Genomic DNA, 144179 nt, shown 5'->3' with positions numbered 1-144179 from the left:
ATGTACAACATAAATGTCCAGGCTCATTGTTGGCCGGATGGTTTTCAAAATAGCCATACAGTGTTTTTCTGAAGCACATCTTTTGACCATTTTTGATGATCTCTCTAACAGTTTTGTCAATAACATGTGTGTACTTAGTAGAGTGATATAAAACTGCATGTGCCGGAGATCCATTTCGACCCGCCCTGCCAATCTGCTGAACGATTGCCTCTGCATCCTCTGGTGCTCCATACATTATAACATGAGAAATATCAGGGAAGTTGAGGCCCATTCCAAGCGCCGAGGTAGCTACAACCACACGGCAGTTCCCATTCCCATTGAGAGAGGACACCACTCTGGCTTTGTTCTTATCCAGTGTTCTGCTGTGGTACATCCCAATCAGTAGCTTCTCATGTGTCTGTTCCCCATTAACCCACGCTCTTTCCCCAAGCCGAGCTTTAATGTAGCCAAACACCCTTCCTACTACCTTTAGTGCACGGCAGTAAATGAGGACAGGAGACATTGATTGGCCTTTGTTTAAAACCTCCTGCACCACCCAATCAAAACATTTAAAGTTGCTTGCTGGAACTTCTCTCAGTCCAAGTCTTATGTTGTGTCGATTTGGACTGACAGTCACTTGAGTTGCTCTCTCCATGTTCAGTATTCTCATGACACGGTCCTGGGACTCAAGATCACTGTTGCTGTTAAAGCCAGGACAGGGGTACCTGAGAAACACAACAAATTACAACAGGTGTCACCAGACATAAAACTAACAACATTGGATTGAATGCAGCACACAATAGATATTCTGATTATGAATATTTATTTTAATTTGTAAAATATGTCAGGACAAATATACTATGTAATAATTAATTACTGTATTGCCTTGTTCAGTCACTGTTGAGATAAAGGCTGTAACTGACTGTGATCATTGGTGCCTAAAGACACTCTTGTTTGTCTCTTAAACAGGGAAATAATAATTTGTTTTGTGCTGAGCATTGGGCATTTGGGAAGAATAAGCACAGATGTTTCAGCTTACTTACATAATGATCTGGCATGGTATAGTCATCTGGCAATTACATACTAATAACATGAACTGGACCAGAACAATTATGAATTATTTTAATTTTTACTTCTGAGCATGTCATAATGAAATTTACAATTACATATTGCTTGACATATTAGAATATTCTAGTTCTATAAATTATATTTCATGATTTGTTTACTCACCTCTCTTTGTCAGGGATCTGAGTTCTCCAAGCCTTCCAAAACTTTCTCTAAAAGCTGGCTGGCCATTGGACCCCTCTCCCCTAGGACATTAAAAACATGACATGTTTTGATGAGAGAAAAATAGCCATATTGTTATTACAGCAGCTCTATTACTATTCAGGTCTCACTGCCCACATAAAAACATTAACTTCTATCCGTTTTACATTTATCCCTGATAACTGTATACAAAGGAATACGTTTGTTTGTTGAAAAGATCAATCACACATTTACAGTTTTTCCACCTAAGTTAGTTGTGGGGAACTTTTTTTTTAATATACGTCTATATATACCGGGGATAATGTCCGTCTCTACGTCTAATTATGCAACAATTATAATCATACTGTGGTGCTTAATCTATTCTAAACAGGTAGGCTACATTACATTATTACCAGTAAGACTCCCTAATCGGGAGATAAGCGACCGTTGGTCGCTTACCCTGGCAACACGGGGATCTCCATATCTCCATATATGGGCATAAAAGGGATTTGGTTCCCAAATCCCTTTTATTACAGACATTACAGTGATGTCAGTGGCTGGTTCTACAGAGGGGATCTCCATTTATGGGCATAAAAGGGAATGTATGTATGATGATGTCAGATATCATAGACGTCATAGGACTTTCACATAACGAATAACTGAGTAAGCATGTAAACCCGTAAAATCTATATTTGGGCATGGCTGATTTATGACCTCATCATGATGACACGAGCAAACACAGCTGAATTGTATAAATGATCAGTGCAGAAACCAACAGAAGTATTTGACCAAGACTCTTCGATTTAAACATCAACAAAGGTGTGACGTTTGTTGATGGTCACAAAGGTGTGACGGACGGACGGACGGACGGACGGACGGACGGTGGAGGTTTTCATAGTAAACTGCTCCCTGACGGTCGCAATTATTTCACTACGAACCATTTATATGCAGAATGGACTTCATCCACAACGATGCCAAAGAGTCGTCTCCTGTAGACTTCTGAGTTGAGCATCTGCCTCCACTTATCGTTTAGTAGCCATGCTTCAGGGCTCCCAAAAACGAGAGAACACCGACCGTTCACAATATCATCCTCCCTGCTGACTCCAAGCTGCAGTGCTGTAATTCCAAGCTTGGCTGCTTCTTTCCTTTGGTCCTCCATAAGTGCAACGAGGGGAGATACGACCATAACAATAGCACCGTCGCGACCCATTTCCTGTAGAACCAGCGGGGCTAACTGATAAATAAAACTTTTCCCGAACCCAGTTGGGAGAACACCCAACACATCGCCACCTCCAATAAAAGCTTTCAACGTAGAATACTGCTCTGCTTTTAGTGACGTTATTCCTGTTACCATTTTAGTTTTTAAAATAGCTTTTTCGATCGCAACATCAATGTTGTTATCCGTGGCCGCCATGTTTCACTCTGCTCAGCTGCTTACTAGCGGCGCATTGGTATGACGACACACTCAGCACGCTGGTGTGTTTGACAGACATCACCAAAGACCAATCGGAAGCCACGGATGTGTGGATCCCGGTTCTATGTCCCACCCCCCCTTGGAGATAGGCTCCTTTCCAGACTGTGATGCGTAGAGACAATACAAAATGTGGAACGGAGCAAACAGGCTGGATTCCAGGCTATTGTAGATCTGCTATTTTCAAACATTTTGTACTTTTACTTTTGGTACTTCAAGTACATTTTGATGCCAATACTTTGATACTTTTACTCAAGTACATGTTGAATTCTGGACTTTTACTTGTAACGGAGTATTTCTAGATTGCTGTATTGATACTTCTACTTAAGTATAAAATGTGAGTACTTTTTACAACACTGCCTTGGGTTGAATAGACTTTTAGACTGTTTTTGACTTTGACCTGAATTACTTAGCTTTATTGTTTAAAGGAGTAGTTCACCCCCAAAATGACTTTTTTTCTATTGATTAGTCATGCCATGGAGACTTGAGTTCAATAATTCTTTTTTGTATTTGTCGCATTCCTAAGACAAAAAATTGATTATAGTACGTTTATCCCCATTGATTCCGGATGGGGACCCGAATGGGACCCCATCCGGAGCCAATGCGGGTACATTTATTGAAAGCAAATTGTTTTAGGAATGCGACAAAAAACTAAACATATTATTGAACTCAAGTCTCCATGGCCTGAGTAGAAAAAAAGTATTTTTGGGTCTGAACTACTCTAATTCCTCATTTGATTATCTACTTCATTCGTATTACGGAGCGGAGCGGAGCTACTGCTTGTCCTCCTTTTTCTAAATAAATGTGCCAGTGTGGCTACACCGTTCAATTGTTTCAGAGTGTTGGTTTGGTCTCAGCCCCCACAATATATATTAAGTACATTACATGGAACTTGTTTTGTTTCTAAACATGACTGTCATGTATGTGCATCAGCCAATGGTTAGTGCCTATGCTGAATGAAAGAATACGATCACATAAAAATGTCAAATACTCAGGTTACATTTACTCAGATTACTTTTAGTAGCCTCCAAAATATGGAAAATCGATAAAATACTGTGGCAATGGCTATTGAATCATTGTTTAATCAAAGGCACTCAGCCTACATGGAACCTTTTTCTTTAACAAACATGACAGACACCAAATGTGTGGCTGTCTAGCGGTTAGAGCATATGCCTTTTATGCAGAAGGTTGGTGGATCAAATCCCGCCTGGTGTTGATATAAGCATAAAACAATTACATTTGTTAGACTTGTACAGTTTGGGTCCTTATGGAGCCTTTCCAAAAATGCCCCTCCTTGATGCATATTTTTATATCCGCCATTACTAAAGGTATTTTGCATCATAACTCCTGAACCAAGCATTATAATACAAACTATGTGATGTCTACACCTACTGTATGTTGTGATGCCCAAGGATTACAATGATATCATGTACCAGCTCAGTGGCCTAGTGGTTTGAGTGTCTGCCCTGAGACTGGGAGATCGGGGTTCAAACCCCGGTCGGATTGTACCAAAGACTCTAAAAAATGGGACCCAGTGCCTCCCTGCTTGGCACTCAGCATCAAGGGTTGGATTGGGGGTAAGTCCCTGCGACATGCTAGCGTCATGTCAAGGGGGTGTACTTGTACATCAAGCTGCCTCACGCTACAGAATGAGCCTCATGGCTCTGCCAAGTCATATGGGCCTCATGGCTCGGCAAGGCTTACTATGTACAGCACCATAAACTGTTCAGGTGAATAGTATCACAGTATTTTATGTCTGTTATAGGCCTACAGTATTTTGCATACATGTTGTGTAGAGGCCAATTTGTGCTTTTACCTATAACCACGATTAGTGTAAAACTTTGTATGCACACTTCCCAGAGGCCAAGGAAAAACCTGTGCCCTGCATTTTTCACATCTGCCATTTATAGCGCCACCAGAAGGCAGACTTACAGTATGTAAAACACATTCTTCGATATTCCTCCTTCAGATTTCTTTTCGAAAATCACATAAATCAGTACACAGTATCTCTACAGTGATGTAATCATGATGGATTTGTCCGATATCATATTCTATCTAATTGGCTAACATTGAATTCCAAGGTTTGTAGGATTGCTCCTTTTTGAACAAAATGTCTCAAACGCAGCCTGCTATTTGTGTGAGATTTTGCACACACATTCCCACTAGGCCAAGGAACAGATGCCACCCTTCTCACATTGGCCTGTTATAGCACCACCAGCGGGTCAACTTTTGCAAAACTCATTTTTGAAACAAAATGCCTCAAATCCCGCATGCAGCGTCCGATTGCCGCGAAAGGCCCAAGAACACGTTTGGCCTATTATAGAGTCACCACTAGGCCAAAAAAAAACAAACAAACAAACACCTGACCTGACGGAGACCTGCTCGGAAGAACACTGCTACTAGTTTTTCTTTGATTTCTTCTTTGCTTTCCCTTGATGCTTTTTTGCTTTCCTGCTTTTTCTGCCTTGGCCACTTTATCGCTGCTTGCAGCTATATTTGTTATTATTACTGTTATTATTATTATTATTTATTTTTTCTGAAAAGTAACAGTTTTGGACATCAAGGTTTAAACCTTTTTATCTGAAAACTGTTGTAACCTTTAAAGGAGTAGTTCACCCCCAAATCTACCAACAATATATGTCTTTTCTATTGATAACTCACGCCATGGAGACTTCAGTTCAATACTATGTTTTGTATTCGTCACATTCCTAAGACAATAATTTGATTATAGTAAATTTACCCAATTGATTGGGTCTCTGTACGGAATCAATGGGGGTAAATAAAACAAATATATGTATATTGAAGTCTCCATAGGGTGATTAATCAATAGAAATGAATTAATGTTGTGCATTCAGACCTGATCCACCCCAGGAATCATCACCAGGGATTTCCACCTTCCCATGTGGACCTGCTCTATGCCTCCACACGGCCCTGTGTAGAAAACATTCTCTGCAAAACGCTGTTAAAAGCCTGTGTCCCCCTCTTCTCATCACAGAGCAGTATATCTATAAGCTATGTGACTCTGCCATTGTCCAAGTTTCAAAATCTTCAACTCTTTAACATGCACAATTGCTAATTAAACATTCATTTCATATAAATGTGTGAACTATTTCAAGAGCAGGGGAGGGGAGAGGAACCGAGGCAGTAGACAAATTGTCTACTGCCTCGGTTCCTCTCCCGCCCATATGCGCCCATATTATGGTCGCATTCTCGAATATAATTAATCGGTATAGTCGGTGGGATTGTGGGGTGAAATAGCAACATACTTGCATATTTAATTGATGTGTTTGCACTTTGTCACACATGCAACAAGGAACTGCATTAAGCCACGTCTGTCCACGGGTCATCAATCCACTGGACCACTGCGTAATAAAGCCCTCTCCAGCTCTCCTTGTCCTCCTGTTAAATTCTTCAACCCACAGGGAACGGGACCTCCTGGTACCACTACCACCAGTCTGTCTCTCCTGGTACCACCACTCTGTCTCTCTCTCATCAGAACCAGACCTCCTGGTACCACCAGTCTGTCTCTCCTGGTACCACCAGTCTGTCTCTCCTGGTACCACCAGTCTGTCTGTCTCTCTCCAGGGTTGTCAACACTCCTGAATTTCGCAATTTTTTATTATTTATTTGAAATGTTCTAAATTCTGTGTAGTTTAAGATTACTTCAGTATTTACTTGAGTAAACACATAGTTTGTCTATTTCTATTGGATATTAGATATCCTAAATGTTATATAGACATAATAACATATGTGACTAGGTCTGGTACTTTGTTCCTTATGTCTGCATTGGTCATTTTTCTTTTTTGTACAGATTATCCAAGTACAGAATCTAAGCTTTCATATGATTTATCATTTGTTGAAATTGGAGCATATTTGAAGAAGTTATGGACATTTTAAACTTGTTGCACCATAAAACCCAAAGTGCTTAAAAAGCCATTTGAATGCAAGGAACATTTTGACACCTCTAGGTAGCCAGAAGTGGGTGTGACAATGGGAGGGACAATAGGTACTTACCTACACCCCTAAATCACTCCCCCAAGTCAAACCACACCCACAGTGGTATAGCTGTCAACTTCAAATTTACTTTTATTCCACTACAATTATTTAAAACTACTATTTAGTAGTAGACCTGTGGTAATATATTGTGCTATAGTGCTTGCAGCCATGTCAGAAATAGTGGCCAGTTGTATTTTCTACCTCCTCCCCTCCTTATATGCTCATCCTGTCATTTTCTTCTTTTTGTAGTTTTTATTTTTCACTAAAATAGTGTATTACAAAAGAAAAAGTTTTTACAGTGTAAAAAAAAGTCTATTACAAAAGAAAGTGTTTACAGTGTACTCTTTAACGTCGGCTACGAAGCATGCGGAGCATCTGCTGTACACAGCTAAAGCAGACAGCTAAAGCAGAAGCACTGTCTTCTACAGTTTGGATCAATGGATTTACATGTTTTCTTTCTTAGGAGCATTAGCAACACAGAGCACATTTGCAGCCCGTTTTGTAGTAAGAACGTGGGAAGCGGCGGGCGGGCTTGCAAAACACACTTTTTAGGGAACTCTAGCTCGGACACAGAACGGAGAAACTTGTCCGTTCATGGGCTGCAGTGAGCTTGAGTAACAACTGAACTATAAAGCTGATGCCTCATTATCAAAACTAGCGCAAATGTAACGCTCTCTGTGTTAACGGCGACTGCTTCTCATAATAAACAGCCAGCGCTAGCGCGAAGCTAACGCTATAGCGTATCTCGCAGCTCGGACACTCGTTTGTAGTAAAACATAAAGCCCCGCCGTTCTCGAACGCTTCTTGCCTTTTGTGAACATTATATCCAAAAAGTAAAGGTCCTATGCCGGTCTCTCATCTGTTTACTTCATAAGCGTGGAAGAAAATCGAAGCAGCTTGTTGAAATAAAGTTTATATCGCTCATTTTGTCAGCCGGTCCTTTGTTTTTAGACACGCTACCTCCCCTTGGTCACGTGGTATAGACACAACGAATAATAGAGGGGAAAATAATGCACCAGCTGACAAAATAAGCGATATAAACTCTTTATTTCAACACGCTGATTGGATTTTCTTCCACGCTTGAAAAGTAAACAGTTGAGAGAAGTGTATAGGACCTTTACTTTTTGGACAGAATGTTCACAAAAGGTAAGAAGCGTTCGTGAGCGGCGGGGCTTTATTTTTTACCACAGACGAGAGGCTGAGATGTGAGATACGCTGTATAGCGTTAGCTTCCCACTAGCGCCGGCTGTTCCATTACGAGAAGCCATCATCGCCGCGTCTTTCTTTGTGTGCCCGAGAGCGTCTCAGAGAAAAAAAAAATCCTTCCAGAATACTGTCTTCTGCAAACCAATAACATTAGCGAGATGAAGTTAGTCACTGAGAGTGTTTACACACTACAACCAGATGCACCATGCTGTATGGGGCGGTGCTCAGAGCGTGAACAATCTTATTTTCGCATTGTCTGACTTTTAAAAACGGCGACATATGGGCCTTTCCACCAGCACCAGTCACATATCATAACATGTGTTTAATATGTTTTCAGATATTGGGACCAGAACACTTCAAGAAAAGAGAGTGCAACACCTTTATAGAAGATTCTTCCAGGTAAACAAACATTATTGATAAACATTAAACTTTATATAACATTATTCCAGGTAAACACAAACAACTTTATTTATAAACAACCCCTTAAACACATTGAGTGCTAAATTTAGCCTAAGACGTCTACAGGAGTCTTAAAAGGTAAGCTGGGAAGGCTGCCAACTCACCTGAAAGACAGGTGGAGACGTCTTATCTGGTTACCATGGTTACCAGGTAAGCAGAACCTACTGTAGCGGCTGGTGAACAAAAACACTACATATCCCATCATGCAACGCGGCCGCCTGCATCACTCAGCCTCCGTTTTCCATTGACTCCTATTCTAAGTTGAAACATAAAAACGGCTTTATCTACAAATGAGGTACAAATAACGCCGAGGAGGCCGCGATCCCCTCGTTTTCACGGCGACACTAAGCCGTGATGGTCGGTCACCCACGTGGCGCCCGGTGCTCTTTATAATACAGGCCAGTCAGTGGTGGCACTCCCTTTCCTAACCACTAGATGGGGCTGGCATCCATAAACCCCAGCATCCATATTGTGGGGGAAACCTTCACAAAAATAGCAGATGTACAAGCTCGCATTGTGTTGCATTCCAACACATTGTGAGCTTGTAGATCTGCTATTTTCAGCAAATAGCCTATATTTTTGCAAAACAGACAAGTCACTAGTATAGAGCCCTGAGGGACTCTATAAAGCACTCTTCCCCAAACAGTGGGTTTTGTGGGACCCCCAGGTTCCCCTGGAGGACCCCTGGGGGTCCCCAGACTCCACCTTGAGAAGCAGTGTTGTATTGTCTTGTCCTGTTGTGTCATCAGGGATGGGCGGTGTCAGTGTGGACGTCCCAGAGACGAACATCCAGCAGACATCAAGACAGCTGAGGACACTGAGTGGACCACTGAGCTGCACTCCTCTGAACGGCCCACTGATGCTTATGGAGACTTGGAGTTTGAGGGAGAGGAATACTCCAGTCCTGTAAATGTGTGACTGACAATGTGATCAATGTTCTCTGTGCTTCATGATTCTCTGTCTTCCATCATCTGTTTAACATGATTCAGTCTAGAGGAGGCTGTTATTGCTTTAACCCATTCAGACAGACTACGCTCTTACACCCTTCAATCTGGGAAAGCATCTGTGTCGTTGAGTTTGTATCAGGGCCCCCAACATATATTTGGCCATGGACCCCCATTTCAAAATGATTTGTAAAAAGAAAAAAAGAAAAAAGAAAAGAAAAATAAAGAAGATAGATCTGCTATTTTCAAAGATCTAAATGGGTTGGGTTAGGGCCCCTGAGGATGCACACACGCGCAGTCGCGCACGTGTACACACACACACACACACACACACACACACACACACACACACACACACACACACACACACACACACACACACACACACACACACACACACACACACACACATATATATGAAAGAGTATTTAGGTTGATCTTCTGATTTGTCTCTTTGATCACCTATAGTACCTGCGTCTGTCATCAGACACTGAACCCTACGCTGTCTACGACCTGATGACTAGGAGGATTAGAGATGATGATGGGTGGGAGATGAACCGACCCTCCTTGGTGGTGTCTGTGGTGGGAGGAGAAGGAAGGTCAGAGGTCAAACCCTGGGTCCAGGAGGTCATCAGAGAGGGACTGGCCAAAGCCCTGAATAACACAGGTGTGTGTGTGTGTGTGTGTGTGTGTGTGTGTGTGTGTGTGTGTGTGTGTGTGTGTGTGTGTGTGTGTGCATGTGCGTGTGTGTCAGGGTTTCCGCCTGGTAATTTTCGGGCCGGCCACCATGGCCGACAGGTTTATATTTTACCGGCCAAAGAATATGTTTATCGGCCATAATAATATTATAATTAAAATGTGTGTTTGCAGATAGACAAACACATACAGTAGTACATAGAACACATAGCATTGATAGAATGTGCAATGTGTTGTGCACCAACTGATAATTACACCTTGTTACGTTAGAGCTGGGATTCTTTCCACTCTAAAGGTGGCCCTACACTAGCCGATAATCGGGCTATTTAATTACCCTCCCGACAATCGGGCTGCCTCCAACTGAAACCGACTGAAACGGGCCCGACAATCGGGCATGAATGTCATCTAGCGTGAGGTCTCACAGATCCACTCGGAGCCCAGCCGAGTGGCTCGGAGGACGATCGGGGCCAGCCCGACTCTTTTCAAACATGGTTGATATTTTCCTGGATCAGTACTGGTCTGGAAGACTGGAAGAGCAGCAGGGGACTGAGAGAAAATAGGTACAGCAGCCGCTGATAGACGCAAGTCTCTGAGCATACGTATGACTGAGTGACAGATCCATCTCTTTTTTTTCTCTCCACCTCTCCCTCTGCCTCTCACACACACACACACACACACACACACACACACACACACACACACACACACACACACACACACACACACACACACACACACACACGCGCCCGCACACAGACACACTTTTCATAGCGTCCGTCCGTCCATCAGGTTGTATCATGAATGATTGGGATTTAAATTAAAACTCAACGGCAGCGCATATCAAACAAACAGAAGAAAGACTGCGACCAGCACACATCCCTTGCAAGTAGGTGGGACGTTCGCGAACGAATCGAGTATTTTGAACGGCTCTTTGAAATGAACGATGGGATCCGGTTCACAGTAGGGAGCCGTTCCTTTCTAATGAACAGTGGTGAGAAAATAGCCTACTGCAATCAATGTGGAAATACTCTGCCACAAGTAGAGGTTTTTGGAATGTTAATATACTTGAGTAAAAGTACAAACGTATTGGTATCATTCAACATTTAATTAAAGTAGCCTACAGAGTACCAATAGTAGAAAGTAGGCAGAATGTCCTGTTTCACAGATTTTCCAATGAATAAAATGTAGAAAAATCTTTTGAAAATAGCCAAGCTCACAATGCAACGCATTGTGAGCTTGTAGATCGGCAATTTTCAAATGGCAGGTATGTAGGCCTACCTATATATGGCAGAAATAAATGTATATAGGGTTGAAGTTATTTGTAATTATAATCAAAATCTACAAAGTAACTAATGAGCCAGTCTTTTGAACGGCTCTTTGAAAGGAACGGATCCCAGAGATCCGGCTCACTTCAAAGAACCATAAATCCCATCTGTACTTGCGAGTCAAAGAAGTACACGCCCATCCTGATCTACAAGCCTACAACGTGGCACGGGACAGACACAGTTTGGTCTTGGAGATCTTGTTCTGGGTGCGCTACACAGTCATACGACTAATCAAAATCAGGCACCATGAGAAGGACGGAGCAGCACTTTAGCGCAGGAGAGGGGATGTCAGAGTTGGATGTACATGAAACGTGTCAAAGTGAAGTGAACTCATATTATCGTCAAAATAGGACACAACTTCCATATTGAAGCTTTTTTTTTTCCTGTTGCGTGAGGCGGTGTTGTGTGTTGAGTCAGTGGATAACGTAATGTGTTTGTATGTGCGTGTGCGTGCGTGTTGCAAAGCACAACTCTCAGAACAGCCCCCGTGGCATCTTGTATTCATTATATTATTTATTATTGCTGTGTTCGAGCCCGACTCAATCGGGATAGAATCCTGTTGCGTGCGGAGCGCCCGACTGTTCAAAACGGCTAGTCTGAGCCCGTTTAGATTATCTGGTAAAATAATCTGAAAAAATTATCCTGTAGTGTTTAATTCTACCCGATTCAGTCGGGCCCGATTATCTTGTAGTGTATTGCCAGCTTTAGATGCAATCTGTTCTTAATTTTATAGTTAACTTAATATCTAGTCATGCAGAGGTCTCACTTGCCAAAAATAACTGAATAGGTTAAAGTGGGTACGAGTGAACTGTCGCACAATAGCCTAGACAAATTCATATAGGCTATGTTTTTTACAAATCATTCAACCTTAGTATGCAAACCTACAAACTTTGTTTTTATAATGTTTTGTCATGATGGGGCAAGGATGGTTGACTTGCCTGCAATCAACGTACCACCAACTTTTACCACTTCCATTGCTGTGACAGACAGCCTAGTATAATATTCACACGACCCATGTGTTCGAGTCCCTGTTTTATTATGGTCAACTGGGACTGGGTCCAGCTTTGTTCAGAACCCCGGTTCTGTTTATCATAACAACATAACAGTAATAACACCAACCAAAGTCCGAGCGAACCCAAAACCCCGTACCGTACGCAGCGCTGAGGAGCAGCAGCAGTGTGAGTGACAAGCTTGGTTTGCGCTTCACCGTATCACCGCATGGCGCTGTTGTTGCATGTCGAGAATAGCAGACATCAACAACGTTGCATGTTGTGACGTTGTGAGCTTGTAGCGCAGATATTTCAACACGCTACACCACCGTAAGACGGAATGGCTGATGCAGCAGGCAGCAGCAGTGGGGAGACACACTTTATGTGCAGTCCCCCAGCAGCAAGCCGTTGGGGAATTAAACCAGTGACATTAAAAGTTAGATCATGATAAAAAATGTAAATGGTAGGTTCTAATGGATGTTTATCCACCTGTTTCCGTGAGAATTTACTGTTAATCTAGTGGAATTTCTGAAAAATGTGATTGTTAGAGGCATTTTGGGGTACAAGTTGGGAACCAGTTTATTTTACACAATTCAAGGGTGCTGAATCTGAAAAAAGTGGTTACCAAGCCAAATTTTGAGTTTTTGACCTTCTAATTTGCATAACTAAATAGCTGCAGAATTGTCAATTTTAAACTATTTCTTCAAGGGATATTTCACTTTCAAAAAACCTTTAGTAATTTTATCGTCTAATCAAGCTTTTGGGAACACCCAGGACAGTTTTTGAGTTGTTTGATTCAGTTTAGATTTAGATATTTGATATTCATTTTATCAGACACGCCCCCTTCCTATACAAACCCATTGTAACTTCAAACTCCATTTTAACCATGATAGATTTAATGAGAACACCTGTTCTTTTTTCTGGTGACTCCTGATATGCTCCTAATACGTGAGCAGGTTATGTTTTGTCAATAACATTTTTAATTTATCTTTAATAAGATAAGATATTTTATTTCTTTCATTTTCCCAAATAATTATAGAAAATAAACTAAAAAGGTTATCGAACGAACACTGCCTGTTCGTGTATTAGAAGGGCATCAGGAGTCACCAGAAAAAAGAATGGGTGTTTTCATTGAATCTATCATGGTTAAAATGTTTTATTTTTTATTTAAAAGGGATATTTCACTTAAATACAAAAAGATTTTAACCATGATAGATTCAATGAAAACACCCATCCTTTTTTTTCTGGTGACTCCTGACGCCCTCTTAATACACGGCAACAGGCAGTGTTTTTTCGATAACTTTTTTAGTTATTTGGGAAAATGAAAAATAAATAAATGCAAAAAAGAAATGATTAAAAAGAAATGAAAGGAGTTATCGAAAGAACACGACCTGCTCACGTATTAGGAGGGCGTCAGGAGTCACCCGAAAAAAGGACCGGTGTTTTCATTAAATCTATCATGGTTAAAATGGAGTTTGAAGTTACAATGGGTTTGTATAGGAAGGGGGCGTGTCTGATAAAATGAATATCAAATATCTAAATATAAACTGAATCAACCAACTCAAAAACTGTCCTGGGTGTTCGCAAAACCCAGATTATATGATAAAATGATGAAAAGTTTTTTGAAAGAGAAATATTGCTTGAATAAATAGTTCAAAATGTACACCAAAGGTAGCCACTTTGTTATGCAAATTAGAAGGTCAAAAACTCAAAATTTTGATTGGTAACCAGGTTTTTTAGATTCTGCACCCCTGAATTATGTAACATGGCCTGGTTCCCCACTTTTACCCCCAAATGCCTCTAACCTGCTTATAGAAGGCCTTTTTTTCAGAATTTCCGCCTGACTATGTAGCATTATTTGCGGGACACTTCCGGTTAACAGCAGACATACAAGCTCACATCGCGTAGCAGATGCAACCGTTGTGAGCTTGTAGATCACACTCGGCTGCGGCACCGGAAGCTGCCTGCACATTCTGCGCAATGCATGATGGGATGTTGGAAAGTTGTGGATACAAATAATATTATTAAAGCAGTAGTTCACCCCCAAAATGACCTTTTTTCCACGGAGACTTCAGTTCAATAATAACCAAAACCAATAATTTGATTATAATGAATGTACCCCCATTGATTCCGGATGGGGACCCAAACGCATTTGGGTCCCCATCCGGAATCAATGCGGGTAATTTACTATAATATTTATTTTAGCTTATAAATATGACAAATACAAAAAGAATAATATTATTGAACTCAAGTCTCCATGGCTTGAGTAATCAATAGAAAAAAAGGCATTTTGGGGGTGAACTACTCCTTTAATAAGCTTGAATGATGAAATAGCCTAACAGCATTTTCCCAACAGGCCACAGTGGCCGGCGGTCTTTATATTTAACGTCCAATTAAACATTTTAACGGAAACTCTGGTGTGTGTGTGTGTGCGTGTGCGTGCGCGTGTATGCGTGCTAGGGTGGTCACCAGCAGGACCTCAGAAAGGAGGACACTTTTCCGGGCGCGCTGTATGGGACCCCCAAAATGATATGTAGGCCTAGAAAACAGAGGGTAAGGAGTGCATCTGTTTGGCTGTAGAGTAAAAATCTCCCACACAAGGTGCTCTTTGGTAGCCAGGTGACAAAATTGATGCAAAAAAGTTAGACCAAGGCACTCTTGAGGGACAGTTAAAAAGCCTTTATTTTAGGGCTAATGCATAGCAAGAAATATAAAAAAGCACCTACGCGTTGCGGCACAATGCCTTCTTCAGGGTGACTAAGCAAAACAGTTGAACAAACATGGCTTTTATAGGAAACAGGATATGACATCACAAGATCATACAGGTTGACTGGGAGGCTAAAACCATGCCAGGGCAAAGTGTAGCCTTATACAATATGAAAACCTACCCAAAACCACTTTAAAACACCAAAAAAGAAACAAGAAAAACAAAAAGAAAGAATCAGTTTACAAAGACTGAAAATCCCTTAACAGACCAAACAATTATAAAAAAGGTGAATAATCTATTTCCTCATTGAGTCCTGGAAACTCCATAGCTTTAAGTTAAAAAATCCAAAAGGTTTCCCTTTGTAAGAGGTGTTTTAGTCTATCCCCACCCCTCCGGGGATTGGGGACCACCTCAATAGCCATCACCTTAAGGGCATTAGGGCTGACATGACCTGCCTGTCTGTAATGTTTTGCCATAGGGTACTTCTCATTCCCCGTCCTGATAGCATAGACATGTTCAGAAACCCTGTCCCTCAGTCTTCGTTTGGTTCGACCTACATAAAAACATCCACATTCACATTCCAACCTGTATACCACATAAGTTGTGTTACAATTGACAAACGTATTAATATAATACGTGCCTGGCCCATGAGTGTCCTTAAACATGTTGGATTTCACAATATAATGACAATAATTACAGTTGCCACATTTGTGATTGCCTTTTGGTTTTGAGAGCCAACTCTGCTTGGTTGAGGGGACCAGGTCACTGCGAACTAGTTTGTCTTTTAAGGTTGGTGCTTGTCTGTAAGAAAAAGAAGGAAGCTCGGTGAACACATTACATAGAGTAGAATCACTTTGAATGATGCTCCAATTACGAGTTATAATATTCTTAATACGGGCTGCTTCTTGGCTGTATTGAGTGACAAAGTAAATTTGTTCAGGTTTTTTAGGCATGCGAGATTGTTTTAACAAATTTACTCTCTCCAGTGATTTAGCTTTGGTGAGAGACTGATTCAGCACATTTGGGTTATAACCCCGCTGTCTGAATCTTGCCTGCATCTCTCCAGCCTTCTCTTCAAAATCTTCATCTCTGTTGCAAATACGACGCAGCCTTTGGAATTGACCAAAAGGAATGTTTTTAATGAGCCCAGGGGGGTGAAAACTATCAGCTCTGAGTATTGAGTTGCGATCTGTTACTTTTCTAAAAATAGAGGTGTGGAGTGAGCCACTTTCAGTTTTGGAAATTTTTAAATCCAAAAAGTTAAAGTTGTACTATGTAACTTTTTTTATAAAACAAATCTTAAAATTCTCCTAACTATTAAATCACAAAAGTTTTAGAAGATCCGCGCCGTGAATTTCAGCCTGTAAAGCCTTCTCTGTATGTAAACTGAGATCCTTGCCGTGGACCGGATCTCGCGCCAAAATTGCGTCATCACACTACCGGCCAATCACAGCGAGGGTTATACAACTGCCGGCCAATCACAGCGCATCTTGAAGTGGGGTCGCTATGGCAGCCATATTTGTTGTCGCCCGTTTGTACCATCCCTTCTCTAGGTAATTTCGCCTACCAGGCAGGGTGAAGGAGTCCGTATCTCTGGAATTACTGAACGCACAGGAACAAGGGACCCCTTAAAAGATAGATCTCAGCGAGGTGGAGGCAGACGCGGGGGTCTGAAGGTACGAAAAACGTCCGAAAGACGCGGACGCGACCGCGGTTTGCTATAGGGCTAATGACCACTAGTTGGGCATCTTACACAGTATGGCTTTAATTTCTGATTTACTGAATTCAATGCTCAATCTGAGATTCTCATATTCATGGAATCTTAACAAATCATCTTCAGACCCCAAATAAAGCAACAAAATGTCATCAATATATCTCCCATACCATTTGATTTTCTCATAGAAAGGATTGGCTGGACAGAGTATGAACTTTTCTTCCCACAATCCGAGATAGAGATTGGCATAGTTTGGTGCAAAACAAGCTCCAATGGCGGTGCCTTTTTGTTGGCGGTAGATTTTGTCCTGAAACAGGAAAACATTGTTGTTTAATGTCCACTCTGTCAGTTGCACCAAAAAGTCAGTAGGGGGCATGACATCTTCTGGTCTAGACTGAAGGTAGTGCTTCAAAGCCTCTAAGCCTTCCTGATGTACAATATTGGTGTAAAGTGATTCCATTCCACATCCATAGTGACCAAATAACATGAGGCAACATCTGTCAGTTCAGATATGTAGGCCTGTTTAGTCACAGACCCCGTCTCAAAATATTCTGTGCCAGCCTGGGACTCAAATATTATTCCAGATTATTACACTATTTTTAAAGAAACTAGATCAAACTCATAGCTTATAGATAAGCTATTTTCAAATATAGTGTAAAATAGTTTTCTAAAGTGGTTTAAACTAAGACTGGGTACCCCTTTATTTATGCACCCAAAGACCCTTCATCAATTATTGTATTTTATGATAGGCCTACACTATTATATTTTTTGCAATTATTCTTGAGTTAAATTGTCCCAATTGAAATCTAATCCATGTGACTGGCATAGAAGAAATAAAAAAACGCATAGAGAGGGGAAGAGAAGGGGAGACTTATGGGTACTGCAGCTCAGCTGTGGGGAATGGGGATCTGACGGGGAAAGAACACGAAAGGAAAACCTGCAGCACATTCAGTCATTGTTGCCCTCCATACGAGGCGCGGTTGCCGTCGGGGCTGCCGGTGAGACACAAACACACTCGCTCAGTGAGTAAACGCTGCGCGGTATTTCACAAAGATGAACACAATCCATCTCTCACCGCCCGCGTACGCATGCAAAACGAGCACGCTCGCGGGGGATTTCACAGGACCGTGCCCGCTCTCTTCGCCGCCCCAAAACTTCGCTGTGAGGCCGAAAAAGCCGCCTGCCTCTCATTGAAAATAAATTGCTAGAAGGCGGTGACCACGCCTCTTCTGGAGGGTACCATTGCTTGTCAGTCAAAGCATGACGTTGCTTTCTACCTTTCCTTTGATCGTTGCTGACATCATCCATGTCCGTTACACACAGTGCAGTGCATGATACTCATTAATTCTGCTCTTCTTTATTAACTCATTTATCTTTCTCCGTTGTTGGATAAATTAAGTTTTGTTTCGGCGTCTTTGGTCAAATCTGCTGCAGTTCATTTGCGTTAAAAATACTTGCCGTCGGTTTCATCCCAACAGGCGTGGGAGGAGCGACTCTAGCATTCAGTGTAACAGTTTGAAGGGAGCTAAACGAAATGCACGCACGTCGCACACGACAAGCGATGGTGCGGTGTCGCACTGTGAGCTTGTATATCTGCTATTTTTCTATACCAATGACATTTGCAGAGATATGTAAATGTAACCAATAACACATGCACTGCAGCCTAATCACTCTGAAAGCCGGACAATCAGGTGTCTGGCCAGAGGCTGTGTGACCTAACCCTTACTTCTGACACTCATCAACAAGTGATAATTCTCTGTATCAATATCAATGTATTTCAAAGCAACGCTGCTCTTTAATGCGGGGAAAGGATCCCCTAAATCCTGAATTAATTAATGGGTTTCGTGACTTCTCTTAAAGGCAATGGCATCTGGCTCTGTGATTGGTTTGATCATTGTAACCAGGGCCCTGTGTACAAGGATTCACTCACATGTTGTGCTTTAACTGTTGAAAAATAGCTGAAGCTTGTAGATCATCTATTTTTTTTTAATCGTGAACATTTTTACACGTTTTTTTTTCTTCTTTTTTTTAACCTATGTTTCTATGTCAGTGGTGCTCAGATTTTTTCATGTGAAGGACCCCCACAATTATATGTATTTGACCACAGACCCCCATCTCAAAATATTTAGTTCCAGGGACCCCCACAGAAGCAACATTTGAATTACAAATTACAAATACATATTAGGTGAGTCAATCTAAGAGAAAATATGGCCTAACCCCCAAAAAATGATACAAAAGGTTTTTCAATGGATTCTGGTAGCATTGGGCATACTAAATAACATAGTAAAAATCTACTAAAATCTACCTCCCAGAAAGCTGCCATTTTCAAGATGGTGTCCCAGATGGTTGCGGGGAGCTTAAAATGATTATATCTCGAATGGAATTTTTTTTCAAATGCTTTTTCAACTGATTCTGGTACCTCTGGACATGCTTAAGAACATACTAAAGATTTAGGAAAATACACCTTCCAGCAAGGCTTCATTTTCAAGATGGCGCATCCATGATGGCCGCTGGTAGCTTGTAATGCTTATAACCTGGGATTTATATGTAAAGAATCATAAAAGCCTTTCTGAAAGGAATATTTTCCATGTCCAGAGGTACCAGAATCAGTTGACAAAATATTAGCAAAATCTTTTCCATTTGAGATATAGCCATTTTAAGCTCCCCGCAGTCATCTCGGACGCCATCTTGAAAATGGCGGCTTTTGGGGAGGTAGATTTTGGTAGATTTTGAGTATGTTATTTATCACACCCCACCCAATACTACCAGAATCCATTGAAAAACCTTTTGTATCAATTTTTGGGGGGTTAAACCTTATATTGACTCACCTATATATTCAAATATTTGCACACATTTTCATGACTTTCATGACTCAAAAATAGCAGATCTACAGGCTCACAGCACGGCACTTTGTGCCGTGCTGTGAGCTTATATATCTGCTATTTTTCTATAGCTAAAGTATTAAATAATTAAGGCCCCTCCACCATGGGCCCTGGTAACTCAGTCCCCCCCCCCCTTGTGACGCCCCTGGTTTTAACACCCAAACCTTACCTATGCATAATGTAACGGTAGAGCAGGTGTTTTTAGGGATTCATCAGATCCCCAAAATATAAACTTCTACTTCCTAAATACTTAACCCCAACATCTAGGAAATAGCCAAAATAGACCCCCATAAGTCTTACCTTTGATAAGGGTTAGCAGCGTATCACTTCCAGTAAATGCAGTGGATATTCTACATCATGTTTTATCTTTTAGCTATAGTGGTGGATTGAATCTATAAAAGTCTTTATTCTCATTAGGGTTGTACTGTTTCCATTTTTTCTAAACCCCGGTTTAGGCCCCCCAAAAGACCCCGGTACACAGTTTTACACGGTTTTGCTTTAACTGGTCTGAGGACAGCTGTTAAATTAATCCAACCTGAGACTGCTATTACAGTCTTTCACCAACAGATGGCTCCCTTCTTTGCCCAATTCACACTATTACAGATGAGTGCAAATCATCCATTTAATTATTCTTTAATGCAGAGTTGCTGACACATTAAAACAGCCAGACAACATTTTGACAAAATTACCATTTAGACTGGCTGCTAGCTATTGCTAAAGGGGAAATTAAAGCAGTTTCCTTTCAGTGTGTTTAAAGAAAGAAGTGACCACGACCAGATCATTATAGGGAGAAACAAACTGCACTTTATTTTAACAGACACTGCTCAGGAGTCAGTGCTCATGCCTTGGCCAAGTTGGCCTATGACAGAAAATTGTAAACAAATATTTATATTTTGTCACATAAGGGTATGGTAGGCATGTTTTCCATTCTCCAATAAAATAACACAAAAAAAAGCTTCTTTAACAATCATTGTAAACCGTTTCTCTGTAAAATCTGACTGAAAACTGTTAATAAAGAATTTAATAAAACAAAAATAAAACAAATTCACATATTTTTCTGAAGGTGCCTAACAAAGGCAGCTTCAAGTTTAGTGCAAACTTACATCTTTGTAAACATTGCTGCTGCTAGGCTCAGTAGGCTGTTGCCTATTATTTTCAAGTTATGTCCAACAGGCTTTAAGTTTATATAACAATAACAAGGTGACTTCAGTACAAGTAAAATAATAAAACATAAATTAAACAAAATAAAATGCCATCATGGCAAGTATCAGTGCAAGTAGCTGCAGCAGCACACTCATAAAACATAAATTAAACTAAATAAAATGGCATTATGGCAAGTCTGTGCCCTTTCTAATTAAATAAACGTTGTGGGTCGCTATTCTTTAGCCATTATTTGACTAGGTATGTGCCTTAAGTCTGCATTGGTCATTTTTCTTTTTTGTACATATTATCCAAGTACAGAATCTAAGCTTTCATATGATGTATCATTTGTTGAAATTGGAGCAATGAAGAAGTTATGGACATATGAAACTTGTTGCACCATAAAAACCAAAGTGCTTAAAAAGCCATTTGAATACAAGAAACATTTTCACACCACTAGCTAGCCAGAAGTGGGTGTGACAATGGGAGGGACAATAGGTACTTATCTACACCCCTAAATCACTCCCCCCAAGTCAAACCATCACCACAATTTTATAGCTGTCAAGTTCAAATGTTTACTTTTATTCCACTGCAATTAATTAAAACTACTAGTTATTTAGTAGATTTAGATTATTATTGCAAAACATATACATTACCCACTTAGCAGATCTACAATGCAGCTACTCGTAAGGGTCCATTTGGTTCCTATCATTTAGATGGCAAACATCATGTGTTGGTTCGAGTTCAGCAGCCATGAAGAGCAGACACATTTTTCTCCGCTCCGCACCGCTCCACTTCGCGTCGTCTACACGGTCGGTAACAAAGGATAGGATATTTCTTTCTGGTGTTACTTACGTGGATCACGGATTCGTGCCAAAGTTCATCATGGAACCGCAACGCACATACTATGGACACAGAGATGTATGTGGGTGATCGACAGGAGTCACACATCGACTTCTATCTGCATGATGGCTTAGAGCATAAACATCTCGTCTTCGGAAATGCAACAGTCCAGGGCCTGATCTCTACAAGAAACAAACCCCCGAAATGCAGTGGAAACAGGCGGTCTTTGTTTTTTTTTTTTTCTGCTTCTGTCGGGAGACATTGAATCCCACCCTAGCCCGGTCCTGACGAAGCAAGCAACTGCTCGCCTTGCGCCAGAACGGGAGTTGTTTTCCCAGTCCGTAATCAGTGACGACCCCCCCCCCCCCCCCCCCCACACGGACGCCGCCGCGGACCTACGGATCTACGAGGGACTCCTCGACTCACGGGCCACCCGCGAAAACTTGGCAGTCGCACCCGCAGCCGAGTCTCTGGACACCGTCATCACCACGGTAACAGCTCGACGCAAGGACAACTATGTCGCCGTCGCCGAGCCCGAGACACTGGACCCCGGCCGCGACACCCCTGATTCACGACCCCCCGGAGAACACTAGGTGGACCCACCCGCGGCCGAGCCTGTGCACCCCGACGGCAACATCACCGCGGGAACAGGTCGGGGCGAGGACAACAACATCAACACGACACCGGCCCCAAACGGATCCCCGGAGATTAACATCGTCCCAGATGCCGCCCCGCTGGCGCCCCCACCCAGCAGGGATTGTAATCAGTCGTGGCTAGCGGCATACCTTGGCTTCGAAACAACCTGCGCCGCCACCTCGACCCCCCGGGCAGACGAGAAATCATGGATTGCTTTTTGCTTGGGTCTTCAGACAACAAAGGAACTTGACCTCCCTCAGATATTGACGAACCAGCTAAACTCAGAGACAAAAAATACGATGAAAAACGAAAGTGCTGCAAAAAGCTCAGGAAAAAATTCAACCCTGACCTCAAAATCCACATCAAGCATCTTACTGCTCAGTGCAAGAGACCTAGAAACCAGACAACCGCCCTAGTTAGATCCGCCAAAAAAAACTACATCAACGACAAAATCGACGAATACAAAAACAAACCACGAGACCTATGGAAGTTGCTTAACAAACAATTAGGCTTAAAACCTAAAACCATATGCCACAACATAAACATCAAAACGGACGCCGCTCTCATTTCTGACAAATGTGAAGTGGCTACCCACCTTAAAGGGGTGGTGACATCCAAAAATAAATTTTGAGTTTTTTATGCTTTTTTTAATGTTCCCTGGCCTCAATTACACCAAAAAAAACACAACTTTTGACATGCAGTGGTTTTCCTGCTATCTGTGTGTTTGTGCCGGTTTCTGCATAATGAGTCTCAAACGCGCAGTTCATTGGATACTGGACTCATACGTCGTCAGTCCTCCTCTAGTCTCTCCCAGTCTCCCTGTCTGTATTTCTCCCATAGAGTTATTTCTCCACAGCCCAAGTTTTGAGGAAGTGACCTCTTACATTATATCGTCCTTTAATTGTAAATATGGGCATATAAAATACATTTATCCATTCAAATATCTTATTTACATCAATATCCTTCATATCAAGTAGTCTGTTTATGCTTTAGTGAAATAATTAAAATCGCTATGTATTTGCGCACAGCGGAACCTCTCTCCTTCTTACCGACACTCTGTGTCGGCTGTGTCCGACTAACAGTGCACTGCTCCCCGGGGTAGAGCTAAGTGGAAACCTCCCTCCTTTTACCGACACTCTGTCGTTGCTGTGACAGTGCACAGCGCACCCACACACACACACACACACACACAGACAGACAGACAGTAATGCGAGCAGACAGTAAAACGCTATAACACAAGCAATAGGTGTTTCTCTAAACTGAGGCATTTAGCCAAAATATGTTGCTATAACTACAAAGGACCATGACGTTTTTCTGCATTGCGGAGCGGAGCTGAACGTTACCGCGGCGCCGACGGTCTAAATTGAACTCCGCGAAGGTACATAGTAACCGCAGGGCTCCGGTAATGTATCGTTCCCGGGGTAAGAAAAAACACCCGCGCCTCGGCTCGTAATGACACAATTCCCCGCTGATCATGCAGACGCGTATGCCTCAGGCCAGGGCTTAGCTCAGCCTCTTTAGCTGCCATGGTTGTGTGTGTGTCTGTGTCACAGCCACTGTCTTGTGCGAAAGCAACAAAAAATGCGAACACGCATCTCTGTGTGTTGGAGCCGGGGCGGCCGCAGATCTGTATGTGCGTGCGCGTGCGTGTGTGCGTGCGTGTGTGTGTGTGGCCACTTTGGGTACCATAGTTTGAGAATCGCTGTCCTATAAGGGCTGAAGTGATTGATTTGTATTAATAATCAAAATCTACAAAGTTACTAGTAACTAAAGCCTCCAAATGATTGTAGTGGAGAGATAAAGTGCATTTGCCTCTGAGATGTAGTGGAGTAGAAGTATAAGAATTGAAAATTGGAAAGGGTTAGGGTTAGGGTTAGGGCTAATACTCAAAATTGTACTCAAGTACATGTACTTACTGCACTATAGGCCTACTAATATTTATTTTGTTAGAATGAGTGGGAGAGAGAGGCTCCCCTGGTGGTGAGTTTAGAGTATTTCAGGTGACAGACCGTTTTTCATGACACCTAAACAGAGAGAGACACCATGGCTCCATGGAGTGGATTTTCAAGTTTAAACATTTTAAAACATGTTTTTAGGACCAGGGCAAAGACTTTTATGATTGGTAAAAACAGAATGTCATTTAACCTTTAACAAAACCTTTACCACCACAGCCCGTTCACTGGTCGAAAGACTGGTCGCCCAATCTGGGCAGTATGGTGTAAAATTTGTTAACTTTTTATACAAAAAACTGGGCATCAGAAAAGACAGTTTTAAACTTGCCACAGTGACAACTGATGAAGTGTTTAAAAAAATTAGCACCCTACCCCAACACAAGGCCACTGGCCTTGATAAAATTCCAGCTAGATTTCTCAGAGATTCAGCCGCCACCGTTGCTCCAATCATTACCCACATAATTAACCTTTCCATCGAACAGGGTCATGTCCCCCAGGAATTCAAACTAGCAAAAGTAACCCCCCTGCATAAAAAAGGTAGCAAACTAGACCCTGGAAACTACCACCCCGTTTCCATTCTTAGCTCCATATCCAAAGTCATGGAGAAAATAGTCTACGAACAGATTGCAAGATATCTGGATGAGAATAATCTGATTTACGAGTTCCAATCTGGATTCAGAAAATCTCATTCCACTGACACATGCATTCTCTATTTGACTGACCAAATCAAACGCGAAGCGGATGACGGCAAATATAGCGGCATGGTCATGATGGACCTCCAGAAGGCATTTGACACCGTAAATCATTCTATTCTGATTGAGAAACTAAAAGCCACCGGTCTTGACAGCGCAGCAGTGAGTTGGATGTAATCTTACCTGGTGGGGAGGGAACAGGTGGTGGAGATTAACGGTACCCTGTCCCCCCCCTTCCAGTAAGCTGAGGTGTTCCTCAAGGTAGCATACTGGGACCTCTGTTGTTCCTAATATACGTGAACGACATGGCATCTGCTTGTGACTGCAACCTGTTCCTGTTCGCGGATGACTCGGCTCTCCTAGTCTCGGGCAAGGACCACTTGCAGGTTGAAAAGACACTTAACTCTGAACTAAGTAAGATCTGCACATGGCTTAACGACAACAAATTATCAATTCACCTGGGAAAAACTGAGTCCATCCTCTTTGGATCAAATCATAACCTCAAAAAAGTCGATAACTTCACAATCAAAGTGGGTGACAAGGTCATAACACGTAAAAACTAAATCTCTTACTTAGGATGTATCCTTGAAGCTAATCTTTCCAGCGAAAAAATGACTTCTAAAGTAATAAATAAAATCAACCAACGAACTTGTTTCCTACAGAGGATCGCCCCAATGGTCAATTTCAACACACTGAAGACCATAGCTGGTACAATAATCCAGCCCCTCTTTGACTACGGAGTTCACGTATGGTATTGTGACGCCCCAAAAGCCCTGAAAATTAAACTCCAAACAGCCCAAAATAAACTAATTAGGGTCCTGCTTAACCTTCCCTATCAGACTCACCTCACCGCTACTCACCAGTTAAGAGTGGGGTGGCTCAGAGTAGATGACAGAGTACAGCAACTTGCAATGGGCCTGGTGTACAAGATACACTACACCACTATGATACCCAAGTATCTGTCAAAATACTTTATAAACATTAAGGATGTCCATAATTACAATACCAGAGGCAGCACCACAGATCACTTTCAACCCAGATCAAAACCAACAAAGGGTCAAACTCTTTTTTCTGATATACCACCAAAATGTGGAAAGCCTTACCGAAGGCCATAAAGGAGTGTGGATCACTAGCATCCTTTAAAATTGCCAGGGGCGTAACTACCGCTGACGCAGCCGACGCATGCGCAATAGGGCCCGTGACGTCCAGGGGCACACGCAGGTGGAGGAGAAAAAATAAATAATCTAATAATAACAATGTATACAGACGGAGCCGCTTCTGTCCTGATCTGCTGCTTCTATTTCCTGTAGTAGGCTGCTACCATTTCAAAATAAAACATGTGTTGAATGATCACATTACAAATATCCAATACAATGACTCTTGTTTTGAAATGTCCACTGGTATGACAGGAAGCTATGACAGGGCCCCTTACTGCTGCTGACGGAACACAGGCTGAAGAGACGTTCTGAACTTCTTCTGAGTAAAAACAACACTCTCGGGCATTATGGAATATAAAGTTTCAACACACGACTTTGGGGCAACAGTTAATATTTGCCATGCTCTCTAAAACCAAGACAATGTGGAATATGGAACAAAACGTGCCCAACTGGTCTTGTTGTTGTCATCCTCCTTACTTTAGCAGGTGAGTTAAGTCATTAATATAAATAATGCTGGTTTGCAGTGATGCATCACTGTCAATTAAACTGTGTGCTGTCATTAATGTAGGCCTAGTTGTCTTAATGGATGATATTTATAATGCTGTTTTGGAAAAACGGCGTGGTGATGTTTGTAGTGTGAAGACTAATGTCAGAGTTGTTGTGTTGGAGTGCCATAGGGAAGAGTTCATTCGCACCAGAGAGAGATGGAGACAGTGAGACACTACTTGGTTGGGCTACATATTGTCATGAATTAGATGGCGAGTGTGTAGATGTCTTCTGTTGGAGCCTGGTGTCCCGCATTTGCGCTGTCTGCATTTGCGCTGTAGAAAAAAGGTTGTTGTTGTTGTTGTTGAGGGGCACTTGGTGAAAATCTCGCATCGGGGCACACCGGGGGCTAGTTTCGCCACTGAAAATTGCCCTGAAAAACCACTTACAGGCAGCAGTCGTTCGCAACTGGTAAAAAAAACTAACCTAGCCCAGCCCTACCCTCCCCTGCCCCTTCTTTGTATATACTTACTGTTTGTTTAGACTTACTGTTTTCTATTTTTTTCTTTTTCTTTTTTTCGTTCTCTCATTTTATTTTATTTACATATCTACTGCATAGTACTGTGTTCTATTCGTCTGTCATTCAATGTTATATGAGATACTTAAATGGTTTCCTAGTCTTTTCATGGATCTCCTTTTAGTAGACCTTGTACCAGTGAACTGTACCGTCATGAAACTGTACCTTTTCCTATGCAAACTTCTAATAAAGTCTTCAATCAATTCAATCAATCAAAGGTCTACTTGTAATCTTAATGTCAAGGACCCCCAAATGGACACATTAGCCCGTGGACCCCCACTTGAAAAGATACGCCAGGGACCCCAATTATAATTTCCAAGGCTCTATCATTGATTCTCAACCATTTACATTTCAAGGACCCCCAGTTTGTCATGCATCAGGCTCTGCAGTGTATACGGAACCAAATGGACCCATTCCATTTGTACCCATACCCATAAGGGTCCATTTGGTTCTGGGGACCCCTAGAACTCCCTCAAGCACTTAGAGAACCAGTGCTCTAAGCTAATGTGTAGTCCCAGTTTTGCAATAAAAAACGCCCACTATCACTGTCACAGTGAATCTACTCAAGATTTTTGGCCAAAAACACTAGCATGTCCACTTTTTCTGGTTTAAGGAGACTTCGTGTGGGGCAAACTACATTACCAGCCGTGATGAAGACGCGCTCAGAAGCCGTACTGGTGGCACAAACACACAGGTATTTCTTTCCACCAGACAAGGGGATCTTCATTCCCATCACGGGCTAATGTGTCCATTTGGGGGTCCTTGACATTAAGATTCCTCTCGAGACGCGTCGCTCCTCGAGGGCAGATGTGTCCAGGGTAGCTCTTGCAGTTTTTTTCCTTCTTTTTCTCTTTTTTCTTCCCTTTATGTGTTTCTTTCCTTCTGTGTGACCCTTCTTCACACGGGCCAGACCTGGCATTTGTCTGGGTGGTCTTTGTTTGTATTTCCGTTTGAGTGTTTACGTGTTTTTATCTGTGTTTTTATTTTTTTCATTGTTCTGACCGGCTGGTCAGCGACCGTGAACAATGGACCTCTAGGCCCAGCCTGTTTAGCGCGCGGTGTACCCGAACGGTGCCGTGTTTTTTATCCTTGAAGTAGTGAGTCGGGCCGTACACGCCTCTCGGTGCCGTGAATCGACCGGTGTGGGTCGTTGGATTCGATCCGTGACGGCCGGTTGGGCTGGAACAGCCCGGGAGTCAAGGACACGATCACCGCTGGCCTGGGACTACTTTTACGCGCGGACTTGCGGATGTAGCCGTGTGTTTTTTTCTTTTTAAAGACGTGGGACTGGACTGTTACAAGGTACACGGTGCACGCTTTCGGTTCACGGAGTGAACCATGGACATGAACATTATCGTGGGAGACAAGGAACCGCGGAGAGAGGCGATGTGGACGGATAGGACCGACGTGACGCACGGGGCGCAGACGGCGCATGGATACGGAAAACAACAACCGGCGCACGGAGACGCTCGCTTACAGTACAGTCGGGAGAAACTACTCTCACTCAAGGATCAATACTCTTTACCCAGTAAAGACATTATTCCTTACCTGAGGACTGGAGGTAGGAGGAAGAGTAGTGAAGGAAGGAGGAAGAGCAGTGGAATTCACAAAAGGGAAAAGCGAGCCCTGTGGAGAATCAAAAACCCCTCTAACTCCCTGATAAATAAGAAATACAAATAAAAGAAAGATAGAACTTTCACTAAAAATAGAAAAGAACATGGAATCCGGAGGTAATGAGGTAGTCGTTCCTTGCAGCTTTATTCAGAGAAGCATCAAAAACAAAGTCCAGGATAGCATAAAATCAAGTAAAGAGTCACAGGATCCCGAGAGAGTCCTCCGGCACTGGCATCACCTCACGGCTGCCAGGCCAATACTGAGTCCCTCATGTCAATATACAGTACCTTTAAATACAGTCTCAATACACAAAGTCATGGCCTACAGACAGACAGCTGGTTCAAACAGGAGGTAAGACTTGATCAAAGGACACAGTGATACAGTAAATATAGCATTGATCAGGCAGGGAACAAATAGATCAAGAGAGGTTTACATATAGGTGTGACATCCTCAGACCAGTCACAGCAGATTGCAGAGTGACAGATGGTCTGGAGGAGACATCATTTTAGTTTTTAAGTTCACCTTGATATTAAACAAACTATTACATGTTTAAACAAAGATATCCTATTTATCAATCCCTCATCTTTTAAATATGTCATAGTTTGTTATTTAACTTGCATGCATAATCAGTCGTACATAAACCGAGGTGTGCCATATTTCATTGGGAGCGGAGTAATCTGAGTTCTGGAAAAGTTCGGTGGTAGTGGAGCACGTCGGCTCTTTGTGGATATAGGTTTAACTTTTATAGCTATCCATTTGAGCATAATGTCTTTAGAAATGTCAATTTGCTTGCTAGAGCCACCAACAACCTCGCAGGATATCCCCACACTGTCGGCAGTGGTTGTGAGTGGAGTGGTGATAGCGATGGTGTTCGTTTCTGGAACCGATTTAGCAAAGTCCTCGCTCTTTTTTGGCTCGGTCACGGTCACTGCTATCTCCGCCTCCGTGGAACGTACCATAGTCGCGTTCACGGAGTCCTCCTCAGCGTGCGCGTTCTCAACGCTGACGATGACAGCATCTTCCACCGCTGTGATTGCGTCCATGATGACAGCCTCTCTGTCGGTGGATGCGTTCTCCTCGGCGGGACGTGGAACCGCTGGGGCAGGATCTCGTGGTAGCGTTGAAACACAGCTGATCACAGCTATCTCTGGTGATTGACGGGGAAGGCGCCCTCGACGTCGGTGACGGAAAGTCAGTTTTCATTGAAGTTTGGGGCAGGCGTGCACAGTGTGCGTTGTCGCACCACAATAGAAACATAGTCTGTGTTCTCGGCGGCGCCGACGCTCCTCGGTGGGCAAGCGGCGGCCCATGTCATTCTTGGAAGCATTATGCTGGGCTTCCGTCTTCGTAGCCCGGTTCTTTGAAAAGGCCGGCAAGTCACAATCAGTGACAACAGGGCGAGTTGTCCGTCCTGTTAAACGGCCTCTCAAAATGTTGTGAGAAGCGGTTGGCTCAGGCTTATCCAGTTCTTGTCGTAACTGGAAAATTTCTGCTTCAAGTAAAGCGATCCTTTGAAGCAGGGCTTGATTCTTCCCGGTTAAAATAACAGGAGTCATCCTGGCAGTTATTGGCCAAAACTATAACTGAAAAAACAACTAACACTACATCACCTCAAATGTCCATTCTCCTTTTCTCAGCTCTGGTTCGTTTGAAACGTCAATTGGCAAGCGTACTCTGACAGCTTAATCCAATATATTGTTTTCCGGCTCGAAGGACCATTGATAAATAAGAAATACAAATAAAAGAAAGATAGAACTTTCACTAAAAATAGAAAAGAACATGGAATCCGGAGGTAATGAGGTAGTCATTCCTTGCAGCTTTATTCAGAGAAGCATCAAAAACAAAGTCCAGGATAGCATAAAATCAAGTAAAGAGTCACAGGATCCCGAGAGAGTCCTCCGGCACTGGCATCACCTCACGGCTGCCAGGCCAATACTGAGTCCCTCATGTCAATATACAGTACCTTTAAATACAGTCTCAATACACAAAGTCATGGCCTACAGACAGACAGCTGGTTCAAACAGGAGGTAAGACTTGATCAAAGGACACAGTGATACAGTAAATATAGCATTGATCAGGCAGGGAACAAATAGATCAAGAGAGGTTTACATATAGGTGTGACATCCTCAGGCCAGTCACAGCAGATTGCAGAGTGACAGATGGTCTGGAGGAGACATCATTTTAGTTTTTAAGTTCACCTTGATATTAAACAAACTATTACATGTTTAAACAAAGATATCCTATTTATCACTCCCCTTCCCCCCCTCCCCTCCCCTCCCTCCCTCTTCTACACAGCACTGTCTCCCTTCTGTTGTCTTGGGGAATGTTAGGTCAGTCCAAGATAATGATAAAGCGGACAAACTGGTAACTCTCATGTTATCTCAGAGTGAATACAAAAATGCCAACATTATCTGTCTTACAGAATCATGGCTGAACAGTTCATGTCCAGATAATTCAGTCTCTGTAGATGTTTTTTGTATGATAAGAGCAGATCGAGAGATAGTGAAAAACAATGGCAAAATGAAAAGAGCAGGCGGGATCTTGTTTACTTTAGTAAGGTCTGGTGCAGGGAAGAACATGCCACAGTGAAAAAGGTGATTTGTAACCCAGACATCGAACTACTGGGGGTTGTTTTGAGACCATTTTATCTACCACAGGAATTCTCGTGCATTGTCCTGTTGACCGTGTACTGTCCACCTTGTGGCAGCGCAGCTGTAGCTCGGGACACTATTTTTTCAACTGTGGCCAGTTTTCAAACGCACTACCCTAGCTCCCTTATTCTGCTGAACGGGGACTTAAACCAGGTGAATGTTGCTAAGGGCCTGTCTGATTTCTCCCAGTAAGTCACTTGCAAAACAAGAGGTGAGAATACTCTTGAACTCCTGTATGCTAATGTTAGGAACGCATACAGTTGCGTCTCCCTCCCCCCAGTGTGTGGCTCTGATCACTCCATGGTGAAACTGGAGCCCTCCTATCTTCCGGTCGTGAAGAGAGTGCTACCATTCATCAGGGAAGTTCAGTGTTGGACGGGGGAGGTGGAGGAGAGACTCAGATTTGATTTTGAGATGACAGACTGGGAATCATTTTTCAGTGTACATGGTGATGATGTAGATAGCCTATGTCAGGTCATCACTGACTATATCTGCTTCTGCGAGAAGGTGTGTGTTCCTACTAAGAAGGTTCGTTGCTACTCTAACAACAAACCGTGAATGACAAAAGAAATCATTCACCTCCTTAAGAGGAAAAGGGATCTGTTCCATGTAGGTGACTGGGAGGGCGTGAGGGAGGTGGTGGAGGAGCTTAAAGCCCGGATCATAGTCGGGTCCGCGGTGGAAGGCTATCCACCGCGGTGTAGTCTTTTCGAGTCTTTTTGAGTCATGAAACTACAACGTTACATCATTCCTCGCGGTGGAGAGCTTTCCACCGTGAGTCCCAACACATCTCTCTGTTTTTACTATCAGACAGACAGGCTCTACACCCCGTTCACTGATTGGTCGACCTGAACCGGTCTAGGCGGGGTAAAGGACTTCACCGTGGGCCGTGACTATGATGGCCTGCACTTATTTTCTGACTTGAGGTAGAAAGCTTTCCACCTCAAATTTGCGGTGGATAGCTCTCCACCGTAGACTCTGATCCGGGCTTAAAACAGTCAAAGCTCAGGCAAAAGGGAGCTATAAAGCTAAGCTGGAGAACTGTTTGCAGGAGAACAATACGAGACAAGTGTGGGGTGGTTTCAGGAAGATCACAGGGTACGGCTCTGCCAACTCTACTGTGCCAGGCACGGAGGAGCTGGCAAGCGAGATGAACAGTTTTTTCAATCGGTTTGACGGAGCTCCTGTTAGTGTTCAACAAGCAGCTGCTGGGTCAAACGGTGACCTCGGTTGCCGCGCTGTTTCTTCCCCTACATCTCGGATCCAAATATTGTATTTTTACTCCACTACAATTATATGAAAACATAGCTACCAGTTACTTTGCAGATGTAAATTATTATAGGCCTATTATAAAACATAGTGCCTTTAGCCCCTTGTTATAGACTATTTGAAAATAGCCAATCTACAAGCTCACAACGCATCGTGCTGCGCTGACACGTTGTGAGCCTATTTTGATGCCAGCACTTTCGTAGCCTACTTTTACCCAAGTGCATTTTGAATTCCGGCCTTTAACTTGTAACAAAGTATTTCAATAATGCAGTAGGCTATTGATACTTTTACCTAAGTAAAAAATCGGAGTAGCCTACGTTTTCCTCCACTGAGAACGGAGAGACAGAGACTAGAAAGCGCTCTATGAGTAGGCCATGATCACATCAGCTGCAGCCCATGGTCATGATCAAGCCTAATTTATCTCCGTCCCGCGATGATGTTGCGTGCAGAGAATAGCAGACCTCCAAGCTCAGAGTTACACCGGGCACATCCGTGAGACCGCGACGCGATGTGAGTGTGTAGGATACTGTATGACTGAAGCTTGTACAGCCAGCTGTTCTCAGCGCCGCGGCCGCGGCCGTCTATATAGGCCTAATGCTGCGTGCAGCGTCCGTAGCCTACTTTATATTAGGTTATATCATTTGGAAATACCCAGCAGCATTTGGGAAGGCGCACAGCCTCCCCTAGCCTTCATTACGCGCCGCCTCTCTCTCTCTCTCTCTCTCTCTCTCTCTCTCTCCCCCTCTCCCTTTAGCCTAATTCTAAACGAATGTCTGCGTTTGTGCTTGCATTTATTATTAGAAAACTTACAGTAGTCTAACCACTTCAACCATACATGGCCATTTGAAAATAGCTAGTAGGCCTAGATAGTTTTACAAGCTCACAATGCAGCTAGCCTGATGCCAATGTGCGTGTGCGCTACTATTGCTTTCAAGTGATGAAAAGCAGAGAAATAACCTGTATTTCTCCGGTTATGTAGGCTACTTCTCAGGAAGACCCGCAGCATCCTCAAAGACCTATCCCACTGTTGGAACTGCTGCCTTCTGACTGGCGTTTTAAAAGACCCAACAGGCTTAAAAAACAGCTTTTTTATATAGCTGCGCTCATCATGCACTATTAGCTGTGTCACAGCTGCTGTGAGACTGGACTTTTTTTTTTACTTCGTAGGCTATCTATACTTTTTTTAATAAATGTAACTTATTGTTTTGTCTTAACAATAAAGGTTTGCTCCAATTTAGTTTTATGCAACAATGACTACCGGTAATAAAGCTCATTCATTCTTCATTCATAGCCTAGGCTACTTTTCAAACCAAATTATAACTTTCTTGCGATAAATTAAACAAAGCCCAGGCGTTAAGTGTTCTGTAACAGCTGAGATGGCATATTTATTGCAATGATGACATCCGTTTTAAATGGGTCTGTCTGTCTGTCTGTCTGACTGACTGCACCGACTCTCTCTCTCTCTCTCTCTCTCTCTCTCTCTCTCTTTCTCTGTCTCTCTCTCTCTCTCTCTCTCTCTCTCTCTCTCTCTCGCTCATGAAACTATAGCCTACTTTTTCCTATATGCAACCTTCTAATTCTCTCGCACTCGTTAGTCGTTATGTCATGAAGTTCAGCGCAGTTCCCTGTTTCAGCTGTGAGACTCACAACCCTCGATTACCACCATGAATTGCCTTTGCTTTGATCCTTAATTGGTGATGATCAAGTGCGTTTGATGTCACAGCAGGAGCTAATGACCGGCGCAATTCACACATCTATTGTTTGTTTTTCCTTGAAAGCAAATGACCGCGCTAATTGATTCATTGGTAACTGGGAGCTATACCAGTGGTTCTCAACCTGTGGGTTGGGACCCAAATTATTTTGTCCCCTGATGATTTAAACTTAATATGCACCATTTTCTCACTCAACAGTAAACAAACCAACAAAGTCTACTATAGAGCAGTATCTGCACATTTCTAACGTGACAAATTAAACATTGGCCAAATTGGCCCATTTATGTCTCATATAAGTGCAACCACTTTTAGCACGCTGTCTATCTGATGAGGGGCTGCCTGCGGTGCTGAACTGACTGACTTGCCACAATTTTTTTCTTCTTTTTTTTTTTGCCCTTTGGCAATGTGTTCCCAGACGCACAGTGCGTCATGCATATTATACGTCCATATAATTAATAGGCCTATATGGCATTCATATTATTCACTTTATTATAAGTCCATATAATTAATATTGTAGCTGTCCCAGCAATGGGGGGCTAGATGATTTATTTTGTTTTATTGTTGGGTTTGCTTGAAATATGTAAGTGTGAATTTATGTTTTATTTGGTTGACTTTTTGTTGGGTGACAGTATTGAGGCCATCTGGTGTTTGGTTTGGGCCATGGTATAGGCATGGTCACATGATGCCAATCAGAGCTGAGCTAGTATATGAGGTGCACCTGCCAAGGTTCAGGTAGTTGGAAAAGAACAGACACACTAAGGTTGTGTGTAGAGAAGAGCCCTGTCTAGTGAGAAGGGTCTCTAAAACAAAGATTATGTCAGAGCAAATGAGTGTCTCTAAAGTAACTTAACTCTCCTAAACATATTCAGAGCAGAAGGCCACACGGTACGTCACCTTTTATTGTTTGGTTTTGTTTGTTTTGTATCATTGTTTCTTGCTTTGTTTGGTTTAACTCACTGCATTGCCTTTTATTGTTTAAATGGTTATTGCATTGTTTTATTCATTATGGCTAAAAATATGTATTTGTATCATTTCACAGTTTTTCACGTTGTCTATCTTGGGTGTAAAATAAAAGAAACACTTGAGAAACATCAGTTGGAGCGCAAGTTATTCTGCCTGGAAAAAGATGGTTTGGGACAGTTACAAATATATATAGGATATAATGCAGCAGCACTCTTTATGTGCAAAGTCCTAGTGTTGACGGGGTTCCGGCCGCTCCGGCTCACTTTAAGCCCTGCTGGTGGAATAATCTGCTCAAGTTCAGAATTTCGGAATGGTGAGGTCCCGACCGCAATTCCGGAACCCCACCTTTCCGAAAATTAAAATTCGAAAAGGGGGGGTTTCGAAAACGGGGGGTTTCGAAAAGGGGGGGTTTCGGAAAGGGGGGGTTTCGGAATGGAGAACCGTCCCCAATAGGATGCTACAGATGTTTTACCAGTCTGTCATGGCAAGTGTCCTCTTTTTTGGTATAACATGCTGGGGTGGCAACAGAGCAGGTGACACGTTTAACCTAAACAGACTGGTGAGGAAAGCAGGCTCTGTCGTTGGGTCCTCTCTGACACACTAAGGTTGTGTGTAGAGAAGAGCCCTGTCTAGTGAGAAGGGTCTCTAAAACAAAGATTATGTCAGAGCAAATGAGTGTCTCTAAAGTAACTTAACTCTCCTAAACATATTCAGAGCAGAAGGCCACACGGTACGTCACCTTTTATTGTTTGGTTTTGTTTGTTTTGTATCATTGTTTCTTGCTTTGTTTGGTTTAACTCACTGCATTGCCTTTTATTGTTTAAATGGTTATTGCATTGTTTTATTCATTATGGCTAAAAATATGTATTTGTATCATTTCACAGTTTTTCACGTTGTCTATCTTGGGTGTAAAATAAAAGAAACACTTGAGAAACATCAGTTGGAGCGCAAGTTATTCTGCCTGGAAAAAGATGGTTTGGGACAGTTACAAATATATATAGGATATAATGCAGCAGCACTCTTTATGTGCAAAGTCCTAGTGTTGACGGGGGTTCCGGCCGCTCCGGCTCACTTTAAGCCCTGCTGGTGGAATAATCTGCTCAAGTTCAGAATTTCGGAATGGTGAGGTCCCGACCGCAATTCCGGAACCCCACCTTTCCGAAAATTAAAATTCGAAAAGGGGGGGTTTCGAAAACGGGGGGTTTCGAAAAGGGGGGGTTTCGGAAAGGGGGGGTTTCGGAATGGAGAACCGTCCCCAATAGGATGCTACAGATGTTTTACCAGTCTGTCATGGCAAGTGTCCTCTTTTTTGGTATAACATGCTGGGGTGGCAACAGAGCAGGTGACACGTTTAACCTAAACAGACTGGTGAGGAAAGCAGGCTCTGTCGTTGGGTCCTCTCTGCAGGGGGTGGAGGAAGTAACCAGGGGGCGGACAGCGAGGAAGCTGGATTCCATCTTGGAGAACTCCTCCCACCCCCTCCATCTAGAGATCACCAGTTACTGGAGTAAGAGAGGAAACGACCGCTTTGCCTACCCAGGACGGAGATGTGAGAGATTAGGAAAATCTTTTGTACCGGCTGCCCTTCTGTTCAGATTCACTACACCTTCGTTCTGTTCGGGTCATTTTGACCCGGGGGATATTTGGTTTAAGAAAAACAACACTAATATAAATTTTAACTTAACAAATCATCATGATACATTGACTTTGACTCAATAGCAAACAATTCATATGATATATATGACATTAAACACTGAACGAGCTAGGCGTTTTTACTGATTTAGCTGGAATTCATGTAAAAAAACGACTTTATTTAATACTGGGCAATATTGCTCATGCTTATAGGAAAAAATTAAAATCAGACAGGGGGGCTTCAGAAGGGGGGTGTTAGAAGGGGGGGGGGGCTGTGTGTCTGTGTTTTGGCACAATACTGTGTATTTCTGTGCATAATTATGTGCTTCCGGGTCAAAATGACCCGAACAGCACTTAAGGTTCAAAAAATATGAGGTGTGAATTTATGTTTTATTTGGTTGACTTTTTGTGGGTGACAGTATTGAGGCCATCTGGTGTTTGGTTTGGGCCATGGTATAGGCATGGTCACATGATGCCAATCAGAGCTGAGCTAGTATATGAGGTGCACCTGCCAAGGTTCAGGTAGTTGGAAAAGAACAGACACACTAAGGTTGTGTGTAGAGAAGAGCCCTGTCTAGTGAGAAGGGTCTCTAAAACAAAGATTATGTCAGAGCAAATGAGTGTCTCTAAAGTAACTTAACTCTCCTAAACATATTCAGAGCAGAAGGCCACACGGTACGTCACCTTTTATTGTTTGGTTTTGTTTGTTTTGTATCATTGTTTCTTGCTTTGTTTGGTTTAGCTCACTGCATTGCCTTTTATTGTTTAAATGGTTATTGCATTGTTTTATTCATTATGGCTAAAAATATGTATTTGTATCATTTCACAGTTTTTCACGTTGTCTATCTTGGGTGTAAAATAAAAGAAACACTTGAGAAACATCAGTTGGAGCGCAAGTTATTCTGCCTGGAAAAAGATGGTTTGGGACAGTTACAAATATATATAGGATATAATGCAGCAGCACTCTTTATGTGCAAAGTCCTAGTGTTGACGGGGGTTCCGGCCGCTCCGGCTCACTTTAAGCCCTGCTGGTGGAATAATCTGCTCAAGTTCAGAATTTCGGAATGGTGAGGTCCCGACCGCAATTCCGGAACCCCACCTTTCCGAAAATTAAAATTCGAAAAGGGGGGGTTTCGAAAACGGGGGGTTTCGAAAAGGGGGGGTTTCGGAAAGGGGGGGTTTCGGAATGGAGAACCATCCCCAATAGGATGCTACAGATGTTTTACCAGTCTGTCATGGCAAGTGTCCTCTTTTTTGGTATAACATGCTGGGGTGGCAACAGAGCAGGTGACACGTTTAACCTAAACAGACTGGTGAGGAAAGCAGGCTCTGTCGTTGGGTCCTCTCTGCAGGGGGTGGAGGAAGTAACCAGGGTGCGGACAGCGAGGAAGCTGGATTCCATCTTGGAGAACTCCTCCCACCCCCTCCATCTAGAGATCACCAGTTACTGGAGTAAGAGAGGAAACGACCGCTTTGCCTACCCAGGACGGAGATGTGAGAGATTAGGAAAATCTTTTGTACCGGCTGCCCTTCTGTTCAGATTCACTACACCTTCGTTCTGTTCGGGTCATTTTGACCCGGGGGATATTTGGTTTAAGAAAAACAACACTAATATAAATTTTAACTTAACAAATCATCATGATACATTGACTTTGACTCAATAGCAAACAATTCATATGATATATATGATAAATGTTTGCATTTCTGCTTTGCTATATCACATTAAACACTGAACGAGCTAGGCGTTTTTACTGATTTAGCTGGAATTCATGTAAAAAAACGACTTTATTTAATACTGGGCAATATTGCTCATGCTTATAGGAAAAAATGAAAATCAGACAGGGGGGCTTCAGAAGGGGGGTGTTAGAAGGGGGGGGGCTGTGTGTCTGTGTTTTGGCACAATACTGTGTGTTTCTGTGCATAATTATGTGCTTCCGGGTCAAAATGACCCGAACAGCACTTAAGGTTCAAAAAATATGAGGGGGGTGTAGCATGGGTGTAGTGCAAAAAAATGTAAAACGGGTCAAAATGACCCGAACAGAACTTAAGGGTTAAGCTGTACAACGAGTCACATAACGGATGCTTGAAAAGGTCTCCCTTCCTAACTTAGACTGACAGAACTATTGCTGTATTGACTTTGACCTCTAAGGAACTATTGCTGTATTGACTTTGACCTCTAAGGACCTTCCAGGGAGAGTGCTCATGTGCGTCTTGCGGTGACACGCTTCCTAGTTTCTTCTTCTCTGAGCTGTCTTTTTGTTTTTTGTTTCGCACTGATTTTTGACATTGCACTATTAGGTTGTGTTGGTAGTTTCTGAGTATTTTGCTTTGTTTAACAATGACAGTGAGATACTTGTTTGCACTAACTAGCATAGCATTGACTGCTATGGTCTCAAAAGATATTCACATGAGCTAAGCTAAGTTAAGCTAACGTTGCTGTCTGTAATGACTGGATACACTTAAGGGTTTTGAAGAAACATTAGTGGTTACTAGTAAAACTCTAAAATAACAGGTGCACTATTGTGTTGGAGTGCCTCCATGCAGCAGCAGAGTTAAGGTGCTATCTATCCCTGATTGATTGGTTGATTGATTGATTGATTGAAGACTTTAGAGGTTTGCATAGGAAAAGGTTCATGACAGTACAGTTCACTGGTACAAGGTCAACTAAAAGGAGATCCGAGTAAGCTTTTCGGCTTATTTGCACAGGAAACCTTTATGTATCTCATATAACAACTGAGACCACACTATTAAATCATTATGCTAATGTATGGACGTCTCTGTTGTTTCATACACCATCTTCGGGCATATGCTACACTATTGTTATTAATCATTTGAGCTTGACTGTGATACATGTGGCTACATGATTGATTGATGTTTTTGTGGGATAGAGAAGCCAGGGCTTGTAGTTACTGGACTGTCGAAATTGTAGCTACAGTACCTGATACTGTATGCTGATGGAGAAGGGGGGAAAATCAAACCAAGTTTAAAGTGAGCGGTGGTGTGTGTGTCCTCATAATGACTTTATCCGTTGTGGACAATAAAAGCAGCAGAATAAACATGCTACTGTCTTACCGTTTTAGAGGTAGAGTAGCTGCATAATTCCATTACATTTATAGATGCACAGCCACTGAAAATCGTGTGCGCACACATACACGCAAACAATCACACCCGTGCTGCGGGGGGGGGGGGGGGCCTCGCACAGGACTTCGCAAGCATTGACTGCTATGGTCTCTTTTGTAAGACACTTTATGTATATATACTTATATATTATTCACCCCCTCTATTGATGCACCTTCTCTTTATTGGTACTGTACTGCTCTTTTTTTTTTTTTTTTTTTTTCTCTTATCTAAATTTTTTCTTACGTCTCTGTAACTTTGTAAATAACTGTATACTGCTGTGCTACAACTGGACAACTGAATTTCCCCCTTGGGATAATAAAGGTATCTATCTATCTATCTATCTATCCATCTAGGACGGGTTCTCTCAAGTAGGTAGCCAGCTCATCTTTTGCCTTTTGCTCTGGGGTTTCAGCAGGCCAGGCGGTTGCAAATGCAACCTTTCTTTGAAGCATACTGGCCAGTGACATCTTCTTTTTTGTTTGTGGTGGCGCCGCAGCAGCGACGCTCTCGCTCGCAGTTTCCTCCGTAGCCACGGGACGTACCCTCCCTGCCAATGCGACCATCTCGGCCTGAAGATCAGCTTTTATCTCATCAAAATCAACGGCACCGCCCTCGTCCACAAACTTATCCCGGTAGCGAGGGTCAAGCATGGTGCACTTGTGCAGAATTTTCTGAGCTGCGTCAGCTGAATAATAGTTATTCAGCTTGTCAACAATTCCCAACTTGATAATCTGCGTTAGTGTGACATCATCTTCTTGGACACGAAGCGTGTCATCTCGGCACATCTTTAACAGCGGAAGGATACAGCAGCTTGTGACATACTGTTCTGCAGACAGCATGTCTGTGAACGCAGCAGCAGGTTTGAGAGCCTGGTTTATGGCTGTCAGAACATCTGTGTCACTCCACGTGAATGTGACCCTGTTGGCACCTCTGTCCGCTGACAGTACTGCTCCAATGGCTGGTTCTTGTTCCAGGATATGGTCGATCATTGCTTGTCGTGAACCCCAGCGGGTCACACACTCCTGTTAGAAAAAAATAAGATAAAACAAATTAAAATAAATAAATAAAATAAATAATGTCACGGAAATAAGGCACACGTGTGTCGGTCGGTCTATGCTACTACTTATGCAAATAACAATTAAATAAGAGACACTATTGATTAGATTGTATGTTAATATGCATGCCAAATATATAAACAATTCAGTAGGGCTATCTTACTGTAATGAGACGGTTCTCCCATAGTCCCATCTCCCGTTGTTTCTTGTGTAATTCCGTCTGTCTGCGCCAGCTGTGTGAGAAGGCAGTAGTGATGGAATGACAAACAGCAACGGCGCGGTCCACAGTCCTCTTGTGTTCTGCCACAGAGTTAGTCACTGCCAAGTTTAGGTTATGGCCGAAACAGTTCATCCATGGCCACTGAAGTTTTGCGATGGCCGCTTCTATGTTGCTGGTGTTGTCTTTTGTTATTGCCACAAGGTTTGTTGAATTTGGCCGTGGTGTCTTTTTTAAAAGGGTTGGGATTTCTTTTTTAGAGACCAAAATCCAAAATGGCTACAATCAGCTATGACAAAAATGAACTTTTCAATGGTTTGACCTACAGTTATGAATAAAAATAGTTTTCTGTGACTTTTTGGGTTGAGGAATCCATAATTGATGTTAATTTAATGATTTAACCTGTTTTCAAACTTCTGATCCAAGATGGCTGCCGACTATCAGCTCAGAAAGGTCACATTTTTAACATTGTCATAGAATCTTCATATTAGGCTCTAATGAAAGCTCTTCTCAAGCTAAAGCTAGTACAACTAAAATAATTACACATAGGTCATCTCAAAGGTCATCTCAAAGGTCAAAAAGGTCACCGTTGTCTTATACAGTGATTATTTATCAAACTAATAGACCGCTGCACTTCATTGGAATCTGTTGATTCTCCACACTGGCTCCACTCAACATCATCAGTACTACTGTCATCTGAAGAGTCACAAGGTGGGAGCTGCTGGGTAAGGGATGCTCTAGCAGGTTGTAATGGAGCTGGCAAAAGGTAGGGTAGGTTGTCCTTTCAAGATGAAGATTCAGTTAGTCGAGTTCACTCTCAACAGACGAGAAGATCCTCTGCTCCTCCCCTCCCTTTCTAGGCTCTCCTCTCCCTGCTCTGGTGCAGAGCAGAAGCCGTTTGACAAGTAAGGGTGCCTGTGAGGTCAAAACAGCGGTTTGGTTGGTCTCAGGACGTTGTGTAAACACAATCCAATAAAAAAATACTAACTTTGAAGCTAAAGAAATAACCGCACTAGAATAAAGACTATCTACTCTGTTAGTTATGAGAGGGCCCGCGAAATCTAGCAACAGGGGCATCCGAAATCTAGCAACAGGGGCAGCTATGAAAAAAAATCAACTAAAGAAGGTATGAAGGGGTATGATAAAAGGCAGATTTAACCCTATATGTGTTTTGGTCTGAACGACTCCTTTAAGTACAGAAGAAGTACGGTTTAATCCGGTTTTAATATTAAGTGGCTCCCCGTGGCTGTAGAAAGAGTTAAAGTGAAAATCGATTTGACGATTGTCCTTATCTTCCAAACAAAAAAATCAGATTTTCTTTTCTTTTGCTTCAATGGGTTAAATTAGTATCCCAACCTGAAACGGATAATTTCTGTTCTCCCACGACCCCACTTTGGGTCGGGACCCATAGTTTGAGAACCGCTGCTCTATAGCAATGATTACTGTCACAATATAGAGCTATTTAACACTGTTACTGAACAAACACTCTATAGCAATGATTACTGTCACAATATAGAGCTATTTAACACTGTTAAAAGGCTACAGTGTTGTTTTTGGCAGGCATTTTAGATTTAGTCTTAGTCTTTTTGACAAAATGCTTATTATAGTTTTAGTCAAACTTTAGTCATTTATATCCTTGATAGTTTTAGTCTAGTTTTAGCTGACTAGAACTCGAAAGGTTTTAGTAAAGTTTTAGTCGACGAACCCACACAAAGGTTTTAGTCCAGTTTTAGTCAATAGTTTTAGTCAATAGTTTTAGTCAATAGTGTTGGTCAAAAAGCAAAATGTGTCTTTAAATAAATAAATTAAGTATTAGACATTGGAATCAAAGTTGACAGGTGCAATTGCTTGTGCTCTGCACTGTAGTCTCACACACACACACACACACACACACACACACACACACACACACACACACACACACACACACACACACACACCATCGGCGATCACTCGAAGTCGAGTAGGATGGTCCTCCTGGGGGGTCCTTCTTGTGGGTCCTCAGATGGCTGAATAGTCCAATTCTGGAACCACACACTTTGGTGCAGTGTGGACATTGGTGTGAGGTGCTGGGGGTGGGATGTGGAACAGCCTCTTTGGTGGCGGCTACCCTCTCCTTTTTCTGCTGTCGCTTGACTGTGGCAGCCCGGCGGAGATTGTGCTCCTGGAATGTAGCACCATCGTACAGACTTTTCCTCCATGCGGCTCTGTCCTGAGCAAGGGCTTCCCAGCTCGTGCTGGTTATGCGGAATTGTTTGAGGTTTATCCTGACATTGTCCTTAAAACGCTTTTTCTGACCTCCAGGAGCTCTCTGACCAGTTGCTAGCTCAGAGTAGAGGAGCTGTTTAGGAAGGCGTGTGTCAGGCATTCGCACAACATGACCCGTCCATCTGAGCTGGTGTTTTGTGACGATGGTGCCAATGCTGTCCATGCCTGCCTCCTCGAGCACACCGACGTTTGTGCGCCTCTCCTCCCAGGTAATGCGCAGAATTTTGCGCAGGCACCTCTGGTGGTAGGACTCCAGGGCTCTTATGTGCCGGCTGTAGGTGGTCCATGTCTCTGCACCATATAGCAGCGTGGGCAAGATAACGGCCTTGTAGACCAGCAGCTTGGTCTTTGCCAGAAGGTCAGAATTCTCAAAGATCCTTTTGCGAAGTTTTGCAAAAGCCCCTCCTGCACAGCAGATGCGATGGTGTACTTCGCTGTCGATGTCTGCCCTCGAAGAGAGTTGACTGCCCAGGTAGGGGAACTGGTCCACATTTTCTAGGACTATGTTGTTGATTTTTATTGTTGGTGGGGTTATGGAGGAGTCTGGTGGGGGCTGATGAAGAACCTTTGTCTTTTTCACGTTTATAGCCAGTCCGAGTATGTTGTATGCTCTGGAAAAAGCATCAAGTATGCTCTGAAGATCTGTCTCTGTGTGGGCTACAATGGCATGGTCATCTGCATATTGCAGTTCCACGATGGATGTGCGAGAGATCTTGGATTTGGCTTTAAAACGATTAAGGTTAAACAGCCTGCCATCTGTTCTGTAGATGATCTGGACTCCCGGAGGTAGGCTGTGACCAACAAGGTGGAGAATGGCTGCAATGAAGACTGCAAACAGGGTGGGGGCAATAATGCATCCTTGTTTGACACCAGTTTCCACCTTGAAAGGCTCAGTCTCACTGCCACTGCAGAGGACTGTTGCTGACATGTTGTCATGTAAGAGCCGCAGGATCCTGATGTACTTTTCTGGACATCCACATTTTGACAGGATTCTCCAGAGGGCCTCGCGGTTCACAGAGTCAAAAGCCTTTGTTAAGTCAATGAATGCCATGTATAGTGGTTGTTTTTGCTCCTTGCATTTTTCTTGTAACTGTCGAGCTGTGAAGATCATATCAGTTGTACCACGGGCAAGGCGGAAACCACTTTGGGATTCAGGGAAGATTTCTTCAGATGTTGGATGAAACCTCTTGAACAGAATGCGGGAAATGATCTTCCCAGTTGTGGACAGGAGTGAGATGCCCCTGTAGTTTCCACAATCTGCCTTGTCCCCCTTTTTAAACAGGATGACAATGAGTGCATCTCTAAGGTCTGCATGCATTGCCTCCTTATCCCAGATCTTAGTAATGAAGGCATGCATGTGCTGAAGAAGGTTATCCCCTCCGGCTTTCAGGATTTCAGCTGGAATCCCATCAGGACCGGTAGCTTTGTTGTTCCGCAGCTTTGAGATGGCATCTTGAACCTCCAACAGGCTCGGTGCATCACCCATGCTCTCCTTCACAGGATACTGTGGGATTCTGTCAAGGACCTCCTCATCAACCGTTGTTCTCTGGTTTAAAAGCTCCTCAAAGTGTTCTTTCCAGCGGGTCTTGATCTCATCATCTGTCTTCAAGATGTTTTGCTTATCCTTGGACCAGAGGGGGCTTGATACACGTTGGATGGGGCCATATACAGCTTTGGTCGCATTGAAGAAGCCCTTTGTGTCCCCTGCTTCTGCAAGTTCTTCAATTTCACTGGCTTTCTCTGTCCACCATTGTTTTTTAAGCTCCCTTACCCGCCGTTGGACGAAGGCTTTGGCTCTAGAATGAGCTTCCCTCTTGGCCTGGCATGAGATGTCCTTCTGCCAGGCACAAAAGGTGTGCCGTTTTTTGGAAATTAGCTGTTCAATTTCCTCATCATTTTCGTCGAACCAGTCCTGGTTTCTTTTGGTTTTTAAACCAAGGACTTCTCGGCCAGTGTTCAGGACGGTGGTCTTCAGTGAACTCCAGTGTGCCTCAACATCATCAGGGTACTCGGGTGGCAAGTTGTTAGTTATTGCAGCTTGGAGGAGCTCCTGTGTCTCAGGCTTTTCCAAGTTCCTGATGTTGAGGCTGGGGCGGTGTTGCTTTTTCCTCCCTCTTCTTTTGGGCATCAATCTAATGGCCATAGCTGCTCGGATTAGACGATGGTCTGTCCAACATCCATCTGTGCCGGTCATTGCCCTCGTTAGATGTACATCACGCCTGTCCCTGGCTCTGACAATGACGAAATCAATCAGATGCCAATGTCTGGAACGGGGATGCATCCAAGAGGTCTTGAATTTGTTTTTCTGTCTGAAAAGGGTGTTGGTAATAATAAGCTCGTGTTCTACACATTTGGTCAGGAGGAGAACCCCATTGGAGTTGATGTTCCCTACCCCCTCTTTCCCAATGGTGCCAGTCCACGTCCTATGATCCCGACCGACTCTGGCATTGAAGTCCCCCAGAAGGATGATTTTATCTTCCTTAGGGATGCCTGACTGGATGGTATCCAGGCTGGCATAGAAGGCTTCCTTGATGTCATCGTGTGAGTCCATTGTGGGAGCATATGCACTCACAACAGTTGCCATCTGGTTGCTATCCAGTTTTAGCCTGACTGTCATTAGGCGTTCGCTAAAGCCCTGTGGCAGTTCAGTGAGCTGGCCAACCATAGTGTTTCTGATGGCAAAGCCGACCCCATGTATTCTGGGCTCACCAGCAGGCTTCCCTTTCCAGAAGAAGGTGTATCCACCTTTTTCCTCCCTCAGTTGACCTTCTTCTGCGAGTCTGGTCTCAGACAGGGCTGCAATGTCAACATTTAACCTTCGCAATTCCCTTGCAACAAAGGCGGTTCTTCTCTCTGGCCTTTCACAGGAGTCTTTGTCCAAAAGAGTGCGTACATTCCAGGCTCCAAAATTAATCTTTTGTTTCATCTTTTGTTTCTTACCGCATTTAAAGGAGATCCCATTGGACGCGGTAATCCAGCCAGGAAGTTGGGGAGGCAGACAATTTTTGGGACACCTTTTCTAGTCCCGTCCCCTACTGGGGTGAGCAGTCCTGAAAAGGGCTGCTCAGTCATGGATGAAGGTACCGAAGGACTCTCCTGCCTCGATCCGAGAATCCAGCGACTCAAACTTCACCCACCGCCTGTGTGCCAGTTTGTGACTGGAAGCTTCTAGGCTTCTCGATCCTGCTCCCGTCGCCACTTGCTGATCGCCACAGGGCTTTAAGGGGGGGGTGCAGATGTAGATTTTTCCCTACAGGCGGACGCCTGTGCGTGACTTCTTTTAGCGTGGGGAGACTGGTGCACAAGCAGCCACCACACGATCCTTGACAGAGATAGACCAGCGCCCAACGGCATGGACTCCATGACAGTTGGAGGCCCCCCTCTGCTGCAGCCTTCCTCCACCTTCACAGCCGTTGTGGACGTCCATCCATTTGTCGGACTCCATCCTCCGCCTGCTCCGCTGTTGAGGTCTTCTTTGGACCGCTCTTTGTCTGGGACCTCCCCCTCGACCTTACCGCCATGGGTGACCCTACCAGGAGCATAAGCTCCCGACGGCATCGCTCTTAGGTTCATTGGAACACGCAAGGTCCTCCACCACGACAAGGTGGCGATCCATGGAGGACACACACACACACACACACACACACACACACACACACACACACACACACACACACACACACACACACACACACACACACGGTACTGTTGAGTTCCAAGGATTTACAAGTGACGTCACAGTCATACGCAACGTCGGCCGCCGCTGACAGGAATCAAACAACCACTACATCACTAACGTAGCCTTTGAGAATAGCACTGTTCGCTATTGCGTACCGTTCTCTGCATCTAACGAGAAAAAAGTTTGCATGCTTTACAACAAACAATCCAATTCATTTATGTTTGCTTAACTCATACCCGGCCCTTTGAAAATACCTTCCAAGTCCCAGACGCCTCCCTCTCCATAGACTTCCATGTAATTCATAGTGCACGGATCATGCACGCCCATGCCTAGATCATGCACCACATGTGTGCACATTGCTCACAGCTTTGAAACAAAAAAATCCGAATGGAAATCCGTTCAGGCATTCATGAACTAGCAGCCATTATGTTTTCTTAAAATGTAAACAAACATGGCTGCCATGTTTGAAAGATGGGGTTGCTATGGGGGTTAAACATGCAATTTCGCAATTGCTATCATGCCTACTACATTTTTTGGGGTCCAAATTTCTTTTTTCTTCAGAAGCGGAAAATTCTCAGGATTATCGGGCCTGGCAGAGAGGGACAGTCCCGATATTCTCTGGACTATCAGGCCTAGCAGTGAATGAGTTAAACAAGCCAACATTAGCCTGAAGCTTAGCGCCAGATGTTATAGAAAACGTTGAGGTAGGATTATTAGGAAAGTGACCACGGCCGGGTCCAGTTGTCAATGGGAAAGGAAATCAACTTCTCTTCTCAGCAAAGCAAAGGATTATGATTTGTTAAAAGGCAATTGTGCCGTCAGCTTACCGATGGATTGGAATAGCAGCGCTCCGTGGTACTGTAAGTAAGCCTGCATTATTTCCTGGATTGTAAAATAGATCCATATCGTGTCTTCTTTTCCGACGACCGAATCTATAATCTAGGTTGACGCTGCTGCTGCGAGGCAGATACAGGGTCTTTCCTCAATCAGATGATTAGCATTAATTTCCAAATAGAAACGTAGTAACATTCCCAGCTGTAATGTGTGCAATTTCTGACCACAACAACAAACAACACATGTGTTCATGCCGACATCCCAGCCAATCACAGAGCCTGTTGCTATATGCGTCCTAGAACGTTCCATATGCGTTGACGTTAACGACCGCCCTGACGGTCATATTAGAATGATATCAGCATGAAAAAGGGAAAAAAAAGCCTACAATGAAAAAACAACATGCTACAAGTCGTCCGAGTCAGCGTGTCTCGAGTCGACTCAAGTCGAGTCACTACGACTCAAGTACAATTGTCTGGTTTCTACTTTATATAAAATCCCACTTTGAAATGAGATCATCAGGACATTTATAACATTGAACTTTCTGTCTGTCTGTCTGTCTGTCTGTCTGTCTGTCTGTCTGTCTGTCTGTCTCTCTTTGTCTCTTTCTGTCTCTCTGCCTCTGCATCAATCTCTGTCATATACACCTGTGCACGCACGCACGCACGCACGCACGCACACACACACACACACACACGCAGGAGGAGGCTGGATCCTGACAGAAGGCTTTGATGGAGGCGTAGGGAGATGTGTAGGAGAGACGGTGGAGGGCACCAGGGTCTATGCGGTGGGCATCAGTCCCTGGGGCGTTGTGCACAACAGAGACCAGTTGGTCGACCAGGTATCGACACACAAACATTTTTTTTCTCCACCTAATTAATCATCTTCATAAAATGATGATCATTCTTGCTACAGTATCACTATGTGATATCATTGTTTTTGACAATGTGAATTAGGATTTATTAAATATGCATTATGTTTTAATTAAATATTCTCAACTTCCTGTCTTGGATCCATATTGAGTCAATTCAGCCTTGACATGTGACCCCCCCCCCCCAACCACCCCGCCCTCCATCACCAGAAGCACCAATAGAAACACACTGCAAGATATTATTCCTCTTTTCTTCCATCTCAGAACAGATATCGTGTTCAGTACTCTGTTGAGAACAAAACCAGTGCCTCCTGTTGTCTGGAGAAGAACCATGTTGGCTTCCTGCTGGTGGATGATGGGAGAGAAGGTCGAGGAGGAGGAGAGAAGAACTTTAGGGTCAAGTTCGAGGAACACATCCCCACACAACCCATCAAGGGTGAGAGATGTTGGACGATTTGTTTGTTACTGGAATTACATTAAGCATGATATTATTTGCCATGTCCAGGTCAAAAGGTGACTTAAAAGTAGTAAAATAGCAGCAACTAAAATAGTTTAATAACTAGTTTGATTACGTCTGGCTCAGCTGTCATTAGTTAGTGGGAAGTTTAACTTACATATACTTTGCAATATGTGAGAGGGATCTATGAAAGAGATTCAACTTTTTAGCGCAGTGCGACCATAGAGGTAAGGTAATGAGTGCGACGAGGCATGCCGTGATGCGATGCCTTTAAATGGTCACAGCTGTTTCGTTTTATTGTAGACTGGACATTGCCTCATGAAAAATTTACAAATTATACAAAATAACACACTCACACAGACACAATCATTCAGAGATTTACCTTTTTCATTGATAGATATAGTACCGTATTGGCCCGAATATAGGACGATATTTTATTCTAATAAACATATCCTCAAAATAGAGAGTCGTCCTATAATTGGGCCTTAGACTTTTCACCGGGGAGATACGTTATGTATCTTTCAGGACCTTTCCCTGCTCTGTCACAGCGGCCCAAGCGAGCTGTTACGGTGATTACCGTACACTGTCTACAAACTGCGCAGCGAAATTTGGACGCGGCTCATTTCACGTTCCGTTTGGCAAATTAAGTCGGATGACTTTGGCATTGAACTTACCGAGGCGCGTGCGTGTGCGTTGTCCTCGCGAACATCGGCGTGGATGACGGCCGCACATGAGATCTTTAGAGTGGAAGTTTAATCCAAACAGTAAATGAAGCCCAATGAAGCTAATGCTGGATGCCTAGTATCCTGTGGTTCCTGTTTACAATGGAGAGTCGCATCTGAATGACGAAACGAGCCGCTGAGCTTGATGGGAAATGTAGTGTTTTTTATTCCCCAGCAGTATGCTGTGTGGACTGTATTCTATTCTGATACACATTATGAGGAGCTGATTTTCAGTATGAATTGGTTAATGCAATACAATACAGCAGAATGTTATCTCTGTATGAGCTTTTCTATGATGATTTTCCAATAAAAACGTTTTTCTTTATAAATAACCTAATAACCTAATATATAATATTAATATTTTTTTCCAAAAATGATATTTGAAAAATAGGGGTCGTCTTATAATCGGAGTCGTGCTATATTCGGGCTAATACGGTATGTAATAATTTATTTCCTGCATTATTTAATCCGTGGTTATCCAAAATTAATTAATAAATATAGCTGCAAGCAGCGATAAAGTGGCCAAGGTAGAAAAAGTAGGAAAGCAAAAAAGCATCAAGGGAAAGCAAAGAAGAAATCAAAGAAAAACTAGAAGTAGTGTTCTTCCGAACAGGTCTCCAGCAGGTCAGGTGGTTTTTTTTTGGCCTAGTGGTGACTATAATAGGCCAAAGTCAAAAGGGTACCACGTGTTCTTTGGCCTTTCACGGCAATCGGACGCTGCATGCGGGATTTGAGACATTTTGTTCCAAAAATGGGTTTTGCAAAAATTGACCCGCTGGTGGCGCTATAACAGGCCAATGTGAGAAGGGTGGCATCTGTTCCTTGGCCTAGTGGGAATGTGCGTGCAGAATCTCACACAAATAGCAGGCTGCGTTTGAGACATTTTGTTCAAAAAGGAGCAATCCTGCAAACCTTGGAATTCAATGTTAGCCAATTAGATAGAATATGATATTGGACAAATCCGTCATGATTACATCACTGTAGAGATACTGTGTGCCCATTTGTGTGATTATCGGATAAAATCTGAAGGAGTAATATTGAATTATGCGTTTTCGGCCTTCTGGTGGCGCTATAAATGACAGAGACTCTGCCGATTTTACACTAATCGGTATAGTTATTGGTAAAAGCACAAATTGACCTCTACACAACATGTATGCAAAAGACTATATGCAACAGACATAAAATAGTTCCAAAGAACTCCTCAAGGTTTTAACTCAATATCTTTATTTTCCAACTTTTTCATTAGTTGTCTTTGAAGAGTTGGCCATCAGGTTGTAAACCTTCAAAACAGAGGGTTAACAACCTAGCCATTTTCAGGCATGACTTTTAAATCACAATGTTTTCAAATAATTCAAGTAGTAAACGTCTTCAAATAAAGTTTTTAAACATTAAGTATTGTGAAGTCTGAACCCAAACCAGCACACGGAAACAGTTCTCAAGGTGAAAACGCAATAAGCGTTGTTTTATTCAATGGGGCGTTCCCCTAAAACATGAAATAAAGTTCTTCCCAAAACCGGGGCTTTTAACTCAAAATATGCTTCTTTCCAGAACTTAACAAACAGGGGTTACATTCGAAACATATGTTTCACAGTATGCCGTTGCTTCCATTAACACATGCCATTTCTCTTCCAAGACTCAGATGCAGCTCCTAATTTGCCTACAATGGGAACAGATAGAACCACCATTAGCAATGTGGCAAAATACAGAGCAAATGTGCGACAGAGGAGAACATAGTGGAGTTTTGCTTACTGCTCGATGGAAGAGTCCCTTCGAGAGCCAGCTACACAGTGAAGCAGAGCTCGGTGGTTAAGAGCAAAAACATTTGGATTGCCTGACTCGGAGAAGCTGTGTTGCGGCCAGGTGCTGACAAATCAAACTGATTGCAACAAGCAGCCATCTTAGCTGCTGCATTCTGGGAAATGTAGTTTTTCTGAAAACCAAACTAAGCCATCAGTTAGATTCAGTTCACATGCACGCATGCACGCACGCACGCACGCACGCACACGCACACACACACACACACACACACACACACACACACACACACACACACACACACACACACACACCTGTGCCTAACCATTCTGCATTAGAGGTGGGATTTATGGCTCTTTGAAGTGAGACAGTACCATCGATCTGGCTCACTGAAAAGAGCCGTTCAAAAGACTGGCTCATTTGGCTCCTTGTATATTTATATATTTTTAAGAAGAATTTGTTTAAACATGAATCCACAAGGTGGCACCACATTCCTCTGCTGACAGTTGAGATCACAATTTAGTATTTACCCTTTTCATAAAATGTGTGTGTAAATTAAGCTACCTTGACTTTTGTTATTCATAAAACACCAAAACAAAAAACAAGCAGGCAACAATGAACTCGCTCCTCCACTTGTTCTCTCTCTCTCACTCACTCACTGTACTCAGTCAGTACTCAGTGGAGTAGCAAGGAGATGTTGAATTGGGGGGAGGGGGTCTCCCCCCCAAATGAACGGCTCTCTACTGCGTGAACCGGATCCCAACGTTCACTTCAAAGAGCCGTTCAAAAGATTCGATTCGTTCGCGAACGTCCCAGCTCTATTCTGTATCTAGCCTAAGGCCCAGATCATGGGAAAACCCTACTCACGTCAGGGTGGGGGGTCCCCAGTTCAAATATGATTCTTTTTGGTTTCAGTGATATTTGGACTTACCCTCTACGGTAGTTCATCATGAAAATTTTACTTTGCATGTATGTTTTAGAGGCAGAAGAATAATTTGCATAAAACTTGCAATGTTGATTGAATTATTAAAAAAGCATGTTTCAATTTAAAAAAAATCCGATCTGACAGATCTTTAGATATTGGTCCAAAGTTCATGTAAAAAAAGTTCTGTGCACGTGACGCGAAAGTTCCGGAATAAAAGCGGGTTTAAGTGTTTTACAAACTGCTCAAAATGGCGGAAAATCTAAGGGCGGAGCTTACTTAACAAAGACACAGATGTCTTCCGCTTGAGTCAAGGCACGCGTGTAAGCAAGTTGCATGTCTTCAAACGAAACGAGGCATGACTTATGCCCCTTTAAAGTTTGAGTTTTCAAACGCTTCGTATAGCGCCCCCCTTTGGCCAATTGGAGTAAGATTGCTTTCAGTGATATTTGGACTAACCCTCTACATATTTGCCAAATGCCATGAACGTGTCACTTTGCATGTATGATTTAGAGGCAGAAGAATAATTTGCATAAAACTGCAACATTGAGTGAATTATTAAAAAATAATGTTTCGCTTTAAAGAAAATCCGCCTAACTTTTCAGACCGTATTGGTCCAAAGTTCATGTAAAAAAAGTTTCGTGCACATTACGCGAAAATCCCAGGAGGAGATACATTTTTACTGTTTTTCATATAATTCAAAATTGTGGGAGAAGTAAAGGTCAGAGGTCAAAAGTCAGAGCGTAAAAGTTGTTCGGCATGAGGAGACGCATAAGTGTATACAGGTTTCATTGCTGTACCTGAAACGGGGCATGAGCTACACCAGTTCAAAGTTGGCATTTTTCAAAGGCTTCCTACAGCGCCACCCTTTGGCCGATTGTTGCGAGCTTCGCGTTTTAGCCGTTTGGCATAGTCCTCTGCCATACTGCCGAGTTTCGTAAAAAGCGACTGCACGGTCTAGCCGCTAGAGCAAAAGTGGCGGAATAATAATAATAATAAATATAGCTGCAAGCAGCGATAAAGTGGCCAAGGCAAAAGCATCAAGGGAAAGCAAAGAAGACATCAAAGAGAAACTAGAAGCAGTGTTCTTCCGAACAGGTCAGGTGTTTTTTTTGGCCTACTGGTGACATGTGAGAAGGGTGGCATCTGTTCCTTGGCCTAGTGGGAATGTGTGTGCAAAATCTCACACACATAGAAGGCTGCGTTTGAGACAATTTGTTCAAAAAGGAGCAATCCTGCAAACCTTGGAATTCAATTTTAGCCAATTAGATAGAATATGATATCGGACAAATCCGTCATGATCACATCACTGTAGAGATACTGTGTACTGATTTGTGTGATTTTCGGATAAAATTTGAAGGAGTAATATCGAAGAATGTGTTTTACATACTGTAAGTCTGCCTTCTGGTTGCGCTATAAATGGCAGATGTGAAAAATGCACGGCACAGGTTTTTCCTTGGCCTCTGGGAAGTGTGCATACAAAGTTTTACACTAATCGGTGGTTATAGGTAAAAGCACTGTAATGTTTGATACTGATCACAACATAAGCTCTTATTGTGAAGTTGGAGATACACGTTATGAGACACCTTATTGTGACAAGCACTAGACCGGATGTCAGTTGATCGCCGGTACTCCTACAGAGAGAGTGAATAAAACAAGAGCTCCCGCGTTAAGCTGAAAGTTATATCTTGTACCTGTGTCTATTATTATATAGTTGGCTATAGTACACGTTGTATATAGACCATCACAACAAGCACAAATTGGCCTCTACACAACATGTATGCAAAAGACTGTAGGATTTGGGAACCACTTTGTCACGGGGCAGCCCGTGCCCTATAGACATATGCAATCTGCTTAAAGACATTGCACACACGCACGCACGCACACACACACGTGTAGCCCTATGTATGGTGGATCACTGTATGTGTGCTTCTTCCACAGAGCCTATGGGTGTCGGCCAATGGAGCCTGATGATTAGGTGCATTGGGAGCACCTGGCCAGTGCTCCCTGGCTCCCCATAAAAGACTGAGTGGAAAGCCAGTCTCTCTCTCCCTCCCCAGACGACAGCACCCTTTGTTTGTTCAGTTCCTTTGAGTTTACACTCTTTACAACACCCCACATCATACTTACCACACATACATGCATTGCTGACACTACTGATTACTGACTTACACACCTCATACTCTTGTAAATATGAGTTAACCCTTTTAGTTAATAAACTAGACCAGGTCAACCTGGTTGTGCCAGACCCCCTGTCTGTCATCATCATTTATGACATCATGCCTTTTGTAGGCATGTCATCATCATGTCATCATCATATATACCCTTTATATAGAAAAGGGACAGACCGACATTTGCTTATGTAGGCCTACCCATTTCATGGGTCTGGCAATTATTATTATTTATACCCCTACCATGTGTCCTCCTCAATTAGTCATTGCCTACGGGCCAGGTCGTGACAGTGCAAGTCAAACAGAACAGGGCTGTACCACTCCACTTAAATAGGGGTGGAGGTTGCCAATACTGTGGAGGAGGGGGGGTGTTAGACAAAGACATTGAGCAAAGTTTTTCTAACAGCTCTGTACATGAATTCCAAGCCTGAATATGTAGTGTAAAACACTTTCACATTTATTGAAAGGGTAATGTATTCAGAGAGAGAGACTGTAAGCTGCTATATCAGCCATTTCAAGGTAATTGGTTTCCAGGTTAGTGGTAGGATCCACTCCTTTAAAGGGAGGCTGCAAACCAGGGCAACTCTGTTATGCTCAGCAGAGCGAGATGAACAAATCTCAGTGAGAGTTGCAAGGGCCCCATAGCCTAGTGCAGTGTTTGTTATTTTTGCCTTTTTCTTGAGTTTTGCCTTTTGTTCCCGTTCCCGAGTTCTCTATTTTTAGATTGTTGGCAAAGTTTATTTTTGCCATTTTTGAATTTTGGGTTTCACTGTACTAAACTGCATGGTGGGGGCTGGATAAATAAAAATCTTAACGAGACACAAATTGCTTATTATAAGCAGACATGGCAACCCAGGTACATTCAGAGCCCAGAACGCCAACTACTGACACTTTAATGCAAGGACAACAGGAAATCAAATGATGTTTTTCAGGACAGCTTTTTCAGCCTCCGCCTCTTTCAGGATATGAACAGGATAACAGGGGCGGTGCCAGGAATAACATGAATATATAGAGATAAATACTGAATAAAAGTACAAAGGTATTGGCATCAACTTGACATTTTTTGAAAATAGCAGATCTACAAGCTCACAATGCAATGCAACGCACGAGCATTTACTAGAGTAGCCTAGAAGTAAGACTATACAAGTGAAGTATAAAATACCTCAAAATTATACTAAGGATAGTATTTGAGTAAATGTACTCAGTTACTTTTACACCACTGGCATTGTAGACCCAGATGCTTGTGAAACATGATAAAGAAATAGTCATGCAATAGTATGAATTTCAGTTTATTTACCCAAAGGATTTGCAATTGCAAAATATTATAGCAGCATTATTTTCTGTAAGTGGCTAGCAGAGTCAGACTTAACTAAACTTAAATTGTTTTTATTGAAAAACGTTGAGGGGAAGGCGGCTGGGGGTCAAAACTTGGAACTTTAGGGGCTCACATGGGGCTGCTGTCCTGTGGGCAGAGCAGACTATGGATTCCAATTGGGGGTGTTGGAACCCAGCCAGCCTAGGTGGGGGAGGGAGAGAGAAATGAGGTGAGCTTCAGAATAATTACAGTGAGCCACAAGGTAGAGAAGAGGTGTTCAATCTGCCCGTTCCACACAGTTCAGAATAATGAACCCACTTACACTGCCTTTCTTTGGCTTCAATGAAGCAATCTGGGAGCTGGTACTGATTGTCAGCTGATTGTCAGATGGGCTTCAGGTGTGAGGCTGAGCTTCCCCTGCATGGTTTGAAACAATAAATGAATAAATGAATGCACTCAAACATCATTACTTTATAAAGAAACTCAAAGTCATTACTTCAAAATCAAATCAAACTAGGAATGAGTGTCACTGCGGCTGCTTTTTCCTACCCATAACCATAGGTCAGACAGGATTGTGTCAGTCTTTCTGCAGGCTCGCCATCTTTCAGATTCAGTTCTAGGCAATAAACCTGGCCCGGATCAAAGAAAAAGGCCAAATGAATAGAAAAACAACAAATTCAAATAATCTGCTGCACTACAGGCTTGAAACAAAATAATTCCATTAATCTGCCCAACTAGGCATTGGCATTAAACTCAAAATACATCAATTCAATAATCAACGTTGCAGCTAACATACAAGCATTACATTCCAAAAGAAATCGTTTAACATTTAGATCCCAAAACCAAAAACATCATAACATTTCAGAGCACATGGTCAGCTTACCAAGTCACATTGTTCCTCCATCACACACAGCTAGTGTATCGAGTGGATCGGGTAGGTATGGTCAGGTGAGGTAAATCTAAAAGCCAAATTATAGTATGGTAAGTATAATGAATGAAACTGTTAGAAATTGGAATAGTTGTTAGAATAATGAACAGTGTACAGACCTGCAGCTGCTGCATAATGTAGCAGTGAGTAGTGAGTAGCAGCAACCACCAGCACCATGCGGCTTGAGAGGGGGGAAGTGGCCTCAACTCAACCACTATTTATACCCTTGCTTAAGAAGGTTGCCATGTTTGGTCGGGTTGCCATGTTCAGTTGCAGTACCAGGGTTTTCACAGCAAAATGTTGTAAAATGTATTTTAAATGCATGAGGTAAGGCTTGAACAGGGGACTTCTGGAATGATAGACAAAGGCCTTACCAGGTGAGCTATACACAGCTCTGCACAGTGAGAAAATATTACTTTAAATGTTTGTTTTAGAAGCAGAAGAATAATTTGCATAAAACTTGCAATGTTGATTGAATTATTAAAAAAGCATGTTTCAATTTAAAAAAAATCCGATCTGACAGATCTTTAGATATTGGTCCAAAGTTCATGTAAAAAAAGTTCTGTGCACGTGACGCGAAAGTTCCGGAATAAAAGCGGGTTTAAGTGTTTTACAAACTGCTCAAAATGGCGGAAAATCTAAGGGCGGAGCTTACTTAACAAAGACACAGATGTCTTCCGCTTGAGTCAAGGCACGCGTGTAAGCAAGTTGCATGTCTTCAAACGAAACGAGGCATGACTTATGACCCTTTAAAGTTTGAGTTTTCAAACGCTTCGTATAGCGCCCCCCTTTGGCCAATTGGAGTAAGATTGCTTTCAGTGATATTTGGACTAACCCTCTACATATTTGCCAAATGCCATGAACGTGTCACTTTGCATGTATGATTTAGAGGCAGAAGAATAATTTGCATAAAACTGCAATATTGAGTGAATTATTAAAAAATAATGTTTCGCTTTAAAAGAAATCTGCCGAGACAGATCTGACCGTATTGCTCCAAAGTTCATGTAAAAAAAAGTTTTGCGCACGTTACGCGAAAATCCCAGGAGGAGATAGATTTTGACTGTTTTTCATATAATTCAAAATTGTGGGAGAAGTAAAGGTCAGAGGTCAAAAGTCAGAGCGTAAAAGTTGTTCGGCATGAGGAGACGCATAAGTGTATACAGGTTTCATTGCTGTACCTGAAACAGGGCATGAGCTACACCAGTTCAAAGTTGGCATTCTTCAAAGGCTTCCTACAGCGCCACCCTTTGGCCAATTGTTGCGAGCTTCGCGTTTTAGCCGTTTGGCATAGTCCTCTGCCATACTGCCGAGTTTCGTAAAAAGCGACTGCACGGTCTAGCCGCTAGAGAAAAAGTGGCGGAAGAATAATAGTAATGATGAAGTCCAATATCAATGAGTGGCCTTTTGCCACTTCGTGGCCTTGGCCACTAATAATAGTAATGATGAAGTCCAATAACAATGAGTGGCCTTTTGCCACTTCGTGGCCTTGGCCACTAATTATATTTCCCTGATCCAAATCCTCCCACACCGCGGATCACCACGGTGCACCACGGCTAAAACCACCATCCACGCATCACTAACGGCTACTCAATAAATACATTAATGAATTGAGCCAAGTAAAAACAAAACAAAATGTTTCCTTGCTTACAGTAGGTGTTGCACTGGCCGTCTGCCGAGCACAACGTTGCCTCGGCGCAAACAAGGAAGTGTGGATCAAATAGAATCCATATTTGGTCACTGCAGCGTCTATTTCTCACTTCAAAAACATTCTTGAAAGCAACGTTTAGTTGTAAATGACGCTGTGTGTTTGTTTACATGGCTGACATGTTTGATACAGCATAGCATTCATGCAGTGCACCCAAGTTCTCTGAACTTTGATCAGTCTGTTATAGAGCAACATTTCCCGTTGAGTTATTATATAAAATTCTCATTTTCTTTTCTTACAGAAAGCAGCAGCATTACCATTCCTGTCCTCTGCATGCTCATATCAGGAGAGTCATCCATGCTGGAGGTACAATCACTGCTTCTTAACTCGTCTAGTGCCGATCCCGAACAAGTTCGGCTTTTTTCTCGGCAAGAGACAATTTTTTTTGCTATTTTACTTACCCTGAGCTGCTTGTAAAGACGTTGCTGGTCCTGGCTCGTCCTACGCTTCCCAACGAGCAGTCCTACGTGCTCCGACAATTTATTCCATTGAAAATGTCCAGATGCCAAATTTACAGCCCCCCAATTTTCACTGAATCTATGCTGTCGGCGGCGCGACGCATCCCGGGGTGCCGGTCCCGAATTAGTTCGGCTTTTTATATAAAATTAATTAAACACTCAGAGGCCTTACTGAAGCCTGAGGCAAAATTTTACACCAGGCCTTCTCCCGTGATCTGTTTACATCGGCCCGCGAGAGGGTCGCGCCGCCGAATCGCGCCGCCGAATCCAATGCATTCTCACATCTTTGAAGCTCATTTTCTCTGAACTATGCTTTTATGGAAGTGGACAAGGTTTATTTATGGCTAAATCGCCGAAAATTGGGCTTCTAACATGAGTGATGGGCTATAGCTAACTTGAAGCTAACTTCATCCGGGTCATTTTCATGACACGCACAAACGTGTTCGCGCACGTCACGGCTGCGTAGGGTCCTCAATATTACAGCGCTGGCCTATATGAATGGATCTGGCAAGGCTTGCAGACTTTGGCGCCCTCAAGTGGCGGACGCAAAAGGTTAATACCATGTTTATTCATCCATATCACTATGATTATATACGGTATAAATTGACTTTTATGAGCCCTCCTGGCCCATAAAGTGTATTATTACGACCATAGGTCGCCATTTAGTATGACAACTGTCAGCTCATGTCCAAGACACTTACACATTAATTCCGTCCTTGTCCCTTTTATGCCCATATATGGAGATCCCTGATGTCATCAATATCAAGCCCATCTGGGAATGCCCATATATGGACATATTGTGTTAACAAGTTTGCTGCCATTTTAAACATAGCTGTACTAGGCAGCTGCCAAATTGTCCTTACCTTTTAACGTGGGCACATGCACGCATCGTGCACGATCTGTGCGCGACTCATCTAGTAGACGTGTAGACTCGGTGACAGCTTTTGAAAAAAAAAAACCATTGAAATAGACATTGATTGATTGATTGAAGACTTTATTAGAAGTTTGCATAGGAAAAGGTACAGTTTCATGACGGTACAGTTCACTGGTACAAGGTCTACTAAAAGGAGATCCATGAAAAGACTAAGCTTATTTCCACAGGAAACCATTTAAGTATCTCATATAACATTGAATGACAGAAGAATAGAACACAGTACTATGCAGTAGATATGTAAAGAAAAGAAAATGAGAGATAAAAAAAAGAAAACGGTAAGTCTAAACAAACAGTAAGTATATACAAAGAAGGGGCAGGAGAGGGTAGGGTTAGGCTAGGTTAGTTTCTTTTTACCAGATGCGAACGGCTGCTGCCGGTAAGTGGTTTTTCAGGGCAATTTTAAAGGATGCTAGTGATCCACACTCCTTTATGGCCTTCGGTAAGGCTTTCCACATTTTGGTGGTATAGCAGAAAAAAGAGTTTGACCCTTTGTTGGTTTTGACTCTGGGTTGAAAGTGATCTGTGGCGCTGCCTCTGGTGTTGTAATTATGGACATCCTTAATGTTTATAAAGTATTTTGACAGGTACTTGGGTATCATAGTGGTGTAGTGTATATTGTACACCAGGCCCATTGCAAGTTGCTGTACTCTGTCATCTACTCTGAGCCACCCCACTCTTAACTGGTGAGGAGCAGTGAGGTGAGTCTGATAGGAAAGGTTAAGCATTACCCTAATTAGTTTATTTTGGGCTGTTTGGAGTTTAGTTTTCAGGGCTTGTGGGGCGTCACAATACCATACGTGGACTCCGTAGTCAAAGAGGTGCTGGATTATTGCACCAGCTATGGTCTTCAGTGTGTTGAAATTGACCATTGGGCCGATCCGCTGTAGGAAACGAGTTCGTTGGTTGATTTTATTTATTACTTTAGAAGTCATCTTTTCGCTGGAAAGATTAGCTTCAAGGATACATCCTAAGTAAGATATTTCTTTTTTTCGTGTTATGACCTTGTTACCCACTTTGATTGTGAAGTTATCGACTTTTTTGAGGTTATGATTTGATCCAAAGAGGATGGACTCAGTTTTTCCCAGGTGAATTGATAATTTGTTGTCGTTAAGCCATGTGCTGATCTTACTTAGTTCAGAATTAAGTGTCTTTTCAACCTGCAAGTGGTCCTTGCCCGAGACTAGGAGAGCAGAGTCATCCGCGAACAGGAACAGGTTGCAGTCACAAGCAGATGCCATGTCGTTCACGTATATTAGGAACAACAGAGGTCCCAGTATGCTACCTTGAGGAACACCACAGCTTACTGGGAGGGGGGGGGGGGGGGACAGGGTACCATTAATCTCCACCACCTGTTCCCTTCCCACCAGGTAAGATTGCATCCAACTCACTGCTGCGCTGTCAAGACCGATGGCTTTTAGTTTCTCAATCAGAATAGAATGATTTACGGTGTCAAATGCCTTCTGGAGGTCCATCATGACCATGCCGCTATATTTGCCGTCATCCGCTTCACGTTTGATTTGGTCAGTCAAATAGAGAAGGCATGTGTCAGTGGAATGAGATTTTCTGAATCCAGATTGGAACTCGTAAATCAGATTATTCTCATCGAGATATCTTGCAATCTGTTTCCTAGACTATTTTCTCCATGACTTTGGATCTGGAGCTAAGAATGGAAACGGGGCGTCAGTTTCCAGGGTCTAGTTGGCTACCTTTTTTATGCAGGGGGGTTACTTTTGCTAGTTTGAATTCCTGGGGGACATGACCCTGTTCGATGGAAAGGTTAATTATGTGGGTAATGATTGGAGCAATGGTGGCGGCTGAATCTCTGAGAAATCTAGCTGGAATTTTATCATGGCCAGTGGCCTTGTGTTGAGGTAGGGCGCTCATTTTTTTAAAAACTTCATCAGTTGTCACTGTGGCAAGTTTAAAACTTTGTTTTCTGACGCCCAGTTTATTGTAGAATTTCTTAACAAATTTTACACCATACCGCCCAGTTGGGGCGACCAGTCTTTCGACCAGTGAACGGGCTGTGGTGGTAAAGGTTTTGTTAAGATGGGTAGCCACATCACATTTGTCAGAAATGAGAGCGGCGTCCGTTTTGATGTTTATGTTGTGGCATTATGGTTTTAGGTTTTAAGCCTAATTGGTTGTTAAGCAACTTCCATAGGTCTCGTGGTTTGTTTTTGTATTCTAAGTTTCTTGCACTGAGCAGTAAGATGCTTGATGTGGATTTTGAGGTCAGGCTTGAATTTTTTCGGAGCTTTTTGCAGCACTTTCGTTATATCCGTTGCGAGGCTGTATCCCTGCTTATCCGCCAGTGTTTACATGAAAAAATAACATTGGAAACAGCCAGCTGTGCGCTATGGTAACACATGGGCACGTTCGCGCACATAGCAGACGATATGTGTGCAGATCATATGCCAGGCGGGTAGAGGAATCAAACCGCTACCAAATAATAAAAAAAAACGTGTGAAAAAAGAACACTCTATGGCCGTGCAGTCAGCTCACTTGTTTACAATGAAAAGCTATGCGTTCGGAGCTGCGATTGGACGTCAGACAGGATATGGAAATCTAGATCCGGTCAAAACAGGAAATACGACCGGATACAGTTAGGAGGCGGGCCTAAAGAGCCAGAATCGTCTATAATCTGCGGTCATACTTTTAATCGTTTCATAATGATTAACGCTAATTAAATCTCCGGGCTCCTCGGGCATGGCACCGCGGTACAGCGGGAAATCTCCGGTTTGCCCGGGGATCGCGGGAAATTAGTTAATCTCATGTGGTTTATGACGTCAGACGTCAGTCATCTCCATGTTTGGGAAAATGTGGCCACATTTTGTCCAACTTAAACAACCAACCAGGTCTGTGATTTATTTTTTGTTCAAAGTTGTTCCCATGGCAAAGCGCCAGCGCTCGCCCAGTAGTCTGCTGTCACCCAGGCAGATGCTACACCGCCAAGGGCGAGGTTGCTTCTCACCCTTAGGGCGTCTTACTAGTTGTTATCTTTATCATAACCTGTGTAGAAACCATTTCACTGTTTTTCGATGTTTTATTAGGGCCCGAGCACACACAGTGTGTGAGGACCCTATTGTATTTGCAAAGATTATTCTTTTTCTTCTTCCGCCGAATGAATCGCGTTTTTGAGGCGCAAAACGTACTCCAAAAGTTGCGCAACTTTGCAAGCACATCACAAGTGGCGAAAAATTACGTATTTTAAAAAAAGTTAAAGGGGGCGTGGCCTAATGGCACAACAGCGCCACTATACGGTTTCTAGTGTAATAGTGTAATAAGTGTAATAGTGTAATAGCGCAAGAGTGTAATAGTGTAATAAGTGTAATAGTGTAATAGTTTAAATAGTTTAATAGTGTAATAAGTGCAATAGTATAATAGTGTAATAAGTGTAATAGTACAATAACTGTAATAGTGTAATAAGTGTAATAAATGTAATAGTGTAATAGTGTAATAGTGTAATAGTGTAATAAGTTTAATAGTGTAATAGCGCAATAACTGTAATAGTGTAATAGCGTAATAACTGTAATAGTGTAATAGCGTAATAAGTAAAATAGTGTAATAAGTGTAATAGCGTAATAAGTGTAACAGTGTAATATTGTAATAGTGTAATAGCACAATAAATGTAATAGTGTAATAGTGTAATAAGTGTAATAGTGTAATAAGTGTAATAAGTGTAATTGTGTAATAAGTGTAATAGTGTAATAAGTGCAACAGTGTAATAGTGAAATGAGTGTAATCGTGTAATAGCGTAATAGCGTAATAAGTGTAATAGTGTAATAGTGTAATAGTCTGATAGTGTAATAGCGTAATAAGTGTAATAGTGTAATAAGTGTAATAGTGTAATAGCGCAATAAGTGTAATAGTGTAACTAGAAAAGAAAATTTCTAAGAAATTTTAAGTGTGCCTGCAGCTCACTAAGTGTGTGCAACCTTGTATAGCAGTTGGTGTTAGCATTTTGAATTAACATTAAAATCATTATTAGAATTTTTTACATCAGCATTTTTATCATTAGCTTTAACATTAACATTTTTTAGCATTAGCATTATCATTGATTTTTTTTCCTTTAAACATTAGGCATTTGTTAGCATTAGCATTTGTTAACATTAGCATTTGTTAGCATTAGCATTGTTTAGCATTAGCATTTTTTAGCATTAGCATGTGTTAGCATAGCATTAGCATGTGTTAGCATTAGCATATTTGTTAGCATTAGCATTTATTAGCATTAGCATTTTTTAGCATTAGCAAGTATTAGCATAAGCATTTTTTAGCATTAGCATGTATTAGCATTAGAATTTGTTAGCATTAGCATGTGTTAGCATTAGCATTTAGTAGCATTAGCATGTGTTATCATTAGCATTTGTTAGCATTAACATGTGTTAGCATTAGCATGTGTTAGCATTAGCATTTTTAGCATTAGCATTTTTAGCATTAGCATTAGCATTTGTTAGCATTAGCATTTGTTAGCATTAGCACGTGTTAGCATGTTAGCATTAGCATTTGTTAGCATTAGCATTTGTTAGCATTAGCATTTGTTAGCATTATCATTAGCATTTTTAGCATTAGCATTTTTAGCATTAGCATTTGTTAGCATTAGCATTTGTTAGCATTAGCGGTTAACCGTTGGGACTGTGGGACCACCCACCGAGTTTGTGACCAGTAACGTGTTGGGAAGTGGAGATATGGCTGTTTAAAGCCCAGCCAATAGGAAGGCAGAGGGGGCGGGGCTTAAGCATTTACAGATAGTTCCTACTTGCCATGTAAGTACACACAGCGAGTTTCGAGACGGTACCATGCTGCAAACTGGAGATAAAGCTGTTTAAAGCTAAGCCAATAGGAAGATAGGGGCGGGGCTTATGAGGGGGCGGGGCTTAAGTAATAAGTCCCTATTGGCCGTTTAAGTCCAGACACCAAGTTTCAAGACGGTACCATGCTGTGAACTGGAGTAGTGGCTGTTTAAAACCCAGCCAATAGGAATACAGAGGGGGCGGGGCTTAATCAATTACAGCTCATGCCTATTGGCTGGAAAAAGACCAAAGTTGTGTGGGCATTTTAAAGTTTAAATCACGTTGCTAGGCAAAAGTATGGCAGAGTTATGTGGCGCCAAAGTTTCTGTTTTTTTTTCCGAGTCCACCATTCAAAGTCAATGGGGGTTTTTGCACAAAGTTTTTTACGAATTACGTTGCCATGGTAACGTGGATCGGAAAGAAAAGTAATAGTACACCATTCCCGGCTGAGCCGCACATTTTGATGTATATATTGCGGGGGTGGCGTAAATCGTGCGGCAGTTATTACGTGCCGAAATTTCCCCCATTCTAAGTCAATGGGGTTTTTGAGCGTCGTTTTTTGCGAATTACGTCGCAATGGTAACGCGGATCGGAAAGAAAAGTAATAGCACCCCATTCCCGGCCGAGCCGCACGTTTTGATGTATATATTGCGGGGGTGCAGTAAATTGTGCGGCAGTTATTACGTGCCGAAATTTGTGGCACCGTCATTAACTAACTAACTAGAAAAGAAAATTTCTAAGACATTTTAAGTGTGCCTGCAGCTCGCTAAGTTTGTGCAACCTTGTGTAACGGTTGGTGTTAGCATTAGCGTTAGATTTTTTTTTGGTGTTAGCATTAGCTGTAGATTAGCTTTAGATTTTTTAACATTAGCATTTTTTGCATTAGCTTTAACATTGTCGACTGTACGACAAACGGTTCATGAGATATAGAGGCACTTCCTGTTTGGCAAAGGGCACTTCCTGTTTGGCAAGGAAGCACCGATTAAGGTTAAGGACACTTAATCAAGCCATATGACGCCACCCACGCGTCTGTACGACAAACGGTTCATGAGATATAGAGGCACTTCCTGTTTGGCGAAGGGCACTTCCTGTTTGGTGAAAGAAGCACCAATTAAGGTTATGGACTCTTAATCAAGTCATATGACGCCACCCAAAGGTCTGTACGACAAACGGTTCATGAGATGTAGAGGCACTTCCTGTTTGGCGAAGGGCACTTCCTGTTACAGAGGGGGCGGGGCTTAATCAAATACAGCTCATCCCTATTGGCCGGAAAAAGACCAAAGTTGTGTATGCATTATAAAGTTTAAGTGACGTTGCTAGGCAAAAGTATGGCAGAGTTATGTGGTGCCAAAGTTTCTGGGTTTTATTCGGAGTCCCCCATTCAAAGTCAATGGGGGTTTTTGCGCGTAGTTTTTTACGAATTACGTTGCCATGGTAACGTGGATCGGAAAGAAAAGTAATAGCTCACCATTCCCGGCCGAGCCGCACATTTTGATGTATATATTGCGGGGGTGGCGTAAATCGTGCGGCAGTTATTACGTGCCGAAATTTCCCCCATTCTAAGTCAATGGGGTTTTTTGGCGTCGTTTTTTGCGAATTACGTCGCAATGGTATCGCGGATCGGAAAGAAAAGTAATAGCACCCCATTCCCGGCCGAGCCGCACGTTTTGATGTATATATTGCGGCGGTCGCGTAAATCGTCCGGCAGTTATTACGTGCCAAACTTTTGTGGGATCATTATTATTATTTACTAACTAGAAAAGCAGTTCCTGCAGAAACTGCGTGGGCTCGCTCGAAACTGTTATGAAGTAATAGTAGAAAATGCATTTAAGCGCAAGGGTGTAAAGTACACAAGTCTGTGTCTATAGTATAAAGTAGTTATGTATAAATATTATGACAAGTTCAAATGGAAATGTACTTAGAGTATCAAAAGCAAAAGTACTCTTTAAGAATTGAAAATGACTCATTATGAACTAGAAATCTATTTGAGTAAAAGTACTCAAAATAACAAGAGTACAAGTATTGTTAAAGTATCGAAAGTAAAAGTATGAAAGTACTCAAATTACAAAAGAGTAAAAGTACTCATAATACAAAAGAGTAAAAATAAGTATACAAAGTAAAAGTACTCATTTTGAATGAAGTGTACTAATTATTAAGTAAAATTATATTTGAGTAAAGTACTCAAAATACCAAAGGACACAAAGTATCAATAAAGTATCAAAAGTAAAAGTACTAGTTAAGAATTGAAAAGTGCTCATTATGAAGTAAAACCTATTTGAGTAAAAGTCCTCAAAATACCAAAGAGTAAAAGTATTGAAAGTAAAAGTATTTTAAAAGTTTAGCATTAGCATTTTTAGAATTAGCATTAGCATTTTTAGCATTAGCATTTTTTGAATTAGCATTAGCATTATTAGAATTAGCTATTTTAGCAGTAGCATTTTTAGCATTAGCGTTAGCATTTTTAGCATTAGCATTACCATTTTTAGCATTAGCATTACACTTTTTAGCATTAGCATTTTTAGCATTAGCGTTAGCATTTTTAGCATTAGCATTTTTAGCATTAACATTTTTAGCATTAGCATTAACATTTTTAGCATTAACATTTTTAGCATTAGCGTTAACATTTTTAGAGTTAGCATTTTTAGCATTAGCATTAACATTTTTAACATTAGCATTAGCATTTTTAGCATTAGCATTTTTAGCATTAGCATTTTTAGCATTAGAATTAGCATTAGCATTTTTAGCATTATCATTAGCATTTTTAGCGTTAGCATTTTTAGCATTAGCATTAGCATTTTTAGCATTAGCTTTTTAGCATTAGCATTTTAGCATTTTAGCATTAGAATTAGCATTAGCATTTTTAGCATTAGCATTAGCATTTTTAGCATTAGCATTTTTAGCATTAGCATTAGCATTGAAATTACTCCACCCACACGTCTGTACGACAAACGGTTGACGAGATACCCCCAGATACAATTTCGGCCAATCAGAAGAGGGGGCAGGGCTAAGTTAAACCAATTAAGCTGAGGGACTCTGAAACAAGTCAAATGACTCCACCAATAAGTCTGTACGACAAACGGTTGACGAGATAAACCCAAATAAAGTGTCGGCCAATCAGAAGAGGGGCGGGGCTAAGTTAAGCCAATTAAGCTGAAGGACTCTGAAACAAGTCAAATGACTCCACCCACTAGTATGTACGACAAACGGTTCAGTTAGATCGACAAATCATGTGGATGTGACAGGTGATAGATTTAGAGCTACAAATTATGGTATGGAACTGCCGATGGAGTTAGATCTACAAATCATGGGGATGGGACTGGTTTTAGAATTAGATCTACAAATCATGTGGATGTGACTGGTTTTAGAATTAGATCTGCAAATCATGTGGATGAGACAGGTGATGGATTTAGAGCTACAAATTATGGTATGGAACTGCCGATGGAATTAGATCTACAAATCATGGGTATGGGACTGGTTTTAGAATTAGATCTACAAATCATGTGGATGTGACTGGTTTTAGAATTAGATCTACAAATCATGTGGATGTGACAGGTGATGGATTTAGAGCTATAAATTATGGTATGGAACTGCCGATGGAATTAGATCTACAAATCATTGGGATGAGACTGGTTTTAGAATTAGATGTGTGTGTGTGTGTGTGTGTGTGTGTGTGTGTGTGTGTGTGTGTGCGCGCGCGCGCGTGCGTGTGAGTATGCATGTGTATGTGTGCATACATGCGTGCGTGCGTCCATGTGTTCCCTGGACCACACTTTGAGAACCAGATAAATAGCCGATCTACAAGCTCACAAAGTTACACAGTGCAACTTATTGTGAGCTTGTAAATCATGTGAGACCACTGACTCAGCACTGTAATTAAAGTTAATAAGGAGCACCTTTGCTTCTGAGCTGTAGAACTGTTTGTTCAAGATATGGGCCATATCCATTGGTTTGAATAGGGAGCGCAAGTGTACGAACTGATTGCTATCCCGGAAACACGAAAAGTTGAAAACACATAGTCTTTGCTCGGTGAGTGGCTTTAGATATTGCTCTACGAACGTTGCGATTTTGATGTTAAAACGATCAATAATGTGCGCATGAGAGCAAGCTAGAAATGTTTGGGGGAAAATAAAAAAATTCTGAGAACCAGAAAAAAATGAATGGAGGTAAATGGGGCGTCTGAGGCGCGACCCGGCACTCAGAGGGCCATAGATTAAATTCTCTAAGTCTCTGTTTTATTTTAGTCGCACTGTACAAAACAAGACGAGCGTGGCTACAATTGTGCCAATAAACGTGCATAAATGTTGAATATTTTGGCCGTGAGGACGATTCGTTCAGAGAACTTCATGACTTTAAGAACAAGTCTCCCACACTCTAGCCACACTCTAGGACTGGTTTTCCCGCCAAAAATACCCCCAAAATACCCCAAACCGCTCTACCTTTGAGCTGCGATTGTGAATAAACCGTACAACATTTTCGAATACCGTTTGAACCAGGGAGAAGTCCAAAAGCGTGTGAGCGTTTTTCAACTTTAAATCATGTTCCTACGTAAATGTATGCCAGAGTAATGAGGCTATAAAGTTTAGTGAAAAAGTGAAATTTTTAAAGTCAGATCCCATTCATTCTCTATTACACTATTACACTATTACACTTATTGCGCTATTACACTATTACACTTATTACACTATTACACTATTACACTTATTACACTATTACACTTATTACACTATTACACTTATTACACTATTACTCTATTACACTTATGACACTATTACACTAATACACTTATTACACTATTACACTATTACACTTATTACACTATTACACTTATTACACTATTACACTACGGTATTACACTATTACACTATTACACTTATTACACTTATTGCGCTATTACACTATTACACTTATCACACCTAGACACAGTTACACTATTGCACTTATTACAAACCATTGAAAAGATAGCAAATAGGAACTATCAATAATCGGCCAATCAGAAGAGGGGGCGGGGCTACGTTAAACCAATTAAGGTGAAGGACTCTTAGTCAAGTCATATGATACCAGCCACAACTCTGTACGACAAACGGTTGATGAGTAACAGCCAAAAAAAGGAACAATCAAGTTTCGGCCAATCAGAAGAGGGGGCACTTCCTCTTTGGCGAAGGAAGTTTGACGCTTCGCCACGGTCACGCCGTTTTCCAAAAACTTGCGATTCGAACAACTTTTCATCGTTAAGGTGTCTTGAGTATGCAGAGCGAAGTTGAAGTTCATCCGATTAACCCCCTAGGAGGAGTTCGTTAAAGTGCGACACGTGAAAACGCCACTAATTAGTCAAAATGGCTGACCTCCTGTTTGGTTTCGGACATGGCGCCAAGAGACTTTTTTGTGAGTCCGGACATGATACAGGTGTGTACCGATTTTCGTACTTGTGGATGAAACCGTATAGTAGGGCTGATGTGTTGAAATTTTGTAGGGGGCGCTGTTGCGCCATTAGGCCACGCCTCCTTTTATTTATTTTTTATTAGGTAATTTTTCGCCACTTGTGATGTGCTTGCAAAGTTGCGCAACTTTTGGAGTACGTTTGGCACCTCAAAAACGCGATTCATTCGGCGGAAGAAGAAGAAGAAGAATTAAAGCTGCAAGCAGCGATGACCGGGCCCTCGCAGCTCTACCCACATCACAAGGGGCAGCGGTTACACTATTACACTTATTTCACTAATACACTTTTTGCGCTATTACACTATTACACTATTACACTTATTACACTATTAAACTATTACACTTATTGTGCTATTCAACTATTACACTTATTACGCTATTACACTTATTACACTATTACACTATTACACTATTACACTTATTACACTATTACACTATTACACTTATTTCACTATTACACTTATTACACTATTACACGTATTACACGTATTACACTTATTACACTATTACACTTATTACACTATTACACTTATTGCGCTATTACACTATTACACTTATTAGACTATTACACTATTACACTTATTACACTATTACACTATTAAACTTACTACACTATTACACTATTACACTTATTACACTATTACACTGTTACACTTATTACACTATTACACTATTACACTTATTACACTATTACACTTATTACACTATTACACTTATTGCGCTATTACACTATTACAGTTATCAGACCTAGACACAGTTACACTATTGCACTTATTACAAACCATTGAAAAGATAGCAAATAGGAACTATCAATAATCGACCAATCAGAAGAGGGGGCGGGGCTAACATAAACCAATTAAGGTGAAGGACTCTTAATCAAGTCATATGACACCAGCCACAACTCTCTTCGACAAACGGTTGATGAGTAATAGCCAAAAAAAGGAACAATCAAGTTTCGGCCAATCAAAAGAGGGGGCGGGGCTAGGGTGGATCTTAAATTACCTTTTTTAGATTTTCTTGAGTCTCACCCCCAATTATGTTCCAATATACAAAAAACTGCTTTGGTTAAAATTTGGTTGAATTTCAAGCATATTTAGAGGTAGCTCAATCAAGTCAAAGATTGTACATTTTATTGGTCAAAATCGAATTGCACTGCAGGCACATTTAAGTTATACATTACACATTATTCTTATACTAAGCACAGAGATTATATTTTTTAAGCTTACAAATCTAAACACAAATCTTACATGTTTGTCATATGTCAAACCAGAATTAATGTATTGTAGGAAATAGCAAAGCAAAGAATGACAAATTGCTATTTTTCATTTAACGTGCACAATGACATGTCTTTATTGCACACTCTTCAATCAATACTCACAACACATAACAAGCACACAGCCCCACTTCCTTGTTTACCCCCAAAACCCCTGAAAGTCACTGCAATATTTACTATTAATTCAGTAGTTACTGATCGATTAAAGTTTGTTTACGGCTATCGGGATACTTGTGCCGATGGTTCTGCACAATTTGCAGCAAGTATTGGAGTTGGGACTCATTTTTAGTAATGAGACCAAAATATTCTTGTATTAGGGCAACCCCACGCTCTGCATGATCATTGACAACAATCATTGCCTTCACTACAGCCAGAGCTTCTTGGTAGTCCTCCCTGTGCTACCACTCATCGGGATCAACGTAAAGGAAGTCATCTGGGAGATCCATCATTTTGAAAAGCACCTTGGATTTGGGAAACACAAAATCTTCATTGTTCTTCCTTGCAATTGTTCCAAGGTCAACAGTAATTCTCTTCATATGCCCCTATTCATCATCTTCATTTCCATCTTTCATGGCTCTCACCATCAGCCTCTTCCTTTGCGCGCTCACTTGACTGTCAAACAATGCAAGTCTGACGATCTCTGGAGCCAAATACCATAAGTGATTGGAAAACTTTTGAGAAGCAGCTTTAGAAACCTCAGCATTTATTGATGAATATTCCAGCAACGATTTTAACAGCTGCCAAGTCATTTAGTGGAGCGCTGACAGCAACAGGTGCCATCATCCATGCCTTCACATCAATGCAAACTGCAAAAATCAGTTTGAATTGGCCATGAAACATCCAGATCTTCAAACAATAAATAACCTTTGCCATCCAACGGGCATGATGGTTAGCTCCTGGAGCTCTGAACCGGATACCTCGCTGCTCGAGGTATCCGGTTCATCAATAAATGCTGAGGTGTCTAAAGCTGCTTCTCAAAAGTTTATATGAAGAGAATTACTGTTGACCTTGGGAAAATTGCAAGGAAGAACATTGAAGATTTTGTGTCTCCCAAATCCAAGGTGCTTTTCAAAATGATGGATCTCCCAGATGACTTCCTTGACGTTGATCCCGATGAGTGGGAGCCCAGGGACTACCAAGAAGCTCTGGCTGTAGTGAAGGCAATGATTGTTGTCAATGATCATGCAAAGCGTGGGGTTGCCCTAATACAAGAATACAAGAATATTTTGGTCTCATTACTAAAAGTCCCAACTCCAATACTTGCTGCAAATTGTGCAGAACCATCGGCACAAGTATCCCGATAGCCGTAAACAAACTTTAATCGATCAGTAACTACTGAATTACTATTAAATACTGCAGTGACTTTCGGGGGTTTTGGGGGTAAACAAGGAAGTGGGGCTGTGTGCTTGTTATGTGTTGTGAGTATTGATTGAAGAGTGTGCAATAAAGACATGTCATTGTGCACGTTAAATGAAAAATAGCGATTTGTAATTCTTTGCTTTGCTATTTCCTACAATACATTAATTCTGGTTTGACATGACAAACATGTAATCAGATTTGTGTTTAGATTTGTAAGCTTAAAAAATATAATTTCTGTGCTTAGTATAAGAATAATTTGTAATGTATAACTTAAATGTGCCTGCAGTGCAATTCGATTTTGACCAATAAAATATACAATCTTTGACTTGATTGAGCTACCTCTAAATATGCTTGAAATTCAACCAAATTTTAACAAAAGCAGTTTTTTGTACATTGGAACATAATTGGGGGGTGAGACTCAAGAAAATCTAAAAAAGGTAATTTAAGATCCACCCTACACGCGGGGCTAAGTTAAACCAATTAATGTGAAGGACTCTTAGTCAAGTCATATGATACCAGCCACAACTCTGTACGACAAACAGTTGATGAGTAACAGCCAAAAAAAGGAACAATCAAGTTTCGGCCAATCAGAAGAGGGGGTACTTCGTGTTTGGCGAAGGAAGTTTGACGCTTCGCCACGGTCACGCCGTTTTCCGAAAACTCACGATTCGCACAACTTTTCATCGTTAAGGTGTCTTGAGTATGCCGAGCGAAGTTGAAGTTGATCCGATTAACCCCCTAGGAGGAGTTCGTTAAAGTGCGATACATGAAAACGGCCAAAAATGCGCCAAAACGCCACTAATTAGTCAAAATGGCTGACCTCCTGTTTGGTTTCGGACATGGCGCCAAGAGCCTTTTTTGTGAGTCCGGACATGATACAGGTGTGTACCGATTTTCGTACTTGTGGGTGAAACCGTATAGTGGGGCTGATGCGTTGAAATTTGTAGGGGGCGCTGTTGCGCCATTAGGCCACGCCTCCTTTTTTTTTTTTTTATTACGTAATTTTTCGCCACTTGTGATGTGCTTGCAAAGTTGCGCAACTTTTGGAGTATGTTTGGCGCCTCAAAAACGCGATTCATTCGGCGGAAGAAGAAAAAGAAGAAGAATAATCTTTGCAAATACAATAGGGTCCTCATACACTGTGTGTGCTCGGGCCCTAATTAAAGCTGCAAGCAGCAATGACCGGGCCCTCGCAGCTCTACCCACGTCACAAGGTGTAGCAGCCAATTAGCATTAGAATTTTACAATAAGCATTTTTACCATTAGCATTAGCATTTTTATCTTTTTTAACATTAGCATTAACATTTTTAGAATTAGCGTAAACATTTTTTAGCATTAGCATTTTTAGCATTAGCATTTTTAGAATTAATATTTTTTAGCATTTTAGCATTACCATTTTTAGCATTACCATTTTTAGCATTAACATCAGCATTTTTTAGTGTTAACATTTTTTAACATTAGCATTTTTAGCGTTAGCATTTTTTAGCATTAGCATTTTTAGCGTTAACATTTTTTTGTGTTAGCATTTTTAGCGTTATCATTTTTTATCATTAGCATTTTAGCATTAGCATTTTTAGCATTAGCATTTCTAGCATTAGCATTATTAGCGTTATTTTTTAGCGTTAGAATTTTTTTGCATTAGCATTTTTAGCATAAGCATTTATAGCGGTAACATTTTTTAGCGTTAGCAATTTTAGCGTTAGCATTTTTAGCATTAACATTTTTTAGCGTTACCATTTTTAGCGTTAACAATTTTTAGCATTAGCATTTTAGCATTAGCATTCAAATGACTCCACCCACGCGTCCGTACGTCAAACGGTTCATGAGATATAGAGGCACTTCCTGTTTGGCGAAGGGCACTTCCTGTTTGGCGAAGGAAGCGCCAATTATGGTTAAGGACTCTTAATGAAGTCATATGACGCCAACCACACGTCTGTAGGGCAAACGGTTCATAGTCTCGCGTGGCCAGACTGTTGCCTCCGCGATTTGGTCAAATGCTCCCGGCATACAGTCTGGCGCACCGGGGAAGAAACGGCGAGTGCGAGATGAAGCGGAAGTGAAGCCCCCACGTCACTTCCGTTTCAGTCTCACATCACACATATTTATCATTATATAAATAAAAATCATATAAGCATGTTTAGCTTGCTGCTTAGCAGAAATGACATTTTAAAATATATATTTTTTGAACGTTAATGTCCGTTTTTGATACTCGCCATTCTCGAGCTGCTGTTCCAGACTCTATATAGCATTCAGAGATTGTGGAATAGTTGTCTGGCTACGCGAGACAAATGACTCCACCCACGCGTCCGTACGTCAAACGGTTCATGAAATAAAGTGGCACTTCCTGTTTGGTGAAGGGCACTTCCTGTTTGGCGAAGGAAGCGCCAAATATGATTAAGGACTCTTAATGAAGTCATATGACGCCACCCACGCCTCTGTACGACAAACGGTTCATGAGTTATAGAGGCACTTCCTGTTTGGCGAAAGGCACTTCCTGTTTGACGAAGGAAGTTTGACACATCGCCACGGTCACGCTGTTTTACGAAAACTCACGATTTTGATAACTTTTCATCGTTAAGGTGTCTTGTGTACGCTACGCGAATTCGAAGTTGATCCGATTAACGCCCTAGGAGGAGTTCGTTAAAGTGCGACCCGTGAAAACGGCTGAAAATGCGCCAAAACGCCACTAATTAGACAAAATGGCTGACTTCCTGTTTGGTTTCGGACATGGCGCCAAGAGACTTTTTAGTGAGTCCGGACATGATACAGGTGTGTACCGATTTTCGTACTTGTGGGTGAAACCGTACAGTGGGGCTGTTGCGTTGAAATTTTGTAGGGGGTGTTGTTGCACCATTAGGCCACGCCCCCTTTAGATTTTTTTTAAATACGTAATTTTTCGCCACTTGTGATGTGCTTGCAAAGTTGCGCAACTTTTGGAGTACATTTGGCGCCTCAAAAACGCGATTTACTTTCGGGAAAATAATAAGAATTAAAGCTGCAAGCAGCGATGACCGGGCCCTCGCAGCTCTACCCACGTCACAAGGGGCAGCGGTTACACTATTACACTTATTGCCCTTTTACACTTATTGCCCTATTACACTATTACACTTATTACACTATTACACTATTACACTTATTGCACTATTACACTATTACACGTATTACACTATTACACGTATTGCCCTTTTACACTTATTGCCCTATTACACTATTACACTTATTACACTATTACACTTATTGCACTATTACACTATTACACTTATTACACTATTACACTTATTGTGCTATTACACTTATTACACTATTACACTTATTACACTATTACACTTATTACACTATTACACTATTACACTTATTACACTATTACACTTATTGCGCTATTACACTATTACACTTATTACACTATTACACTTATTGTGCTATTACACTATTACACTTATTACACTATTACACTTATTACACTTATTACACTATTACACTTATTACACTATTACACTTATTACACTATTACACTATTACACTTATTACACTTATTACACTAATACACTATTACACTTAATACACTATTACACTTTTTGTGCTATTACAGTTATTACACCTAGACACAGTTACACTATTGCACTTATTACAAACCATTGAAAAGATAGCAAATAGGAACTATCAATAATCGACCAATAAGAAGAGGGGCGGGGCTAAGTTAAACCAATTAAGGTGAAGGACCCTTAGTCAAGTCATATGATACCAGCCACAACTCTGTACGATAAACGGTTGATGAGTAACAGCCAAAAAAAGGAACAATCAAGTTTCGGCCAATCAGAAGAGGGGGAGGGGCTTAGTTAAACCAATTAAGGTGAAGGACTCTTAGTCAAGTCATATGATACCAGCCACAACTCTGTACGATAAACGGTTGATGAGTAACAGTCAAAAAAAGGAACAATCAAGTATGGACCAATCAGAAGAGGGGGCACTTCCTGTTTGGTGAAGGAAGTTTGACGCTTCGCCACGGGCATGCCGTTTTACGAAAACTCACGATTTTGATAACTTTTTATCGGTAAGGTATCTTGAGTATGCCGAGCGAATGTGAAGTTGATCCGATTAACTCCCTAGGAGGAGTTCGTTAAAGTGCGACCTGTGAAAATGGCCAAAAATGCGCCAAAACGCCACTAATTAGTCAAAATGGCTTACTTCCTGTTTGGTTTCGGACATGGCGCCAAGAGACTTTTTTGTGAGTCCTGACATGATACAGGTGTGTACCGACTTTTGTACATGTAGGTGAAACCCTATGGTGGGGCTTGAGGCACAAAGTTTTGTAGGGGGCGCTATTGAGCCATTAGGCCACGCCCCCTTTTGATTTTTTTTTATACGAAAATTTTCGCCACTTGTGATGTGTGTGCAAAGTTGCGCAACTTTTGGAGTACGTTTTGCGGCTCAAAAACGCGATTTATTCGGGGGAATAATAATAAGAAGAAGAAGAATAATCTTTACGATTACAATAGGGTCCTCACACACTGTGTGTGCTCGGGCCCTAATAATCTTTGCAAATACAATAGGGTCCTCACACTGTGTGTGCTCGGGCCCTAATAATCTTTGCAAATACAATAGGGTCCTCACACACTGTGTGTGCTCGGGCCCTAATTATTAGGGCCCGAGCACACAAAGTGTGTGAGGACCCTATTGTAATTGCAAAGATTATTAAAGCTGCAAGCAGCGATGACCGGGCCCTCGCAGCTCTACCCACATCACAAGGGGCAGCAGCCAATCAGAAGAGGGGGCGGGGCTAGTTTAACCAATTAAGCTGAAGGACTCTTAATCAAGCCATATGACGCCACCCACACGTCTGTACGACAAACGGTTCATGAGATAAAGAGGCACTTCCTGTTTGGCGAAGGGCACTTCCTGTTTGGCGAAGGAAGTGCCGATTAAGGTTAAGGACTCTTAATCAAGTCATGATGCCACCCTTGTGTCTGTAGGACAAACGGTTCATGAGATGAAGAGGCACTTCCTGTTTGTCGAAGGGCACTTCCTGTTTGGCAAAGGAAGTGCCAAATATGGTAAAGGACTCTTAACCAAGTCATATGACACCAGCCACGAGTCTGTACGGCGAACGGTTCATGATTTATAGAGGCACTTCCTGTTTGGCGAAGGGCACTTCCTGTTTGGCGAAGGAAGTGCCAATTAAGGTTAAGGACTCTCAATCAAGTCATATGATGCCACCCACGCGTCTTCACGACAAACGGTTCATGAGATAAAGAGGCACTTCCTGTTTGGCGAAGGGCACTTCCTGTTTGGCGAAGGAAGTGCCAAATATGGTTAAGGACTCTTAATCAAGTCTTATGACACCAGCCATGAGTCTGTATGACAAACGGTTCATGATTTATAGAGGAACTTCCTGTTTGGCGAAGGGCACTTCCTGTTTGGCGAAGGAAGTGCCAAATATGGTTAAGGACTCTTAATCAAGTCATATGACACCAGCCACGAGTCTTTACGACAAACGGTTCAAGATTTATAGAGGCACTTCCTGTTTGGCGAAGGGCACTTCCTGTTTGGCGAAGGAAGTGCCAAATATGCTTAAGGACTCTTAATCAAGTCATATGACACCAGCCACGAGTCTCTACGACAAACGGTTCGTGATTTATAGAGGCACTTCCTGTTTGGCGAAGGGCACTTCCTGTTTGGCGAAGGAATTGCCAAATATGGTTAAGGACTCTTAATCAAGTCATATGACACCAGCCACGAGTCTGTACGACAAACGGTTCATGATTTATAGATGCACTTCCTGTTTGGCGAAGGGCACTTCCTGTTTGGCGAAGGAAGTTTGATGCTTCGCCACGGGTACGCCGTTTTATGAAAACTCACGATTCGCACAACTTTTCATCGTTAAGGTGTCTTGAGTATGCCGAGCGAACATGAAGTTGAGCCGATTAACCCCCTAGGAGGAGTTCGTTAAAGTGCGACCTGTGAAAACGGCCAAAAATGCACCAAAACGCCACTAATTAGTCAAAATGGCTGACTTCCTGTTTGGTTTCGGACATGGCGCCAAGAGACTTTTTTGTGAGTCCTGACATGATACAGGCGTGTACCGATTTTCGTACATGTAGGTGAAACCGTATGGTGGGGCTTGAGGCACGAAGTTTTGTAGGGGGCGCTATTGAGCCATTAGGCCACGCCCCCTTTTGATTTTTTTATACGAACATTTTCGCCACTTGTGATGTGTGTGCAAAGTTGCGCAACTTTTGGAGTACGTTTTACGGCTCAAAAACGCGATTCATTCGGCGGAAGAAGAATAATCTTTGCAAATACAATAGGGTCCTCACAATTAGGGCCCGAGCACACACAGCAGAGATGCCCATGAGTCTCGTGGTCACGAGTCGAGTCGAGTGCCGAGTCTTTGGGGGGCGAGTCGAAGTCGAGTGTCGAGTCTCTGGGGGACGAGGCGAGTCGAGTCTCAAGTCTTTAAGTGGCGAGTCCGAGTCGAGTTACGAGTCTTTATATACATATATATCTTTTTTTATTATTTTTTATAATGATCTAGCCTCCAGCTGAAAAAGTTAGATGGCGCATCATGATCACCCGGTACTCACATGTATGTACTCACAATCACGCTACGGAGGCTGTTAAATGTTCCACGATTAATAATAATGGATCCATTTCCCCCAGAAAACAGCTCTGAAGTAGACCTCCTGCCTCTCCTTCCTCGGTGAAAGTTCCTTGGAAGCAACGCAGTTATGTCCAATAGTAGCAGGTCCCCGGCCGTCCGATCATCATCCAATGAATAAAATAATCCCAAAACCAGCCACACTTCAGTTGCTTGCTTGACACTTAAATCCTTTTTGTAGACCTTTGTAGCTATCTGTACTGACATTTTCCTAAGACAGCTTGAGCTAGACAAGTACTCAAATGTTGTTTTTAATAGGAATTGCGAAGCAATCACAATTTTTCTATTTGAAGAAGCCGCCAGAGCTGGACAGTAAGCAACATAACACTTTACTGCAGTTACTGCCGTAAAACGTATCGCTACTGGTTACCATAGCGACGTGTACTCTCAGTGGGGATTGGACCTGGGAATACATTTTACATCACTGTCGTAAACGTTTGTTGCCGGCGTATAATTAATATACTATATTAATTAAATTGTACTGGCAAGTGCATGATTGTATTCATGATCACTCCTTTACTGTATTAATATAAACAGACAGTATGTCAGGATTGATACATTACTTAGTCATTGATACAGCATCATTTTCAATAGCAGTTTTAGTTAAGATATAAATAAAAAAAATTAAACGTGGTTCAACATAATCTTTATTCCAAAATAAAGCTTTTCTTTTACTTCTTTAGCATAAAGTTTTTTTTCCCTTTCATTTCCACTCCCCTCCTGCTTTTTTAAAAGCTCTTTTTCTTTTTTAAAGTTACTGCAGTGCTGTGAAGAATCCTGACAGCACAACTGTAACATTACGGGCATATTTGGCATAACTTCACGTTAATGCTTTGAACAATAATTACGTGGGGTTAATTAGTAGATGCAGCTGGTGGAATTGACATGAAGAGAAGAGCCCACCGGAGAAAAAAGTGAAAACCCGACACTAGAAAAGCACTGTCTCACGGAAAATCCTATTATCTTATCAAATTATTAAACAAATGCCACGTTAACTGAAGTAGAATAGCTGATGATGAGCTAAACATATGTGTTTTATTTCGCCATTTTAATATTTAAATCTTATTCTGAAAGGCTGCATGCAGCAGCTGTCCTGCCTACTGCTGCTACTGAACTAACAGCCTAGGCCTAGGCTACTGTAGGTTTATTGTTCAGCCTATAAACCTCTCAAAATCAACTATGGCTTATATTGTTTAGCCTATAAGGCTCCCAAAAAATCAGAGTTGCAAGCTATTAATCCACCTTGTCATGGCGCGTCGGCGTCTAGATATAGATTGGAAAGACGTAGCCTACGTGCGAGCGCAACAGATACAAAAAACAATTTAATAATCCTCTAGCAGTGTAACAGTAGGGCTACTGGGCATGGTAACCTCACGTTACTGCTTTAAACAATAAGTTAACTTACGAGGGGTTAATGAGCTCAGCTATTAGACCTATATAGCTGCAGCTGGTGGTAGTGGAACATTATTAATATTATTACGAGAGGAGGCTGCGCTCTGGAGAGAAACCCGACGTTAGATAAGCAGGTTCTCACAGATAATCCTATCATTTTATACAATTATTGAACAAATGCCAGGTTAGCTGAAGTAAAATAGCTGATGATGAGCTAAACATATATGTTTTATTTCGCCGTTTTAATATTTAAATCTTAGGATGAAAGGTCCATGCAGACGGCTGTGTCTGCCACGCTTTGCGAGACAGACTGTGGTTTTCCCAACGGCCCTGAGCTGCGCGCGGTCCAAGTGAACACAGCGAAGCGCTCCTGGGCTGGCCCCCACCGTTGCGCTTAAGTACGTTGGGAAAAACAACGCGGTCGCCGCTGTCTCCGTGCGCAACACTCAGCAGCACAGCGGCGCGCAGCCGCGCAACAGAGAAGAAAGAAAGAAGAAAGGAGAAGGAAAGGCAATATTTGTCGTGCTTGTCATGCATTATAGTGCTTAAAATAAAGATTGTTCACGTCGTGAACAATCTTTATTTTAAGCACCGCTCATAAGACTCGTGAACTTAACGAGTCTTATGAGCATGAGTCGAGTCAAGTCACGAGTTTTTGAGGGGCGAGTCCGAGTCGAGTGACGAGTCACCAAAAGCGTCACTCGAGTTAACTCGAGTTACGAGTCTTTATGTAAAAAAAGAAAAAACATTTTTTTAATCTTTTTTTTTTCAATAATTTGGCGGACCCCCTGCAGTACCTTCGCGGACCCCCTAGGGGTCGCGGACCCCCTGTTGAAGACCCTTGCCCTATTGTATTTGCAAAGATTATTAGGGCCCGAGCACACACAGTGTGAGGACCCTATTGTATTTGCAAAGATTATTATTTTTCTTCCGCCGAATGAATCGCGTTTTTGAGGCGCCAAACGTACTCCAAAAGTTGCGCAGGGTTTTGCACGCACATCACAAGTGGGGAAAAATTACGTATTTCAAAAAATTTTAAAAAATTACGTATATTTCAAAAAAATTTAAAGGGGACGTGACCTAATGGTGCAACAGCGCCCCCTACGCGCCCTTCAACGGCGCAGCCCCACTATACGGTTTCACCCACAAGTACGAAAATCAGTACACACCTGTATCATGTCCGGACTCACAAAAAAGTCTCTTGGCGCCACGTCCGAAACCAAACAGAAAGTCAGCCATTTTGACTAATTAGGTCAACAGGTCGCACTTTAACGAACTCCTCCTAGGGGGTTAATCGGATCAACGTCACATTCGCTCGGGTACTAAAGACACCTTAACGATGAAAATCATGAGTTTTCGTAAAACGGCGTGCCCGTGGCGAAGCGTCAAACTTCTGATTGGTCGATACTTGATTGTTCCTTTTTTTGGCTGTTAATCATAAACCGTTTATCGTACAGAGTTGTGGCTGGTATCATATGACTTGACTAAGAGTCCTTCACCTTAATTGGTTTAACTAAGCCCCGCCCCCTCTTCTGATTGGCCGAAACTTGATTGTACCTTTTTTTGGCTGTTACTCATCAACCGTTTATCGTACAGAGTTGTGGCTGGTATCATATGACTTGACTAAGAGTCCTTCACCTTAACACCTTGACGTCCGAAATAGAATGGTGGTTGGTAGATTAGCCGTGACATTTCTATTATTGTATTGTGATCTGAGACATAATATTATGTTTATAAACATGACCCCGCAGCCCCTCCATCTTGAACAGCGCCGCTGTTTTTTTTTTTTTTTTTTCCCCAGGCCAGTAACTCACCATGATTTTCTCGATTTCCGTTGGGATAGAATGGGGGTTTTGGCCGATCGTCGATGTCCCCGTGCGTTTCGCGTGCGCGATCCTTTCACGTAAATGTCCCCGCAAATAGTCCATGTGTGACTGAAGAACAGAACTGAAAAGTTTCGCTAGCATAGCCCCAAGCATGGCTGCAGGAGGAGCTCGAGTGTGTAGACAGTAAACGGATGGGTGGAAGGTGCCTTGGAGAAGGAGAGGCGCTGACGTCACCTCTGCTTCATGCACGGTCTGCATGAGCTATCAGTGCACGAGTGGTGACTAGGGAAGGTTAGACGATCGCCGATTTTCGGATCAAAAGCTTTTATTCCGGTTTTAAAGACAAAGTCCGGGAATGTACGACGTGGCTGAGAGTCCCTGGGGGGATGTGCGATATAGTACGGTTTTAACATTAAGGGGCTCCCCTTGGCTTAGAAGGTGTTAATTGGTTTAACTTAGCCCCGCCCCCTCTTCTGATAATAATGTCGATTATTGATAGTTCCTATTTACTATCTTTTCAATGGTTTGTAATAATAGACCGTGCAATAGTGTAACTGTGTCTAGGTGTAATAACTGTAATAGTGTATTAGTGTAATAAGTGTAATAATGTAATAAGTGTAATAGTGTAATAAGTGCAATAGTGTAATAAGTGTAATAGTGTAATAAGTCTAATAGTGTAATAAGTGTAATAGTGTAATAGTGCAATAAGTGTAATAGCGCAATGAGTGTAATAGTGTAATAAGTGTAATAGTGTAATAGTGTAATAGTGTAAAAAGTGTAATAGTGTAATAACTGTGATAGTGTAATAAGTGTAATAGTGTAATAAGTGTAGTAGTGTAATAGTGTAATAAGTGTAATAGTGTAATAAGTGTAATAGTGTAATAAGTGTAATAGTGTAATAGTGCAATAAGTGTAATAGTGTAATAGCGCAATAAGTGTAATAGTGTAATAAGTGTAATAGTTTAATAGTGTAATAGTGTAATAGTGTAATAAGTGTGATAGTGTAATAAGTGTAATAGTGTAACAGCACAATAAGTGTAATAGTGTAATAGTGTAATAAGTGTAATAGTGTAATAGCTTAATAAGTGTAATAGTGTAATAAGTGTAATAGTGAAATAAGTGTAATAGTGTAATAGTGTAATAAGTTTAATAGTGTAATAGCACAATAAGTGTAATAGTGTAATAGTGTAATAAGTGAAATAGTGTAATAGTGTAATAATGTAATAGTGTAATAAGTGTAATAGTGTAACAGCACAATAAGTTTAATAGTGTAATAGTGTAATAGTGTAATAGTGTAATAAGTGTAAGTGTAATAGTGTAATAGCACAATAAGTGTAATAGTGTAATAGTGCAATAAGTGTAATAGTGCAATAAGTGTAATAGTGTAATAGTGTAATAGTGTAATAGTGTAATAGTGCAATAAGTGTAATAACGTAATGAGTGTAATAGTGTAATAGCATAATAAGTGTAATAGTGTAATAGTGTAATAAGTGTAATAGTGTAATAGTGTAATAAGTGTAATAGTGTAATAGCGCAATACGTGTAATGTTGTAATAATGTAATAACTGTAATAGCGCAATAAGTGTAATAGCACAACAAGTGTAATAGTGTAATAGTGCAATAAGTGTAATAGTGTAATAGTGTAATAAGTGTAATAGTGTAATAGTGTAATAGCGCAAAAAGTGTAATAGTGAAATAATTGTAATAGTGTAAAAGGGCAATAAGTGTAATAGTGTAACGCTGCCCCTTGTGATGTGGGTAGAGCTGCGAGGGCCCGGTCATCGCTGCTTGCAGCTTTAATTAGGGCCCGAGCACACACAGTGTGTGAGGACCCTATTGTAATTGCAAAGATTATTATTCCCGATAAAGAATCGCATTTTTGAGGCACAAAACGTACTCCAAAAGTTGCGCAACTTTGCAAGCACATCACAAGTGGCGAAAAATTACGTAATTAAAAAAGAAATGAAAGGGGGCGTGGCCCAATTACAAAATTTCAACGCAACAGCCCCACTATACGGTTTCACCCACAAGTACGAAATTCGGTACACATCTCTATCATGTCCGGACTCACAAAAAAGTCTCTGGCGCCATGTCCGAAACCAAACAGGAAGTCAGCCATTTTGACTAATAAGTGGCGTTTTGGCGCATTTTTGGCCGTTTTCACGGGTCGCACTTTAACGAACTCCTCCTAGGGAGTTAATCGGATCAACTTCACATTCGCTCGGCATACTCAAGACACCTTAACGATAAAAAGTTATCAAAATCGTGAGTTTACGTGAAACGGCGTGCCCGTGGCGAAGCATCAAACTTCTTTCACCAAACAGGAAGTGCCCCCTCTTCTGATTGGTCCATACTTGATTGTTCCTTTTTTTGGCTGTTACTCATCAACCGTTTATCGTACAGAGTTGTGGCTGGTATCATATGACTTGATTAAGAGTCCTTAACTTTAATTGGCGCTTCCTTCGCCAAACAGGAAGTGCCCTTTTCCAAACAGGAAGTGCCTCTATAACTCATGAACCGTTTGTCGTACAGACTCCTGGCTGATATCATATGACTTGATTAAGAGACCTTAACCATAATTGGCGCTTCCTTCGCCAAACAGGAAGTGCCCTTCGCCAAACAGGAAGTGCCTCTATATCTCATGAACCGTTTGTCGTAATAATGCTAACAAATGCTAATGCTAATGTTAACACATGCTAATGCTAATACATGCTAATGGTAACACATGCTAAAGCTAAGAAATGCTAATGATAATGTTAATGCTAACACATGCTAATGCTAATGATGACTAATGCTAACACATGCTAATGCTAACACATGCTAATGCTAACATGCTAATGCTAACGCATGTTAATGCTAATGCTAACAAATGCTAATGCTAATGGTAACACATGCTAATGCTAACAAATGCTAATGCTAACATGCTAATGCTAATGCTAACACATGCTTATGCTAAATGTTAATGCTAACATGCTAATGATAATGCTAACACATGCTAATGCTAATGTTAACACATGCTAATGCTAAGAAATGCTAATGCTAACACAAGCTAATGCTAACAAATGTCAATGCTTAAAATGCGAATGCTAACAAATGCTAATACTAATGCTAACAAATGCTAATGCTGATTCTAAAATTCTAATGCTAATTGGCTGCTACCCCTTGTGACGTGGGTAGAGCTGCGAGGGCCCGGTCATCGCTGCTTGCAGCTTTAATTAGGGCCAGAGCACACACAGTGTGTGAGGACCCAATAGAGCATCGCAGCGGAAGTGGATGCCTGGGGTCACTACGTCATTCCCCATTCATTTTCGCCATAGACTTTTACAAAAATATTTATAACAATTATGTTAAGCCTCGAACCAAGCCATCCAGGATGGAGGTGAATCATGACCATATAACCTTTGATCCTATGTGAAAACATATTTTAATATTACATTATTTGATATACTACATTTAAGTTCTACCCTTTGTTTAGCGATTTTCAAAATGTTCTTTTCATAGAAAAAAAGGTTATATGGTCATGATTCACCTCCATCCTGGATGGCTTGGTTCGAGGCTTAACATAATTGTTATAAATATTTTTGTAAAAGTCTATGGCGAAAATGAATGGGGAATGACGTAGTGACACCAGGAATCAACTTCCGCTGCGATGCTCTATTGTAATTGCAAAGATTATTATTATTCTTCCCCCTAAAGAATCACGTTTTTGAGGCGCAAAACGTACTCCAAAAGTTGTGCAACTTTGCAAGCACATCACAAGTGGCGAAAAATTACGTAATTCCAAAAAAATGAAAGAGGGCGTGGCCTAATTGCACAACAGCGCCCCCTACAAAATTTCAACGCAACAGCCCCACTATACGGTTTCACACACAAGTACGAAATTCGGTACACATCTGTATCATGTCCGGACTCACAAAAAAGTCTCTTGGCTCCATGTCCGAAACCAAACAGGAAGTCAGCCATTTTGACTAATTAGTGGCGTTTTGGCGCATTTTTGGCCGTTTTCACGGGTCGCACTTTAACGAACTCCTCCTAGGGGGTTAATCGGATCAACATCAAATTCGCTTGGCATACTCAAGACACCTTAACGATGAAAAGTTGTGCGAATCGTGAGTTTTCGTAAAACGGCGTGCCCGTGGCGAAGCGTCAAACTTCCTTCGCCAAACAGGAAGTGCCCTTCCCCAAACAGGAAGTGCCTCTTTATCTCATGAACCGTTTGTCGTACAGACGTGTGGTTGACGTCAAATGACTTGATTAAGAGTCCTTAACCATAATCGGGGCCTATTTTGCCAAACAGGAAGTGCCCCTCACAAAACAGGAAGTGCCTCTTTGTCTCATGAACCGTTTGTCGTACAGACGTGTGGTTGACGTCAAATGACTTGATTAAGAGTCCTTAACCATAATCGGGGCCTATTTTGACAAACAGGAAGTGCCCCTCACCAAACAGGAAGTGCCTCTTTATCTCATGAACCGTTTGTCGTACAGACGTGTGGGCGGCGTCATATGACTTCATTAAGAGTCCTTAACCATAATTGGCGCGTCCTTCGCCAAACAGGAAGTGCCCTTCACCAAACAGGAAGTGCCACTTTATCTCTTGAACCGTTTGTTGTACAGACGCGTGGGTGGTGTCATATGACTTGATTAAGAGTCCTTCAGCTTAATTGGTTTAACTAGCCCCACCCCCTCTTCCGATTGGCTGCTGCCCCTTGTGACGTGGGTAGAGCTGCGAGGACCCGGTCATTGCTGCTTGCAGCTTTAATTAGGGCCCGAGCACACACAGTGTGAGAGGACCCTATTGTAATTGCAAAGATTATTAGGGCCCGAGCACACACAGTGTGAGGACCCTATTGTATTTTCAAAGATTATTATTATTATTTTATCCAAAATGAATTGCGTTTTTGAGGCGCCAAACGTACTCCAAAAGTTGCGCAACTTTGCACGCGCATCACAGGTGGCGAAAAATTACGTATTTAAAAAAAATCTAAAGGGGGCGTGGCCTAATGGCTCAATAGCGCAACCTACGCGCCCTTCAACGGCAGGGCCCCATTATACGGTTTCACCTACAAGTACGAAAATCGGTACACACCTGTATCATGTCCGGACTCACAAAAAAGTCTCTTGGCGCCACGTCCGAAAACAAACAAGAAGTCAGCCATTTTGACTAATTAGTGGCGTTTTGGCGTATTTTGGGCCGTTTTCACGTGTCGCACTTTAACAAACTCCTCCTAGGGGGTTAATCGGATCAACTTCAAATTCGCTCGGCATACTCAAGACACCTTAACGATGAAAAGTTGTGCGAATCGTGAGTTTTCGTAAAACGGCGTGCCCGTGGCGAAGCGTCAAACTTCCTTCGCCAAACAGGAAGTGCCCCCTCTTCTGATTGGTCGATACTTGATTGTTCCTTATTTTGGCTATTATTCATCAACCGTTTGTCATACAAACTTCTGGGTGGAGGCATTTGACTTGTTTCAGAGTCCTTGTTCTTCTCCTTGTTTAAGTTAGCCCCGCCCCCTCTTCTGATTGGTCGATTATTGATAGTTCCTATTTACTATCTTTTCAATGGTTTGTAATAAGTGCAATAGTGTAACTGTGTCTAGGTGTAAAAACTGTAATAGTGTAATAGCACAATAAGTGTAATACTGTAATAAGTGTAATAGTGTAATAGTGTAATAGTGTAATAAGTGTAATAGTGTAATAGTGTAAAAAGTGTAATAGTGTAATAGTGTAATAACTGTAATAGTGTAATAGTGTAATAAGTGTAATAGTGTAATAGTGTAATAAGTGTAATAGTGTAATAAGTGTAAAAGTGTAAAAGTGTAATAGTGTAATAAGTGTAATAGTGTAATAAGTGTAATAGTGTAATAAGTGTAAAAGTGTAATAGTCTAATAAGTGTAATAGTCTAATAAGTGTAATAGTGTAATAGGTGTAATAGTGTAATAGTGTAATAAGTGTAATAGTGTAATAGTGTAATAAGTGTAATAGTGTAATAAGTGTAATAGCTCAATAAGTGTAATAGTGTAATAACTGTAATAGTGTAATAGTGTAATAAGTGTAATAGTGTAATAGTGTAATAGTGTAATAAGTGTAATAGTGTAATAGCACAATAAGTGTAATAGTGTAATACGTGTAATAGTGTAATAGTGCAATAAGTGTAATAGTGTAATACGTTTAATAGTGTAATAGTGTAATAGTGTAATAGTGTAATAAGTGCAATAGTGTAATAGCGCAATAAGTGTAATAGTGCAATAGTGTAATAGTGTAATAAGTGTAATAGTGTAATAGTGTAATAAGTGTAATAGTGTAATAGTACAAAAAGTGTAATAGTGTAATAAGTATGTAATAGTGTAATAGTGTATTAATTGTAATAGTGCAATACGTGTAATAGTGTAATAGTGCAATAAGTGTAATAGTGTAATAGTGTAATAAGTGTAATAGTACAATAAGTGTAATAGTGTAATAAATATGTAATAGTGTAATAGTGTAATAGTGTAATAGTGTATTAAGTGTATTAGTGCAATAAGTGTAATAGTGTAATAAGTGTAATAGTGTAATAGTGCAATAAGTGTAATAGTGTAATAGTGTAATAAGTGTAATAGTGTAATAGTGTAATAGTGCAATAAGTGTAATAGTGTAATAGTGTAATAAGTGTAATAGCGCAAAAAGTGTAATAGTGAAATAAGTGTAATAGTGTAACAGGGCAATAAGTGTAAAAGGGCAATAAGTATAATAGTGTAACCCCTGCCCCTTGTGACGTGGGTAGAGCTGCAAGGGCCCGGTCATCGCTGCTTGCAGCTTTAATTCTTATTAGGGCCCGAGCTCACACAGTGTGAGAGGACCCTATTGTAATTGCAATGTTTATTCTTATTATTCTCCCGAATAAATCGCGTTTTTGAGACGCAAAACATACTCCAAAAGTTGTGAAACTTTGCACACACATCACAAGTGGCGAAAATTTACGTATTTAAAAATAATCAAAAGGGGGCGTGGCCTAATGGCTCAATAGCGCCCCCTACATCATTATCCGCATAGACGGTTACAGAATAAAGTTTCACCTACACGTACGAAAATCAGTACACACCTGTATCATGTCCGGACTTACAAAAAAGTCTCTTGGCGCCATGTCCGAAACAAACAGGAAGTCAGCCATTTTGACTAATTAGTGGCGTTTTGGCGCATTTTTGGCTTTTTTCACAGGTCACACTTTAACGAACTCCTCCTAGGGGGTTAATCGGATCAACTTCAAGTTCGCTCGGCATACTCAAGACACCTTAACGATGAAAAGTTGTGCGAATCGTGAGTTTTTGTAAAACGGCGTGCCCGTGGCGAAGCGTCAAACTTCCAAACAGGAAATTCCCTTCCCCAAACAGGAAGTGCCTCTATAAATCATGTCCCGTTTGTCGTACAGACTCGTGGCTGGTGTCATATGACTTGATTAAGAGTCCTTAACCATATTTGGCACTTCCTTCGCAAAACAGGAAGTGCCATTCGCCAAACAGGAAGTGCCTCTTTATCTCATGAACCGTTTGTCGTACAGACGTGTGGGTGGCGTCATATGGCTTGATTAAGAGTCCTTCAGCTTAATTGGTTAAACTTGCCCCGCCCCCTCTTCTGATTGGCTGCTGCCCCTTGTGATGTGGGTAGAGCTGCGAGGGCCAGGTCATCGCTGCTTGCAGCTTTAATTATTAGGGCCCGAGCACACACAGTGTGAGAGGACCCTATTGTAATTGCAAAGATTATTATTATTATTCTTCCCGATAAAGAATCGCATTTTTGAGGGGCAAAACGTACTCCAAAAGTTACGCAACTTTGCAAGCACATCACAAGTGGCGAAAAATTACGTAATTCAAAAAAAATGAAAGGGGGCGTGGCCTAATTGCGCAACAGCGCCCCCTACAATATTTCAACGCAACAGCCCCACTATACGGTTTCACCCACAAGTGCGAAATTCGGTACACATCTGTATCATGTCCGGACTCACAAAAAAGTCTCTTGGCGCCATGTCCGAAACCAAACAGGAAGTCAGCCATTTTGACTAATTGGTGACGTTTTGGCGCATTTTTGGCCGTTTTCACGGGTCGCAATTTTACAAACTCCTCCTAGGGGGTTAATCGGATCAACTTCAAATTTGCTCGGCATACTCAAGACACCTTGACGATGAAAAGTTGTGCGAATCGTGAGTTTTCGTTAAACGGCGTGCCCGCGGCGAAGCGTCAAACTTCCTTCGCCAAACAGGAAGTGCCCTTCGCCAAACAGGAAGTGCCTCTATAAATCATGAACCGTTTGTCGTACAGACTCGTGGCTGATATCATATGACTTGATTAAGAGTCCTTAACCTTAATTGGCACTTCCTTCGCCAAACAGGAAGTGCCCTTCGCCAAACAGGAAGTGCCTCTATAACTCATGAACCGTTTATCGTACAGACTCGTGGCTGATGCCATATGACTTGATTAAGAGTCCTTAACCTTAATTGGCGCTTCCTTCGCCAAACAGGAAGTGCCCTTCGCCCAACATGAAGTGCCTCTATATCGCATGAACCGTTTGTCGTACTAATGCTAATGCTAACAAATGCTAATGCTAACACATGCTAATGCTAACACATGCTAATGCTAACTAATGCTAATGTTAACACATGCTAATGCTAAAAATGCTAATGCTAATGCTAACACATGCTAATGCTAACACATGCTAATGCTAACAAATGCTAATGCTAATGCTAACAAATGCTAATGCTAATGCTAACACATGCTAATGCTAAAAATGCTAATGCTAACACATGCTAATGCTAACAAATGCTAATGCTAACACATGCTAATGCTAATAATGCTAATGCTAACAAATGCTAATGCTAAGAAATGCTAATGCTAAAAAATGCTAAAAATGCTAATGCTAACAAATGCTAATGCTAATGTAACACATGCTAATGCTAACAAATGCTAATGCTAATGTTAACTAATGCTAATGCTTACACATGCTAATGCTAACAAATGCTAATGCTAACAAATGCTAATGCTGATTCTAAAATTCTAATGCTAATTGGCTGCTACCCCTTGTGTCGTGGGTAGAGCTACGAGGGCCCGGTCATTGCTGCTTGCAGCTTTAATTAGGGCCCGAGCCACACACAGTGTGTGAGGACCCTATTGTAATCGTAAAGATTATTCTTCTTATTAGGGCCCGAGCACACACAGTGTGAGGACCCTATTGTAATTGCACGGATTATTAGGGCCCGAGCACACACAGTGTGAGGACCCTATTGTAATTGCAAAGATTATTATTATTATTCTTCCCGATAAAGAATCGCATTTTTGAGGGGCAAAACGTACTCCAAAAGTTGCGGAACTTTGCAAGCACATTACACGTGGCGAAAATTTACGTAATTCAAAAAAAAAAAAAAGGGGGGCGTGGCTAATTGCGCAACAGCGCCCCCTACAAAACTTTGTGCCTCAAGCCCCACCATACGATTTCACCTACACGTACGAAAATCGGTACACATCTGTATCGTGTCCGGACTCACAAAAAAGTCTCTCGGCACCACGTCCGAAACCAAACAGGAAGTCAGCCATTTTGACTAATTAGTGGCGTTTTGGTGTGTTTTTGGCCGTTTTCACGCGTCACACTTTAACGAACTCCTCCTAGGGGGTTAATCGGATCAACTTCAAGTTCGGTCGGCATACTCAAGACACCTTAACGATGAAAAGTTGTGCGAATCGTGAGTTTTCGTAAAACGGCGTGCCCGTGGCGAAGTGTCAAACTTCCTTCACCAAACAGGAAGTGCCCCCTCTTCTGATTGGTCCATACTTGATTGTTCCTTTTTTTGGCTGTTACTCATCAACCGTTTATCGTACAGAGTTGTGGCTGGTATCATATGACTTGACTAAGTGTCCTTCACCTTAACTGGTTTAACTAAGCCCCGCCCCCTCTTCTGATTGGCCGAAACTTGATTGTTCCTTTTTTGGCTGTTACTCATCAACCGTTTATCGTACAGAGTTGTGGCTGGTATCATATGACTCGATTAAGAGTCCTTAACCTTAATTGACGCTTCCTTCGCCAAACAGGAAGTGTTCTTCACCAAACAGGAAGTGCCTCTATAACTCATGAACCGTTTGTCGTACAGACTCGCGGCTGGTGTCATACATTTTTTTTTTCTCAAAACATCTTTTTTTTCTCAAAAAATTTTTTTTTCTCAAAATTTTTTTTCTCAAAATTTTTTTTTCTCAAAATTTTTTTTTCTCAAATTTTTTTTTCTCAAAAAAAATTTTTTCTCAAATTTTTTTTTCTCAAATTTTTTTTTCTCAATTTTTTTTTCTCAAACTTTTTTTTGGAGAAAAACTTTAAACTATCGTTAAAGTGCGACCCGTGATAACGGCCAAAAATGCGCCAAAACGCCACTAATTAGTCGAAATGGCTGACTTCCTGTTTGGTTTCTGATTGGCTGCTGGCCTTGTGACGTGGGTAGAGCTGCGAGGGCCCGGTCATTGCTGCTTGCAGCTTTAATTAGGGCCCGAGCACACACAGTGTGAGGACCCTATTGTATTTGCAAAGATTATTATTATTATTATTTTCCCGAAAGTAAATCGCGTTTTTGAGCCGCAAGACGTACTCAAAAAGTTGCGCAACTTTGCACACACATCACAAGTGGCGAAAATTTACGTATTTAAAAAAAAATAAAAGGGGGCGTGGCCTAATGGCGCAACAGCGCCCCCTACAAAACTTCGTGCCTCAAGCCCCACCATACGGTTTCACCTACACGTACGAAAATCGGTACACATCTGTATCGTGTCCGGACTCACAAAAAAGTCTCTCTGCGCCACGTCCGAAACCAAACAGGAAGTCAGCCATTTTGACTAATTAGTGGCGTTTTGGTGTATTTTTGGCCGTTTTCACAGGTCGCACTTTAACGAACTCCTCCTAGGGGGTTAATCGGATCAACTTCAAGTTCGCTCGGCATACTCAAGACACCTTAACGATGAAAAGTTGTGCGAATCGTGAGTTTTCGTAAAACGGCGTGCCCGTGGCGAAGCGTCAAACTTTCTTCGCCAAACAGGAAGTGCCCCCTCTTCTGATTGGTCCATACTTAATTGTTCCTTTTTTTGGCTGTTAATCATCAACCGTTTATCGTACAGAGTTGTGGCTGGTATCCTATGAAATTTTTTTTTCTCAAAAATTTTTTTTTTCTCAAATTTTTTTTTTTCTCAAAATTTTTTTTCTCAAATTTTTTTTTCTCAATTTTTTTTTTCTCAAATTTTTTTTTTCTCAAATTTGTTTTTTCCCAAATTTTTTTTTCTCAAAATTTTTTTTTCTCAAATTTTTTTTTCTCAAATTTTTTTTTTCTCAACATTTTTTTTTTCTCAAAATTTTTTTTCTCAAATTTTTTTTCTCAAATTTTTTTTTCTCAAATTTTTTTTTCTCAAAATTTTTTTTCTCAATTTTTTTTCCTCAAATTTTTTTTTCTCAATTTTTTTTCTCAATTTTTTTTCTTTATTTTTTTTTTCTCAAAATTTTTTTTTTCTCAAAAATTTTTTTTTTCTCGCACAACACGATTCGCACAACAAATGCTAATGCTAACAAGTGCTAATGCTAACATGCTAATGCTAACACATGCTAATGCTAATGCTAACACATGCTAATGCTAATGCTAACAAATGCTAATGCTAACACATGCTAATGCTAACAAATGCTAATGCTAACACATGCTAATGCTAACAAATGCTAATGCTTATGCTAACACATGCTAATGCTAACAAATGCTAATGCTGATTCTTAAATTCTAATGCTAATAAGCTGCTACCCCTTGTGACGTGGGTAGATCTCCGAGGGCCCGGTCATTGCTGCTTGCAGCTTTAATTAGGGCCCGAGCACACACAGTGTGAGGACCCTATTGTATTTGCAAAGATTATTATTATTATTATTTTCCCGAAAGTAAATCGCGTTTTTGAGGCGCCAAACGTACTCCAAAAGTTGTGCAACTTTGCAAGCACATCACAAGTGGCGAAAAATTACGTAATTAAAAAAAAATGAAAGGGGGCGTGGCCTAATTGCGCAACAGCGCCCCCTACAAAATTTCAACGCAACAGCCCCACTATACGGTTTCACCCACAAGTACGAAATTCGGTACACATCTGTATCATGTCCGGACTCACAGAAAAGTCTCTTGGCGCCATGTCCGAAACCAAACAGGAAGTCAGCCATTTTGACTAATTAGTGGCGTTTTGGTGTATTTTTGGCCGTTTTCACGTGTCGCACTTTAACGAACTCCTCCTAGGGGGTTAATCGGATCAACTTCAAGTTCGCTCGGCATACTCAAGACACTTTAACGATGAAAAGTTGTGCGAATCGTGAGTTTTCGTAAAACGGCGTGCCCCTGGCGAAGCGTCAAACTTCCTTCGCCAAACAGGAAGTGCCCTTCACCAAACAGGAAGTGCCTCTATAACTCATGAACCGTTTGTCGTACAGACTCGCGGCTGGTGTCATACATTTTTTTCTTCTCAAAATTCTTTTTTTTTCTCAAATTTCTTTTTTTTTCTCAAATTTTTTTTTCTCAAAAAATTTTTTTTTCTCAAATTTTTTTTTTCTCAAAAAAAAATTTTTTTCTCAAAAAATTTTTTTTTCTCAAAAATTTTTTTTTTCTCAAAACTTTTTTTTTCTCAAAAAATTTTTTTTTTCTCACAAAACAATTTTTTCTCAAAAAACTGTCGTTAAAGTGCGACCCGTGATAACGGCCAAAAATGTGCCAAAACGCCACTAATTAGTCGAAATGGCTGACTTCCTGTTTGGTTTCTGATTGGCTGCTGGCCTTGTGACGTGGGTAGAGCTGCGAGGGCCCGGTCATCGCTGCTTGCAGCTTTAATTAGGGCCCGAGCACACACAGTGTGAGGACCCTATTGTATTTGCAAAGATTATTATTATTATTATTTTCCCGAAAGTAAATCGCGTTTTTGAGCCGCAAGACGTACTCAAAAAGTTGCGCAACTTTGCACACACATCACAAGTGGCGAAAATTTACGTATTAAAAAAATAATAAAAGGGGGCGTGGCCTAATGGCGCAACAGCGCCCCCTACAAAACTTCGTGCCTCAAGCCCCACCATACGGTTTCACCTACACGTACGAAAATCGGTACACATCTGTATCGTGTCCGGACTCACAAAAAAGTCTCTCGGCGCCACGTCCGAAACCAAACAGGAAGTCAGCCATTTTGACTAATTAGTGGCGTTTTGGTGTATTTTTGGCCGTTTTCACAGGTCGCACTTTAACGAACTCCTCCTAGGGGGTTAATCGGATCAACTTCAAGTTCGCTCGGCATACTCAAGACACCTTAACGATGAAAAGTTGTGCGAATCGTGAGTTTTCGTAAAACGGCGTGCCCGTGGCGAAGCGTCAAACTTTCTTCGCCAAACAGGAAGTGCCCCCTCTTCTGATTGGTCCATACTTAATTGTTCCTTTTTTTGGCTGTTAATCATCAACCGTTTATCGTACAGAGTTGTGGCTGGTATCCTATGACATTTTTTTTTCTCAAAAAATTTTTTTTTCTCAAAAATGTTTTTTTCTCAAATTTTTTTTTCTCAAATTTTTTTTCTCAATTTTTTTTTCTCAAATTTTTTTTTTCTCAAAATTTTTTTTTCTCAAATTTTTTTTTTCCCAAATTTTTTTTTCTCAATTTTTTTTTCTCAATTTTTTTTTTCTCAAATTTTTTTTTTCTCAAAAATTTTTTTTCTCAAAATTTTTTTTCTCAATTTTTTTTTTTCTCAAAAATTTTTTTTTCTCAAATTTTTTTTTTCTCAAATTTTTTTTTCTCAATTTTTTTTTCTCAAATTTTTTTTTCTCAAATTTTTTTTCTCAATTTTTTTTCTCAATTTTTTTTTCTTTATTTTTTTTTTCTCACAAATTTTTTTTTTCTCAGAAAATTTTTTTTTTCTCGCACAACACGATTCGCACAACAAATGCTAATGCTAACAAGTGCTAATGCTAACATGCTAATGCTAACACATGCTAATGCTAACACATGCTAATGCTAATGCTAACAAATGCTAATGCTAACACATGCTAATGCTAACAAATGCTAATGCTAACACATGCTAATGCTAACAAATGCTAATGCTTATGCTAACACATGCTAATGCTAACAAATGCTAATGCTGATTCTTAAATTCTAATGCTAATAAGCTGCTACCCCTTGTGACGTGGGTAGATCTCCGAGGGCCCGGTCATTGCTGCTTGCAGCTTTAATTAGGGCCCGAGCACACACAGTGTGAGGACCCTATTGTAATTGCAAAGATTATTATTATTCTTCCCCCTAAAGAATCGCGTTTTTGAGGCGCAAAACGTACTCCAAAAGTTGCGCAACTTTGCAAGCACATCACAAGTGGCGAAAAATTACGTATTTAAAAAAAAAAAAAAGTGGGCGGGGCCTAATTGCGCAACAGCGCCCCCTACAACATTTCAACGCAACAGCCCCACTAGACGGTTTCACCCACAAGTACAAAAATCGGTACACATCTGTATTGTGTCCGGACTCACAAAAAAGTCTCTCGGCGCCACGTCCGAAACCAAACAGGAAGTCAGCCATTTTGACTAATTAGTGGCGTTTTGGTGTATTTTTGGACGTTTTCATGTGTCGCACTTTAACAAACTCCTCCTAGGGGGTTAATCGGATCAACTTCAAGTTCGCTCGGCATACTCAAGACACCTTAACGATGAAAAGTTGTGCGAATCGTGAGTTTTCGTAAAACGGCGTGCCCGTGGCGTAGCGTCAAACTTCCTTCACCAAACAGGAAGTGCCCCCTCTTCTGATTGGTCCATACTTCATTGTTCCTTTTTTTGGCTGTTACTCATCAACCGTTTATCGTACAGAGTTGTGGCTGGTATCATATGACTTGATTAAGAGTCCTTAACCTTAATTGACGCTTCCTCCGCCAAACAGGAAGTGCCCTTCACCAAACAGGAAGTGCCTCTATAACTCATGAACCGTTTGTCGTACAGACTCGCGGCTGGTGTCATAACATTTTTTTTTTCTCAACATTTTTTTTCTCAATTTTTTTTCTCAAAAATTTTTTTTTCTCAAATTTTTTTTTTCTCAAATTTTTTTTTCTCAAATTTTTTTTTCTCAAATTTTTTTTTCTCAAATTTTTTTTTTCTCAATTTTTTTTTTCTTAATTTTTTTTTTCCTCAAAATTTTTTTTTCTCAAATTTTTTTTTTCTCAAATTTTTTTTCTCAAATTTTTTTTTTCTCAAATTTTTTTTTCTCAAATTTTTTTTCTCAAAACATTTTTTTCTCAAAAAAATTTTTTCTCAACATTTTTTTTTCTCAAATTTTTTTTCTCAAATTTTTTTTTGAGAAAAACGTTAAACTATCGTTAAAGTGTGACCCGTGATAGCGGCCAAAAATGCGCCAAAACGCCACTAATTAGTCGAAATGGCTGACTTCCTGTTTGGTTTCTGATTGGCTGCTGGCCTTGTGACGTGGGAAGAGCTCCGAGGGCCCGTCCATTGCTGCTTGCAGCTTTATTATTATTATTATTCCCCCGAATAAATCGCGTTTTTGAGCCGCAAAACGTACTCCAAAAGTTGCGCAACTTTGCACACACATCACACCTGGCGAAAATCTTCGTATTTAAAAAAAAAAAAAAGGGGGCGTGGCCTAATGGCGCAACAGCGCCCCCTACAATATTTCAACGCAACAGCCCCACTATACGGTTTCACCCACAAGTACGAAATTCGGTACACATCTGTATCGTGTCCGGACTCACAAAAAAGTCTCTCGGCGCCACGTCCGAAACCAAACAGGAAGTCAGCCATTTTGACTAATTAGTGGCGTTTTGGTGTATTTTTGGACGTTTTCATGTGTCGCACTTTAACGAACTCCTCCTAGGGGGTTAATCGGATCAACTTCAAGTTCGCTCGGCATACTCAAGACACCTTAACGATGAAAAGTTGTGCGAATCGTGAGTTTTCGTAAAACGGCGTGCCCGTGGCGTAGCGTCAAACTTCCTTCACCAAACAGGAAGTGCCCCCTCTTCTGATTGGTCCATACTTCATTGTTCCTTTTTTTGGCTGTTACTCATCAACCGTTTATCGTACAGAGTTGTGGCTGGTATCATATGACTTGATTAAGAGTCCTTAACCTTAATTGACGCTTCCTCCGCCAAACAGGAAGTGCCCTTCACCAAACAGGAAGTGCCTCTATAACTCATGAACCGTTTGTCGTACAGACTCGCGGCTGGTGTCATAACATTTTTTTTTTCTCAACATTTTTTTTCTCAATTTTTTTTCTCAATTTTTTTTTCTCAAATTTTTTTTTTCTCAAATTATTTTTTCTCAAATTTTTTTTTCTCAAATTTTTTTTTCTCAAAATTTTTTTTTCTCAATTTTTTTTTCTTAATTTTTTTTTTCCTCAAAATTTTTTTTTCTCAAATTTTTTTTTTCTCAAATTTTTTTTCTCAAATTTTTTTTTTCTCAAATTTTTTTTCTCATTTTTTTTTTCTCAAAACATTTTTTTCTCAAAAATTTTTTTTCTCAACATTTTTTTTTCTCAAATTTTTTTTTCTCAAATTTTTTTTCTCAAATTTTTTTTTTGAGAAAAACGTTAAACTATCGTTAAAGTGCGACCCGTGATAGCGGCCAAAAATGCGCCAAAACGCCACTAATTAGTCGAAATGGCTGACTTCCTGTTTGGTTTCTGATTGGCTGCTGGCCTTGTGACGTGGGAAGAGCTCCGAGGGCCCGTCCATTGCTGCTTGCAGCTTTAATTAGGGCCCGAGCACACACAGTGTGAGAGGACCCTATTGTATTTGCAAAGATTATTATTATTATTATTTTCCCGAAAGTAAATCGCGTTTTTGAGGCGCAAAACGTACTCAAAAAGTTGCGCAACTTTGCACACACATCACAAGTGGCGAAAATTTACGTATTTAAAAAAAAATAAAAGGGGGCGTGGCCTAATGGCGCAACAGCGCCCCCTACAAAACTTCGTGCCTCAAGCCCCACCATACAGTTTCACCTACACGTACGAAAATCGGTACACATCTGTATCGTGTCCGGACTCACAAAAAAGTCTCTCAGCGCCACGTCCGAAACCAAACAGGAAGTCAGCCATTTTGACTAATTAGTGGCGTTTTGGTGTATTTTTGGCCGTTTTCACGTGTCGCACTTTAACGAACTCCTCCTAGGGGGTTAATCGGATCAACTTCAAGTTCGCTCGGCATACTCAAGACACCTTAACGATGAAAAGTTGTGCGAATCGTGAGTTTTCGTAAAACGGCGTGCCCGTGGCAAAGGGTCAAACTTCCTTCACCAAACAGGAAGTGCCCCCTCTTCTGATTGGTCCATACTTGATTGTTCCTTTTTTTGGCTGTTACTCATCAACCGTTTATCGTACAGAGTTGTGGCTGGTATCATATGACTTGACTAAGAGTCCTTCACCTTAATTGGTTTAACTAAGCCCCGCCCCCTTTTCTGATTGGCCGAAACTTGATTGTTCCTTTTTTGGCCATTACTCATCAACCGTTTATCGTACAGAGTTGTGGCTGGTATCATATGACTTGATTAAGAGTCCTTAACCTTAATTGACGCTTCCTTCGCCAAACAGGAAGTGCCCTTCACCAAACAGGAAGTGCCTCTATAACTCATGAACCGTTTGTCGTACAGACTCGCGGCTGGTGTCATACTTTTTCTTTTTTCTCAAAAAAATTTTTTTTTCTCAAAAACTTTTTTTTTCTCAAAATTTTTTTTTCTCAAAACTTTTTTTTCTCAAATTTTTTTTTCTCAATTTTTTTTTTCTTCAAAAATTTTTTTTTCTCAATTTTTTTTTCTCAATTTTTTATTTATTTAATGCTAATGCTAACAAATGCTAATGCTAACACATGCTAATTCTAACAAATGCTAATGTTAACACATGCTAATGCTAACAAATGCTTATGCTAATGCTAACACATGCTAATGCTAACACATGCTAATGCTAACATGCTAATGCTAACATGCTAATGCTAATGCTAACACATGCTAATACTGACAAATGCTAATGCTAATGCTAACACATGCAAATGCTAACACATGCTAATAATAACAAATGTTAAAAAATGTTAATGCTAATGTTAACAAATGCTAATGCTAACACATGCTAATGCTAACAAATGCTAATGCTGATTCTTAAATTCTAATGCTAATTGGCTGCTACCCCTTGTGACGTGGGTAGATCTCCGAGGGCCCGGTCATTGCTGCTTGCAGCTTTAATTATTCTTATTATTATTTTCCCGAAAGTAAATCGCGTTTTTGAGGCGCAAAACGTACTCAAAAAGTTGCGCAACTTTGCACACACATCACAAGTGGCGAAAATGTACGTATAAAAAAAAAAAAAAAAGGGGGCGTGGCCTAATGGCGCAACAGCGCCCCCTACAAAACTTCGTGCCTCAAGCCCCACCATACGGTTTCACCCACAAGTACGAAAATCGGTACACATCTGTATCGTGTCCGGACTCACAAAAAAGTCTCTCTGCGCAACGTCCGAAACCAAACAGGAAGTCAGCCATTTTGACTAATTAGTGGCGTTTTGGTGTATTTTTTGCCGTTTTCACGTGTCGCACTTTAACAAACTCCTCCTAGGGGGTTAATCGGATCAACTTCAAGTTCGCTCGGCATACTCAAGACACCTTAACGATGAAAAGTTGTGCGAATCGTGAGTTTTCGTAAAACGGCGTGCCCGTGGCGAAGCGTCAAACTTCCTTCGCCAAACAGGAAGTGCCCCCTCTTCTGATTGGTCCATACTTAATTGTTCCTTTTTTTGGCTGTTACTCATCAACCGTTTATCGTACAGAGTTGTGGCTGGTATCATATGACTTGATTAAGAGTCCTTAACCTTAATTGACGCTTCCTTCGCCAAACAGGAAGTGCCCTTCACCAAACAGGAAGTGCCTCTATAACTCATGAACCGTTTGTCGTACAGACTCGCGGCTGGTGTCATACATTTTTATTTTTCTCAAAAAAAAATTGTTTTCTTAATTTTTTTTTCTCAAAAATTTTTTTTCTCAAATTTTTTTTTGCTCAATTTTTTTCTCAACTTTTTTTTTCTCAAAAAAAATTGTTTTCTCAAAAATTTTGCTAATGCTAATGCTAACATGCTAATGCTAACATGCTAATGCTAATGCTAACAAATGCTAATGCTAACATGCTAATGCTAACATGCTAATGCTAACAAATGCTAATGCTAACATGCTAATGCTAACACATGCTAATGCTAACATGCTAATGTCAATGCTAACAAATGCTAATGCTAACATGCTAATGCTAATGCTAACAAATGCTAATGCTAACATGCTAATGCTAACAAATGCTAATGCTAACATGCTAATGCTAATGCTAACAAATGCTAATGCTAACATGCTAATGCTAACAAATGCTAATGCTAACATGCTAATGCCAATGCTAACAAATAATAATGCTAACATGCTAATGCTAATGCTAACAAATGCTAATGCTAAAAATGCTAATGCTAACACATGCTAATGCTAATGCTAAAAATGCTAATGCTAACAAATGCTAATGCTAACACATGCTAATGCTTACACATGCTAATGCTAACATATGCCAATGCTAACAAATGCTAATGCTGATTCAAAAATTCTAATGCTAATTGGCTGCTACCTCTTGTGACGTGGGTAGAGCTTCGAGGGCCCGGTCATTGCTGCTTGCAGCTTTAATTATTATTATTATTCTTCCCCCTAAAGAATCGCGTTTTTGAGGCGCAAAACGTACTCCAAAAGTTGCGCAACTTTGCAAGCACATCACAAGTGGCGAAAAATTACGTATTTAAAAAAAAAAAAAAGTGGGCGGGGCCTAATTGCGCAACAGCGCCCCCTACAAAATTTCAACGCAACAGCCCCACTATACGGTTTCACCCACAAGTACAAAAATCGGTACACATCTGTATTGTGTCCGGACTCACAAAAAAGTCTCTCGGCGCCACGTCCGAAACCAAACAGGAAGTCAGCCATTTTGACTAATTAGTGGCGTTTTGGTGTATTTTTGGACGTTTTCATGTGTCGCACTTTAACGAACTCCTCCTAGGGGGTTAATCGGATCAACTTCAAGTTCGCTCGGCATACTCAAGACACCTTAACGATGAAAAGTTGTGCGAATCGTGAGTTTTCGTAAAACGGCGTGCCCGTGGCGTAGCGTCAAACTTCCTTCACCAAACAGGAAGTGCCCCCTCTTCTGATTGGTCCATACTTCATTGTTCCTTTTTTTGGCTGTTACTCATCAACCGTTTATCGTACAGAGTTGTGGCTGGTATCATATGACTTGATTAAGAGTCCTTAACCTTAATTGACGCTTCCTCCGCCAAACAGGAAGTGCCCTTCACCAAACAGGAAGTGCCTCTATAACTCATGAACCGTTTGTCGTACAGACTCGCGGCTGGTGTCATAACATTTTTTTTTTCTCAACATTTTTTTTCTCAAATTTTTTTTTCTCAAATTTTTTTTTCTCAAATTTTTTTTTCTCAATTTTTTTTTTCTTAATTTTTTTTTTCCTCAATTTTTTTTTCTCAAATTTTTTTTTTCTCAAATTTTTTTTCTCAAATTTTTTTTTTCTCAAATTTTTTTTTCTCAAATTTTTTTTTTCTCAATTTTTTTTTTTTTAATTTTTGTTTTCCTCAAAAAAATTTTTTCTCAAATTTTTTTTTTTCTCAAATTTTTTTTCTCAAATTTTTTTTTTCTCAAATTCTTTTTTTCTCAAATTTTTTTTTCTCAAAACATTTTTTTCTCAAATTTTTTTTCTCAACATTTTTTTTTCTCAAATTTTTTTTTTCTCAAATTTTTTTTTCTCAATTTTTTTTTCTCAAAACATTTTTTTCTCAAAATTTTTTTTCCTCAATTTTTTTTTCTCAAAATTTTTTTTCTCAAATTTTTTTTTCTCAATTTTTTTTTCTCAAAACATTTTTTCTCAAAAAATTTTTTTCTCAACATTTTTTTTTCTCAAATTTTTTTTTCTCAAATTTTTTTTCTCAAATTTTTTTTGGAGAAAAACGTTAAACTATCGTTAAAGTGCGACCCGTGATAGCGGCCAAAAATGCGCCAAAACGCCACTAATTAGTCGAAATGGCTGACTTCCTGTTTGGTTTCTGATTGGCTGCTGGCCTTGTGACGTGGGAAGAGCTCCGAGGGCCCGTCCATTGCTGCTTGCAGCTTTAATTAGGGCCCGAGCACACACAGTGTGAGGACCCTATTGTAATTGCAAAGATTATTATTATTCTTCCCCCTAAAGAATCGCGTTTTTGAGGCGCAAAACGTACTCCAAAAGTTGCGCAACTTTGCAAGCACATCACAAGTGGCGAAAAATTACGTATTTAAAAAAAAAAAAAAGTGGGCGGGGCCTAATTGCGCAACAGCGCCCCCTACAAAATTTCAACGCAACAGCCCCACTAGACGGTTTCACCCACAAGTACAAAAATCGGTACACATCTGTATTGTGTCCGGACTCACAAAAAAGTCTCTCGGCGCCACGTCCGAAACCAAACAGGAAGTCAGCCATTTTGACTAATTAGTGGCGTTTTGGTGTATTTTTGGACGTTTTCATGTGTCGCACTTTAACGAACTCCTCCTAGGGGGTTAATCGGATCAACTTCAAGTTCGCTCGGCATACTCAAGACACCTTAACGATGAAAAGTTGTGCGAATCGTGAGTTTTCGTAAAACGGCGTGCCCGTGGCGTAGCGTCAAACTTCCTTCACCAAACAGGAAGTGCCCCCTCTTCTGATTGGTCCATACTTCATTGTTCCTTTTTTTGGCTGTTACTCATCAACCGTTTATCGTACAGAGTTGTGGCTGGTATCATATGACTTGATTAAGAGTCCTTAACCTTAATTGACGCTTCCTCCGCCAAACAGGAAGTGCCCTTCACCAAACAGGAAGTGCCTCTATAACTCATGAACCGTTTGTCGTACAGACTCGCGGCTGGTGTCATAACATTTTTTTTTTCTCAACATTTTTTTTCTCAATTTTTTTTCTCAAAAATTTTTTTTTCTCAAATTTTTTTTTTCTCAAATTTTTTTTTCTCAAATTTTTTTTTCTCAAATTTTTTTTTCTCAAATTTTTTTTTTCTCAATTTTTTTTTTCTTAATTTTTTTTTTCCTCAAAATTTTTTTTTCTCAAATTTTTTTTTTCTCAAATTTTTTTTCTCAAATTTTTTTTTTCTCAAATTTTTTTTTCTCAATTTTTTTTTCTCAAAACATTTTTTTCTCAAAAATTTTTTTTCTCAACATTTTTTTTTCTCAAATTTTTTTTTCTCAAATTTTTTTTCTCAAATTTTTTTTTGAGAAAAACGTTAAACTATCGTTAAAGTGCGACCCGTGATAGCGGCCAAAAATGCGCCAAAACGCCACTAATTAGTCGAAATGGCTGACTTCCTGTTTGGTTTCTGATTGGCTGCTGGCCTTGTGACGTGGGAAGAGCTCCGAGGGCCCGTCCATTGCTGCTTGCAGCTTTAATTATTATTATTATTCTTCCCGATAAAGAATCGCATTTTTGAGGGGCAAAACGTACTCCAAAAGTTGCGCAACTTTGCAAGCACATTACAAGTGGCGAAAATTTACGTAATTCAAAAAAAATTAAAGGGGGCGTGGCCTAATTGCGCAACAGCGCCCCCTACAAAATTTCAACGCAACAGCCCCACTATACGGTTTCACCCACAAGTACAAAAATCGGTACACATCTGTATTGTGTCCGGACTCACAAAAAAGTCTCTCGGCGCCACGTCCGAAACCAAACAGGAAGTCAGCCATTTTGACTAATTAGTGGCGTTTTGGTGTATTTTTGGACGTTTTCACGTGTCGCACTTTAACGAACTCCTCCTAGGGGGTTAATCGGATCAACTTCAAGTTCGCTCGGCATACTCAAGACACCTTAACGATGAAAAGTTGTGCGAATCGTGAGTTTTCGTAAAACGGCGTGCCCGTGGCGTAGCGTCAAACTTCCTTCACCAAACAGGAAGTGCCCCCTCTTCTGATTGGTCCATACTTCATTGTTCCTTTTTTTGGCTGTTACTCATGAACCGTTTATCGTACAGAGTTGTGGCTGGTATCATATGACTTGATTAAGAGTCCTTAACCTTAATTGACGCTTCCTTCGCCAAACAGGAAGTGCCCTTCACCAAACAGGAAGTGCCTCTATAACTCATGAACCGTTTGTCGTACAGACTCGCGGCTGGTGTCATAATTTTTTTTTTCTCAAAAATGTTTTTTTCTCAAATTTTTTTTTTCTCAAATTTTTTTTTTCTCAAATTTTTTTTTCTCAATTTTTTTTTTCTCAAAATTTTTTTTTCTCAAATTTTTTTTTTCTCAAATTTTTTTTTCTCAATTTTTTTTCTCAAAAAATTTTTTTTCTCAAATTTTTTTTCTCAACATTTTTTTTTCTCAATTTTTTTTTCTCAAATTTTTTTTTTTCTCAAATGTTTATTCTCAAAAAGGTTGCTAATGCTAATGCAAACAAATGCTAATGCTAACATGCTAATGCTAATGCCAATGCTAACAAATGCTAATGCTAACATGCTAATGCTAACATGCTAATGCTAATGCTAACAAATGCTAATGCTAACACATACTAATGCTAACACATGCTAATGCTAAAAAATGCTAATGCTAACGCTAAAAATGCTAATGCTAACACATGCTAATGCTAACAAATGCTAATGCTAAAAATGCTAATGCTAAAATGCTAATGCTAACAAATGCTAATTCTAACACATGCTAATGCTTACACATGCTAATGCTAACAAATGTTAATGCTAATGCTAACAAATGCTAATGCTAACTAATGCTAATGCTTACACTTGCTAATGCTAACAAATGCTAATGCTGATTAAAAAATTCTAAGGCTAATTGGCTGCTACCTCTTGTGACGTGGGTAGAGCTTCGAGGGCCCGGTCATTGCTGCTTGCAGCTTTAATTAGGGCCCGAGCACACACAGTGTGAGGACCCTATTGTAATTGCAAAGATTATTAGGGCCCGAGCACACACAGTGTGTGAGGACCCTATTGTAATTGCAAAGATTATTATTATTATTCTTCCCGATAAAGAATCGCATTTTTGAGGGGCAAAACGTACTCCAAAAGTTGCGGAACTTTGCAAGCACATTACACGTGGCGAAAATTTACGTAATTCAAAAAAAAAAAAAAGGGGGTGTGACTAATTGCGCAACAGCGCCCCCTACAAAACTTTGTGCCTCAAGCCCCACCATACGATTTCACCTACACGTACGAAAATCGGTACACATCTGTATCGTGTCCGGACTCACAAAAAAGTCTCTCGGCACCACGTCCGAAACCAAACAGGAAGTCAGCCATTTTGACTAATTAGTGGCGTTTTGGTGTGTTTTTGGCCGTTTTCACGCGTCACACTTTAACGAACTCCTCCTAGGGGGTTAATCGGATCAACTTCAAGTTCGGTCGGCATACTCAAGACACCTTAACGATGAAAAGTTGTGCGAATCGTGAGTTTTCGTAAAACGGCGTGCCCGTGGCGAAGTGTCAAACTTCCTTCACCAAACAGGAAGTGCCCCCTCTTCTGATTGGTCCATACTTGATTGTTCCTTTTTTTGGCTGTTACTCATCAACCGTTTATCGTACAGAGTTGTGGCTGGTATCATATGACTTGACTAAGTGTCCTTCACCTTAATTGACGCTTCCTTCGCCAAACAGGAAGTGTTCTTCACCAAACAGGAAGTGCCTCTATAACTCATGAACCGTTTGTCGTACAGACTCGCGGCTGGTGTCATACTTTTTTTTTTTCTCAAAACATTTTTTTTTCTCAAAAAATTTTTTTTTCTCAAAAAATTTTTTTTTCTCAAAAAATTTTTTTTTCTCAAAAAAATTTTTTTTTCTCAAATTTTTTTTTCTCAATTTTTTTTTTCTCAAAATTTTTTTTTTCTCAAATTTTTTTTTCTCAATTTTTTTCTCAAATTTTTTTTCTCAATTTTTTTTCTCAAAATTTTTTTTTCTCAAAATTTTTTTTTTCTCAATTTTTTTTTCTCAATTTTTTTTTCTCAAAAATTTTTTTTCTCAAATTTTTTTTTTCTCAAATTTTTTTTCTCAAATTTTTTTTTCTCAATTTTTTTTTCTCAAACATTTTTTTTTGAGAAAAACTTTAAACTATCGTTAAAGTGAGACCCGTGATAACGGCCAAAAATGCGCCAAAACGCCACTAATTAGTCGAAATGGCTGACTTCCTGTTTGGTTTCTGATTGGCTGCTGGCCTTGTGACGTGGGTAGAGCTGCGAGGGCCCGGTCATTGCTGCTTGCAGCTTTAATTAGGGCCCGAGCACACACAGTGTGAGAGGACCCTATTGTATTTGCAAAGATTATTATTAGGGCCCGAGCACACACAGTGTGAGAGGACCCTATTGTATTTGCAAAGATTATTATTATTATTATTATTTTCCCGAAAGTAAATCGCGTTTTTGAGGCGCAAAACGTACTCCAAAAGTTGCGCAACTTTGCAAGCACATCACAAGTGGCGAAAAATTACGTATTTAAAAAAAAAAAAAAGTGGGCGGGGCCTAATTGCGCAACAGCGCCCCCTACAAAATTTCAACGCAACAGCCCCACTAGACGGTTTCACCCACAAGTACAAAAATCGGTACACATCTGTATTGTGTCCGGACTCACAAAAAAGTCTCTCGGCGCCACGTCCGAAACCAAACAGGAAGTCAGCCATTTTGACTAATTAGTGGCGTTTTGGTGTATTTTTGGACGTTTTCATGTGTCGCACTTTAACGAACTCCTCCTAGGGGGTTAATCGGATCAACTTCAAGTTCGCTCGGCATACTCAAGACACCTTAACGATGAAAAGTTGTGCGAATCGTGAGTTTTCGTAAAACGGCGTGCCCGTGGCGTAGCGTCAAACTTCCTTCACCAAACAGGAAGTGCCCCCTCTTCTGATTGGTCCATACTTCATTGTTCCTTTTTTTGGCTGTTACTCATCAACCGTTTATCGTACAGAGTTGTGGCTGGTATCATATGACTTGATTAAGAGTCCTTAACCTTAATTGACGCTTCCTCCGCCAAACAGGAAGTGCCCTTCACCAAACAGGAAGTGCCTCTATAACTCATGAACCGTTTGTCGTACAGACTCGCGGCTGGTGTCATAACATTTTTTTTTTCTCAACATTTTTTTTCTCAATTTTTTTTCTCAAATTTTTTTTTTTCTCAAATTTTTTTTTCTCAAATTTTTTTTTTCTCAATTTTTTTTTTCTTAATTTTTTTTTCCTCAAAATTTTTTTTTCTCAAATTTTTATTTTTCTCAAATTTTTTTTCTCAAATTTTTTTTTTCTCAAATTTTTTTTTCTCAATTTTTTTTTCTCAAAACATTTTTTTCTCAAAAAATTTTTTTCTCAACATTTTTTTTTCTCAAATTTTTTTTCTCAATTTTTTTTTTGAGAAAAACGTTAAACTATCGTTAAAGTGCGACCCGTGATAACGGCCAAAAATGCGCCAAAACGCCACTAATTAGTCGAAATGGCTGACTTCCTGTTTGGTTTCTGATTGGCTGCTGGCCTTGTGACGTGGGAAGAGCTCCGAGGGCCCGTCCATTGCTGCTTGCAGCTTTAATTATTATTATTATTATTTTCCCGAAAGTAAATCGCGTTTTTGAGGCGCAAAACGTACTCAAAAAGTTGCGCAACTTTGCACACACATCACAAGTGGCGAAAATGTAAGTATTTAAAAAAAAATAAAAGGGGGCGTGGCCTAATGGCGCAACAGCGCCCCCTACAAAACTTCGTGCCTCAAGCCCCACCATACGGTTTCACCTACACGTACGAAAATCGGTACACATCTGTATCGTGTCCGGACTCACAAAAAAGTCTCTCGGCGCCACGTCCGAAACCAAACAGGAAGTCAGCCATTTTGACTAATTAGTGGCGTTTTGGTGTATTTTTGGCCATTTTCACATGTCGCACTTTAACGAACTCCTCCTAGGGGGTTAATCGGATCAACTTCAAGTTCGCTCGGCATACTCAAGACACCTTAACAATGAAAAGTTGTGCGAATCGTGAGTTTTCGTAAAACGGCGTGCCCGTGGCGAAGGGTCAAGCTTCCTTCACCAAACAGGAAGTACCCCCTCTTCTGATTGGTCCATACTTGATTGTTCCTTTTTTTGGCTGTTACTCATCAACCGTTTATCGTACAGAGTTGTGGCTGGTATCATATGACTTGATTAAGAGTCCTTAACCTTAATTGACGCTTCCTCCGCCAAACAGGAAGTGCCCTTCACCAAACAGGAAGTGCCTCTATAACTCATGAACCGTTTGTCGTACAGACTCGCGGCTGGTGTCATAACATTTTTTTTTCTCAACATTTTTTTTCTCAATTTTTTTCTCAAAATTTTTTTTTTCTCAAATTTTTTTTTTCTCAAATTTTTTTTTCTCAAATTTTTTTTTCTCAAATTTTTTTTTTCTCAAATTTTTTTTCTCAAATTTTTTTTTCTCAATTTTTTTTTTCTCAAATTTTTTTTCTCAAATTTTTTTTTTCTCAATTTTTTTTTCTTAATTTTTTTTTTCCTCAATTTTATTTTCTCAAATTTTTTTTTTCTCAAATTTCTTTTCTCAAATTTTTTTTTTCTCATTTTTTTTTCTCAAATTTTTTTTTTCTCAAATTTTTTTTCTCAAATTTTTTTTTTCTCAAATTTTTTTTTCTCAATTTTTTTTTCTCAAAACATTTTTTTCTCAAAAAATTTTTTTCTCAACATTTTTTTTTCTCAAATTTTTTTTCTCAAATTTTTTTTTGAGAAAAACGTTAAACTATCGTTAAAGTGCGACCCGTGATAGCGGCCAAAAATGCGCCAAAACGCCACTAATTAGTCGAAATGGCTGACTTCCTGTTTGGTTTCTGATTGGCTGCTGGCCTTGTGACGTGGGAAGAGCTCCGAGGGCCCGTTCATTGCTGCTTGCAGCTTTATTTATTATTATTATTATTCTTCCCGATAAAGAATCGCATTTTTGAGGGGCAAAACGTACTCCAAAAGTTGCGCAACTTTGCAAGCACATTACAAGTGGCGAAAATTTACGTAATTCAAAAAAAATTAAAGTGGGCGGGGCCTAATGGCGCAACAGCGCCCCCTACAAAATTTCAACGCAACAGCCCCACTAGACGGTTTCACCTACACGTACGAAAATTGGTACGCATCTGTATCGTGTCCGGACTCACAAAAAAGTCTCTCGGTGCCGCGTCCGAAACCAAACAGGAAGTCAGCCATTTTGACTAATTAGTGGCGTTTTGGTGTATTTTTGGCCGTTTTCACGGGTCGCACTTTAACGAACTCCTCCTAGGGGGTTAATCGGATCAACTTCAAGTTCGCTCGGCATACTCAAGACACCTTAACGATGAAAAGTTGTGCGAATCGTGAGTTTTCGTAAAACGGCGTGCCCGTGGCGAAGCGTCAAACTTCCTTCGCCAAACAGGAAGTGCCCCCTCTTCTGATTGGTCCATACTTAATTGTTCCTTTTTTTGGCTGTTACTCATCAACCGTTTATCGTACAGAGTTGTGGCTGGTATCATATGAAATTTTTTTTTCTCAAAATTTTTTTTTTCTCAAATTTTTTTTTCTCAAATTTTTTTTTCTCAATTTTTTTTTTCTCAAATTTTTTTTTCTCAAATTTTTTTTTCTCAATTTTTTTTTCTCAATTTTTTTTTCTCAAATTTTTTTTTCTCAAAAATTTTTTTTTTCTCAAATTTTTTTTTCTCAAATTTTTTTTTCTCAAATTTTTTTTTCTCAAATTTTTTTTTTCTCAAAAAATTTTTTTTTCTCAAATTTTTTTTTCTCGCACAACACGATTCGCACAACAAATGCTAATGCTAACAAATGCTAATGCTAACATGCTAATGCTAATGCTAACAAATGCTAATGCTAACACATGCTAATGCTAATGCTAACAAATGCTTATGCTAATGCTAACACATGCTAATGCTAACACATGCTAATGCTAACATGCTAATGCTAACACATGCTAATACTGACAAATGCTAATGCTAATGCTAAAATGCTAATGCTAACACATGCTAATGCTAACAAATGCTAATGCTAATACATGCTAATGCTAACAAATGCTAATGCTGATTCTTAAATTCTAATGCTAATTGGCTGCTACCCCTTGTGACGTGGGTAGATCTCCGAGGGCCCGGTCATTGCTGCTTGCAGCTTTAATTAGGGCCCGAGCCACACACAGTGTGTGAGGACCCTATTGTATTTGCAAAGATTATTATTATTATTATTATTATTTTCCCGAAAGTAAATCGCGTTTTTGAGGCGCAAAACGTACTCAAAAAGTTGCGCAACTTTGCACACACATCACAAGTGGCGAAAATGTACGTATTTAAAAAAAAAAAAAAGGGGGCGTGGCCTAATGGCGCAACAGCGCCCCCTACAAAACTTCGTGCCTCAAGCCCCACCATACGGTTTCACCTACACGTACGAAAATCGGTACACATCTGTATCGTGTCCGGACTCACAAAAAAGTCTCTCGGCGCCACGTCCGAAACCAAACAGGAAGTCAGCCATTTTGACTAATTAGTGGCGTTTTGGTGTATTTTTGGCCGTTTTCACGGGTCGCACTTTAACGAACTCCTCCTAGAGGGTTAATCGGATCAACTTCAAGTTCGCTCGGCATACTCAAGACACCTTAACGATGAAAAGTTGTGCGAATCGTGAGTTTTCGTAAAACGGCGTGCCCGTGGCGAAGCGTCAAACTTCCTTCGCCAAACAGGAAGTGCCCCCTCTTCTGATTGGTCCATACTTAATTGTTCCTTTTTTTGTCTGTTACTCATCAACCGTTTATCGTACAGAGTTGTGGCTGGTATCATATGACTTGATTAAGAGTCCTTAACCTTAATTGACGCTTCCTTCGCCAAACAGGAAGTGCCCTTCAGCAAACAGGAAGTGCCTCTATAACTCATGAACCGTTTGTCGTACAGACTCGCGGCTGGTGTCATACATTTTTATTTTTCTCAAAAAAAAATTTTTTCTCAAAAATTTTTTTTTTCTCAAATTTTTTTTTTCTTAATTTTTTTTTCTCAAAAATTTTTTTTCTCAAATTTTTTTTCTCAATTTTTTTTCTCAACTTTTTTTTTCTCAAAATAAATTGTTTTCTCAAAAATTTTGCTAATGCTAATGCTAACATGCTAATGCTAACATGCTAATGCTAATGCTAACAAATGCTAATGCTAACATGCTAATGCTAACAAATGCTAATGCTAACATGCTAATGCTAACATGCTAATGCTAATGCTAACAAATGCTAATGCTAACATGCTAATGCTAACACATGCTAATGCTAACATGCTAATGTCAATGCTAACAAATGCTAATGCTAACATGCTAATGCTAATGCTAACAAATGCTAATGCTAACATGCTAATGCTAACAAATGCTAATGCTAACATGCTAATGCTAACATGCTAATGCTAATGCTAACAAATGCTAATGCTAACATGCTAATGCTAACAAATGCTAATGCTAACATGCTAATGCCAATGCTAACAAATGCTAATGCTAACATGCTAATGCTAACAAATGCTAATGCTAACACATGCTAATGCTAAAAATGCTAATGCTAAAAATGCTAATGCTAATGCTAAAAATGCTAATGCTAACACATGCTAATGCTAATGTTAACACATGGTAATGCTAAAAATGCTAATGCTAAAATGCTAATGCTAACAAATGCTAATGCTAACACATGCTAATGCTTACACATGCTAATGCTAACAAATGTTAATGCTAATGCTAACAAATGCTAATGCTAACTAATGCTAATGCTTACACATGCTAATGCTAACATATGCCAATGCTAACAAATGCTAATGCTGATTCAAAAAATCTAATGCTAATTGGCTGCTACCTCTTGTGACGTGGGTAGAGCTTCGAGGGCCCGGTCATTGCTGCTTGCAGCTTTAATTATTATTATTATTCTTCCCCCTAAAGAATCGCGTTTTTGAGGCGCAAAACGTACTCCAAAAGTTGCGCAACTTTGCAAGCACATCACAAGTGGCGAAAAATTACGTATTTAAAAAAAAAAAAAAGTGGGCGGGGCCTAATGGCGCAACAGCACCCCCTACAAAATTTCAACGCAACAGCCCCACTAGACGGTTTCACCTACACGTACGAAAATCGGTACACATCTGTATCGTGTCCGGACTCACAAAAAAGTCTCTCGGCGCCACGTCCGAAACCAAACAGGAAGTCAGCCATTTTGACTAATTAGTGGCGTTTTGGTGTATTTTTGGACGTTTTCACTTGTCGCACTTTAACGAACTCCTCCTAGGGGGTTAATCGGATCAACTTCAAGTTCGCTCGGCATACTCAAGACACCTTAACGATGAAAAGTTGTGCGAATCGTGAGTTTTCGTAAAACGGCGTGCCCGTGGCGAAGGGTCAAACTTCCTTCACCAAACAGGAAGTGCCCCCTCTTCTGATTGGTCCATACTTGATTGTTCCTTTTTTTGGCTGTTACTCATCAACCGTTTATCGTACAGAGTTGTGGCTGGTATCATATGACTTGATTAAGAGTCCTTAACCTTAATTGACGCTTCCTTCGCCAAACAGGAAGTGCCCTTCACCAAACAGGAAGTGCCTCTATAACTCATGAATCGTTTGTCGTACAGACTCGCGGCTGGTGTCATAACATTTTTTTTTTCTCAAATTTTTTTTTTCTCAAAAAAATTTTTTTCTCAAAAATTTTTTTTTCTCAAATTTTTTTTTTCTCAAAAATTTTTTTTTCTCAAATTTTTTTTTCTCAAATTTTTTTTTTCTCAAATTTTTTTTTCTCAAATTTTTTTTTCCTCAAAAATTTTTTTTTCTCAATTTTTTTTTTCTCAAATTTTTTTTTTCTCAATTTTTTTTTCTCAAATTTTTTTTTTTTCTCAAAAATTTATTTTTCTCAATTTTTTTTATTCTCAAACATTTTTTTTTCTCAAAAAAATTTTTTTTTCTCAATTTTTTTTTGAGAAAAACTTTAAACTATCGTTAAAGTGCGACCCGTGATAACGGCCAAAAATGCGCCAAAACGCCACTAATTAGTCGACATGGCTGACTTCCTGTTTGGTTTCTGATTGGCTGCTGGCCTTGTGACGTGGGTAGAGCTGCGAGGGCCCGGTCATTGCTGCTTGCAGCTTTATTATTATTATTCTTCCCCCTAAAGAATCGCGTTTTTGAGGCGCAAAACGTACTCCAAAAGTTGCGCAACTTTGCAAGCACATCACAAGTGGCGAAAAATTACGTATTTAAAAAAAAAAAAAAGTGGGCGGGGCCTAATTGCGCAACAGCGCCCCCTACAAAATTTCAACGCAACAGCCCCACTAGACGGTTTCACCCACAAGTACAAAAATCGGTACACATCTGTATTGTGTCCGGACTCACAAAAAAGTCTCTCGGCGCCACGTCCGAAACCAAACAGGAAGTCAGCCATTTTGACTAATTAGTGGCGTTTTGGTGTATTTTTGGACGTTTTCATGTGTCGCACTTTAACGAACTCCTCCTAGGGGGTTAATCGGATCAACTTCAAGTTCGCTCGGCATACTCAAGACACCTTAACGATGAAAAGTTGTGCGAATCGTGAGTTTTCGTAAAACGGCGTGCCCGTGGCGTAGCGTCAAACTTCCTTCACCAAACAGGAAGTGCCCCCTCTTCTGATTGGTCCATACTTCATTGTTCCTTTTTTTGGCTGTTACTCATCAACCGTTTATCGTACAGAGTTGTGGCTGGTATCATATGACTTGATTAAGAGTCCTTAACCTTAATTGACGCTTCCTCCGCCAAACAGGAAGTGCCCTTCACCAAACAGGAAGTGCCTCTATAACTCATGAACCGTTTGTCGTACAGACTCGCGGCTGGTGTCATAACATTTTTTTTTTCTCAACATTTTTTTTCTCAATTTTTTTTCTCAAAATTTTTTTTTTCTCAAATTTTTTTTTTCTCACATTTTTTTTTCTCAAATTTTTTTTTCTCCAAATTTTTTTTCTCAAATTTTTTTTTTCTCAATTTTTTTTTTCTTAATTTTTTTTTTCCTCAAAATTTTTTTTTCTCAAATTTTTTTTTTCTCAAATTTTTTTTCTCAAATTTTTTTTTTCTCAAATTTTTTTTTCTCAATTTTTTTTTCTCAAAACATTTTTTTCTCAAAAATTTTTTTTCTCAACATTTTTTTTTCTCAAATTTTTTTTTCTCAAATTTTTTTTTGAGAAAAACGTTAAACTATCGTTAAAGTGCGACCCGTGATAGCGGCCAAAAATGCGCCAAAACGCCACTAATTAGTCGAAATGGCTGACTTCCTGTTTGGTTTCTGATTGGCTGCTGGCCTTGTGACGTGGGAAGAGCTCCGAGGGCCCGTCCATTGCTGCTTGCAGCTTTAATTATTATTATTATTCTTCCCCCTAAAGAATCGCGTTTTTGAGGCGCAAAACGTACTCCAAAAGTTGCGCAACTTTGCAAGCACATCACAAGTGGCGAAAAATTACGTATTTAAAAAAAAAAAAAAGTGGGCGGGGCCTAATTGCGCAACAGCGCCCCCTACAAAATTTCAACGCAACAGCCCCACTAGACGGTTTCACCCACAAGTACAACAATCGGTACACATCTGTATTGTGTCCGGACTCACAAAAAAGTCTCTCGGCGCCACGTCCGAAACCAAACAGGAAGTCAGCCATTTTGACTAATTAGTGGCGTTTTGGTGTATTTTTGGACGTTTTCATGTGTCGCACTTTAACGAACTCCTCCTAGGGGGTTAATCGGATCAACTTCAAGTTCGCTCGGCATACTCAAGACACCTTAACGATGAAAAGTTGTGCGAATCGTGAGTTTTCGTAAAACGGCGTGCCCGTGGCGTAGCGTCAAACTTCCTTCACCAAACAGGAAGTGCCCCCTCTTCTGATTGGTCCATACTTCATTGTTCCTTTTTTTGGCTGTTACTCATCAACCGTTTATCGTACAGAGTTGTGGCTGGTATCATATGACTTGATTAAGAGTCCTTAACCTTAATTGACGCTTCCTCCGCCAAACAGGAAGTGCCCTTCACCAAACAGGAAGTGCCTCTATAACTCATGAACCGTTTGTCGTACAGACTCGCGGCTGGTGTCATAACATTTTTTTTTTCTCAACATTTTTTTTCTCAATTTTTTTTCTCAATTTTTTTTTCTCAAATTTTTTTTTTCTCAAATTTTTTTTTCTCAAATTTTTTTTTCTCAAATTTTTTTTTCTCAAATTTTTTTTTCTCAATTTTTTTTTTCTTAATTTTTTTTTTCCTCAAAATTTTTTTTTCTCAAATTTTTTTTTTCTCAAATTTTTTTTTTCTCAAATTTTTTTTTCTCAATTTTTTTTTCTCAAAACATTTTTTTCTCAAAAATTTTTTTTCTCAACATTTTTTTTTCTCAAAATTTTTTTTCTCAAATTTTTTTTCTCAAATTTTTTTTTTGAGAAAAACGTTAAACTATCGTTAAAGTGCGACCCGTGATAGCGGCCAAAAATGCGCCAAAACGCCACTAATTAGTCGAAATGGCTGACTTCCTGTTTGGTTTCTGATTGGCTGCTGGCCTTGTGACGTGGGAAGAGCTCCGAGGGCCCGTCCATTGCTGCTTGCAGCTTTAATTAGGGCCCGAGCACACACAGTGTGAGAGGACCCTATTGTATTTGCAAAGATTATTATTATTATTATTTTCCCGAAAGTAAATCGCGTTTTTGAGGCGCAAAACGTACTCAAAAAGTTGCGCAACTTTGCACACACATCACAAGTGGCGAAAATTTACGTATTTAAAAAAAAATAAAAGGGGGCGTGGCCTAATGGCGCAACAGCGCCCCCTACAAAACTTCGTGCCTCAAGCCCCACCACACGGTTTCACCTACACGTACGAAAATCGGTACACATCTCTATCGTGTCCGGACTCACAACAAAGTCTCTCGGCGCCACGTCCGAAACCAAACAGGAAATCAGCCATTTTGACTAATTAGTGGCGTTTTGGTGTATTTTTGGCCGTTTTCACGTGTCGCACTTTAACGAACTCCTCCTAGGGGGTTAATCGGATCAACTTCAAGTTCGCTCGGCATACTCAAGACACCTTAACGATGAAAAGTTGTGCGAATCGTGAGTTTTCGTAAAACGGCGTGCCCGTGGCGTAGCGTCAAACTTCCTTCACCAAACAGGAAGTGCCCCCTCTTCTGATTGGTCCATACTTCATTGTTCCTTTTTTTGGCTGTTACTCATCAACCGTTTATCGTACAGAGTTGTGGCTGGTATCATATGACTTGATTAAGAGTCCTTAACCTTAATTGACGCTTCCTCCGCCAAACAGGAAGTGCCCTTCACCAAACAGGAAGTGCCTCTATAACTCATGAACCGTTTGTCGTACAGACTCGCGGCTGGTGTCATAACATTTTTTTTTTCTCAACATTTTTTTTCTCAATTTTTTTTCTCAAAAATTTTTTTTTCTCAAATTTTTTTTTCTCAAATTTTTTTTTCTCAAATTTTTTTTTCTCAAATTTTTTTTTCTCAAATTTTTTTTTTCTCAATTTTCTTTTTCTTAATTTTTTTTTTCCTCAAAATTTTTTTTTCTCAAATTTTTTTTTTTCTCAAATTTTTTTTCTCAAATTTTTTTTTCTCAAATTTTTTTTTCTCAATTTTTTTTTCTCAAAACATTTTTTTTTCTCAAATTTTTTTTTCTCAAATTTTTTTTTCTCAAATTTTTTTTCTCAATTTTTTTTTTGAGAAAAACGTTAAACTATCGTTAAAGTGCGACCCGTGATAGCGGCCAAAAATGCGCCAAAACGCCACTAATTAGTCGAAATGGCTGACTTCCTGTTTGGTTTCTGATTGGCTGCTGGCCTTGTGACGTGGGAAGAGCTCCGAGGGCCCGTCCATTGCTGCTTGCAGCTTTAATTATTATTATTTTCCCGAAAGTAAATCGCGTTTTTGAGGCGCAAAACGTACTCAAAAAGTTGCGCAACTTTGCACACACATCACAAGTGCCGAAAATGTACGTAATTCAAAAAAAAATAAAGGGGGCGTGGCCTAATTGCGCAACAGCGCCCCCTACAAAACTTCGTGCCTCAAGCCCCACCATACGGTTTCACCCACAAGTACGAAAATCGATACACATCTGTATCGTGTCCGGACTCACAAAAAAGTCTCTCGGCGCCACGTCCGAAACCAAACAGGAAGTCAGCCATTTTGACTAATTAGTGGCGTTTTGGTGTATTTTTGGCCGTTTTCACGTGTCGCACTTTAACGAACTCCTCCTAGGGGGTTAATCGGATCAACTTCAAGTTCGCTCGGCATACTCAAGACACCTTAACGATGAAAAGTTGTGCGAATCGTGAGTTTTCGTAAAACGGCGTGCCCGTGGCGAAAGGTCAAACTTCCTTCACCAAACAGGAAGTGTCCCCTCTTCTGATTGGTCCTTACTTGATTGTTCCTTTTTTTGGCTGTTACTCATCAACCGTTTATCGTACAGAGTTGTGGGTGATATCATATGACTTGATTAAGAGTCCTTAACCTTAATTGACGCTTCCTTCGCCAAACAGGAAGTGCCCTTCACCAAACAGGAAGTGCCTCTATAACTCATGAACCGTTTGTCGTACAGACTCGCGGCTGGTGTCATAATTTTTTTTTTTCTCAAAATTTTTTTTTTCTCAAAAAAAATTTTTTCTCAAAAAATTTTTTTTCTCAAATTTTTTTTTTCTCAAAATTTTTTTTTTCTCAAATTTTTTTTTCTCAAATTTTTTTTTTCTCAAATTTTTTTTCTCAAATTTTTTTTTCCTCAAAAATTTTTTTTTCTCAATTTTTTTTTTCTCAATTTTTTTTTTCTCAATTTTTTTTTCTCAAAATTTTTTTTTTCTCAAAATTTTTTTTTCTCAAATTTTTTTTTTCTCAAACTTTTTTTTTCTCAAAACATTTTTTTTTCTCAATTTTTCTTTGAGAAAAACTTTAAACTATCGTTAAAGTGCGACCCGTGATAACGGCCAAAAATGCGCCAAAACGCCACTAATTAGTCGAAATGGCTGACTTCCTGTTTGGTTTCTGATTGGCTGCTGGCCTTGTGACGTGGGTAGAGCTGCGAGGGCCCGGTCATTGCTGCTTGCAGCTTTAATTATTATTATTCTTCCCCCTAAAGAATCGCGTTTTTGAGGCGCAAAACGTACTCCAAAAGTTGCGCAACTTTGCAAGCACATCACAAGTGGCGAAAAATTACGTATTTAAAAAAAAAAAAAAGTGGGCGGGGCCTAATGGCGCAACAGCGCCCCCTACAAAATTTCAACGCAACAGCCCCACTAGACGGTTTCACCTACACGTACGAAAATCGGTACACATCTGTATCGTGTCCGGACTCACAAAAAAGTCTCTCGGCGCCACGTCCGAAACCAAACAGGAAGTCAGCCATTTTGACTAATTAGTGGCGTTTTGGTGTATTTTTGGCCGTTTTCACGGGTCGCACTTTAACGAACTCCTCCTAGGGGGTTAATCGGATCAACTTCAAGTTCGCTCGGCATACTCAAGACACCTTAACGATGAAAAGTTGTGCGAATCGTGAGTTTTCGTAAAACGGCGTGCCCGTGGCGAAGCGTCAAACTTCCTTCGCCAAACAGGAAGTGCCCCCTCTTCTGATTGGTCCATACTTGATTGTTCCTTTTTTTGGCTGTTACTCATCAACCGTTTATCGTACAGAGTTGTGGCTGGTATCATATGACTTGACTAAGTGTCCTTCACCTTAATTGACGCTTCCTCCGCCAAACAGGAAGTGCCCTTCACCAAACAGGAAGTGCCTCTATAACTCATGAACCGTTTGTCGTACAGACTCGCGGCTGGTGTCATAACATTTTTTTTTTCTCAACATTTTTTTTCTCAATTTTTTTTCTCAAAATTTTTTTTTTCTCAAATTTTTTTTTTTCTCAAATTTTTTTTTCTCAAATTTTTTTTTCTCAAATTTTTTTTTCTCAAATTTTTTTTTCTCAAATTTTTTTTTTCTCAATTTTTTTTTTCTTAATTTTTTTTTTCCTCAAAATTTTTTTTTCTCAATTTTTTTTTTTCTCAAATTTTTTTTTTCTCAAATTTTTTTTTCTCAATTTTTTTTTCTCAAAACATTTTTTTCTCAAAAAAAAATTTTCTCAACTTTTTTTTCTCAAATTTTTTTTTCTCAAATTTTTTTTCTCACATTTTTTTTTGAGAAAAACGTTAAACTATCGTTAAAGTGCGACCCGTGATAGCGGCCAAAAATGCGCCAAAACGCCACTAATTAGTCGAAATGGCTGACTTCCTGTTTGGTTTCTGATTGGCTGCTGGCCTTGTGACGTGGGAAGAGCTCCGAGGGCCCGTCCATTGCTGCTTGCAGCTTTAATTAGGGCCCGAGCACACACAGTGTGAGGACCCTATTGTAATTGCAAAGATTATTAGGGCCCGAGCACACACAGTGTGAGGACCCTATTGTAATTGCAAAGATTATTATTATTATTATTAGGGCCCGAGCCACACACAGTGTGTGAGGACCCTATTGTATTTGCAAAGATTATTATTATTATTATTTTCCCGAAAGTAAATCGCGTTTTTGAGGCGCAAAACGTACTCAAAAAGTTGCGCAACTTTGCACACACATCACAAGTGGCGAAAATGTACGTATTTAAAAAAAAAAAAAAGGGGGCGTGGCCTAATGGCGCAACAGCGCCCCCTACAAAACTTCGTGCCTCAAGCCCCACCATACGGTTTCACCTACACGTATGAAAATCGGTACACATCTGTATCGTGTCCGGACTCACAAAAAAGTCTCTCGGCGCCACGTCCGAAACCAAACAGGAAGTCAGCCATTTTGACTAATTAGTGGCGTTTTGGTGTATTTTTGGCCGTTTTCACGTGTCGCACTTTAACGAACTCCTCCTAGGGGGTTAATCGGATCAACTTCAAGTTTGCTCGGCATACTCAAGACACCTTAACGATGAAAAGTTGTGCGAATCGTGAGTTTTCGTAAAACGGCGTGCCCGTGGCGAAGGGTCAAACTTCCTTCACCAAACAGGAAGTGCCCCCTCTTCTGATTGGTCCATACTTGATTGTTCCTTTTTTTGGCTGTTACTCATCAACCGTTTATCGTACAGAGTTGTGGCTGGTATCATATGACTTGACTAAGAGTCCTTCACCTTAATTGGTTTAACTAAGCCCCGCCCCCTTTTCTGATTGGCCGAAACTTGATTGTTCCTTTTTTGGCCGTTACTCATCAACCGTTTATCATACAGAGTTGTGGCTGGTATCATATGACTTGATTAAGAGTCCTTAACCTTAATTGACGCTTCCTTCGCCAAACAGGAAGTGCCCTTCACCAAACAGGAAGTGCCTCTATAACTCATGAACCGTTTGTCGTACAGACTCGCGGCTGGTGTCATACTTTTTCTTTTTTCTCAAAAAAATTTTTTTTCTCAAAAATTTTTTTTTTCTCAAATTTTTTTTTCTCAATTTTTTTTTCTCAAAATTTTTTTTTCTCAATTTTTTTTTCTCAAATTTTTTTTTCTCAAATTTTTTTTTCTCAATTTTTTTTTCTCAATTTTTTTTTCTTCAAAAATTTTTTTTTCTCAACATTTTTTTTTCTCAATTTTTTTTAATTTAATGCTAATGCTAACACATGCTAATGCTAACACATGCTAATTCTAACAAATGCTAATGTTAACATGCTAATGCTAATGCTAACATGCTAATGCTAACATGCTAATGCTAACAAATGCTAATGCTAACACATGCTAATGCTAACAAATGCTTATGCTAATGCTAACACATGCTAATGCTAACACATGCTAATGCTAACATGCTAATGCTAACATGCTAATGCTAATGCTAACACATGCTAATACTAACAAATGCTAATGCTAATGCTAACACATGCTAATGCTAACAAATGCTAATGCTAACACATGCTAATGCTAACAAATGCTAATGCTGATTCTTAAATTCTAATGCTAATTGGCTGCTACCCCTTGTGACGTGGGTAGATCTCCGAGGGCCCGGTCATTGCTGCTTGCAGCTTTAATTATTATTATTCTTCCCCCTAAAGAATCGCGTTTTTGAGGCGCAAAACGTACTCCAAAAGTTGCGCAACTTTGCAAGCACATCACAAGTGGCGAAAAATTACGTATTTAAAAAAAAAAAAAAGTGGGCGGGGCCTAATTGCGCAACAGCGCCCCCTACAAAATTTCAACGCAACAGCCCCACTAGACGGTTTCACCCACAAGTACAAAAATCGGTACACATCTGTATTGTGTCCGGACTCACAAAAAAGTCTCTCGGCGCCACGTCCGAAACCAAACAGGAAGTCAGCCATTTTGACTAATTAGTGGCGTTTTGATGTATTTTTGGACGTTTTCATGTGTCGCACTTTAACGAACTCCTCCTAGGGGGTTAATCGGATCAACTTCAAGTTCGCTCGGCATACTCAAGACACCTTAACGATGAAAAGTTGTGCGAATCGTGAGTTTTCGTAAAACGGCGTGCCCGTTGCGTAGCGTCAAACTTCCTTCACCAAACAGGAAGTGCCCCCTCTTCTGATTGGTCCATACTTCATTGTTCCTTTTTTTGGCTGTTACTCATCAACCGTTTATCGTACAGAGTTGTGGCTGGTATCATATGACTTGATTAAGAGTCCTTAACCTTAATTGACGCTTCCTCCGCCAAACAGGAAGTGCCCTTCACCAAACAGGAAGTGCCTCTATAACTCATGAACCGTTTGTCGTACAGACTCGCGGCTGGTGTCATAACATTTTTTTTTTCTCAACATTTTTTTTCTCAATTTTTTTTCTCAAAAAATTTTTTTTCTCAAATTTTTTTTTCTCAAATTTTTTTTTTCTCAAATTTTTTTTCTCAAATTTTTTTTTCTCAAATTTTTTTTTCTCAAAAATTTTGCTAATGCTAATAATAACATGCTAATGCTAACATGCTAATGCTAATGCTAACAAATGCTAACATGCTAATGCTAACAAATGCTAATGCTAACATGCTAATGCTAATGCTAACAAATGCTAACATGCTAATGCTAATGCTAACAAATGCTAATGCTAACATGCTAATGCTAACATGCTAATGCTAATGCTAACAAATGCTAATGCTAACAAATGCTAATGCTAACATGCTAATGCTAACATGCTAATGCCAATGCTAACAAATGCTAATGCTAACATGCTAATGCTAATGCTAATGCTAACAAATGCTAATGCTAACATGCTAATGCTAACAAATGCTAATGCTAACATGCTAATGCCAATGCTAACAAATGCTAATGCTAACATGCTAATGCTAACAAATGCTAATGCTAATGCTAACAATGCTAATGCTAATGCTAAAACATGCTAATGCTAACACATGCTAATGCTAACACATGCTAATGCTAAAAATGCTAATGCTAAAAATGCTAATGCTAACTAATGCTAATGCTTACACATGCTAATGCTAACATATGCTAATGCTAACAAATGCTAATGCTGATTCAAAAATTCTAATGCTAATTGGCTGCTACCTCTTGTGACGTGGGTAGAGCTTCGAGGGCCCGGTCATTGCTGCTTGCAGCTTTAATTAGGGCCCGAGCACACACAGTGTGAGAGGACCCTATTGTATTTGCAAAGATTATTATTATTATTATTATTATTTTCCCGAAAGTAAATCGCGTTTTTGAGGCGCCAAACGTACTCCAAAAGTTGTGCAACTTTGCACGCACATTAGAAGTGGCGAAAAATTACGTAATAAAAAAAAAAAAAGGGGGGGCGTGGCCTAATGGCGCAACAGCGCCCCCTACAATATTTCAACGCAACAGCCCCACTATACGGTTTCACCCACAAGTACGAAAATCGGTACACATCTGTATTGTGTCCGGACCCACAAAAAAGTCTCTCGGCGCCACGTCCGAAACCAAACAGGAAGTCAGCCATTTTGACTAATTAGTGGCGTTTTGGTGTATTTTTGGACGTTTTCACGTGTCGCACTTTAACGAACTCCTCCTTGGGGGTTAATCGGATCAACTTCAAGTTCGCTCGGCATACTCAAGACACCTTAACGATGAAAAGTTGTGCGAATCGTGAGTTTTCGTAAAACGGCGTGCCCGTGGCGAAGGGTCAAACTTCCTTCGCCAAACAGGAAGTGCCCTTCACCAAACAGGAAGTGCCTCTATAACTCATGAACCGTTTGTCGTACAGACTCGCGGCTGGTGTCATCATTTTTTTTTCTCAACATTTTTTTTTTCTCAAAAAACTTTTTTTCTCAAATTTTTTTTTTCTCAAAAATTTTTTTTCCCAAATTTATTTTTCTCAAAAAAATTTTTTTCCCAAAAATTTTTTTTTCTCAATATTTTTTTTTTCTCAAATTTTTTTTTCTCAAAATTTCTTTTTCTCAAAAATTTTTTTTTCTCAATTTTTTTTCTCAAATTTTTTTTTTCTCAAAAATTTTTTTTTCTCAATTTTTTTTTTCTCACTTTTTTTTTCTCAAAATTATTTTTTTCTCAAATTTTTTTTTTCTCAACAATTTTTTTTTTCTCAATTCTTTTTTTCTCAAAACATTTTTTTTGAGAAAAACTTTAAACTATCGTTAAAGTGCGACCCGTGATAACGGCCAAAAATGCGCCAAAACGCCACTAATTAGTCGAAATGGCTGACTTCCTGTTTGGTTTCTGATTGGCTGCTGGCCTTGTGACGTGGGTAGAGCTGCGAGGGCCCGGTCATTGCTGCTTGCAGCTTTAATTAGGGCCCGAGCCACACACAGTGTGTGAGGACCCTATTGTATTTGCAAAGATTATTATTATTATTATTTTCCCGAAAGTAAATCGCGTTTTTGAGGCGCAAAACGTACTCAAAAAGTTGCGCAACTTTGCACACACATCACAAGTGGCGAAAATGTACGTATTTAAAAAAAAAAAAAAGGGGGCGTGGTCTAATGGCGCAACAGCGCCCCCTACACAACTTCGTGCCTCAAGCCCCACCATACGGTTTCACCTACACGTATGAAAATCGGCACACATCTGTATCGTGTCCGGACTCACAAAAAAGTCTCTCGGCGCCACGTCCGAAACCAAACAGGAAGTCAGCCATTTTGACTAATTAGTGGCGTTTTGGTGTATTTTTGGCCGTTTTCACGTGTCGCACTTTAACGAACTCCTCCTAGGGGGTTAATCGGATCAACTTCAAGTTTGCTCGGCATACTCAAGACACCTTAACGATGAAAAGTTGTGCGAATCGTGAGTTTTCGTAAAACGGCGTGCCCGTGGCGAAGGGTCAAGCTTCCTTCACCAAACAGGAAGTGCCCCCTCTTCTGATTGGTCCATACTTGATTGTTCCTTTTTTTGGCTGTTACTCATCAACCGTTTATCGTACAGAGTTGTGGCTGGTATCATATGACTTGATTAAGAGTCCTTAACCTTAATTGACGCTTCCTTCGCCAAACAGGAAGTGCCCTTCACCAAACAGGAAGTGCCTCTATAACTCATGAACCGTTTGTCGTACAGACTCGCGGCTGGTGTCATAACATTTTTTTTTCTCAAAATTTTTTTTTCTCAATTTTTTTTTTCTCAAATTTTTTTTTTCTCAAATTTTTTTTTTCTCAAAAATTTTTTTTTCTCAAATTTTTTTTTCTCAAATTTTTTTTTTCTCAAATTTTTTTTTCTCAAATTTTTTTTTCTCAAATTTTTTTTTTCTCAAATTTTTTTTTTCTCAATTTTTTTTTCTCAAAACATTTTTTTCTCAAAAATTTTTTTTTCTCAAAAATTTTTTTTTCTCAATTTTTTTTTTATAAAAATTTTTTTTTCTCAAATTTTTTTTTCCTCAAATTTTTTTTTCTCAATTTTTTTTTCTCAAATTTTTTTTTCTCAATTTTTTTTTTCTCAAAAATTTTTTTTTTACCCCTTGTGATGTGGGTAGATCTCCGAGGGCCCGGTCATTGCTGCTTGCAGCTTTAATTATTATTATTCTTCCCGATAAAGAATCGCATTTTTGAGGCGCAAAACGTACTCCAAAAGTTGCGCAACTTTGCAAGCACATCACAAGTGGCGAAAAATTACGTAATAAAAAAAAAAAAAGGGGGGGCGTGGCCTAATTGCGCAACAGCGCCCCCTACAAAATTTCAACGCAACAGCCCCACTATACGGTTTCACCCACAAGTACGAAAATCGATACACATCTGTATCGTGTCCGGACTCACAAAAAAGTCTCTCGGCGCCACGTCCGAAACCAAACAGGAAGTCAGCCATTTTGACTAATTAGTGGCGTTTTGGTGTATTTTTGGCCGTTTTCACGTGTCGCACTTTAACGAACTCCTCCTAGGGGGTTAATCGGATCAACTTCAAGTTCGCTCGGCATACTCAAGACACCTTAACGATGAAAAGTTGTGCGAATCGTGAGTTTTCGTAAAACGGCGTGCCCGTGGCGTAGCGTCAAACTTCCTTCACCAAACAGGAAGTGCCCCCTCTTCTGATTGGTCCATACTTCATTGTTCCTTTTTTTGGCTGTTACTCATCAACCGTTTATCGTACAGAGTTGTGGCTGGTATCATATGACTTGATTAAGAGTCCTTAACCTTAATTGACGCTTCCTTCGCCAAACAGGAAGTGCCCTTCACCAAACAGGAAGTGCCTCTATAACTCATGAACCGTTTGTCGTACAGACTCGCGGCTGGTGTCATAATTTATTTTTTCTCAAAAAAAATTTTTCTCAATTTTTTTTTCTCAAATTTTTTTTTTCTCAAATTTTTTTTTCTCAAATTTTTTTTTTCTCAAAAAATTTTTTTTCTCAAATTTTTTTTTCTCAATTTTTTTTCTCAAAAAATTTTTTTTCTCAAATTTTTTTCTCAACATTTTTTTTTCTCAATTTTTTTTTCTCAAATTGTTTTTCTCAAAAATGTTGCTAATGCTAATGCTAACAAATGCTAATGCTAACATGCTAATGCTAACAAATGCTAATGCTAACATGCTAATGCTAATGCCAATGCTAACAAATGCTAATGCTAATGCTAACATGCTAATGCTAATGCTAACACATGCTAATGCTAAAAATGCTAATGCTAATGCTAAAAATGCTAATGCTAATGCTAACACATGCTAATGCTAACAAATGCTAATGCTAAAAATGCTAATGCTAAAATGCTAATGCTAACAAATGCTAATGCTTACACATGCTAATGCTAACAAATGTTAATGCTAATGCTAACTAATGCTAATGCTTACACTTGCTAATGCTAACATGCTAATGCTAACAAATGCTAATGCTGATTAAAAAATTCTAATGCTAATTGGCTGCTACCTCTTGTGACGTGGGTAGAGCTTCGAGGGCCCGGTCATTGCTGCTTGCAGCTTTAATTATTATTAGGGCCCGAGCACACACAGTGTGAGAGGACCCTATTGTAATTGCAAAGATTATTATTATTATTCTTCCCGATAAAGAATCGCATTTTTGAGGGGCAAAACGTACTCCAAAAGTTGCGCAACTTTGCAAGCACATTACAAGTGGCGAAAATTTACGTAATTAAAAAAAAATTAAAGGGGGCGTGGCCTAATTGCGCAACAGCGCCCCCTACAATATTTCAACGCAACAGCCCCACTATACGGTTTCACCCACAAGTACGAAAATCGGTACACATCTGTATTGTGTCCGGACTCACAAAAAAGTCTCTCGGCGCCACGTCCGAAACCAAACAGGAAGTCAGCCATTTTGACAAATTAGTGGCGTTTTGGTGTATTTTTGGACGTTTTCACGTGTCGCACTTTAACAAACTCCTCCTAGGGGGTTAATCGGATCAACTTCAAGTTCGCTCGGCATACTCAAGACACCTTAACGATGAAAAGTTGTGCGAATCGTGAGTTTTCGTAAAACGGCGAGCCCGTGGCGTAGCGTCAAACTTCCTTCACCAAACAGGAAGTGCCCCCTCTTCTGATTGGTCCATACTTCATTGTTCCTTTTTTTGGCTGTTACTCATCAACCGTTTATCGTACAGAGTTGTGGCTGGTATCATATGACTTGATTAAGAGTCCTTAACCTTATTTGACGCTTCCTTCGCCAAACAGGAAGTGCCCTTCACCAAACAGGAAGTGCCTCTATAACTCATGAACCGTTTATCGTACAGAGTTGTGGCTGGTATCATATGACTTGATTAAGAGTCCTTAACCTTAATTGACGCTTCCTCCGCCAAACAGGAAGTGCCCTTCACCAAACAGGAAGTGCCTCTATAACTCATGAACCGTTTGTCGTACAGACTCGCGGCTGGTGTCATAACATTTTTTTTTCTCAACATTTTTTTTCTCAATTTTTTTTCTCAAATTTTTTTTTTTCTCAAATTTTTTTTTCTCAAATTTTTTTTTCTCATTTTTTTTTCTCAATTTTTTTTCTCAAAATTTTTTTTTCTCAAATTTTTTTTTCTCAAATTTTTTTTTCTCAAATTTTTTTTTCTTAATTTTTTTTTTCCTCAAAATTTTTTTTTCTCCAATTTTTTTTCTCCAATTTTTTTTTCTCAAATTTTTTTTTTCTCAATTTTTTTTTTCTTAATTTTTTTTTTCCTCAAAATTTTTTTTCTCAAATTTTTTTTTTCTCAAATTTTTTTTCTCAATTTTTTTTTTTCTCAAATTTTTTTTTCTCAATTTTTTTTTCTCAAAACATTTTTTTCTCAACATTTTTTTTTCTCAAATTTTTTTTTCTCAAATTTTTTTTTCTCACATTTTTTTTCTCAAATTTTTTTTGGAGAAAAACGTTAAACTATCGTTAAAGTGCGACCCGTGATAGCGGCCAAAAATGCGCCAAAACGCCACTAATTAGTCGAAATGGCTGACTTCCTGTTTGGTTTCTGATTGGCTGCTGGCCTTGTGACGTGGGAAGAGCTCCGAGGGCCCGTCCATTGCTGCTTGCAGCTTTAATTAGGGCCCGAGCACACACAGTGTGAGGACCCTATTGTAATTGCAAAGATTATTAGGGCCCGAGCACACAGTGTGTGAGGACCCTATTGTATTTGCAAAGATTATTATTATTATTATTATTATTTTCCCGAAAGTAAATCGCGTTTTTGAGGCGCCAAACGTACTCCAAAAGTTGCGCAACTTTGCAAGCACATTACAAGTGGCGAAAATGTACATATTTAGAAAAAAATAAAAGGGGGCGTGGCCTAATGGCGCAACAGCGCCCCCTACAAAACTTCGTGCCTCAAGCCCCACCATACGGTTTCACCTACACGTACGAAAATCGGTACACATCTGTATCGTGTCCGGACTCACAAAAAAGTCTCTCGGCGCCACGTCCGAAACCAAACAGGAAGTCAGCCATTTTGACTAATTAGTGGCGTTTTGGTGTATTTTTGGCCATTTTCACGTGTCGCACTTTAACGAACTCCTCCTAGGGGGTTAATCGGATCAACTTCAAGTTCGCTCGGCATACTCAAGACACCTTAACGATGAAAAGTTGTGCGAATCGTGAGTTTTCGTAAAACGGCGTGCCCGTGGCGAAGGGTCAAGCTTCCTTCACCAAACAGGAAGTGCCCCCTCTTCTGATTGGTCCATACTTGATTGTTCCTTTTTTTGGCTGTTACTCATCAACCGTTTATCGTACAGAGTTGTGGCTGGTATCATATGACTTGATTAAGAGTCCTTAACCTTAATTGACGCTTCCTCCGCCAAACAGGAAGTGCCCTTCACCAAACAGGAAGTGCCTCTATAACTCATGAACCGTTTGTCGTACAGACTCGCGGCTGGTGTCATAACTTTTTTTTTCTCAACATTTTTTTTTCTCAATTTTTTTTCTCAATTTTTTTTTTCTCAAATTTTTTTTTTTCTCAAATTTTTTTTTCTCAAAATTTTTTTTTCTCAAATTTTTTTTTCAAAATTTTTTTTTCTCAAATTTTTTTTTTATCAAATTTTTTTTTCTCAAATTTTTTTTTTCTCAATTTTTTTTCTCAAAATTTTTTTTTTCTCAAATTTTTTTTTTCTCAATTTTTTTTTTCTCAAATTTTTTTTTCTCAAATTTTTTTTTCTCAAATTTTTTTTCTCAATTTTTTTTTTCTTAATTTTTTTTTTCTCAAATTTTTTTTTCTCAATTTTTTTTTCTCAAATTTTTTTTTCTCAATTTTTTTTTCTCAAAACATTTTTTTCTCAAAAATTTTTTTTCTCAACATTTTTTTTTCTCAAAATTTTTTTCTCAAATTTTTTTTTGAGAAAAACGTTAAACTATCGTTAAAGTGCGACCCGTGATAGCGGCCAAAAATGCGCCAAAACGCCACTAATTAGTCGAAATGGCTGACTTCCTGTTTGGTTTCTGATTGGCTGCTGGCCTTGTGACGTGGGAAGAGCTCCGAGGGCCCGTCCATTGCTGCTTGCAGCTTTAATTATTATTATTATTCTTCCCCCTAAAGAATCGCGTTTTTGAGGCGCAAAACGTACTCCAAAAGTTGCGCAACTTTGCAAGCACATCACAAGTGGCGAAAAATTACGTATTTAAAAAAAAAAAAAAGTGGGCGGGGCCTAATTGCGCAACAGCGCCCCCTACAAAATTTCAACGCAACAGCCCCACTAGACGGTTTCACCCACAAGTACAAAAATCGGTACACATCTGTATTGTGTCCGGACTCACAAAAAAGTCTCTCGGCGCCACGTCCGAAACCAAACAGGAAGTCAGCCATTTTGACTAATTAGTGGCGTTTTGGTGTATTTTTGGACGTTTTCATGTGTCGCACTTTAACGAACTCCTCCTAGGGGGTTAATCGGATCAACTTCAAGTTCGCTCGGCATACTCAAGACACCTTAACGATGAAAAGTTGTGCGAATCGTGAGTTTTCGTAAAACGGCGTGCCCGTGGCGTAGCGTCAAACTTCCTTCACCAAACAGGAAGTGCCCCCTCTTCTGATTGGTCCATACTTCATTGTTCCTTTTTTTGGCTGTTACTCATCAACCGTTTATCGTACAGAGTTGTGGCTGGTATCATATGACTTGATTAAGAGTCCTTAACCTTAATTGACGCTTCCTCCGCCAAACAGGAAGTGCCCTTCACCAAACAGGAAGTGCCTCTATAACTCATGAACCGTTTGTCGTACAGACTCGCGGCTGGTGTCATAACATTTTTTTTTTCTCAACATTTTTTTTCTCAATTTTTTTTCTCAAAAATTTTTTTTTCTCAAATTTTTTTTTTTCTCAATTTTTTTTCTCAAATTTTTTTTTTCTCAAAAGTTTTTTTTCTCAAATTTTTTTTTTCTCAAAAAATTTTTTTTCTCAAATTTTTTTTTCTCAATTTTTTTTCTCAAAAAATTTTTTTTCTCAAATTTTTTTCTCAACATTTTTTTTTCTCAATTTTTTTTTCTCAAATTGTTTTTCTCAAAAATGTTGCTAATGCTAATGCTAACAAATGCTAATGCTAACATGCTAATGCTAACAAATGCTAATGCTAACATGCTAATGCTAATGCTAACACATGCTAATGCTAAAAATGCTAATGCTAATGCTAAAAATGCTAATGCTAATGCTAACACATGCTAATGCTAACAAATGCTAATGCTAAAAATGCTAATGCTAAAATGCTAATGCTAACAAATGCTAATGCTTACACATGCTAATGCTAACAAATGTTAATGCTAATGCTAACTAATGCTAATGCTTACACTTGCTAATGCTAACATGCTAATGCTAACAAATGCTAATGCTGATTAAAAAATTCTAATGCTAATTGGCTGCTACCTCTTGTGACGTGGGTAGAGCTTCGAGGGCCCGGTCATTGCTGCTTGCAGCTTTAATTATTATTAGGGCCCGAGCACACACAGTGTGAGAGGACCCTATTGTAATTGCAAAGATTATTATTATTATTCTTCCCGATAAAGAATCGCATTTTTGAGGGGCAAAACGTACTCCAAAAGTTGCGCAACTTTGCAAGCACATTACAAGTGGCGAAAATTTACGTAATTAAAAAAAAATTAAAGGGGGCGTGGCCTAATTGCGCAACAGCGCCCCCTACAATATTTCAACGCAACAGCCCCACTATACGGTTTCACCCACAAGTACGAAAATCGGTACACATCTGTATTGTGTCCGGACTCACAAAAAAGTCTCTCGGCGCCACGTCCGAAACCAAACAGGAAGTCAGCCATTTTGACAAATTAGTGGCGTTTTGGTGTATTTTTGGACGTTTTCACGTGTCGCACTTTAACAAACTCCTCCTAGGGGGTTAATCGGATCAACTTCAAGTTCGCTCGGCATACTCAAGACACCTTAACGATGAAAAGTTGTGCGAATCGTGAGTTTTCGTAAAACGGCGAGCCCGTGGCGTAGCGTCAAACTTCCTTCACCAAACAGGAAGTGCCCCCTCTTCTGATTGGTCCATACTTCATTGTTCCTTTTTTTGGCTGTTACTCATCAACCGTTTATCGTACAGAGTTGTGGCTGGTATCATATGACTTGATTAAGAGTCCTTAACCTTATTTGACGCTTCCTTCGCCAAACAGGAAGTGCCCTTCACCAAACAGGAAGTGCCTCTATAACTCATGAACCGTTTATCGTACAGAGTTGTGGCTGGTATCATATGACTTGATTAAGAGTCCTTAACCTTAATTGACGCTTCCTCCGCCAAACAGGAAGTGCCCTTCACCAAACAGGAAGTGCCTCTATAACTCATGAACCGTTTGTCGTACAGACTCGCGGCTGGTGTCATAACATTTTTTTTTCTCAACATTTTTTTTCTCAATTTTTTTTCTCAAATTTTTTTTTTTCTCAAATTTTTTTTTCTCAAATTTTTTTTTCTCATTTTTTTTTCTCAATTTTTTTTCTCAAAATTTTTTTTTCTCAAATTTTTTTTTCTCAAATTTTTTTTTCTCAAATTTTTTTTTCTCAAATTTTTTTTTCTTAATTTTTTTTTTCCTCAAAATTTTTTTTTCTCCAATTTTTTTTTCTCCAATTTTTTTTTCTCAAATTTTTTTTTTCTCAATTTTTTTTTTCTTAATTTTTTTTTTCCTCAAAATTTTTTTTCTCAAATTTTTTTTTTCTCAAATTTTTTTTCTCAATTTTTTTTTTTCTCAAATTTTTTTTTCTCAATTTTTTTTTCTCAAAACATTTTTTTCTCAACATTTTTTTTTCTCAAATTTTTTTTTCTCAAATTTTTTTTTCTCACATTTTTTTTCTCAAATTTTTTTTGGAGAAAAACGTTAAACTATCGTTAAAGTGCGACCCGTGATAGCGGCCAAAAATGCGCCAAAACGCCACTAATTAGTCGAAATGGCTGACTTCCTGTTTGGTTTCTGATTGGCTGCTGGCCTTGTGACGTGGGAAGAGCTCCGAGGGCCCGTCCATTGCTGCTTGCAGCTTTAATTAGGGCCCGAGCACACACAGTGTGAGGACCCTATTGTAATTGCAAAGATTATTAGGGCCCGAGCACACAGTGTGTGAGGACCCTATTGTATTTGCAAAGATTATTATTATTATTATTATTATTTTCCCGAAAGTAAATCGCGTTTTTGAGGCGCCAAACGTACTCCAAAAGTTGCGCAACTTTGCAAGCACATTACAAGTGGCGAAAATGTACATATTTAGAAAAAAATAAAAGGGGGCGTGGCCTAATGGCGCAACAGCGCCCCCTACAAAACTTCGTGCCTCAAGCCCCACCATACGGTTTCACCTACACGTACGAAAATCGGTACACATCTGTATCGTGTCCGGACTCACAAAAAAGTCTCTCGGCGCCACGTCCGAAACCAAACAGGAAGTCAGCCATTTTGACTAATTAGTGGCGTTTTGGTGTATTTTTGGCCATTTTCACGTGTCGCACTTTAACGAACTCCTCCTAGGGGGTTAATCGGATCAACTTCAAGTTCGCTCGGCATACTCAAGACACCTTAACGATGAAAAGTTGTGCGAATCGTGAGTTTTCGTAAAACGGCGTGCCCGTGGCGAAGGGTCAAGCTTCCTTCACCAAACAGGAAGTGCCCCCTCTTCTGATTGGTCCATACTTGATTGTTCCTTTTTTTGGCTGTTACTCATCAACCGTTTATCGTACAGAGTTGTGGCTGGTATCATATGACTTGATTAAGAGTCCTTAACCTTAATTGACGCTTCCTCCGCCAAACAGGAAGTGCCCTTCACCAAACAGGAAGTGCCTCTATAACTCATGAACCGTTTGTCGTACAGACTCGCGGCTGGTGTCATAACTTTTTTTTTCTCAACATTTTTTTTTCTCAATTTTTTTTCTCAATTTTTTTTTCTCAAATTTTTTTTTTTCTCAAATTTTTTTTTCTCAAAATTTTTTTTTCTCAAATTTTTTTTTCAAAATTTTTTTTTCTCAAATTTTTTTTTTATCAAATTTTTTTTTCTCAAATTTTTTTTTTCTCAATTTTTTTTCTCAAAATTTTTTTTTTCTCAAATTTTTTTTTTCTCAATTTTTTTTTTCTCAAATTTTTTTTTCTCAAATTTTTTTTTCTCAAATTTTTTTTCTCAATTTTTTTTTTCTTAATTTTTTTTTTCTCAAATTTTTTTTTCTCAATTTTTTTTTCTCAAATTTTTTTTTCTCAATTTTTTTTTCTCAAAACATTTTTTTCTCAAAAATTTTTTTTCTCAACATTTTTTTTTCTCAAAATTTTTTTCTCAAATTTTTTTTTGAGAAAAACGTTAAACTATCGTTAAAGTGCGACCCGTGATAGCGGCCAAAAATGCGCCAAAACGCCACTAATTAGTCGAAATGGCTGACTTCCTGTTTGGTTTCTGATTGGCTGCTGGCCTTGTGACGTGGGAAGAGCTCCGAGGGCCCGTCCATTGCTGCTTGCAGCTTTAATTATTATTATTATTCTTCCCCCTAAAGAATCGCGTTTTTGAGGCGCAAAACGTACTCCAAAAGTTGCGCAACTTTGCAAGCACATCACAAGTGGCGAAAAATTACGTATTTTAAAAAAAAAAAAAGTGGGCGGGGCCTAATTGCGCAACAGCGCCCCCTACAAAATTTCAACGCAACAGCCCCACTAGACGGTTTCACCCACAAGTACAAAAATCGGTACACATCTGTATTGTGTCCGGACTCACAAAAAAGTCTCTCGGCGCCACGTCCGAAACCAAACAGGAAGTCAGCCATTTTGACTAATTAGTGGCGTTTTGGTGTATTTTTGGACGTTTTCATGTGTCGCACTTTAACGAACTCCTCCTAGGGGGTTAATCGGATCAACTTCAAGTTCGCTCGGCATACTCAAGACACCTTAACGATGAAAAGTTGTGCGAATCGTGAGTTTTCGTAAAACGGCGTGCCCGTGGCGTAGCGTCAAACTTCCTTCACCAAACAGGAAGTGCCCCCTCTTCTGATTGGTCCATACTTCATTGTTCCTTTTTTTGGCTGTTACTCATCAACCGTTTATCGTACAGAGTTGTGGCTGGTATCATATGACTTGATTAAGAGTCCTTAACCTTAATTGACGCTTCCTCCGCCAAACAGGAAGTGCCCTTCACCAAACAGGAAGTGCCTCTATAACTCATGAACCGTTTGTCGTACAGACTCGCGGCTGGTGTCATAACATTTTTTTTTTCTCAACATTTTTTTTCTCAATTTTTTTTCTCAAAAAATTTTTTTTCTCAAATTTTTTTTTTTCTCAATTTTTTTTCTCAAATTTTTTTTTTCTCAAATTTTTTTTCTCAAATTTTTTTTTCTCAATTTTTTTTTTTCTCAAATTTTTTTTTCTCAAATTTTTTTTCTCAATTTTTTTTTCTCAAAACATTTTTTTCTCAAAAGTTTTTTTTCTCAACATTTTTTTTTCTCAAATTTTTTTTTCTCAAATTTTTTTTCTCAAAATTTTTTTTGAGAAAAACGTTAAACTATCGTTAAAGTGCGACCCGTGATAGCGGCCAAAAATGCGCCAAAACGCCACTAATTAGTCGAAATGGCTGACTTCCTGTTTGGTTTCTGATTGGCTGCTGGCCTTGTGACGTGGGAAGAGCTCCGAGGGCCCGTCCATTGCTGCTTGCAGCTTTAATTAGGGCCCGAGCACACACAGTGTGTGAGGACCCTATTGTAATTGCAAAGATTATTATTATTCTTCCCGATAAAGAATCGCATTTTTGAGGGGCAAAACGTACTCCAAAAGTTGCGCAACTTTGCAAGCACATTACAAGTGGCGAAAATTTACGTAATTCAAAAAAAAATAAAGGGGGCATGGCCTAATTGCGCAACAGCGCCCCCTACAATATTTCAACGCAACAGCCCCACTATACGGTTTCACCCACAAGTACGAAAATCGGTACACATCTGTATTATGTCCGGACTCACAAAAAAGTCTCTCGGCGCCACGTCCGAAACCAAACAGGAAGTCAGCCATTTTGACTAATTAGTGGCGTTTTGGTGTATTTTTGGACGTTTTCACGTGTCGCACTTTAACGAACTCCTCCTAGGGGGTTAATCGGATCAACTTCAAGTTCGCTCGGCATACTCAAGACACCTTAACGATGAAAAGTTGTGCGAATCGTGAGTTTTCGTAAAACGGCGTGCCCGTGGCGAAGCGTCAAACTTCCTTCGCCAAACAGGAAGTTCCCCCTCTTCTGATTGGTCCATACTTAATTGTTCCTTTTTTTGGCTGTTACTCATCAACCGTTTATTGTACAGGGTTGTGGCTGGTATCATATGACATTTTTTTTTCTCAAAATTTTTTTTTCTCAATTTTTTTTTTCTCAAATTTTTTTTTCTCAATTTTTTTTTCTCAAATATTTTTTTCTCAATTTTTTTTTCTCAAATTTTTTTTTCTAACATTTTTTTTTCTCACATTTTTTTTTCTCAAATTTTTTTTTCTCAAATTTTTTTTTCTCAAAATTTTTTTTTCTCAAATTTTTTTTTCTCAATTTTTTTTCTCAAAATTTTTTTTCTCAAATTTTTTTTTCTCGCGCAACACGATTCGCACAACAAATGCTAATGCTAAAAAATGCTAATGCTAACATGCTAATGCTAATGCTAACACATGCTAATGCTAATGCTAACAAATGCTTATGCTAATGCTAACACATGCTAATGCTAACAAATGCTAATGCTAATGCTAACACATGCTAATACTGACAAATGCTAATGCTAATGCTAACACATGCTAATGCTAATGTTAACAAATGCTAATGCTAACACATGCTAATGCTAATGCTAACACATGCTAATGCTAATGCTAACAAATGCTAATGCTAATGCTAATACATGCTAATGCTAACACATGCTAATGCTAACAAATGCTAATGCTGATCCAAAAAATCTAAGGCTAATTGGCTGCTACCCCTTGTGACGTGGGTAGATCTCCGAGGGCCCGGTCATTGCTGCTTGCAGCTTTAATTAGGGCCCGAGCACACACAGTGTGAGGACCCTATTGTAATTGCAAAGATTATTAGGGCCCGAGCACACACAGTGTGAGGACCCTATTGTAATTGCAAAGATTATTATTATTATTCTTCCCCCTAAAGAATCGCGTTTTTGAGGCGCAAAACGTACTCCAAAAGTTGCGCAACTTTGCAAGCACATCACAAGTGGCGAAAAATTACGTATTTAAAAAAAAAAAAAAGTGGGCGGGGCCTAATTGCGCAACAGCGCCCCCTACAAAATTTCAACGCAACAGCCCCACTAGACGGTTTCACCCACAAGTACAAAAATCGGTACACATCTGTATTGTGTCCGGACTCACAAAAAAGTCTCTCGGCGCCACGTCCGAAACCAAACAGGAAGTCAGCCATTTTGACTAATTAGTGGCGTTTTGGTGTATTTTTGGACGTTTTCATGTGTCGCACTTTAACGAACTCCTCCTAGGGGGTTAATCGGATCAACTTCAAGTTCGCTCGGCATACTCAAGACACCTTAACGATGAAAAGTTGTGCGAATCGTGAGTTTTCGTAAAACGGCGTGCCCGTGGCGTAGCGTCAAACTTCCTTCACCAAACAGGAAGTGCCCCCTCTTCTGATTGGTCCATACTTCATTGTTCCTTTTTTTGGCTGTTACTCATCAACCGTTTATCGTACAGAGTTGTGGCTGGTATCATATGACTTGATTAAGAGTCCTTAACCTTAATTGACGCTTCCTCCGCCAAACAGGAAGTGCCCTTCACCAAACAGGAAGTGCCTCTATAACTCATGAACCGTTTGTCGTACAGACTCGCGGCTGGTGTCATAACATTTTTTTTTCTCAACATTTTTTTTCTCAATTTTTTTTCTCAAAATTTTTTTTTTCTCAATTTTTTTTTTCTCAATTTTTTTTTCTCAATTTTCTTTTTCTCAAATTTTTTTTTCTCAAATTTTTTTTTCTCAAATTTTTTTTTTCTCAATTTTTTTTTCTTAATTTCTTTTTTCCTCAAAATTTTTTTTTCTCAAATTTTTTTTTTTCTCAAATTTTTTTTCTCAAATTTTTTTTTTCTCAAATTTTTTTTTCTCAATTTTTTTTTCTCAAAACATTTTTTTCTCAAAAAATTTTTTTCTCAACATTTTTTTTTCTCAAATTTTTTTTTCTCAAATTTTTTTTCTCAAATTTTTTTTTGAGAAAAACGTTAAACTATCGTTAAAGTGCGACCCGTGATAGCGGCCAAAAATGCGCCAAAACGCCACTAATTAGTCGAAATGGCTGACTTCCTGTTTGGTTTCTGATTGGCTGCTGGCCTTGTGACGTGGGAAGAGCTCCGAGGGCCCGTTCATTGCTGCTTGCAGCTTTAATTAGGGCCCGAGCACACACAGTGTGAGGACCCTATTGTAATTGCAAAGATTATTATTATTATTATTCTTCCCCCTAAAGAATCGCGTTTTTGAGGCGCAAAACGTACTCCAAAAGTTGCGCAACTTTGCAAGCACATCACAAGTGGCGAAAAATTACGTATTTAAAAAAAAAAAAAAGTGGGCGGGGCCTAATTGCGCAACAGCGCCCCCTACAAAATTTCAACGCAACAGCCCCACTAGACGGTTTCACCCACAAGTACAAAAATCGGTACACATCTGTATTGTGTCCGGACTCACAAAAAAGTCTCTCGGCGCCACGTCCGAAACCAAACAGGAAGTCAGCCATTTTGACTAATTAGTGGCGTTTTGGTGTATTTTTGGACGTTTTCATGTGTCGCACTTTAACGAACTCCTCCTAGGGGGTTAATCGGATCAACTTCAAGTTCGCTCGGCATACTCAAGACACCTTAACGATGAAAAGTTGTGCGAATCGTGAGTTTTCGTAAAACGGCGTGCCCGTGGCGTAGCGTCAAACTTCCTTCACCAAACAGGAAGTGCCCCCTCTTCTGATTGGTCCATACTTCATTGTTCCTTTTTTTGGCTGTTACTCATCAACCGTTTATCGTACAGAGTTGTGGCTGGTATCATATGACTTGATTAAGAGTCCTTAACCTTAATTGACGCTTCCTCCGCCAAACAGGAAGTGCCCTTCACCAAACAGGAAGTGCCTCTATAACTCATGAACCGTTTGTCGTACAGACTCGCGGCTGGTGTCATAACATTTTTTTTTTCTCAACATTTTTTTTCTCAATTTTTTTTCTCAAAAATTTTTTTTTCTCAAATTTTTTTTTTCTCAATTTTTTTTCTCAAATTTTTATTTCTCAAATTTTTTTTCTCAAATTTTTTTTTCTCAATTTTTTTTTTCTTAATTTTTTTTTTCCTCAATTTTTTTTTCTCAATTTTTTTTTTTCTCAAATTTTTTTTTCTCAAATTTTTTTTCTCAATTTTTTTTTCTCAAAACATTTTTTTCTCAAAAGTTTTTTTTCTCAACATTTTTTTTTCTCAAATTTTTTTTTCTCAAATTTTTTTTTGAGAAAAACGTTAAACTATCGTTAAAGTGCGACCCGTGATAGCGGCCAAAAATGCGCCAAAACGCCACTAATTAGTCGAAATGGCTGACTTCCTGTTTGGTTTCTGATTGGCTGCTGGCCTTGTGACGTGGGAAGAGCTCCGAGGGCCCGTCCATTGCTGCTTGCAGCTTTAATTAGGGCCCGAGCACACACAGTGTGAGGACCCTATTGTAATTGCAAAGATTATTATTATTCTTCCCCCTAAAGAATCGCGTTTTTGAGGCGCAAAACGTACTCCAAAAGTTGCGCAACTTTGCAAGCACATCACAAGTGGCGAAAAATTACGTATTTAAAAAAAAAAAAAAGTGGGCGGGGCCTAATTGCGCAACAGCGCCCCCTACAAAATTTCAACGCAACAGCCCCACTAGACGGTTTCACCCACAAGTACAAAAATCGGTACACATCTGTATTGTGTCCGGACTCACAAAAAAGTCTCTCGGCGCCACGTCCGAAACCAAACAGGAAGTCAGCCATTTTGACTAATTAGTGGCGTTTTGGTGTATTTTTGGACGTTTTCATGTGTCGCACTTTAACGAACTCCTCCTAGGGGGTTAATCGGATCAACTTCAAGTTCGCTCGGCATACTCAAGACACCTTAACGATGAAAAGTTGTGCGAATCGTGAGTTTTCGTAAAACGGCGTGCCCGTGGCGTAGCGTCAAACTTCCTTCACCAAACAGGAAGTGCCCCCTCTTCTGATTGGTCCATACTTCATTGTTCCTTTTTTTGGCTGTTACTCATCAACCGTTTATCGTACAGAGTTGTGGCTGGTATCATATGACTTGATTAAGAGTCCTTAACCTTAATTGACGCTTCCTCCGCCAAACAGGAAGTGCCCTTCACCAAACAGGAAGTGCCTCTATAACTCATGAACCGTTTGTCGTACAGACTCGCGGCTGGTGTCATAACATTTTTTTTTTCTCAACATTTTTTTTCTCAATTTTTTTTCTCAAAAAGTTTTTTTTCTCAAATTTTTTTTTTCTCAAATTTTTTTTTCTCAAATTTTTTTTTCTCAAATTTTTTTTTCTCAAATTTTTTTTTTCTCAATTTTTTTTTCTTAATTTTTTTTTTCCTCAAAATTTTTTTTTCTCAAATTTTTTTTTTTCTCAAATTTTTTTTCTCAATTTTTTTTTTCTCAAATTTTTTTTTCTCAATTTTTTTTTCTCAAAACATTTTTTTCTCAAAAATTTTTTTTCTCAACATTTTTTTTTCTCAAATTTTTTTTTCTCAAATTTTTTTTCTCAAATTTTTTTTGGAGAAAAACGTTAAACTATCGTTAAAGTGCGACCCGTGATAGCGGCCAAAAATGCGCCAAAACGCCACTAATTAGTCGAAATGGCTGACTTCCTGTTTGGTTTCTGATTGGCTGCTGGCCTTGTGACGTGGGAAGAGCTCCGAGGGCCCGTCCATTGCTGCTTGCAGCTTTAATTATTATTATTATTCCCCCGAATAAATCGCGTTTTTGAGCCGCAAGACGTACTCAAAAAGTTGCGCAACTTTGCACACACATCACAAGTGGCGAAAATTTTCGTATTTAAAAAAAAAAAAAAGGGGGCGTGGTCTAATGGCTCAATAGCGCCCCCTACAAAACTTCGTGCCTCAAGCCCCACCATACGGTTTCACCCACAAGTACGAAAATCGGTACACATCTGTATCGTGTCCGGACTCACAAAAAAGTCTCTCGCCGCCACGTCCGAAACCAAACAGGAAGTCAGCCATTTTGACTAATTAGTGGCGTTTTGGTGTATTTTTGGCCGTTTTCACGTGTCGCACTTTAACTCATTCTCTGCCAAGTTCAACTTGCCTGTGCAATAGAACTGCCAAGGATTTCTGACGATTTCACTCATCTTGGAGGGACAATTGCGCATTGATGTTGAGGCATAAAATAACAAAACAAAGGCCTATTGGAAAGGCCTATTCGTGTGCTTTCCAGTGGTCCAAACCATACGTTTCAAACATGTTCGCTTATCTCAGAAAGTGGAAAAGTAAGGGCATGGTATGGGGTCTTCACAGGCTGCTGAGAAGACATTTTGAGTAAAAGCATGTTTTAGTTTTGAAAATGGAATAACTTATGAATAAAATATGATTGCTATTATAAACTATACCTTGCTGGAAAGGCAAATTCGTGCTCTTTCCAACGCTCTAAACCATACGTTTCAAACATGTTTGCTGATCTCGTAAGGTGGAAAAGTATAGGGTATGGTATGGCGAAAAAACGGCTTCTGAGAAGAGTTTTTTTTTGGGGGGAAAATTGAATAAATATGAAGGAGCTATGAATACTATATAAACTATACCTCTCTGGAAAGATGAAGTCGCCTTCTTTCCAGTGCTCCCATCCAGATGTTTCAAACATGTTCTGTTGTTTAGAAAATTGGCCATGTATCACCCAAAACACCTCTAGGAACAAACTGAATACATGTTTTAGTAAAGTAGACTCTCGATCAGAACTCCTTTCTGCCTTTTATTTTTGGCTTCAGTGATGCAGAAGATATTTACAGTGTTTTCAAACAAAAGGGAAAAATAACAATGAATAAAAAATAAAGTGATTTTACAGACTTCAAGTGCATTCACAGTTCTCAATAGTGCTTTTTGAAATGACAAAAACAAGTGTTCTCATTCTCTCAGTAGTGGTTCAAGTAAATGACAATGAATAAAGGAACATTTCAACCCCCCCCCTCTGTAGTGGTTTTCAAGTAAACTACAAAATATGAACATTCCACGCCTTTTCAGTAGTGGTTCAAGTAAATGGCAATGACAAAAGGAACATTTCCCACCCTTTCAGTAGTGCTTCAAGTAAATGACAAAGAATAAAAAGTTCAGTTCTCACGTTCGCTGAGGGTTTCAAATGAAATAAAATAAAAATGTCAGGAACAGAAGAGCTGGGCAGTGAATCCACTGGCTCAGAAGCTGAAAAACACAATATAAAAAATAGGCTAGTTATAGTTTTTGCAAGGTAATATTGTGCACAAAATCAGTAGGCCTACATTGTTTCCATCCCCATCATGTCTCAATGTATGCATTTTGACACTTAGAATGAATGAAGACTTTTACAGTTGCTATGTGGATGTTTGGATTTTTAGATGGATAAAAGCATTGAACACAGATACAATAAATGTAGGCCATCTGTAACAAAAATAACCGTACCTTGACTAAAGCCAACCAATGATTCGCTGTCACCTGCAGATGGACCTGGCTCCTCACACTCAAGTGTCTAGATTGATCACAAAGAAACAAAGCACACAGATTTAGTACAAAACTAAACTGCAACATGCGTGCACACCCACACAGTGGCGCTCTCGCTCAATCTCTCTCTAGAGAAAGATCCACAATACATGTGGGCATACATTGTATATA

The 144179-nt window shown here is 40.2% G+C and overlaps 1 long non-coding RNA gene across 1 annotated transcript; it reads right to left on the bottom strand.

Annotated features, from left to right (window-relative positions):
* Positions 1–623: 623 nt before the first annotated feature.
* On the bottom strand, positions 624–2596 carry LOC308289590. The gene is made up of 3 exons (XR_013962245.1): positions 2163–2596; positions 1210–1289; positions 624–704 (listed from the first exon to the last, which is right to left on the bottom strand). It is a non-coding gene; the product is annotated as an uncharacterized lncRNA (long non-coding RNA).
* Positions 2597–144179: the final 141583 nt, after the last annotated feature.

Source organism: Nannobrachium achirus, assembly GCF_963921795.1.
Source record: "Nannobrachium achirus genome assembly, chromosome: 8".
Classification (NCBI taxonomy): domain Eukaryota; kingdom Metazoa; phylum Chordata; class Actinopteri; order Myctophiformes; family Myctophidae; genus Nannobrachium; species Nannobrachium achirus.
The sequence above is the reverse complement of the archived record's forward strand: the minus strand, read 5'-3'. Positions and strand labels throughout refer to the sequence as shown.